This window comes from Diplotaxodon limnothrissa, linkage group LG11 (assembly GCF_057381915.1).
Source record: "Diplotaxodon limnothrissa isolate DT_005_m linkage group LG11, D_limnothrissa_male_GT1.1, whole genome shotgun sequence".
Classification (NCBI taxonomy): Eukaryota; Metazoa; Chordata; class Actinopteri; order Cichliformes; family Cichlidae; genus Diplotaxodon; species Diplotaxodon limnothrissa.
Genome location: NC_140606.1, coordinates 35,045,918 through 35,162,974, shown reverse-complemented (window position 1 = coordinate 35,162,974; position 117,057 = coordinate 35,045,918). Strand labels below are relative to the sequence as shown.

Here is a 117,057-nt window from a genome sequence, read left to right as displayed (position 1 = left end):
TAAAGACCTACACAGAATATATCCCCATAGACATACAAATAACATAATTCAAGTTTGATGAGTTTAACTGCAAAGCAGATAATGCTATTAGAAATTGAAATAAAATAGAAAAACTTACTTTTTGGCATACAAATTACTTTTTTTCGTGTTAAATTGTCTGTGTTTGACAAAATGTGCTGATTTTTCACATGTGATAGCAGAACTGAGTTGGGCATGCACAGGATGAGTCACATCATTTGAAACTTAGCCCTGATTGGAGAAATTGGAAGTGTTACAACTGACCCACGTTACAACTATCCCCGGTCTCCCCTACAATATTTTCATTGAAAATACAGTTGAATGGACATAGAAAGCAGCATGATAGAAATATAAATGTGCATACATATACAGGTGCAAACAACCTGTACTTTAGCAAAGTAACTGACTAAATTCGCAATTATATTGCACCACTGCCCCTAAGCATGCTTTGGTGCATTTAAATTTATTATTATTTATTATAAATTAATTTATTAACTATTAATATTAACTGTACTCTAAACCAGTGGAGGGAGCTGCCATGCTTTGGGGGTAAGTGCCCTGGTGCAAGAAATATTAATCATTAGGAACTTTATAATTCAACATCCCTTCAACATCTGGATGTAATTAAAGTTCCAAACTTGTGATGCTCAGTGAGAAATATACAAAATTTAGCAAAAAGTTTGAATCTACCTGTGAAGATATTGTGTGTAGGAGTTGAAATCCAACATGACACGCATGGGTGGAGCACTCACTTGTGTCCTCTACAGGGTGTTTGGGCAAATTTGTTTCCACGGGTCAGATCAGCATTTAAAGGTTCCGGATTGGAGAAAGGAAGAGATGGAGTTGGGGAGTAATTTGTAAGTGTTTAGGTATAATTTAAAGATTGATTTTTTTTTTATTGATGCATTAATGCATTTATCATGGCTGTGTGCAGGAGACGGGAAAGAAGGACCTAAATACAGACTCAAATGCAGAGGCAGAAGGTGAACTAAAAAAGCAGCCTTATTGCTGGACATGGAGATAAACTAGCTAAACTGAGAAATACAAACTAGACTGTGAAAGCAGACAGAACACACAGTTTGGTGGGAGTATGACATGATACTGAGAGAGAAACACAGGGCTAAATACACTGAGGGAAAATGAGGTAATGAGACACAGGAGGGAAACACAGCTGGGAGAAATTAGGCCTAACGAGGCGAGGGAAGCAAAACTAGAGACACTGACATGAGACAGACTTTCAATATATGTAACGAGATAACTTAACTTTTTAATCACACAGTGTGTCAAAGGTGGAAAGTTTGATCATGCAGTTGAATAATCTTAAAGAACTGTTTGTAGGGTCCTTCTGTTATGGTCTGTACGTTCCTGCAGCAAATCATTTACACACCCATCAGGTGAGGATACACCTGTGCATCATCAGTTAGCTTCTAACAAATCTCCTCATTCCTTTGGATTGTTAAAGCAATCTCTGTGCTTGAGGTTAAACTTTAAGTTGTGCTCACCTGAAAGTTTGTTTCTGCGATTTGAAAAAGAAAAGAAAAGAGAAAAACTGCAACAAAAATGCAATAATCTTAAACTGAGTAGAATCAAAATCCTGATACAAATATAAATAAATAAAATTTATTTATGCTGCAAAATAATTTGAATTTTGATCAAGACTTTGACACAAATCGCAGGGCTGCACGAGGACGTCTACTAAGATTCTTCTTATTGCTACATTCAACCACTGATATTTCGTGGTCCAAACATTTGAATGAATCATTAATGCAGGTTTGAATGCAAATCAGGACAAGCTTGCAACTTACCAGAATGTTTTTTCAGTGCTCAGGTTCAATACAATTTACCCGCGTAATGACCTGAATCACAAACAATTTAATGCCTACCATTGTTTTAACAATGAGGAAAACTCAATGTAAGCACATATTTGTTTTACAAGGAAACTCTAGGTTTAATCTTTATATTACAGTAAATGCACAACATCTAAATTCTTTTAAGCGAGAGAAATCTGTTCAAGAAATTTTTGATATATGATGATTTTAGGTAGAAACTAATTTGCATGTACTTTTCTTACATCTGAGCTGGCCTTGTGCAAACCTTTGGATTTGAATGATACCTTAAAGGAGCTTTGAATGTAAACACACACAGAAAAAAACCTCATCCAATCAAACAAACATTTAAAAAACAAGAAAAAAAAAAACCCTCCACACTCATTTTCAGTCATTTTAATAATGTTTTTTTTCCCCCTCAGGCTCATTGATTGATATATTTATAGAAAAAAAGTGAATATTTCCATCACACTTTTGTATCATCTCATAAATCTAAGTCACAGATTGAAGAGCAGAGACAACGTAATAGTGCTGTTTGTGTTCAGTAAGAAATCAGATAAGTCGTCAACTCACAAATACAGACTTGAATTGAAAAAAAGAAAAATACATTTTTTTCAGTTCTTGTTCTGTATTTCGTTCTGTTGTAGCAATGCAGAATGACATGTTGAAAAGTTAAATATAACATACAGCAGCGTCTTTTTTCCTCTTCTTCAAAGGTCACAATTCATAAACAAATTTAATATGAGCTAGACCTGCTAGAAAACGCAAGACAAAAAAAGTCAAATCTATTTTGGGTTGTTAAACAGCTGTTAGAATTACTTTGCTATTCAGGTTTTATTTATGCATATTACTTCATTTTTTTTAATGTAGATATGATTAAAAAAAAAAAAAAGTTTATTAAAGCTTCCAAAACATTATTTCCCCTCAATCAAATCTCATGTTGGATCTTTTTTGGATGCGTTTGTGGTCCACACACAAGGTAAGATTTTCCCCCCAAAAAATCAAAAATTGATTTTTGGACATCAAATATTTAAATATTACTTAAATATTTAATAAGCTTTATTACTAATAATAAAATCAACCCAACAATCTTCCCCATGGTACACAACTGTCGACAACTGGTATCTGAGAGTTGATCTGAATATGGCTCAATAAATAAATATGAGCTACTTTATGTCATGTGAAGGGTGTTGCAGGTAGAAGTGGTGGTAAGGAGGACCCACAGTGCAGACACTTGGAGGCAAAATGTAAACTCAAAATGTAAACCAGCTTTAAAGCTGAACTCAAAAGTTACAAAAATAAAAATTACAAAATAAACTCACGCTGGCAGACAGCACACACAGTAAGATGAGGGTAGATCACGACACGGACAGATGAAAACACAGGGCTTAAATACGCAGAGGGAGCAGTCAGGGAACGAGAGACAGGAGGGAATACAGCTGGGGCAAATCAGGGCTGACGAGACAAAGGAAGCAAAACCAGACACATTAACATGAGATGCGGCTTTTTAAAGTAAAACAGGAAAACACAGAGACACAGACTGAGAAGGGGATACAGCAGACAGGGGAGACAGAGCAAGGAACACAGACAGAAACCAGAAATCACAAAGAAACCAAAAGATGAGAAATGATAAATAATATCAAAATCACAGTTCAATAATAAAGTAAGCTTAAAACTGGGTCGACGACCCAGGTCTCCTAACACTTGAAGCCTATCGCTTATTCACACAGGGTTACCACATTTGATTTGTTGGGTTTTTAAAGGATGCTCTTCCTGATATTAAGAGGGGATTTGTGCCTTCCCAGACTCAAATCACTTTTTCTGTTTCACTTGTTTGGCAAATGTGTAAACCACTGCACTGTGTAGCCAGTCAAGCCCACTATGAAGGTGAAAAAACTGCTATGGGACCCAGTTATTATCTGGATTTTTCAGTTGGCAACACACAGTGATCTCTTCAGGAACCAAAAGGACCACAGAGCCAGCCTTCCTGATCAGTTTTTCCAGCCTGGATGAGTCCTTCTTTGCTGTGCTGCTCCCCCAGCACACCACAGCATAGAAAAGTACTCCAGCAACCACTGACTGGTAAAACATCCTCAGGAGCTTCCTGCAGATGTTAAAAGACCTCAGCCTCCTGAGGAAGTACAGTCGGCTTTGGGTTTTTTTATACAGGTGCTCTGTGTTGCATGACCAGTCCAGTTTGTTGTCCACCCACAGCCTGAGGTACTTGTACTTGTTGACCACCTCCCCCTCCTCCCCCTCTATCTGAACTGGCAGTGGACCTGCTCTGGACCTCCCGAAGTCCACAACCAGTTCCTTGGTCTTTGAGGTGTTGAGTTGCAGGTGGTTTGTGTGACTCCATGTGACGAAGTTCCTCCCAGACTTCTGTACTCCTCTTCCTGATCATCCCAGATACACCCCATGATGGCTGTGTCGTCTGCAAACTTCTGAATATGGCATAATTCAGAGTTGTAGCAGAAGTCAGAGGTGTACAGGGTGAAGAGGGGACAGCACAGTTCCCTGTGGTGCTCCTGTGCTGCTGACCACAGTGTCAGATGTGATGTCCTTCAGTCTGATGTACTGTGGTCTGTCGGTGAGGTAGTCGGAGATCCAAGCCACCAGGCAGGGGTCCACCTCCATCCTGTTCAGTTTTTCCTGGAGCATACAGGGCTAGATGGTATTAAAGGCACTGGAAAAGTCAAAAAACAGGATCCTGACTGTGCCTTTTCCCTTGTCCAGGTGTGAGTGGGCTCTATGCAGGAGGTACAGGATGGCATCCTCCACTCCGACATCCGCCTTGTATGCGAACTGTAGTGGGTCCTGGGTGTGTTGTACCTGTGGTTGGAGGAGGTTGAGGAAGAGCCGCTCTAGAGTCTTCATAAGATGTGACATCAGTGCCACCGGTCGGAAGTCATTCAGCTCATTGGGCCGGTTCCTTTTGGGGACCGGGACGATGCAGGATGTCTTCCATAGGGCGGGCACTCTCCCCAGTTGCAGACTGAGGTTGAAGACTCGTTGTAGCGGCTCCCCAAGTTCAGCAGCACACGCCTTTAGCATCCTAGGACACACCTTGTCTGGGCCTGCTGCTTTTCTGGGGTGAAGCTTCCTCAGTTGTCTCCTGACCTGATCCACTGTGACACTGGGAGATGATTGGAAGGAGGGGGGGGGGGAGATGTCCTGCTGTTGAGAGAGGGGTTGGAGGAAGGGGGTGTCATAGTGTCAGGAAGGGGGGGAAGCGAGGGAGGTAGGAGAGTGGGGAGAGGGCTCTGTACTAAACCCGCTGTGTTGCTTTCATCTCCTCCTTCACTTTGCTTGTGAAAGCCTTCTTTTTCATGTTGAGGACAGTTTTGACTTCCTGTGTTACCCACAGTTTGTTATTAGGATAACACCGTATCGTCTTAGCAGGGGCGACCGTGTCCACACAATTAATAAAATCTCCCAAATTCAAATTTGGAGCTGTTCCAGAAGAGGGTCCTGACAAATGAGGGCTTTGTCTCTCATTCTAGTTTTAAATATCCTGGAAATTACATATAAGCTTGCAGTCTGATTGCATTTATTTGTGTATGTGATTCAACTCTTGAGCGATCGTGGCCCAAGAGTTGAGAGGTCGCCTTATTATCGGAAGGTTGCTGGTTCGAGCCCCGGCTTGGACAGTCTCAGTTGTTGTGTACTTGGGTAAGACACTTCACCCGTTGCCTACTGGTGGTAGCCCGATGGTGCCAGTGTTCTGCAGCCTTGCCTTTATCAGTGCCCCAGGGTGGCTGTGGCTACAACGTAGCTTACCATCAGCTGTGTGTGAATGGGTGGATGACTGGATGTGTAAAGCGCTTTGGGGTCCTTAGGGACTAGTAAAGCGCTATACAAATACATGCCATTTACCATATAATAATGAAAGCCTCGGGGTTTTGTGTCTGCAGTCTTGCTGTAACTGTGTGTATTTCCTCACAATTTGAAGCCTACATGGGATAAATGTGGGTTGGCCCTGCCCACACAGCCCCACAGAGTTTCCCGATACTGGTTGAGAGTGCATCTACACAAGATGAGAGGCTTATTGCCTTCCCTTCAGTTGAGCTGTAATGTTAGTGAGCTACATGCTTCTTTTGGTTGGCAGTTGTAGGTTATGATGGAATTTGTCACGTTTAATCTTTTGAGGTCTAAGTTGTCATTGGTAAGGACCTCAACTCCAACACTAACCTGAGACAATCAGAAAACTAATTTTTGTTTTCATTAAATTGTTTTGTACATCAGGAAATAAATAAAACGATCATCCTAACTGACACAAATCAAAAACTATTTGTCTGTTGTCACCTTCTCCAACTTATAGGGTTAGGTTTAGAGCAGGAGTATTAAACTAAAATTTGAGGAGGTTCAGTGGGAGAAAATCTTCTCAAGCGCCTGTACCTACTACAACAAATGACACAGCTACAACACAGGCACTGTGGAGAGCATCCTCACACAGAACATCACATCCTGGTTTGGGAAAAGCTTTGTTAAGGACCAAAAAGCACTTCAGAGAGTGATCCGTACAGCAGAACGCTGCTACAGGATTGCTCTCCCCCCGCTTCAGGACACCAGACTAGAGCAGCACAGATACTGAAGGACCTGTCCCATCCTGGCAACAAACTGTTCCAACTTCTGCAATCAATCACACACACACACACACACACACACACACACACACACACACACACACACACACACACACACACACACACACACACACACACACACACCTAAACCTACCGGCACAATTTACATTTCCCTCCAAGGTGCTCAGGAACTTTTACTCGTGCACCATAGAGAGCATCCTGACGGGAAACATCTTAACCTGGTTCGGGAACAGCACCATGCAGGACAGACGAGCTCTACAGAGGGTTGTGCGATCAGCTGAGCGCACCATCCGCTCCGAGCTCCCTGACCTGCACTCAAACTACTGCAGGCGGTGCTGGACCAAGGCCAGGAAGATCGTGAAGGACCTCAGCCATCCCAACAACAGACTGTTCTCTCTGTTGAGGTCAGGAAAGCGATTCCGCTCCCTGAAGACCAACACAGAGAGACTGAGGAGGAGCTTCTTCCCGCAGGCGATACGGTCTCTCAATAACACCACCACACAGTACTGACCCACACATATAGTTCTTACACACACACTGGACATTCTGGACATTGTTTTCACTTCATCACTTAAATCACTTTAAGCATATTTGCACTGCACAAGACATAATGTGGATTGCACAACACTGGTCACTATATTCTTCATTTCCAGTTAATACTTGTACAGCTGCTGTTATTTTGTATATATTTATTTATTTATTTATTTATATTTCTTCATGCATTCTTATATAGTTCTATAGTGTGTATTGTGTATTTTGTTGTACAGTTATCTTATTTTCAACTTTAATTTATATATTTTATCTTATTCTTTCCCAGTTAAATTTACCCTTCATTCTAATTTGTGTTGTACAGTTATTTCATTTTTAACCTTAATTTATATTTTATTCCTTCCTAGTTAAATTTACCCTTTTTAATTTTTCATATTTATTTCCTATCTTATTCATAGCCTTTTCCTTTTTTTTTTCTTTAGGTCACGAGCAGTTGTCCAAGCATTTCACTGCATATCGTACTGTGTATGACTGTGTACGTGACAAATAAAATTTGAATTTGAATTTAATTTTAAATATCTTCATATTGTCTATTCTGTAAAATAGTCAGATTGCCTATTCTTATTTAATTCACTTAATGTACAGAATTGACCTTCTTGCTGTTTATATGCTACTACTGCACATTCATCTAATGTATATATTATATATAATGCTCTCCCCCCCCCCCCCCCCCCCCCCCCCCCCTTTTGCACAAGTCAAAAAGAGAGACGCGAACTTGAGACGCGAACTTGACACGGTGGAGACAGAGCAACTAAGAAACACAGAGATATAACCATAAGGCAAAGAACCAAAAGACTAGAGATGATAAATAATACACAGAGGGAAATCCTGGAACACAAGAACACTAGACTGGAGGGAGTAACAAAAGACCAACCATGAGAACATAATTCACAATACAGAGTGACAGAAAACACAAGAAACTCCAAACATGCGAAGACACAGACCAAGGAACACGGACTTTACACAGAACAGAGAGGGCACAGAGAAACATGAGGGGCAAGGGATCAAAAATAGAAACCACAGAGTACTCGAAAAAAATACAAAAATCACAAAGAACTAAAAACGCTGGGTGAGGAGACCCAGGATCCTGACAGGTTATCATATTTGATTCAAACTGTTTATTGTCATGTGTACAGAAGAAATAGCATTTCTCTGTGCAATGAAATTCCTCCTTTGCTGTCCATATACAAATGCCAAGTTAGGTAAGGTTGAAAGCAGAGGTTCACAGAAACGTAAAGCAGAAGATGAAGTATTGCCAAATATGTTTCCAAACCAACTTCATTCTAAGCCAAAGCCTAAAAATATGACGAAACATATTTTGCTGAGGTAGGTCTCCGCGACAGAATTAGTTTGCCCTGCGTCGGAAGCATGTGCTGGGCTCTTCAAATCACAGACAAACAGTATCCCACATTCTTGATTTTTAGTTCACAAACACTTGTTGTAATGACTAACTACATTTTTGAGATGTTAGCTCTTTATACAGTAAAGTTACAGTGGGATACAAATAATATCAGTCTGATCCTGCCACGATTTGTTCCCCCTGTCCGAATCACGGACAAACAGTAAAGCATAGTTTTTTATGTTTTTCAACTCATTTTGCACAGAGAGGCATTTTTTTGAAAAATGCATTAATAGCAATGTTGAATATTATTACACAGGAAAAAACACTACACATAAAATAATTACACTATGACGCCTCTGTCTTTCTAAATGGAGGGACAGTTACTGTGTGTGTATATGTAAGCATGTAAAAACTGCACATAGTCAGATTAACAGTAACAGCAAAAAGTTTGGGAACCACTGGGTTAAAGGAACAAGATAAATAGGGATAAAAATAAGACAAGATATTGAGATAAATAAAAATAAAAATAAGAATAAAAAATAATGAAAGATAAATGAATAAGTACAAAAATAAGTAAGTGAAGACAAGTGAGGTATGCAGATGTTGAGGTAGATGATGTACAAAGAAGCTTAATGTGTAAAATTAACTTAGTGTGCAAAGTGTCCTGATGTGCAAATTGCAGTTGAGGTAGGTCAGCTGTTCAGTCTGATACTAGTGGGGAAGAAGGAGATGTTGTCATGCGGCGGCTGTGTGAAGGCAAGAGAGGACCCAAATGCACGGCTCAAGACACGCGGGGATAAACTCAAAAGGCAGGTCTTTATTAATAGGAACATAAGAAGTCATACAAAACTATACTGGGAGAAATTAAAGCTGAGGCGCTGGGAAGACACGGGGGAACGCACACTACCTAGAGGGACGACACAACACGGAACAAAGGGATACTCTGACATAAATACACAGAAGGTAATGAGGGAAGTGGGAACACACGGGGAACACAGTTGAGGACAATTACTCATGACCGAGCGGGGAGGACACGGAACTGAAAATACTGACACCAAGATGTGGACCTTAAACACAACACAGTACACAGAGAAAGAGGCAGAGAGAGAGAGAGGCAGAGAACAAGGATGAATACACGAGAGGACGAGGAGAACACAGAACACAAAGGACGGGAACACAGTACCAGAACAAACACCACAATAAAAGTATGGACACAAGGGGAATCCAAATACCAAACCAAACAATCCAATGAACATAAGGAACAAAATACAAAACCACAGGAAAACTAAGAACACTGGGTCAAAATGACCCAGGACCATGACAGATGTTGAGTTGGGACATTCTGGACTTCACACTTCTAAACCTTCGTCTCGAGGACAGAAGTGTGAGTGTGTGTGAGCAGGCTGAGTGTACAGTTTGTGGATGAGTTTGTGAGGGATGACTGTTTTGAAAGCAGAGATGTAGTCAACCAAAAGTACCTTGATGTAGGAGTCATTATTTTCCAGGTGGAAGAGGGAATAGTGAAGGGCATTAGCGATGGCATCTGATGTGGACCTGTTGGGCCGGTAGGCATACTGCAGGGGATCCAGAGTGTTTGGAATATTTCTCCTAATGTAGGCCAGCGCCAATCTCAAAGTTGGTGTAAAACACATTGAGGTCATCCGGCAGACCACCTGGAGAGCTGATGATGTCGGTGGTGGCCCTATACTCTGTGATGTGCTGCAGGCATTGCCACATCTGCCTGGGGTCAGCAGAAGAATAGAAGCCATCCAACTTCTCTCTGTACTGCCTCTTTGCTGCTGTAATGGCTTTCCTCAGTCCATACTCAGGCCATGGAGAAGATCATAAAACAGCACATCGTAAGAGCAACTGACCCCCTGATGGACCCACTCCAGTTTGCTTACCATGCATGCAGAGGTGTTGATGATGCCAAAATCTTCATCTTGGACTCCATCCACAAACATCTGGAGCTCCCTGACTCCTCCGCCAGACTTCTGTTTGCTGATTTCTCATCAGTGTTCAACACTCTGCAGCCTCATATCCTGACCACTAAACTTTCCACCCGATTTTACCTGGATGATCAGCTAATCCTGTGGATATTGGACTTTTTGACCAACAGGACTCAGAAAGTTCGGGTCAACAAGTCTCTTTCCGGTTTCCATTCCACCTCCACTGGCTCCCCCCCAGGGCTGTGTGCTCTCCCCCCTGCTCTTCATCCTTTACACCGATGACTGCAGATCCATGCAGCCCAACTGTCACCAGGTTAAATATGCTGACGACACAGTTCTGCTGTCACCGCTGTCAGGCCCCTTACAACACCATGGGCCCGCTCTGCAGGAGTTTGTAGAGTGGTGTAACAGCTCCAAACTTGAATTGAATGTGAGTAAAACCAAAGAGATGGTGACCTTCTCCAGTAGACAGAGGGATCTGGCTGCTTCAGTCACCACCACCATCAACAGGAAGCCAGTGGAGGTAGTTGAGGAGTACAAATACCTGGGAACCATCTTTGACAACCTCCTGAAATTCTCTGCCAACACAGAGGAGATTCTCAGGGGGTGCCACCAACTGCTATACCTCCTTAGGAAACTCAACTCCTTTGGAGTCAGCACATCCATCTTTTTACTATGCCTTCCTGGAAAGCATCATGACTTTCTCCATCACCTGCTGGTTCACTCCCTCAGCCTTCAGAACAGGAAGAGACTGCAGCACACTGCATCAGTGTGCTCTAAAATCATTGGACTGCCTGTCAGAACTCTGGCACAGGTTTTCAGCCAACAGGCCCTTAGACAGGCAGCCAAAATCATCAACGACCCCTCTCACATTTCAATGGCTCCCCTTAGGGTGACGCCTCTACTGCATTTCCTGCAGGACTGAGAGGAGGATAGCCACCAAAGCCACTCTGGTTTTTAACTCCAGCTTGTAAGAACGTTTCCCATACCAGAAACATAAACTACCCTCTTCTTATACTACTGACACTTTATTTGCAGTTATTTATTCACCTTTAGTCACTTTAATTTTAAAACTGTGTAATTTTAAAACTGTATATACTGTATATTCTGTGCATTTATTATTATCTTCAATGTTCAATATTGTTTGTTAATTGCCCCTTGGGGATAAATAAAGTCTTCTGATTCTGATTCTGATACTTCGCGACTTTGTACTCCGTCTCATTACCTAATCTGAGTGCAAGAGAGCGAGTACGCAGCATGGGTCGTACCTGACTGTTGATGTAGGGCTTCTGCTTGGGGAACCTTCTGATTTGTGTGGTGGGCACAATATTGTCAACACAGGTGCTGATGTACCCAGTCACATACTCAGCATAGTCCTGTATGTTGACAGAGCAGTTCTCCATGGTGGCTGCAGTTTGAAACACATCCCAGTCTGTTCGAGCAAAATAGTCCTGTAGGATGGGCTCAGTCTCTGGGGTCCAGAGTTTAACAGGTTTGATGACAGGGTTTGATTGTTTCAGCTTCTGTCTGTAAGCCGGGTACATGAACAGAGAGATGTGGTAAGACTGTCCAAAGTGGGGATGTGGTGCCGCCCTGTATGAACCGTGTATGTTGCTGTAAATGTGATCCAAGGTGTTCTTGTCACGGGTATGAATGGCCATGTGTTGGTGATATTTTGGGAGTACAGTCCGCAAATTGCACTTAATGAAGTCACCAGCAACAATAAAAGCAGCATCTAAATGTCTCTAATGCACTGATGACTTCATGACGCTGGGTTCAGTCTGACTTCAGTCAGCTCGCGGCAGGATGTAAACAATGGCCAAAAATACAGCTGAGAACTCCTGTGGTCTGGTCTCCTATGTGTACAGAGTGAGTCTGCAGCTGGACGGCGCATTCCAGGACTTTATCTGAGAGCCAGGTCTTGGTGAAAATAAGAGCGCAGCATTCTCTTATCTCCCTCTGTGTTGTGATCCTGGCTCGTATTTCGTCAAGTTTGTTTTCCAGGGATCGCACGTTGGTCAATAAGAGGCTGGGTAGCGGTGGTTGGCTAGCCCGAGCTTTTAGTCTTGCCTTGTTTGCGTCGCCATCTCCGAAGCACTCTCCTGGGGTAGGGTGGCTCACTTGGACTCGGTGCTTTGTGGCCTTTCTGGGAGTGGTGGCGTTTGCGGTGGCTGCCGGGGAGAACGATGGCTGAAAGCTCCAGTGGTAAAGCTGAAAGCTCAGGTGGTAAGAAAATAGTAGAATCCAGATGATTGTGTGAGTTGCCGATGTCTAGTAGTGCCTGTCTCATGTATGTTAACAGTGCACAACACTTGTCCAGTGCAAAAAGAACAGAAAACACAAAAAACAAAAGAAAGTCGACATTCGAGAGTGGAGCGAGCAAACATGTCTGCCTCGAGGGTGCCATTGTCTTCGGTAAGGTAATATGGATTTTTAATAGAATTTTTACAGGTTGACATTATGTGGTCTGAACATTTGAATGAATCATTAGTGGAGGTTTGCATGCACATCAGCACAACCTTGCAATTTACCCAAATGTTTTTTCAGTGTGTGGAAAGAAAATCAACCTGATTCATGACCTGAAAAACAAACAATGAAAAAATTACAATGTAAGTTTACCACTGATGTAATTTACTTTGGTAAAACTCAATATAAACACAAAATGTGACTTATGTTGGTGCTTTGAACACATATCTTAATAGATATGAATAGAAGATAGAATGCCTTTATTGTCGCTATGCAGTTGTACAATGAGATACAGAGCACAGTTCTGCAGCACTATACACATATTGGCAGTATTAAATGGTAAAAAATGGTAAATGGCCTGTATTTGTATAGTACAGAGGAAAAATATATAAAATGTACAAATATACAAGCCAGTTTTAAAAAGTAATATGTAATAAATTGCATTATGTAATTTCACATAGAATTAGGTATTGCACAGTAGTGATTCATAGAGGAAATGGGGAAAAACTGTGTGTGTGTGTGTGTGTGTGTGTGTGTGTACCATGATGTAGTAAGTTAGCAGGCTCTCAATGGATGAGTGGTAGAAGGTCAGCAGCAGGTTGGAGTTCAGCTTGTACCTTCTGAGGACCCTCAGGAAGGGCAGCTGCTGTTGGGCTTTCATAAACAACATGATGAACCACCTAGATAATTATTTCATAAGAAATCATGGAAGTTGTAAGGAGTTGTAAGCTCTAAGGTTAGCACAGTTTATTTGGGACGGTCACGAGAAAGCCTCACAGTGTCATCAAGGGTGTGTCACAAGTTAACTTTAAACTTTCCACTTATTTGCATCATATTATAAAAGCAACCTCAAAGAGAAAAGAACACACAGTGACGAGCAGCTGTGTGTGTTTGGTAACTAAGGAAGTGTGGCAAGTTCTTGTCTTATATTATCTGTCTGTCTGTCTCTCTCTCTATATATATTTAGAGAGAGAGAGAGAGAGGGGAAACATTTTTGATGTACTGTCCTTTCTAATCACTTTTTAACCAATGTCATTCTAACAAAATGCTCTATATTTATTATAGCTTTCAGTGTATTCATTATGCTGAATCAGATATGACACAATCTCCTGCTTTCAGGTAAGATTCCAGCAGTTTGGTAATTTCTCATTCAGCATATAATAATTCACTGTTTTTTTCAAATATAAATTGTTTCTACCTTGAATTTTTAAAAGAGAGGTAATAACTGACCAAATATGGAGCAAGTTTTATTAATTCATATTTGAGGGCGAGCTGTTGCTCCAGCATTATGACTTTACTCCAACAAAAATGCATATATAATTAAATTAAATAAAAGTAACAAATTAACGAAATTAATCTGGAATCTGGGTGACCATCAGTTTAGAAATTTTCAGATTCACTGACATAGGCACAAATGAAAAGTGGTTTCTGTCCACATATTAATAAGTTGAACCATCACTGATCTACTGAGCAAATCTTATTTAAGGAATTCTTTTACTGCAGAAAGTAAAATTCTATAGAACTCCAAGTATACAAGCATTCTGAATAAATAAACAGTATTTCTTAGTAAAATCTCAAATAAAAATCCATTTCCTTCTTCAGCTTTCTGTGTCCCCACTGCTTCCTTTCCAAACATCTATTACTTTGTGAATGAGAATATGACCTGGGATGAGGCCAATGCTTACTGCATCAAGGAGTACCTTGGACTTGCACAAATTACTTATCCAGAGAACAACACTGCTCTGGTGAACACTCCAGCCGGGGTATACACCGGCAAAGCCTGGATCGGACTTCATATAGACGTAGGTTGGGCCTGGCTGGATGGACGACCACCCACATATTATAGTTGGAGCCCTGGCCAGCCACTCAACACTGGCCCTGGATATTGTGTGTCCACAAATTACAGAGGATGGTATAGTGTAAAATGTACAGAAATGCTTGGCTTCATTTGTTTTGACGGTAGGTATAAAGAGATCATTTGTTGTAAGGTTTTACTCCTGTAGATTAAATTGACCCTTGGTACTAATTTAGCAGAATGAGGCTCAAAACATGAAATAAATAATAAACATAAAAATACAACTTTTAAATATTCTAGTTTGAGACTGGAATAAGTCTCCCAGTGAAGCTCAAACCTGAACTACTCAGTATAAATATTAAGAAAATATAAAGACTATATATATGCAGTACTGACATATGATTTATATGGTGTATTTAAATCACAGCTTTTTTCTGCATAGCCTATTTTTCAAAACATAAATGAAATCATTAATATATGTATAATGTTACTAATGGAATCTATAACTTCTGTTTCTTTAACAGGCAGTGATTACATTGTTAATAAGACATATGTGACTTGGAATGAGGCCAAAATCAGCTGCAAAAACAAAAATTCAACTCTGGCACAAATCCTTGATGTGGAAACATTTGATAAAGTCAGCAGAGTTGTGGATAAAGAAAAAGAAATTTGGATTGGCCTTAGTTTTTCTCCAGTCTGGTTTTGGTCAGAAACTCAACAAATCAGCACATTCATGAACTGGAAAACAGGACAACCTAACAATGAGTTTGATTGCGCTGCTATATTGGTGGGAGATGGAACTTGGACCACCGAACCATGCATTAAACAATATCCTTTCTTCTGCTATGCAGGTATGAATGACATTTCCCTAGTTTTAACACTCAAGTGAATTTCCAGAGATGGTATGACCAGAAAATATTTCTTGCACACTAATCAAGATATAATGAAGACAATATACTTTGTTTAATTCTAGAAATATTTTTGCCTGTTTGCTTGTTTTCTGCCCCTGATAAATGGCAAAGATGGTCATGTGACATTCTCTATCTGCTGAAGGCTGAGTCTAAGGCTTTAACTAGTTTGATTTTTTTCTTTAGCAGTTAAAGTACAACTATTTTTAAAAAATGTAAACAACAAAGTCATCAGCAGCACAAAAATACAAATAACGAAGTGCACCTGCAGCATTTGCTTTTCTTTTTTTTTTAATTTAAAAGTGTATTAAATCAATGCTAGTTGCAAAAATAACTTCAATCCATTAATAAATCTACAGTATTAGCAAGTCTAAACATTACCTAGATATCTTAAGCTTTATATTTCCAAAAAAAATGTAGTCACTTTATCCGCATGCAGCGCAAAGACAAGTAGAAAATTTGACAAATTTATATAAAAAAAGAACAATAAAAGCTATGATATTCGTTTAGGTCAAAGAGGTGCACTTAATAGCATCTCTCCAAACATGGCATCTTAATGTTGTGACTGTGTTCTGTATATTTTAACAGGGTTTTGGTTAATGTTTAAGACATTCTATTTGAATCTAATAATATACTTATATATTATTAATAACTTCCTCTAAGCCAAGTACTTGTCAAATTCCATATGATTTATTTGGAAATGTTTTGTTTTTGTGTAGTTTACAAATCAAAGAAAACAGTGGTGAGCATGAATATCCAAACTGATGTCGACCTGGAAAATCCAGATAACCAGGCTGCCCTGATGCAACAGGTATAGTGTTTGTTAACAAGTTAGCCTCACTTGATTAATATTACCAATAAGAGAGCTTTCTCCATTCTCTCAGCCAGTGTTGTGTCCAATGTTCCCTCTAATTTTTCATGTGTCTGAGCGAACACACAAACTGCCTGAGCGGTCCCTTGGACCACTGTGAGCAACAGCAGAAGTGTGCAGTGTGATCACGCCAGCATTGAATCCATCCAAGTTAAATGGTTTATTAAAATAATCAAATCTCAACATTTACATTTATGTTAAACTACTTTTAATTAACTGCTTTAGCCCACTTACAATGAAAATTTAAAATAATCTTTTCATGACCTGTGTACACTCTTGGAAGTAAAAATAACTTGAACTCCAATTTTGAAAAGACAACTTTTTTTTAAGTAAAGCTCTGACTTGTATTATGAGTATGAGTCTGTGGTTTGGGAGAGAGTCCTGTAACTCTGTCTGCAAAATACAGTATATAATGACCGATGTTGGGCAATTAATTATATAGTTACTTCTTCAAAAAAGTTACTGAGTTGTGCAAAGTTTTTTTGCAGCTGTTTACCTAAAAATGCAGCCAAGGCATTTTTTAAATAAACATGTAAAACTATTTACAGAACAATCATGTGTTCTGCATCAAATGTGATGCCACACAAATTCTTTGTGCCACTCCAAAAAATAATTTCTGTCCACTATGAGATAAATGAGAACAACAGCCTGATACCTGCAGGCCTGACAGCAGGAGATGTATCACTCCTGTAACACCTGTAACATTCAGTAGTCGCCTCATTGTTCTGACACACACAACAAAACTATTGACTACACTACACACTAACTACACAAGATTTGCGCTAAATTTCGCAAATCTCTCACATCTCAAAACACCACCATTACTCCTAAAACTTCCCCCTCCCTAAACAACTAAATGTCATGTTTTGATTGGTCGACATGGTACATTATGTCACTGTAATCCAGGAGTGATAAAAAGGTGGTAGCGCTAAGCCTTTTTTGTTGCAGTGAAAGAGAAGCACAACCCATTTTGGAAAAAGAACCCCAACTTCACCTTAAGTTTCTTTAACAGGTGTGGCCTAGAGGAAAGATTATCATCAATCACAATACCTAATGTGAGGTCAAAGTTTCAATAGAAATGCCTTGAGAAAATACAAGAAACAGAAAAACTGCAGGCCCCCTTATTTCTATTAAGAACAACATGGCCTTTTTTGCATTTAAAACCATTCGGAGCCCACACAGCTGTGAGTGTATACATTAATTAGAGCTAGCTGTAACTGTTTGAAAACCACGACCATGGTACAAGCACAGCAATAAATAATTGTATCATCTGCACTAAAATGGACAGATGCATTTGGAGTTTGTACTAAGCCATCGAAATAAATGAATAGTGTAGGTCCAAGACAGAATCCTGCAGCACTCAGTAAGTGAGATTAAAAAAAATGGGAGAGAGAAATGTTAGGTCTGAAAGGCCTATTTCCAATAGTGGATGCTAAAGTGATGCCATACAGAGTAAGCGTCTGGTAGATTCTATATTACTAAAATTTTTAGGTAAAAGTTTTATCTGAATTTAGAAGCGGGAAATCATCCACACCTTTATATCTTTAAGACATTTCACTAATTGGGCAAAGTCTGGTTTATGGCTAGATCAAGCTGTGTAGCAATGACACTGGAAATTGGAGTCTATCAGATAGACAATTACCCTCCTAGGACCTGGCGTCCACATATGTGGACATCACATTTTGGGATGTCTGACCCAAAATAATAAATTCTGCTCTACAAGGGCCTGATATCCACTTAAGAGGACATCATACTGCCACTGTTCTATCGGAACTTTAAACATATGTCCTCATATGTGGATCTAATTTTTCTCAGAAACAAAAAACATTTAAAAAAACAAAATCTGGGAATTCTTTTTTTTTTACTTTAAGCCCAAATATCAAAGAGAAATTAAAAATGCATGTCATGGAAGAGTTTGGGTGTTAAGAGGTTAAATAAGACAAACTCATGTCTTTTGATGTGAGAATTTGTTTGTTTCAAGTCTTCCTCAGGTTGTAGTTAAAATAATATTATTTTTGTAGGGAAAAAAATGTTTACTCATTTTATTGTGCTTATTTTACTAAGATTCAGCTAGGACCCTTTCTAACTGTCAATGATAGTTAAAAAATTGCACAGCATGGGGAATTTCTCCACTTCTGAAATCACGTGTTTCAGAGGTGACTTACAGTAAGGGTATCTAACATAATTCATCCTCTTTCTTCATATTTAGCTGCAAGCAACACTCGCTAAGCAGGGTGTGACTGACTTCAAAGTGACATGGACAAAACAGCCTGTGCAGAAGAGCAGGAAGAAACTTGATGGTACACACACACACACACACACACACACACACACACACACACACACACACACACACACACACACACACACACACACACACACACAGAATGAGTTTTCTCTGAATATTTAAGTGGTTTTATCTCATTTCAGATGCTTGTTTGAACGTGTGAGATTGACTTCCAGAGGACTGTGCTACAACACTGTTCTTTCAAAGGATTACTTTAAATTGTACACTCTTTAAATTTATTATTAGTTAATTATATTAGTCTAGGTATAAAACGGCATGTTTTGTGTGCATTAAGTCTGAATTGTAAACATTCAACTTTTCTCCTGTTTCAGTTTTGTATTTAAAGGTAGTATATTTGACACCACTTGTGCGACATTGAAGCAATACATTAGGGATCCATTTTATTCAAATAATGCTGTTTTGTTAAACCTGCTGGTGTATCTCAGTTTCTTGCAAAGTACCCATTAGGAGACAAGTCTGATGAGTCTTTTAATTGGATTACTGAGACTTAGTTACAGTGGCTTGCAAAAGTGTTCGGCCCCCTTGAACTTTCCCACATTTTGTCACATTACAGCCACAAACATGAATCAATTTTATTGGAATTCCACGTGAAAGACCAACACAAAGTGGTGTACACGTGAGAAGTGGAACGAAAATCATACATGATTCCAAACATTTTTTACAAATAAATAACTGCAAAGTGGGGTGTGTGTAATTCTTCAGCCCTATTTGGTCTGAGTGCAGTCAGCTGCTCATAGACGTTGCCTGATGAGTGCTAATGACTAAATAGAGTGCACCTGTGTGTAATCTAATGTCAGTACAAATACACCTGCTCTGTGACGGCCTCAGAGGTTGTCTAAGAGAATATTGGGAGCAACAACACCACGAAGTCCAAAGAACACACCAGACAGGTCAGGGATAAAGTTATTGAGAAATTTAAAGCACGTTTAGGCTACAAAAAGATTTCCCAAGCCTTGAACATCCCACGGAGCACTATTCAAGGCTTGAACAGTGCTCTGAATGATCGCTTGAAGTTCAAGCGAAATGGAGGGAGTATGGCACAACTGTAAACCTACCAAGACAAGGCTGTCCACCTAAACTCACAGGCCGAACAAGGAGAGCGCTGATCAGAAATGCAGCCAAGAGGCCCATGGTGACTCTGGACGAGCTGCAGAGATCTACAGCTCAGGTGGGGGAATCTGTCCATAGTTCAACTATTAGTCGTACACTGCACAAAGTTGGCCTTTATGGAAGAGTGGCAAGAAGAAAGCCGTTGTTAACAGAAAACCATAGGAAGTCCCGTTTGCAGTTTGCCACAAGCCATGTGGGGGACACAGCAAACATGTGGAAGAAGGTGCTCTGGTCAGATGAGACCAAAATGGAACTTTTAGGCCAAAATGCAAAATGTTAAGTGTGGCGGAAAACTAACACTGCACATCACTCTGAACACACCATCCCCACTGTCAAATATGGTGGTGGCAGCATCATGCTCTGGGGGGGCTTCTCTTCAGCAGGGACAGGGAAGCTGGTCAGAGTTGATGGGAAGATGGATGGAGCCAAATACAGGACAATCTTGGAAGAAAACCTCTTGGAGTCTGCAAAAGACTTGGGACTGGGGCGGAGGTTCACCTTCCAGCAGGACAACGACATAAAGCCAGGGCAACAATGGAATGGTTTCAAACAAAACATATCCATGTGTTAGAATGGCCCAGTCAAAGTCCAGATCGAAATCCAATCGAGAATCTGTGGCAAGATCTGAAAACTGCTGTTCACAAACGCTGTCCATCTAATCTGACTGAGCTGGAGCTGTTTTGCAAAGAAGGATGGGCAAGAATTTCAGTCTGTAGATGTGCAAAGCTGGTAGAGACGTACCTTAAAAGATTGGCAGCTGTAATCGCAGCAAAAGGTGGTTCTTTTTTTTTTTTTTTTTTTTTTTTTTTTAAATGCAAAAGGTGGTTCTACAAAGTATTGACTCAGGGGGCTGAATAATTATGAACACCCCACTTTGCAGTTATTTGTAAAAAATGTTTGGAATCATGTATGATTTTCGTTCCACTTCTCACGTGTGCACCACTTTGTGTTGGTCCTTCACGTGGAATTCCAATAAAATTGATTTATGTTTGTTGCTGTAATGTGACAAAATGTGGGAAAGTTCAAGGGGGCCGAATACTTTTGCAAGCCACTGTATTCAGCTTTGTAGGGAATTCTGATCTACACAATTAGGAATGTGTTTGACACTAAGAAGGAACATTTCAAGGATTTGTTTTGTGAGTGTCCTCTAACATTTGCCACTATGAATCTATTTATTTTCTCTTTCATTTAGTAAGCACTATTTTTCCCTCTTAAATACTATAACCTGTTTTATGAAAGGATTATCAAATTAAGTTGTATTGTTTATTTATTTCCTTATTTATTTTAGGAGATCTGAAAATAAATTCTCCTGTATGTGTGTATTATAAGCTTAGTCCCTCACCCAAGACAAGTAAAGTCACTCTGTAACAATACCAATTTTTAGTTGTTGTTAAAACTAAATACATAGTACAGAATAAACACAACATTATAAAAATCCATTCTTGGGTCTGGTCACTGAACTGGGAGTTCAGATAAGGAGGGTGGAGTGCTCACTCCAGGTCAGCTCACTCAATAAAATTACAGATTTTTAGTAGTTGTAATTTATTCCTTTGCATTTGTCAAAACTAAAGACAGATACAGCCTATTCATAAAGGAATGTAATTCGTTTTTGAGCCATGCAATCCAAACTAGACTCATATAGTTATATAGGTGAACGTAAACATTAATTCCCAGGTGAGGTCACTAGACTTCAGGAAGAGAAAAAAAGAACTACTTGCTTGACTTATGAAATAAAAACAAAGGATGTTTCCACATTTACCTCATTGCTGTTATTCAATTCTTTACAGTTCAAACTCTCATTTTTATTGTAATAATAAATAAATAAACAATTTTTTTTAAAACTTTCTTTTACTGCCGTATAAATAAATGGTCTGTAAAGCGCTTTACTAGTCCCTAACAACCCCGAAGCGCTTTACACATTCAGTCATTCACACACTGGTGATGCAGCTACATTGTAGCCACAGCCACCCTGGGGCGCACTGACATAGGTCAGGCTGCCAGATACTGGCACCACCAGGCCCTCTGACCACCACCAGTAGGCAACAGGTGAAGTGTCTTACCCAAGTACACCACAACTGAGACTGTCCAAGCCGGGGCTCGAACCAGCAACCTTCCAATAATAAGGCGACCTCTCAACTCTTGGGCCACAATCGCTCAAGAGTTGAATGACATACACAAATAAATGCAATCAGACTGCAAGCTTATATGTAGTTTCCAGGATATTTAAAACTAGAATGAGAGACAAAGCCCTCATTTTAAAGTTCTTTTATTGGTTTTTAAATGTCTTAATGGTCTTGGGCCTTCTTATCTCTCAGATCTGCTTTTATCATATGAACCCTTGCGGACCCTGAGGTCCTCTGGTACTGGCCTTTTGAGAGGCAGCTTTTCAATGGTATGGTCCTCGCCTGTGGAACAGCCTGCCGGAGGACCTCAGGGCCGCAGAGAACGTACATGTTTTTAAGAACAGGCTCAAGACCCACCTTTTTAATTTAACTTTTATTTAACGTTTATTTATTTTATGCTTATTTATTCTGTCCTGTTATTCTATTATTAATTTAGGCTTTACCTAATATTTATTGATTTTATTCTTATTCATTTTTTAATCTTCTTACTCTATTTATATTTATATTGTATCCCGTTCTCATTTATTTTATCGTTTTACCCTGTATATATCCTATTGTGTCATATCTCCAGTGTTTCCTCAGAGGGCGCTCTCTGCACCGGGGCTTTGATCGACCGTGGCTGCTGGGGCACAGGGGGTCCTCTCAGCCCGGCTGGGAGGCTTCTTTGCCTCCCTCCTGCTGTGTGGCCAGCCTGGAGGCTGCGGTCTGTGACCGGCTCCTGGTGCAGACGGCTCCCCTGTTATAGTGTTTCCTCACTTGGCTCATGCGTACCGAGCCCAATTTAACTCTTTAAGTGTGTGTGTGTGTGTGTGTGTGTGTGTGTGTGGGGGGGGGGGATATGCGTGTATTCACATCGTTTATGTTAATGAGAGTGTGGGGAGTGAGTTGGAAGGTGGGGTGCGGTGGGCTGCTTTTAACCATGTAAAGCACTTTGTGCTACATTTTTTTTGTATGAAAAGTGCTTTATAAATAAAGATTGATTGATTGATTGATTGATTGGTCAGGACCCTCTTCTGGAACAGCTCCAAATTTGAATTTGGGAGATTTTATTAATTGTGTTTTGTCATCAGACTTTCATCATTTACATGCAATACCTTCAAAAGGTATCCTTTTTCGCGCTGAAGGTCCTAACATCATGAGACAATTTCTCTTCCCTTACTGCCCTCCACAAACAGATGTCCCCAGAAGTTCAACAACCTGTAAACTGAGGTCTGTGTAGATTGTACAAAGAATATAGCACAAACATGGAAATACAAAGGAAATACATGGAAATACATTTTTAAAATAAAATTTCAAGGGTTTGTTAAAAAACAAACCTTTTTGGAAATACTTTTGTGTCTTTATGCATCATAGCATTTTATCATTCATCATATGTAGCAAGTTCAAATTACAGATTTGAATATTTGCACTATAACAAAGTCCAATTTTTGTTGCTTATCAACATTCACATTTTGGACAGAGAGGACAGATGGTTTGAAAGAGGAGTGAAAGAAGCCATCTATGTCCACTGTGAGCGACCATCTTTGAACAGAGGTGGGGGTTTACGACACCAACTCTCTGCCATCTATAATCCAGTTTTGAGATCCCTTCCCAGACGCCTTAACGCCCACTCACATCCTGGGCCATCTGATCTCAGGAATTCGCATGATAAGGTGGGGCCAGGTTTCACAATGAACCCACCCGAAACTCTGGCTGATTGGGGCCCACACCCAGTTTCACACCTTGGCTCAGGCGATTAGAGGATCATCAGGGGGTCCTTTTGTCCCTCTGTGGGGGGTCACTCCCACTAGGTTTATATCTGGGACTCTCCACCATTTGACCTTAGAACTGAAGAAGCTTCTCGGATGAGAGGTGAAACGTCTTCAAGTAACTTAAAGAAGTCCAGACGCTTTTCTTTGCAAGCTCCTTTGACTACGATGACCTGGATGACTGAGAACATTCACAGACATGTTGCTTATCAAGTTTTTCTCCTTTCCCCCCCCCCCCCAAATTCTACTTCCTCTCAGTACTGCAGTGTCATTTTTATCATTTTCAAACCATTGTATTTTGGAAAATCTAATTGTACAAGCTAGCCAGGCTAACTCAACTAAACAGTATGTGAGGACTCAGGGCTGTGTGTCGGACAGGGTCGTCTGCAGTACGGGGGCCCCACAGGGAACGGTTCTGGCTCCGTTCCTCTTCACCATCTACACTGCAGACTTCTCCCACAATTCCACCCAGTGCTTCCTGCAGAAGTTCTCTGATGACTCTGCAATAGTCGGCCTCATCACTGATGGGGATGACAAGGAGTACAGAGGTCTGACCCAAGACTTTGTGGACTGGTGCCAGCTGAACTACCTCCAGATCAACGCCAGTAAAACCAAGGAACTGGTGGTAGACTTCCGCAGGCACAAGCATTCTCCACTGCAACCACTGAACATCCAAGGTATGGACATTGAGACTGTGGACAGCTACAGGTACCTTGGTGTTCATCTGAACAATAGACTGGACTGGACTCATAACTCAGACGCCCTCTACAGGAAAGGGCAGAGCAGGCTGTACCTGCTGCGGAGACTCAGGTCATTTGGAATGGAGGGCCCACTCCTGAAGACCTTCTATGACTCTGTTGTGGCTTCTGCTATCTTTTATGGTGTGGTCTGCTGGGGCGGCAGCATCTCTGCTGGGGACAGGAAGAGACTGAACAGGCTGATCCGAAGGGCCAGCTCTGTTCTAGGATGCCCTCTGGACCCAGTGGAGGTGGTGAGTGACAGGAGAATGGTGGCTAAGCTGTCATCCCTGTTGGACAACATCTCCCACCCCATGCAGCAGACTGTGACAGCACTGAGCAGCTCCTTCAGTGGGAGACTGCGGCACCCACGGTGTGGGACGGAGAGATTTCGCAGGTTTTTCCTCCCCACTGCTGTCAGACTCCATAATAAAGACTTTAACTGATCAAGCACACACATCCATACATATGCAATAATACTAAGTGCAATAATCCTTTCTGTCATCGTTGTATTCTTACTCAGTTGTATATAGCATTTGTATTTGTATTCTATTTTTATCTTATTGTATATTTATTTTTTTTTATTCTACTGTATATAGTATGTTATTTTATTCTATTTTGTACAGTTGTGTACTGTATTTATTCTTATTGTATCCTAATTTTTGCCTCATAACTTTTGCACTGTCCACTTCCTGCTGTGACAAAACAAATTTCCCACGTGTGGGACTAACAAAGGTTATCTTATCTTATCTTATCTTATCTTATCTTATCTTATCTTACAACTTAAAGAGACACCAAACCTCCCTCTTCCCGCTCCTCCACAACCACCCACACATGCAGGGCCTTGGAGTGGGGGTATGTCACCAGGGTGCAGAGGAGGCTACCCCCCCTGTCCCCTTCTGGCTGCCTCTGCCTCAATTTTATCCCACAACTTAGACATTCACATTATTCACACTCTCATTACACATACATATAGGATCTTGGGGGTGGGCACAATCACGGAGTCCAAATCACCATCAGGGTGTATACCTCATCCCTGACGTCGTTGCCCACCTCTCAATTTTAAATACACTTAGTCATTGAGGGCTAGCAGGAGGGACTATGCGCTTACCTGCTGCTCTCTGGCAGGTAGCTCCATGCCCTCCTGGGTTTTAATTGCACCTTAGAACACATATGCATCAACACTACAATGAGCGGGTGGAGGGAGGTTTGGAGTCTTCTCCCACCCCCATTCTCTGCGGCCTGCTGGAGCGGGAGGGCTAGTAGGAGGAGTTGGCCGTCCGACTGCGGTCTGGGGTGTGGGGCCTCCCTGCTGCTGCGGAGTCGGGGTGGTCTGCCTCTCCCCACCGCAGGGAAAAGGGTAACACCACCTGGGTCTGGGTGCAATTCCCCCCTCCAGGGGCAAGGGTACCTAGACCCGGTTTGTAGAGTACGCTTGGGGAGTGTGATTGTGTGTACAGCGTCTCTTTATGTCTGTCTCCACGTTGGTTGAGTGTAGAGTGAGTGCATATGAGAGCATGAGGGTGGGAATGGATGTTTGTGTCTGTGTGTGCCTGTATGTCTGTGTCTATATGTCAGGTTGGGTATCAGACGCCACCTCTCTGGGGACACCTCAGGCCCTCCAAGGTTTGGAGGCCTATCTCCACCCACCACCACTTCCCCTGCCGGTGGCGGACTCCCTCAGGTGTCGGTGTGTTGGTGGTTCTTTGTGTCTGGGGGTGGGCGTCCGGGTACACACCGGCTCACTCCTTGGCGGCCGCTTGTCGGGGCCTGGGGCCTGGGGCTCGCTCGGGCCCCTTTGGAGGTGGGGTGCCCCCGGCCTCTCGGCCTGGGGCTCGGTCACTCAGGCACAGCTGGGGGCCGGCGGAGCTCACGGGCGCGTCACTGCAACTCCCCCTGACTTCTGCTCCGCGGCTGCTGGGCGAGCCCTCATCTGGGACTCTCCTCAGCTCTTACTGGAACAGTGGCGCGGCTGCCCCTCTGTTGGTCTTCCATGGTCTCTTGTGTTCTGGGGGCCTCTGGATGTCTGGAGTTTTGATCTCCTCCATACCCGCTTCACACCCTGGAGGACGGGGCTGTGGCCCCCCCACACTCCCTAGCAGATCATTACATGGAGAAACCTTTGGAATGCAAGCATGCTGATCCACACAGGTATGCACACATGGGTATTCACAGACGCGGACTAAGGCTTTCTTGGCTGCTGCCTCAAAGCACACTGTGCGCTGTCTATCTTGCGTGCTGCACAATATCGTTTATTATTTAGTAAATATTGATATCTATGACTAGCTAGTTTATTGTGATGGTGCTTTGTTTTCTCTATTATTATGTTGCTCTTTGTTGTTTGCTGTCTCCTCTGTTTGTTTTTTTTGTTTGTTTGTTTTTTTTCTCCATACAGGTGACCCAGGAGTTCTTTTTTTTTCTCTCTCTCTTCCCCCCCCTTCTCACCGTCTCTTCTCCCCTTTGGTTTTCTTTCTTTCTCTCCCCCTCTTTCTCTCATTCATTCCCCCTGTCCTATTTATTAAAAAAAAAAAAAAAAAAAAAAAAAAAAAATGACAAAGGATGAACTGAAGCTCTGCCATCACGTAATGTCGCATACTGCTGTTTCTGATGTCATTTAAAGAAAAAAAAAAAAAAAAAAAAAAAAAGAGACACCAAACCATTGTGACTGTTACAAGTGCCACGGGATTTTATCTTGTTTTAGTTGTTTTGAGTATGAGTATGACCTGGTTATGGCGTTCCATGTGTCCTGCTCGCTAACATCTTCCACCCTACTTTTATCTGCTGAATTACCTCAAGGGCATTTTTGCACAGCCTGCAACTGGGATCTTGTGTGTGGTTGTGGTAGTCCTCAGCAGTGTTGGGCAAGTTACTTTGAAAAAGTAATTAATTATAGTTACTAGTTACTTCTTCCAAAAAGTAACTGAGTTAGTAACTGAGTTACAATATTCTAAAAGTAATTAATTACTTGAAAAGTAACTATTGCGTTACTTTAAAAAAAAATGTTTTACCCTCTGGGGTCCAGGGTATAATTGGCCATTTTTAACTACTTTTGATTTTCCCTCTACATTTTACCTTTAAAAACTATTTACTTTGTCTTGTCTGGTATCATTCTTTTCTGTCTGAATTTACAGTTATGTTTTCATTTTGACATACTGTATTAACACAACTGGTCTAAAATCACAAACATGTTTAATGAATCATATTTCATAACTGTAAATAAAAATATAAATTGTCAATTTTAAAATCCTATGCACAAGTTTTGCAAACAAAGTTATTTGCATCCATTTACCTTTTGCCCTTTTTAAAATAACCATTTCAAACTATTTACAGAACAACCAGCTGTTCTGCATTCTGACAGCAGCAGGTGTATCACTCCTTTTTCTACCTGGAGACAGCAGTCACCTCATTGTTCTGACGCACAACACAAAACTATCCACAACACTACACACTAACTACACAAGACAACTCATTAACTACACTCTCCAAACACGCTAAAGGTCACAAATCTCTCACATCTCAAAACTCTCTCAATCTCTCTCTCTCGCCATCACTCCTAAAACTTCCTGTTTTTTTTCTCTCATAAGCAGAGAGTGCTTGCTAGCACTGTCCTTAGACAGTAAACGCTGCATATATATTGTATATCATGACTCTGGTTCAACACAATTTAAAAACTGGTATATATCACCTTCTTGCTTTGTCTTTAAGTGGTCATGTGATTGGCTTACCACAACTACTTTATTCTTCCTCAGTCAAACAGCAGCACTCATGTGATTGTTTTGCCCCCTTAGCTCCAGGTGTTGTGCTAGACAGTGATCGTGATTACCGTCCTTGGGAGCGCGCGCAGGTGCTTAAAGCTGTAGTCTCCAGATTACTTACATAGTCAGCTACTTCCGTGCAACTGATGCGGTAAGCTGAACACAGCTTCAACCTTCTGTTTGTTGAAAAATAGTAACGGACTGCATTTTCTTGTTAGTAATTGTAACAATAGGAATTGTAATTAGTTAGATTACTCGTTACTGAAAAAAGTAACGCCGTTACTTTTGTTCCTGTGTGGTCTTTCAGTCTTTCTCAACATCAGCCACTTCCTAAATTTGGTGGTGATACATGCTGTCCAGAAGCCGTCCAGAAGCCTGTCCTTCCATGGTGGTTCCTCTCCTTTCTCAGGTTTCTGCTGCCTGATGTACTCACTAAGTACACAACCAGTTGTCAGCATCTTCCTGATGTGCTAATGGCTCTTTGTTTCATCCTGAATAGTGGTTCTGACACTCACTAGGATAAATAAAAGCTAAGGTGGAATGTCTCAGTTGGCAAAATTATAGATTTCAATTACGTTTACCAGAGAAATATCAATAACATAGTAAAAAGTAGTTTTTACAATTTGTCTATGCTTTTAATTGATGATGGTGGGATAAGGTCGTCAGACTGGTGGACCACTCGAATAGAGGCCTTGCTCTGTGAAGATCCAGCGGCAAACCCCAAGTTATAATTGTTAAAGTCCATTACTACCAAGACTGCGTCAATGTGCTATGGGGGGCCCGGAAGCAAAGCCCGTTGCAATACAAGGGGAACCCAGTGGTTTTCCTGATTACACCACATGCACTGCCAAAGCTTGCTCTGCTTTTAACGATGTGAGGGACCTACCTCAATGGTGTCCAGATGACCAATACAGAATAATGTTTAAAGCCAGATGTTATAGATCTTTCAGGGGTGAGAGTAAGGAGTTTCTGGATCCGGAGAAGGGAATGTTACACGTGAAAAAGACCGACTTATCGACTGAAACTGTCGGATGAAAGTGCACTACTGGTTGACTCTTGTTTATAGCCAGTCCCAGATGATGTGGAGCGTTGCAGGACGGAAGATTTGGTGGACAGTGCAATTACATTGCAAATCTTGTTAAGGCTGGACAAATAACCGATTACACTACTTAAGATGTTTATTAAAGAACAAGTTAGTGGCCCAGTCAATTCCACTCCTCTTCTGTTGGCTGATCTAATCTGCGCGTGGTCTTCATGCCGCACCAAACCTAGTTCATGCTCTTGTACTGCACTTTCCACTTCAGCGTCCTGCTGTATCTTTCATTGGCCACCGTGACTCAAGGCAACAATTCCCCTTGTACTCTTCTCACTTCCAACTTCTAACTCTGTTGCCACCACTGAAGGCTCTGAGCTTCTGGTTGACAAGCTCTTTAATGTCCTTTGCTTGGCTAGCACACAACCTATAGAAGACAAAACTAGGAGTCTTGTTTCTCAATAGGGACGCAAGTAAAACAGAGAAAATGCTGGACAAGCAGAGTTGTCTAAACAGTGAACATCAATTCCCTTGTGACCAAAGAAGCAAAACACCCATGTTTCCGCCCGGTTTCGTAATGGGGACCTTTCGCGTGTGAGGCGAATGTGATAACCACTACACTACGGAAACGGTGAGTGATGGCTTGCTTGGCTTTGGAATGTGTCTCAATCAGTAATCTGGCCAATCTGACAAATCTGATGGCAGGTTATTATCATGCCCTTGAACAGAAGGAACCATGGAGAAGAGACAGACGCTCGCTAGCAAGGAATCTGAACTATAGTCTCGATGTTAGGCTCACTTAAAAACTTTTGACATTTAGGAGTTCTCTGAAGCAAGCGCAGCTCGACATATGCTGCCCTAAGAAGCCCAGAACTGTTAACTAAAGAGGCCATGCGGTTGATCACGTTGTGCATTGGCTGAAAATAGGCCCAAGTCCTGGGCAGGCCAGCTAGAGACACTCATTTCCAAGAGCTTAGTCTGTGCCTGCATCTTCAGTAAATATGGTGACTGGAGACATGTTGGTTTGTGTGAAATTTCCTGAAATTTGGGCTATAGACAACTTTTTACAACATGAGCATCCAAAGGTTACAAGCGTCAGAGCCCTGTACAAGATTTGAGTACTTTCACTCCTCTTTGTGCCAAACAGCAGTACAACCCCATAAGATAAAGCAATGCCTGCAGGCAGACACTTTTGTATCGGGAAACAAAGAAGCATGTTTCCACCTGGTTTCGGACCAGGGACCTTTCGCGTGTTAGGCGAACGTGATAACCACTACACTACGGAAACGGAGCGTGCATGCCCTCTCGTCATTAGAGGGGCAATTCGATGCCTTCTTAAATTTGAGGACTTTTATGACAGATCATGTAGGACTAGTGAGAAGCGGGGAACTCCCATTTGTGTCATTTTTCAAGCATTCCCCCATTTATGGTTATATTAACAATCCAAATTGTGATCTCGAGATAGCATCTCTTCAAATGGGAGCTGATCTTCTTGTTGACAAGCTCTTTGATGTTCTTTGTCAGGCTAGCACACAACCTACAGAAGACAAACACACGAGACTTATTTGTTAATAGGGACGCAAGTAAAGCAGAGAAAACGCTGGACAAGCAGAGTTCTCTTGGACAAGCTTCTCTTCTCATGGGAGCTCTTGCCAAGAAGACATTTTTGACTTGTGAGTGCACAGGTGGAATTGATGTTTTTTCAAACCCATTATAGGACTAGATTGTTAGATCGACTAGGATCTGGTGGAGAAATTCCACAGGGTCTTTTTGAATGATGGACTCTGTGCAAAAAAAATGCACGTAGCGTGCGATTAACGGGTGTGTGGTCATTCCAGGTAAAAGGCAGAGCAGAGAAGGAGACTGCTCACTCCCCGTCGGGGAATCGAACCCCGGTCTTCCGGGTGACAGGCGGAGATACTGTCCACTATACTAACGAGGACCTTCAAGCCTTTGTCGGCGTCATGTCAAGGTGGGATTCGCAGCAGGTATGACACGCAAACTCCCGTCGGCCATGTAAAAAACCCCATCACTTTACCAGGAACTACAGTTTTAAGTCAAGTCAAGTCAAAGTCAAAGTCAACTTTATTGTCAATTCTGCCACATGTACAGGACATACAGAGAATAGAAACTTCGTTACTCTCAATCCCTAGATAAAATAGAAAATGAACATTTAAATATAAGAGTGATTAAAAATGCAAGTAAAATATTTTAAAGTAAAAAAAAATTAAATAATATAATACAATTTTACATATAACAAGAAAGCTATACAATATACAATATAAGGGTAAATGACATTGAGTGCAAACCAGGCAGAGTAGTGCAAATAGGCAAATAGTGCAAATGGAGATTTGGTAATGTACGGTATGAGATAGTGTAACACAAAGTCTTATGAGGTAATGGCAGTCCAATGCTCCACAAAGTGACTGGTAACTGGTGCAGGCCAGTGAGTGAGTCAGAGAGTGTGTGTGTGTGAGTGTGTGTGACAGAGTTCAGTGAGACCGTGGAGGAGAGAGGGGAGAGGGGGCAGAATCGGGAGGGAGTTAAGCTTCCTGACAGCCTGATGGATGAAGCTGTCCTTCAGCCTGCTGGTCCTGGCCTGGAGACTCCGCAGTCTCCTCCCCGACGGCAGCAGCTTGAAGAAGCTTTGCATTGGGTGCGTGGGATCAGCCGCTATGCAAAGGGCTTTTTTAGTGAGACGGGTGCTGTAAATGTCCTGGAGGGAGGGGAGAGAGACACCAATGATCCTCTCTGCAGCTCTCACTATGCGTTGGAGGGTTCTATGACAGGACGCATTGCAGGCTCCAAACCACACAGTGATGCAGCTCGACAGGATGCTCTCGATGGTGCCTCTGTAGAAAGTGTGCATGATGGGGGCTGGTGCTCCTGCTCTTCTTAGTTTGCGGAGAAAGAAGAGACGCTGCTGTGATTTCTTGGCCAGTGCTGTGGTGTTGTACGTCCAGGAGAGATCCTCTGTGATGTGCACACCCAAGAACTTGGTGCTGCTCACTCTCTCCACAGACGCTCCGTCAATGGTCAGAGGAGCATGTTGGGTGTGCATTCTCCTGAAGTCCACAACAATCTCCTTTGTCTTCTCCACATTCAGAGAGAGATTGTTGTCAGCACACCACGTGGCCAGGCGTCTCACCTCACTTCTGTAGTCGGTCTCATCCCTGTTGCTAATGAGACCCACCACCGTTGTGTCGTCCGCAAACTTGATGAAGAGGTTGGAGCTGTATGATGGAGTGCAGTCATGGGTCAGCAGAGTGAAGAGGAGGGGGCTCAGCACACATCCCTGCGGGGCCCCCGTGTTTAAAATGATGGTGCTGGATGTGTTACTGCCGACCCGTACTGTTTGAGGTCTTCCGGTGAGGAAATCCAACAGCCAGTTGCACAGTGAGGTGTTGAGCCCCAGCTGGACCAGTTTTTGAGTGAGCTGTTGGGGGATTATAGTGTTGAATGCTGAACTGAAATCTATGAACAGCATTCGAACATATGAGTCTTTTTTTGTCCAGGTGTGTGAGTGCTGAGTGGAGTGCAGTGGAGATGGCATCATCGGTTGAGCGGTTGGGCCGATACGCAAACTGGAAGGGATCCAGGGAGGGGGGCAGGACAGTCTTGATGTGTTGCATGACTAGTCGTTCGAAGCACTTCATCAGGATGGGAGTAAGTGCAACAGGACGGTAGTCATTAAAGCAGGAGGGAGATGACTTTTTTGGAACCGGAATGATTGTGGTGGCTTTAAAACATGTGGGGACGACAGCCTGGATGAGTGATATGTTGAAGATGTCTGTGAAGACATCAGTGAGTTCCACTGCACAGTCTCTCAGTACACGACCAGGAATGTTGTCAGGACCCGGAGCTTTACGTGCATTGATCCTGCTGAGGGATCTCCTCACGCTGTCCGGGGACAGAGTCATCACCTGGTCACCAGGAGGGGGTGGGGTCTTCTGTGCAGTGGTGCTGTTTTGGACTTCAAAGCGAGCAAAGAAAGTGTTCAGCTCGTTCAGCAGGGGGATAGTGCTATCACAGGTCTGTGGTGGGGGCTTGTAATCTGTGATGGTCTGAATGCCCCGCCACAGGCTCCGTGAGTCTCTGCTGTCTTTGAAGTGATGCGATATTTTCCTGGAGTACTGTCTCTTAGCCTCTCTGATGCCACGGGAAAGGTTGGCCCTAGCTGTCCTCAGGCTTGCCTCGTCTCCATCTCTGAAGGCAACATTCCGAGCTTTCAGCAGCCTGTAGACCTCTCCTGTCATCCATGGTTTTTGATTGGCCCGGACAGTTATGGTTTTCGTGACTGTTACATCCTCAATACACTTGTTGATGTAGGCAGTAACAGTCTCTGCGTACTCCTGGAGGTCAGTGGTGTTGTTATAGGTGGCAGCCTGCTTAAACATGTTCCAGTCTGTGGTGTTGAAGCAGTCCTGTAAAGCCTCTGAAGACCCTTCTGGCCTTTTATGGGTGTTTGACAGAGAACTTTTTTCTGCTTTCAGCAGGGTTCCATGGTGTAACGGGTAGCACTCTGGACTTTGAATCCAGTGATCTGAGTTCAAGTCTCAGTGGAGCCTCATTTGGCTTTCTAGCCCTTTGCTCCGCATTAGCACAAGCTAGCATGAGAGTTTAATGACTTAAAGAACAAGTTAGTGGCCCAGTCAATTCCACTCCTCTTCTGTTGGCTGATCCCATCTGCGCGTGGTCTTCATGCCGCACCAAACCTCGCTCATGCTCTTGTACTGCACTTTCCACTTCAGCGTCCTGCTGTATCTTTCATTGGCCACCGTGACTCAAGGCAACAATTCCCCTTGTACTCTTCTCACTTCTAACTCTGTTGCCACCACTGAAGGCTCTGAGCTTCTGGTTGACAAGCTTTTTGATGTCCTTTGCTTGGCTAGCACACAACCTATAGAAGACAAAACTAGGAGTCTTATTTCTCAATAGGGACGCAAGTAAAACAGAGAAAATGCTGGACAAGCAGAGTTGTCTAAACAGTGAACATCAATTCCCTTGTGACCAAAGAAGCAAAACACCCATGTTTCCGCCCGGTTTCGGACCGGGGACCTTTCGCGTGTGAAGCAAATGTGATAACCACTACACTACGGAAACGGTGAGTGATGGCTTGCTTGGCTTTGGAATGTCTCTCAATCAGTAATCTGGCCAATCTGACAAATCTGATGGCAGGTTACTATCATGCCCTTGAACAGAAGGAACCATGGAGAAGAGACAGACGCTCGCTAGCAAGGAATCTGAACTATAGTCTCGATGTTAGGCTCACTTAAAAACTTTTGACATTTAGGAGTTCTCTGAAGCAAGCGCAGCTCGACATATGCTGCCCTAAGAAGCCCAGAACTGTTATCTAAAGAGGCCATGCGGTTGATCACGTTGTGCATTGGCTGAAAATAGGCCCAAGTCCTGGGCAGGCCAGCTAGAGACACTCATTTCCAAGAGCTTAGTCTGTGCCTGCATCTTCAGTAAATATGGTGACTGGAGACATGTTGGTTTGTGTGAAATTTCCTGAAATTTGGGCTATAGACAACTTTTTACAACATGAGCATCCAAAGGTTACAAGCGTCAGAGCCCTGTACAAGATTTGAGTACTTTCACTCCTCTTTGTGCCAAACAGCAGTACAACCCCATAAGATAAAGCAATGCCTGCAGGCAGACACTTTTGTATCGGGAAACAAAGAAGCATGTTTCCGCCTGGTTTCGGACCAGGGACCTTTCGCGTGTTAGGCGAACGTGATAAGCACTACACTACGGAAACGGAGCGTGCATGCCCTCTCGTCATTAGAGGGGCGATTCGATGCCTTCTTAAATTTGAGGACTTTTATGACAGATCATGTAGGACTAGTGAGAAGCGGGGAACTCCCATTTGTGTCATTTTTCAAGCATTCCCCCATTTATGGTTATATTGACAATCCAAATTGTGATCTCGAGATAGCATCTCTTCAAATGGGAGCTGATCTTCTTGTTGACAAGCTCTTTGATGTTCTTTGTCAGGCTAGCACACAACCTACAGAAGACAAACACACGAGACTTATTTGTTAATAGGGACGCAAGTAAAGCAGAGAAAACGCTGGACAAGCAGAGTTCTCTTGGACAAGCTTCTCTTCTCATGGGAGCTCTTGCCTAGAAGACATTTTTGACTTATGAGTGCACAGGTGGAATTGATGTTTTTTCAAACCCATTATAGGACTAGATTGTTAGATCGACTAGGATGTGGTGGAGAAATTCCACAGGGTGTTTTTGAATGATGGACTCTGTGCAAAAAAAAATGCACGTAGCGTGCGATTAACGGGTGTGTGGTCATTCCAGGTAAAAGGAAGAGCAGAGAAGGAGACTGCTCACTCCCCGTCGGGGAATCGAACCCCGGTCTTCCGCGTGACAGGCGGAGATACTGTCCACTATACTAACGAGGACCTGCAAGCCTCTGTCGGCGTCATGTCAAGGTGGGATTCGCAGCAGGTATGACACGCAAACTCTCGTCGGCCATGTAAAAAACCCCATCACTTTACCAGGAACTACAGTTTTATGGGTGTTTGACAGAGAACTTTTTTCTGCTTTCAGCAGGGTTCCATGGTGTAACGGTTAGCACTCTGCACTTTGAATCCAGTGATCTGAGTTCAAGTCTCAGTGGAGCCTCATTTGGCTTTCTAGCCCTTTGCTCCGCATTAGCACAAGCTAGCATGAGAGTTTAATGACTTAAAGAACAAGTTAGTGGCCCAGTCAATTCCACTCCTCTTCTGTTGGCTGATCCCATCTGCGCGTGGTCTTCATGCCGCACCAAACCTCGCTCTTGTACTGCACTTTCCACTTCAGCGTCCTGCTGTATCTTTCATTGGCCACCGTCACTCAAGGCAACAATTCCCCTTGTACTCTTCTCACTTCTAACTCTGTTGCCACCACTGAAGGCTCTGAGCTTCTGGTTGACAAGCTTTTTGATGTCCTTTGCTTGGCTAGCACACAACCTATAGAAGACAAAACTAGGAGTATTATTTCTCAATAGGGACGCAAGTAAAACAGAGAAAATGCTGGACAAGCAGAGTTGTCTAAACAGTGAACATCAATTCCCTTGTGACCAAAGAAGCAAAACACCCATGTTTCCGCCCGGTTTCGGACCGGGGACCTTTCGCGTGTGAGGCGAATGTGATAACCACTACACTACGGAAACGGTGAGTGATGGCTTGCTTGGCTTTGGAATGTCTCTCAATCAGTAATCTGGCCAATCTGACAAATCTGATGGCAGGTTACTATCATGCCCTTGAACAGAAGGAACCATGGAGAAGAGACAGACGCTCGCTAGCAAGGAATCTGAACTATAGTCTCGATGTTAGGCTCACTTAAAAACTTTTGACATTTAGGAGTTCTCTGAAGCAAGCGCAGCTCGACATATGCTGCCCTAAGAAGCCCAGAACTGTTATCTAAAGAGGCCATGCGGTTGATCACGTTGTGCATTGGCTGAAAATAGGCCCAAGTCCTGGGCAGGCCAGCTAGAGACACTCATTTCCAAGAGCTTAGTCTGTGCCTGCATCTTCAGTAAATATGGTGACTGGAGACATGTTGGTTTGTGTGAAATTTCCTGAAATTTGGGCTATAGACAACTTTTTACAACATGAGCATCCAAAGGTTACAAGCGTCAGAGCCCTGTACAAGATTTGAGTACTTTCACTCCTCTTTGTGCCAAACAGCAGTACAACCCCATAAGATAAAGCAATGCCTGCAGGCAGACACTTTTGTATCGGGAAACAAAGAAGCATGTTTCCGCCTGGTTTCGGACCAGGGACCTTTCGCGTGTTAGGCGAACGTGATAACCACTACACTACGGAAACGGAGCGTGCACGCCTTCTCGTCATTAGAGGGGCAATTCGATGCCTTCTTAAATTTGAGGACTTTTATGACAGATCATGTAGGACTAGTGAGAAGCGGGGAACTCCCATTTGTGTCATTTTTCAAGCATTCCCCCATTTATGGTTATATTGACAATCCAAATTGTGATCTCGAGATAGCATCTCTTCAAATGGGAGCTGATCTTCTTGTTGACAAGCTCTTTGATGTTCTTTGTCAGGCTAGCACACAACCTACAGAAGACAAACACACGAGACTTATTTGTTAATAGGGACGCAAGTAAAGCAGAGAAAACGCTGGACAAGCAGAGTTCTCTTGGACAAGCTTCTCTTCTCATGGGAGCTCTTGCCTAGAAGACATTTTTGACTTATGAGTGCACAGGTGGAATTGATGTTTTTTCAAACCCATTATAGGACTAGATTGTTAGATCGACTAGGATGTGGTGGAGAAATTCCACAGGGTGTTTTTGAATGATGGACTCTGTGCAAAAAAAATGCACGTAGCGTGCGATTAACGGGTGTGTGGTCATTCCAGGTAAAAGGAAGAACAGAGAAGGAGACTGCTCACTCCCCGTCGGGGAATCGAACCCCGGTCTTCCGCGTGACAGGCGGAGATACTGTCCACTATACTAACGAGGACCTGCAAGCCTCTGTCGGCGTCATGTCAAGGTGGGATTCGCAGCAGGTATGACACGCAAACTCTCGTCGGCCATGTAAAAAACCCCATCACTTTACCAGGAACTACAGTTTTATGGGTGTTTGACAGAGAACTTTTTTCTGCTTTCAGCAGGGTTCCATGGTGTAACGGTTAGCACTCTGGACTTTGAATCCAGTGATCTGAGTTCAAGTCTCAGTGGAGCCTCATTTGGCTTTCTAGCCCTTTGCTCCGCATTAGCACAAGCTAGCATGAGAGTTTAATGACTTAAAGAACAAGTTAGTGGCCCAGTCAATTCCACTCCTCTTCTGTTGGCTGATCCCATCTGCGCGTGGTCTTCATGCCGCACCAAACCTCGCTCATGCTCTTGTACTGCACTTTCCACTTCAGCGTCCTGCTGTATCTTTCATTGGCCACCGTGACTCAAGGCAACAATTCCCCTTGTACTCTTCTCACTTCTAACTCTGTTGCCACCACTGAAGGCTCTGAGCTTCTGGTTGACAAGCTTTTTGATGTCCTTTGCTTGGCTAGCACACAACCTATAGAAGACAAAACTAGGAGTATTATTTCTCAATAGGGACGCAAGTAAAACAGAGAAAATGCTGGACAAGCAGAGTTGTCTAAACAGTGAACATCAATTCCCTTGTGACCAAAGAAGCAAAACACCCATGTTTCCGCCCGGTTTCGGACCGGGGACCTTTCGCGTGTGAGGCGAATGTGATAACCACTACACTACGGAAACGGTGAGTGATGGCTTGCTTGGCTTTGGAATGTCTCTCAATCAGTAATCTGGCCAATCTGACAAATCTGATGGCAGGTTACTATCATGCCCTTGAACAGAAGGAACCATGGAGAAGAGACAGACGCTCGCTAGCAAGGAATCTGAACTATAGTCTCGATGTTAGGCTCACTTAAAAACTTTTGACATTTAGGAGTTCTCTGAAGCAAGCGCAGCTCGACATATGCTGCCCTAAGAAGCCCAGAACTGTTATCTAAAGAGGCCATGCGGTTGATCACGTTGTGCATTGGCTGAAAATAGGCCCAAGTCCTGGGCAGGCCAGCTAGAGACACTCATTTCCAAGAGCTTAGTCTGTGCCTGCATCTTCAGTAAATATGGTGACTGGAGACATGTTGGTTTGTGTGAAATTTCCTGAAATTTGGGCTATAGACAACTTTTTACAACATGAGCATCAAAGGTTACAAGCGTCAGAGCCCTGTACAAGATTTGAGTACTTTCACTCCTCTTTTTGCCAAACAGCAGTACAACCCCATAAGATAAAGCAATGCCTGCAGGCAGACACTTTTGTATCGGGAAACAAAGAAGCATGTTTCCGCCTGGTTTCGGACCAGGGACCTTTCGCGTGTTAGGCGAACGTGATAACCACTACACTACGGAAACGGAGCGTGCACGCCTTCTCGTCATTAGAGGGGCAATTCGATGCCTTCTTAAATTTGAGGACTTTTATGACAGATCATGTAGGACTAGTGAGAAGCGGGGAACTCCCATTTGTGTCATTTTTCAAGCATTCCCCCATTTATGGTTATATTGACAATCCAAATTGTGATCTCGAGATAGCATCTCTTCAAATGGGAGCTGATCTTCTTGTTGACAAGCTCTTTGATGTTCTTTGTCAGGCTAGCACACAACCTACAGAAGACAAACACACGAGACTTATTTGTTAATAGGGACGCAAGTAAAGCAGAGAAAACGCTGGACAAGCAGAGTTCTCTTGGACAAGCTTCTCTTCTCATGGGAGCTCTTGCCTAGAAGACATTTTTGACTTATGAGTGCACAGGTGGAATTGATGTTTTTTCAAACCCATTATAGGACTAGATTGTTAGATCGACTAGGATGTGGTGGAGAAATTCCACAGGGTGTTTTTGAATGATGGACTCTGTGCAAAAAAAATGCACGTAGCGTGCGATTAACGGGTGTGTGGTCATTCCAGGTAAAAGGAAGAACAGAGAAGGAGACTGCTCACTCCCCGTCGGGGAATCGAACCCCGGTCTTCCGCGTGACAGGCGGAGATACTGTCCACTATACTAACGAGGACCTGCAAGCCTCTGTCGGCGTCATGTCAAGGTGGGATTCGCAGCAGGTATGACACGCAAACTCTCGTCGGCCATGTAAAAAACCCCATCACTTTACCAGGAACTACAGTTTTATGGGTGTTTGACAGAGAACTTTTTTCTGCTTTCAGCAGGGTTCCATGGTGTAACGGTTAGCACTCTGGACTTTGAATCCAGTGATCTGAGTTCAAGTCTCAGTGGAGCCTCATTTGGCTTTCTAGCCCTTTGCTCCGCATTAGCACAAGCTAGCATGAGAGTTTAATGACTTAAAGAACAAGTTAGTGGCCCAGTCAATTCCACTCCTCTTCTGTTGGCTGATCCCATCTGCGCGTGGTCTTCATGCCGCACCAAACCTCGCTCATCCTCTTGTACTGCACTTTCCACTTCAGCGTCCTGCTGTATCTTTCATTGGCCACCGTGACTCAAGGCAACAATTCCCCTTGTACTCTTCTCACTTCTAACTCTGTTGCCACCACTGAAGGCTCTGAGCTTCTGGTTGACAAGCTTTTTGATGTCCTTTGCTTGGCTAGCACACAACCTATAGAAGACAAAACTAGGAGTATTATTTCTCAATAGGGACGCAAGTAAAACAGAGAAAATGCTGGACAAGCAGAGTTGTCTAAACAGTGAACATCAATTCCCTTGTGACCAAAGAAGCAAAACACCCATGTTTCCGCCCGGTTTCGGACCGGGGACCTTTCGCGTGTGAGGCGAATGTGATAACCACTACACTACGGAAACGGTGAGTGATGGCTTGCTTGGCTTTGGAATGTCTCTCAATCAGTAATCTGGCCAATCTGACAAATCTGATGGCAGGTTACTATCATGCCCTTGAACAGAAGGAACCATGGAGAAGAGACAGACGCTCGCTAGCAAGGAATCTGAACTATAGTCTCGATGTTAGGCTCACTTAAAAACTTTTGACATTTAGGAGTTCTCTGAAGCAAGCGCAGCTCGACATATGCTGCCCTAAGAAGCCCAGAACTGTTATCTAAAGAGGCCATGCGGTTGATCACGTTGTGCATTGGCTGAAAATAGGCCCAAGTCCTGGGCAGGCCAGCTAGAGACACTCATTTCCAAGAGCTTAGTCTGTGCCTGCATCTTCAGTAAATATGGTGACTGGAGACATGTTGGTTTGTGTGAAATTTCCTGAAATTTGGGCTATAGACAACTTTTTACAACATGAGCATCAAAGGTTACAAGCGTCAGAGCCCTGTACAAGATTTGAGTACTTTCACTCCTCTTTTTGCCAAACAGCAGTACAACCCCATAAGATAAAGCAATGCCTGCAGGCAGACACTTTTGTATCGGGAAACAAAGAAGCATGTTTCCGCCTGGTTTCGGACCAGGGACCTTTCGCGTGTTAGGCGAACGTGATAACCACTACACTACGGAAACGGAGCGTGCACGCCTTCTCGTCATTAGAGGGGCAATTCGATGCCTTCTTAAATTTGAGGACTTTTATGACAGATCATGTAGGACTAGTGAGAAGCGGGGAACTCCCATTTGTGTCATTTTTCAAGCATTCCCCCATTTATGGTTATATTGACAATCCAAATTGTGATCTCGAGATAGCATCTCTTCAAATGGGAGCTGATCTTCTTGTTGACAAGCTCTTTGATGTTCTTTGTCAGGCTAGCACACAACCTACAGAAGACAAACACACGAGACTTATTTGTTAATAGGGACGCAAGTAAAGCAGAGAAAACGCTGGACAAGCAGAGTTCTCTTGGACAAGCTTCTCTTCTCATGGGAGCTCTTGCCTAGAAGACATTTTTGACTTATGAGTGCACAGGTGGAATTGATGTTTTTTCAAACCCATTATAGGACTAGATTGTTAGATCGACTAGGATGTGGTGGAGAAATTCCACAGGGTGTTTTTGAATGATGGACTCTGTGCAAAAAAAATGCACGTAGCGTGCGATTAACGGGTGTGTGGTCATTCCAGGTAAAAGGAAGAACAGAGAAGGAGACTGCTCACTCCCCGTCGGGGAATCGAACCCCGGTCTTCCGCGTGACAGGCGGAGATACTGTCCACTATACTAACGAGGACCTGCAAGCCTCTGTCGGCGTCATGTCAAGGTGGGATTCGCAGCAGGTATGACACGCAAACTCTCGTCGGCCATGTAAAAAACCCCATCACTTTACCAGGAACTACAGTTTTATGGGTGTTTGACAGAGAACTTTTTTCTGCTTTCAGCAGGGTTCCATGGTGTAACGGTTAGCACTCTGGACTTTGAATCCAGTGATCTGAGTTCAAGTCTCAGTGGAGCCTCATTTGGCTTTCTAGCCCTTTGCTCCGCATTAGCACAAGCTAGCATGAGAGTTTAATGACTTAAAGAACAAGTTAGTGGCCCAGTCAATTCCACTCCTCTTCTGTTGGCTGATCCCATCTGCGCGTGGTCTTCATGCCGCACCAAACCTCGCTCATGCTCTTGTACTGCACTTTCCACTTCAGCGTCCTGCTGTATCTTTCATTGGCCACCGTGACTCAAGGCAACAATTCCCCTTGTACTCTTCTCACTTCTAACTCTGTTGCCACCACTGAAGGCTCTGAGCTTCTGGTTGACAAGCTTTTTGATGTCCTTTGCTTGGCTAGCACACAACCTATAGAAGACAAAACTAGGAGTATTATTTCTCAATAGGGACGCAAGTAAAACAGAGAAAATGCTGGACAAGCAGAGTTGTCTAAACAGTGAACATCAATTCCCTTGTGACCAAAGAAGCAAAACACCCATGTTTCCGCCCGGTTTCGGACCGGGGACCTTTCGCGTGTGAGGCGAATGTGATAACCACTACACTACGGAAACGGTGAGTGATGGCTTGCTTGGCTTTGGAATGTCTCTCAATCAGTAATCTGGCCAATCTGACAAATCTGATGGCAGGTTACTATCATGCCCTTGAACAGAAGGAACCATGGAGAAGAGACAGACGCTCGCTAGCAAGGAATCTGAACTATAGTCTCGATGTTAGGCTCACTTAAAAACTTTTGACATTTAGGAGTTCTCTGAAGCAAGCGCAGCTCGACATATGCTGCCCTAAGAAGCCCAGAACTGTTATCTAAAGAGGCCATGCGGTTGATCACGTTGTGCATTGGCTGAAAATAGGCCCAAGTCCTGGGCAGGCCAGCTAGAGACACTCATTTCCAAGAGCTTAGTCTGTGCCTGCATCTTCAGTAAATATGGTGACTGGAGACATGTTGGTTTGTGTGAAATTTCCTGAAATTTGGGCTATAGACAACTTTTTACAACATGAGCATCCAAAGGTTACAAGCGTCAGAGCCCTGTACAAGATTTGAGTACTTTCACTCCTCTTTGTGCCAAACAGCAGTACAACCCCATAAGATAAAGCAATGCCTGCAGGCAGACACTTTTGTATCGGGAAACAAAGAAGCATGTTTCCGCCTGGTTTCGGACCAGGGACCTTTCACGTGTTAGGCGAACGTGATAACCACTACACTACGGAAACGGAGCGTGCACGCCTTCTCGTCATTAGAGGGGCAATTCGATGCCTTCTTAAATTTGAGGACTTTTATGACAGATCATGTAGGACTAGTGAGAAGCGGGGAACTCCCATTTGTGTCATTTTTCAAGCATTCCCCCATTTATGGTTATATTGACAATCCAAATTGTGATCTCGAGATAGCATCTCTTCAAATGGGAGCTGATCTTCTTGTTGACAAGCTCTTTGATGTTCTTTGTCAGGCTAGCACACAACCTACAGAAGACAAACACACGAGACTTATTTGTTAATAGGGACGCAAGTAAAGCAGAGAAAACGCTGGACAAGCAGAGTTCTCTTGGACAAGCTTCTCTTCTCATGGGAGCTCTTGCCTAGAAGACATTTTTGACTTATGAGTGCACAGGTGGAATTGATGTTTTTTCAAACCCATTATAGGACTAGATTGTTAGATCGACTAGGATGTGGTGGAGAAATTCCACAGGGTGTTTTTGAATGATGGACTCTGTGCAAAAAAAATGCACGTAGCGTGCGATTAACGGGTGTGTGGTCATTCCAGGTAAAAGGAAGAACAGAGAAGGAGACTGCTCACTCCCCGTCGGGGAATCGAACCCCGGTCTTCCGCGTGACAGGCGGAGATACTGTCCACTATACTAACGAGGACCTGCAAGCCTCTGTCGGCGTCATGTCAAGGTGGGATTCGCAGCAGGTATGACACGCAAACTCTCGTCGGCCATGTAAAAAACCCCATCACTTTACCAGGAACTACAGTTTTATGGGTGTTTGACAGAGAACTTTTTTCTGCTTTCAGCAGGGTTCCATGGTGTAACGGTTAGCACTCTGGACTTTGAATCCAGTGATCTGAGTTCAAGTCTCAGTGGAGCCTCATTTGGCTTTCTAGCCCTTTGCTCCGCATTAGCACAAGCTAGCATGAGAGTTTAATGACTTAAAGAACAAGTTAGTGGCCCAGTCAATTCCACTCCTCTTCTGTTGGCTGATCCCATCTGCGCGTGGTCTTCATGCCGCACCAAACCTCGCTCATGCTCTTGTACTGCACTTTCCACTTCAGCGTCCTGCTGTATCTTTCATTGGCCACCGTGACTCAAGGCAACAATTCCCCTTGTACTCTTCTCACTTCTAACTCTGTTGCCACCACTGAAGGCTCTGAGCTTCTGGTTGACAAGCTTTTTGATGTCCTTTGCTTGGCTAGCACACAACCTATAGAAGACAAAACTAGGAGTATTATTTCTCAATAGGGACGCAAGTAAAACAGAGAAAATGCTGGACAAGCAGAGTTGTCTAAACAGTGAACATCAATTCCCTTGTGACCAAAGAAGCAAAACACCCATGTTTCCGCCCGGTTTCGGACCGGGGACCTTTCGCGTGTGAGGCGAATGTGATAACCACTACACTACGGAAACGGTGAGTGATGGCTTGCTTGGCTTTGGAATGTCTCTCAATCAGTAATCTGGCCAATCTGACAAATCTGATGGCAGGTTACTATCATGCCCTTGAACAGAAGGAACCATGGAGAAGAGACAGACGCTCGCTAGCAAGGAATCTGAACTATAGTCTCGATGTTAGGCTCACTTAAAAACTTTTGACATTTAGGAGTTCTCTGAAGCAAGCGCAGCTCGACATATGCTGCCCTAAGAAGCCCAGAACTGTTATCTAAAGAGGCCATGCGGTTGATCACGTTGTGCATTGGCTGAAAATAGGCCCAAGTCCTGGGCAGGCCAGCTAGAGACACTCATTTCCAAGAGCTTAGTCTGTGCCTGCATCTTCAGTAAATATGGTGACTGGAGACATGTTGGTTTGTGTGAAATTTCCTGAAATTTGGGCTATAGACAACTTTTTACAACATGAGCATCCAAAGGTTACAAGCGTCAGAGCCCTGTACAAGATTTGAGTACTTTCACTCCTCTTTGTGCCAAACAGCAGTACAACCCCATAAGATAAAGCAATGCCTGCAGGCAGACACTTTTGTATCGGGAAACAAAGAAGCATGTTTCCGCCTGGTTTCGGACCAGGGACCTTTCACGTGTTAGGCGAACGTGATAACCACTACACTACGGAAACGGAGCGTGCACGCCTTCTCGTCATTAGAGGGGCAATTCGATGCCTTCTTAAATTTGAGGACTTTTATGACAGATCATGTAGGACTAGTGAGAAGCGGGGAACTCCCATTTGTGTCATTTTTCAAGCATTCCCCCATTTATGGTTATATTGACAATCCAAATTGTGATCTCGAGATAGCATCTCTTCAAATGGGAGCTGATCTTCTTGTTGACAAGCTCTTTGATGTTCTTTGTCAGGCTAGCACACAACCTACAGAAGACAAACACACGAGACTTATTTGTTAATAGGGACGCAAGTAAAGCAGAGAAAACGCTGGACAAGCAGAGTTCTCTTGGACAAGCTTCTCTTCTCATGGGAGCTCTTGCCTAGAAGACATTTTTGACTTATGAGTGCACAGGTGGAATTGATGTTTTTTCAAACCCATTATAGGACTAGATTGTTAGATCGACTAGGATGTGGTGGAGAAATTCCACAGGGTGTTTTTGAATGATGGACTCTGTGCAAAAAAAATGCACGTAGCGTGCGATTAACGGGTGTGTGGTCATTCCAGGTAAAAGGAAGAACAGAGAAGGAGACTGCTCACTCCCCGTCGGGGAATCGAACCCCGGTCTTCCGCGTGACAGGCGGAGATACTGTCCACTATACTAACGAGGACCTGCAAGCCTCTGTCGGCGTCATGTCAAGGTGGGATTCGCAGCAGGTATGACACGCAAACTCTCGTCGGCCATGTAAAAAACCCCATCACTTTACCAGGAACTACAGTTTTATGGGTGTTTGACAGAGAACTTTTTTCTGCTTTCAGCAGGGTTCCATGGTGTAACGGTTAGCACTCTGGACTTTGAATCCAGTGATCTGAGTTCAAGTCTCAGTGGAGCCTCATTTGGCTTTCTAGCCCTTTGCTCCGCATTAGCACAAGCTAGCATGAGAGTTTAATGACTTAAAGAACAAGTTAGTGGCCCAGTCAATTCCACTCCTCTTCTGTTGGCTGATCCCATCTGCGCGTGGTCTTCATGCCGCACCAAACCTCGCTCATGCTCTTGTACTGCACTTTCCACTTCAGCGTCCTGCTGTATCTTTCATTGGCCACCGTGACTCAAGGCAACAATTCCCCTTGTACTCTTCTCACTTCTAACTCTGTTGCCACCACTGAAGGCTCTGAGCTTCTGGTTGACAAGCTTTTTGATGTCCTTTGCTTGGCTAGCACACAACCTATAGAAGACAAAACTAGGAGTATTATTTCTCAATAGGGACGCAAGTAAAACAGAGAAAATGCTGGACAAGCAGAGTTGTCTAAACAGTGAACATCAATTCCCTTGTGACCAAAGAAGCAAAACACCCATGTTTCCGCCCGGTTTCGGACCGGGGACCTTTCGCGTGTGAGGCGAATGTGATAACCACTACACTACGGAAACGGTGAGTGATGGCTTGCTTGGCTTTGGAATGTCTCTCAATCAGTAATCTGGCCAATCTGACAAATCTGATGGCAGGTTACTATCATGCCCTTGAACAGAAGGAACCATGGAGAAGAGACAGACGCTCGCTAGCAAGGAATCTGAACTATAGTCTCGATGTTAGGCTCACTTAAAAACTTTTGACATTTAGGAGTTCTCTGAAGCAAGCGCAGCTCGACATATGCTGCCCTAAGAAGCCCAGAACTGTTATCTAAAGAGGCCATGCGGTTGATCACGTTGTGCATTGGCTGAAAATAGGCCCAAGTCCTGGGCAGGCCAGCTAGAGACACTCATTTCCAAGAGCTTAGTCTGTGCCTGCATCTTCAGTAAATATGGTGACTGGAGACATGTTGGTTTGTGTGAAATTTCCTGAAATTTGGGCTATAGACAACTTTTTACAACATGAGCATCAAAGGTTACAAGCGTCAGAGCCCTGTACAAGATTTGAGTACTTTCACTCCTCTTTTTGCCAAACAGCAGTACAACCCCATAAGATAAAGCAATGCCTGCAGGCAGACACTTTTGTATGGGGAAACAAAGAAGCATGTTTCCGCCTGGTTTCGGACCAGGGACCTTTCGCGTGTTAGGCGAACGTGATAACCACTACACTACGGAAACGGAGCGTGCACGCCTTCTCGTCATTAGAGGGGCAATTCGATGCCTTCTTAAATTTGAGGACTTTTATGACAGATCATGTAGGACTAGTGAGAAGCGGGGAACTCCCATTTGTGTCATTTTTCAAGCATTCCCCCATTTATGGTTATATTGACAATCCAAATTGTGATCTCGAGATAGCATCTCTTCAAATGGGAGCTGATCTTCTTGTTGACAAGCTCTTTGATGTTCTTTGTCAGGCTAGCACACAACCTACAGAAGACAAACACACGAGACTTATTTGTTAATAGGGACGCAAGTAAAGCAGAGAAAACGCTGGACAAGCAGAGTTCTCTTGGACAAGCTTCTCTTCTCATGGGAGCTCTTGCCTAGAAGACATTTTTGACTTATGAGTGCACAGGTGGAATTGATGTTTTTTCAAACCCATTATAGGACTAGATTGTTAGATCGACTAGGATGTGGTGGAGAAATTCCACAGGGTGTTTTTGAATGATGGACTCTGTGCAAAAAAAATGCACGTAGCGTGCGATTAACGGGTGTGTGGTCATTCCAGGTAAAAGGAAGAACAGAGAAGGAGACTGCTCACTCCCCGTCGGGGAATCGAACCCCGGTCTTCCGCGTGACAGGCGGAGATACTGTCCACTATACTAACGAGGACCTGCAAGCCTCTGTCGGCGTCATGTCAAGGTGGGATTCGCAGCAGGTATGACACGCAAACTCTCGTCGGCCATGTAAAAAACCCCATCACTTTACCAGGAACTACAGTTTTATGGGTGTTTGACAGAGAACTTTTTTCTGCTTTCAGCAGGGTTCCATGGTGTAACGGTTAGCACTCTGGACTTTGAATCCAGTGATCTGAGTTCAAGTCTCAGTGGAGCCTCATTTGGCTTTCTAGCCCTTTGCTCCGCATTAGCACAAGCTAGCATGAGAGTTTAATGACTTAAAGAACAAGTTAGTGGCCCAGTCAATTCCACTCCTCTTCTGTTGGCTGATCCCATCTGCGCGTGGTCTTCATGCCGCACCAAACCTCGCTCATGCTCTTGTACTGCACTTTCCACTTCAGCGTCCTGCTGTATCTTTCATTGGCCACCGTGACTCAAGGCAACAATTCCCCTTGTACTCTTCTCACTTCTAACTCTGTTGCCACCACTGAAGGCTCTGAGCTTCTGGTTGACAAGCTTTTTGATGTCCTTTGCTTGGCTAGCACACAACCTATAGAAGACAAAACTAGGAGTATTATTTCTCAATAGGGACGCAAGTAAAACAGAGAAAATGCTGGACAAGCAGAGTTGTCTAAACAGTGAACATCAATTCCCTTGTGACCAAAGAAGCAAAACACCCATGTTTCCGCCCGGTTTCGGACCGGGGACCTTTCGCGTGTGAGGCGAATGTGATAACCACTACACTACGGAAACGGTGAGTGATGGCTTGCTTGGCTTTGGAATGTCTCTCAATCAGTAATCTGGCCAATCTGACAAATCTGATGGCAGGTTACTATCATGCCCTTGAACAGAAGGAACCATGGAGAAGAGACAGACGCTCGCTAGCAAGGAATCTGAACTATAGTCTCGATGTTAGGCTCACTTAAAAACTTTTGACATTTAGGAGTTCTCTGAAGCAAGCGCAGCTCGACATATGCTGCCCTAAGAAGCCCAGAACTGTTATCTAAAGAGGCCATGCGGTTGATCACGTTGTGCATTGGCTGAAAATAGGCCCAAGTCCTGGGCAGGCCAGCTAGAGACACTCATTTCCAAGAGCTTAGTCTGTGCCTGCATCTTCAGTAAATATGGTGACTGGAGACATGTTGGTTTGTGTGAAATTTCCTGAAATTTGGGCTATAGACAACTTTTTACAACATGAGCATCAAAGGTTACAAGCGTCAGAGCCCTGTACAAGATTTGAGTACTTTCACTCCTCTTTTTGCCAAACAGCAGTACAACCCCATAAGATAAAGCAATGCCTGCAGGCAGACACTTTTGTATGGGGAAACAAAGAAGCATGTTTCCGCCTGGTTTCGGACCAGGGACCTTTCGCGTGTTAGGCGAACGTGATAACCACTACACTACGGAAACGGAGCGTGCACGCCTTCTCGTCATTAGAGGGGCAATTCGATGCCTTCTTAAATTTGAGGACTTTTATGACAGATCATGTAGGACTAGTGAGAAGCGGGGAACTCCCATTTGTGTCATTTTTCAAGCATTCCCCCATTTATGGTTATATTGACAATCCAAATTGTGATCTCGAGATAGCATCTCTTCAAATGGGAGCTGATCTTCTTGTTGACAAGCTCTTTGATGTTCTTTGTCAGGCTAGCACACAACCTACAGAAGACAAACACACGAGACTTATTTGTTAATAGGGACGCAAGTAAAGCAGAGAAAACGCTGGACAAGCAGAGTTCTCTTGGACAAGCTTCTCTTCTCATGGGAGCTCTTGCCTAGAAGACATTTTTGACTTATGAGTGCACAGGTGGAATTGATGTTTTTTCAAACCCATTATAGGACTAGATTGTTAGATCGACTAGGATGTGGTGGAGAAATTCCACAGGGTGTTTTTGAATGATGGACTCTGTGCAAAAAAAATGCACGTAGCGTGCGATTAACGGGTGTGTGGTCATTCCAGGTAAAAGGAAGAACAGAGAAGGAGACTGCTCACTCCCCGTCGGGGAATCGAACCCCGGTCTTCCGCGTGACAGGCGGAGATACTGTCCACTATACTAACAAGGACCTGCAAGCCTCTGTCGGCGTCATGTCAAGGTGGGATTCGCAGCAGGTATGACACGCAAACTCTCGTCGGCCATGTAAAAAACCCCATCACTTTACCAGGAACTACAGTTTTATGGGTGTTTGACAGAGAACTTTTTTCTGCTTTCAGCAGGGTTCCATGGTGTAACGGTTAGCACTCTGGACTTTGAATCCAGTGATCTGAGTTCAAGTCTCAGTGGAGCCTCATTTGGCTTTCTAGCCCTTTGCTCCGCATTAGCACAAGCTAGCATGAGAGTTTAATGACTTAAAGAACAAGTTAGTGGCCCAGTCAATTCCACTCCTCTTCTGTTGGCTGATCCCATCTGCGCGTGGTCTTCATGCCGCACCAAACCTCGCTCATGCTCTTGTACTGCACTTTCCACTTCAGCGTCCTGCTGTATCTTTCATTGGCCACCGTGACTCAAGGCAACAATTCCCCTTGTACTCTTCTCACTTCTAACTCTGTTGCCACCACTGAAGGCTCTGAGCTTCTGGTTGACAAGCTTTTTGATGTCCTTTGCTTGGCTAGCACACAACCTATAGAAGACAAAACTAGGAGTATTATTTCTCAATAGGGACGCAAGTAAAACAGAGAAAATGCTGGACAAGCAGAGTTGTCTAAACAGTGAACATCAATTCCCTTGTGACCAAAGAAGCAAAACACCCATGTTTCCGCCCGGTTTCGGACCGGGGACCTTTCGCGTGTGAGGCGAATGTGATAACCACTACACTACGGAAACGGTGAGTGATGGCTTGCTTGGCTTTGGAATGTCTCTCAATCAGTAATCTGGCCAATCTGACAAATCTGATGGCAGGTTACTATCATGCCCTTGAACAGAAGGAACCATGGAGAAGAGACAGACGCTCGCTAGCAAGGAATCTGAACTATAGTCTCGATGTTAGGCTCACTTAAAAACTTTTGACATTTAGGAGTTCTCTGAAGCAAGCGCAGCTCGACATATGCTGCCCTAAGAAGCCCAGAACTGTTATCTAAAGAGGCCATGCGGTTGATCACGTTGTGCATTGGCTGAAAATAGGCCCAAGTCCTGGGCAGGCCAGCTAGAGACACTCATTTCCAAGAGCTTAGTCTGTGCCTGCATCTTCAGTAAATATGGTGACTGGAGACATGTTGGTTTGTGTGAAATTTCCTGAAATTTGGGCTATAGACAACTTTTTACAACATGAGCATCAAAGGTTACAAGCGTCAGAGCCCTGTACAAGATTTGAGTACTTTCACTCCTCTTTTTGCCAAACAGCAGTACAACCCCATAAGATAAAGCAATGCCTGCAGGCAGACACTTTTGTATGGGGAAACAAAGAAGCATGTTTCCGCCTGGTTTCGGACCAGGGACCTTTCGCGTGTTAGGCGAACGTGATAACCACTACACTACGGAAACGGAGCGTGCACGCCTTCTCGTCATTAGAGGGGCAATTCGATGCCTTCTTAAATTTGAGGACTTTTATGACAGATCATGTAGGACTAGTGAGAAGCGGGGAACTCCCATTTGTGTCATTTTTCAAGCATTCCCCCATTTATGGTTATATTGACAATCCAAATTGTGATCTCGAGATAGCATCTCTTCAAATGGGAGCTGATCTTCTTGTTGACAAGCTCTTTGATGTTCTTTGTCAGGCTAGCACACAACCTACAGAAGACAAACACACGAGACTTATTTGTTAATAGGGACGCAAGTAAAGCAGAGAAAACGCTGGACAAGCAGAGTTCTCTTGGACAAGCTTCTCTTCTCATGGGAGCTCTTGCCTAGAAGACATTTTTGACTTATGAGTGCACAGGTGGAATTGATGTTTTTTCAAACCCATTATAGGACTAGATTGTTAGATCGACTAGGATGTGGTGGAGAAATTCCACAGGGTGTTTTTGAATGATGGACTCTGTGCAAAAAAAATGCACGTAGCGTGCGATTAACGGGTGTGTGGTCATTCCAGGTAAAAGGAAGAACAGAGAAGGAGACTGCTCACTCCCCGTCGGGGAATCGAACCCCGGTCTTCCGCGTGACAGGCAGAGATACTGTCCACTATACTAACGAGGACCTGCAAGCCTCTGTCGGCGTCATGTCAAGGTGGGATTCGCAGCAGGTATGACACGCAAACTCTCGTCGGCCATGTAAAAAACCCCATCACTTTACCAGGAACTACAGTTTTATGGGTGTTTGACAGAGAACTTTTTTCTGCTTTCAGCAGGGTTCCATGGTGTAACGGTTAGCACTCTGGACTTTGAATCCAGTGATCTGAGTTCAAGTCTCAGTGGAGCCTCATTTGGCTTTCTAGCCCTTTGCTCCGCATTAGCACAAGCTAGCATGAGAGTTTAATGACTTAAAGAACAAGTTAGTGGCCCAGTCAATTCCACTCCTCTTCTGTTGGCTGATCCCATCTGCGCGTGGTCTTCATGCCGCACCAAACCTCGCTCATCCTCTTGTACTGCACTTTCCACTTCAGCGTCCTGCTGTATCTTTCATTGGCCACCGTGACTCAAGGCAACAATTCCCCTTGTACTCTTCTCACTTCTAACTCTGTTGCCACCACTGAAGGCTCTGAGCTTCTGGTTGACAAGCTTTTTGATGTCCTTTGCTTGGCTAGCACACAACCTATAGAAGACAAAACTAGGAGTATTATTTCTCAATAGGGACGCAAGTAAAACAGAGAAAATGCTGGACAAGCAGAGTTGTCTAAACAGTGAACATCAATTCCCTTGTGACCAAAGAAGCAAAACACCCATGTTTCCGCCCGGTTTCGGACCGGGGACCTTTCGCGTGTGAGGCGAATGTGATAACCACTACACTACGGAAACGGTGAGTGATGGCTTGCTTGGCTTTGGAATGTCTCTCAATCAGTAATCTGGCCAATCTGATGGCAGGTTACTATCATGCCCTTGAACAGAAGGAACCATGGAGAAGAGACAGACGCTCGCTAGCAAGGAATCTGAACTATAGTCTCGATGTTAGGCTCACTTAAAAACTTTTGACATTTAGGAGTTCTCTGAAGCAAGCGCAGCTCGACATATGCTGCCCTAAGAAGCCCAGAACTGTTATCTAAAGAGGCCATGCGGTTGATCACGTTGTGCATTGGCTGAAAATAGGCCCAAGTCCTGGGCAGGCCAGCTAGAGACACTCATTTCCAAGAGCTTAGTCTGTGCCTGCATCTTCAGTAAATATGGTGACTGGAGACATGTTGGTTTGTGTGAAATTTCCTGAAATTTGGGCTATAGACAACTTTTTACAACATGAGCATCCAAAGGTTACAAGCGTCAGAGCCCTGTACAAGATTTGAGTACTTTCACTCCTCTTTGTGCCAAACAGCAGTACAACCCCATAAGATAAAGCAATGCCTGCAGGCAGACACTTTTGTATGGGGAAACAAAGAAGCATGTTTCCGCCTGGTTTCGGACCAGGGACCTTTCGCGTGTTAGGCGAACGTGATAACCACTACACTACGGAAACGGAGCGTGCACGCCTTCTCGTCATTAGAGGGGCAATTCGATGCCTTCTTAAATTTGAGGACTTTTATGACAGATCATGTAGGACTAGTGAGAAGCGGGGAACTCCCATTTGTGTCATTTTTCAAGCATTCCCCCATTTATGGTTATATTGACAATCCAAATTGTGATCTCGAGATAGCATCTCTTCAAATGGGAGCTGATCTTCTTGTTGACAAGCTCTTTGATGTTCTTTGTCAGGCTAGCACACAACCTACAGAAGACAAACACACGAGACTTATTTGTTAATAGGGACGCAAGTAAAGCAGAGAAAACGCTGGACAAGCAGAGTTCTCTTGGACAAGCTTCTCTTCTCATGGGAGCTCTTGCCTAGAAGACATTTTTGACTTATGAGTGCACAGGTGGAATTGATGTTTTTTCAAACCCATTATAGGACTAGATTGTTAGATCGACTAGGATGTGGTGGAGAAATTCCACAGGGTGTTTTTGAATGATGGACTCTGTGCAAAAAAAATGCACGTAGCGTGCGATTAACGGGTGTGTGGTCATTCCAGGTAAAAGGAAGAACAGAGAAGGAGACTGCTCACTCCCCGTCGGGGAATCGAACCCCGGTCTTCCGCGTGACAGGCGGAGATACTGTCCACTATACTAACGAGGACCTGCAAGCCTCTGTCGGCGTCATGTCAAGGTGGGATTCGCAGCAGGTATGACACGCAAACTCTCGTCGGCCATGTAAAAAACCCCATCACTTTACCAGGAACTACAGTTTTATGGGTGTTTGACAGAGAACTTTTTTCTGCTTTCAGCAGGGTTCCATGGTGTAACGGTTAGCACTCTGGACTTTGAATCCAGTGATCTGAGTTCAAGTCTCAGTGGAGCCTCATTTGGCTTTCTAGCCCTTTGCTCCGCATTAGCACAAGCTAGCATGAGAGTTTAATGACTTAAAGAACAAGTTAGTGGCCCAGTCAATTCCACTCCTCTTCTGTTGGCTGATCCCATCTGCGCGTGGTCTTCATGCCGCACCAAACCTCGCTCATGCTCTTGTACTGCACTTTCCACTTCAGCGTCCTGCTGTATCTTTCATTGGCCACCGTGACTCAAGGCAACAATTCCCCTTGTACTCTTCTCACTTCTAACTCTGTTGCCACCACTGAAGGCTCTGAGCTTCTGGTTGACAAGCTTTTTGATGTCCTTTGCTTGGCTAGCACACAACCTATAGAAGACAAAACTAGGAGTATTATTTCTCAATAGGGACGCAAGTAAAACAGAGAAAATGCTGGACAAGCAGAGTTGTCTAAACAGTGAACATCAATTCCCTTGTGACCAAAGAAGCAAAACACCCATGTTTCCGCCCGGTTTCGGACCGGGGACCTTTCGCGTGTGAGGCGAATGTGATAACCACTACACTACGGAAACGGTGAGTGATGGCTTGCTTGGCTTTGGAATGTCTCTCAATCAGTAATCTGGCCAATCTGACAAATCTGATGGCAGGTTACTATCATGCCCTTGAACAGAAGGAACCATGGAGAAGAGACAGACGCTCGCTAGCAAGGAATCTGAACTATAGTCTCGATGTTAGGCTCACTTAAAAACTTTTGACATTTAGGAGTTCTCTGAAGCAAGCGCAGCTCGACATATGCTGCCCTAAGAAGCCCAGAACTGTTATCTAAAGAGGCCATGCGGTTGATCACGTTGTGCATTGGCTGAAAATAGGCCCAAGTCCTGGGCAGGCCAGCTAGAGACACTCATTTCCAAGAGCTTAGTCTGTGCCTGCATCTTCAGTAAATATGGTGACTGGAGACATGTTGGTTTGTGTGAAATTTCCTGAAATTTGGGCTATAGACAACTTTTTACAACATGAGCATCAAAGGTTACAAGCGTCAGAGCCCTGTACAAGATTTGAGTACTTTCACTCCTCTTTTTGCCAAACAGCAGTACAACCCCATAAGATAAAGCAATGCCTGCAGGCAGACACTTTTGTATGGGGAAACAAAGAAGCATGTTTCCGCCTGGTTTCGGACCAGGGACCTTTCGCGTGTTAGGCGAACGTGATAACCACTACACTACGGAAACGGAGCGTGCACGCCTTCTCGTCATTAGAGGGGCAATTCGATGCCTTCTTAAATTTGAGGACTTTTATGACAGATCATGTAGGACTAGTGAGAAGCGGGGAACTCCCATTTGTGTCATTTTTCAAGCATTCCCCCATTTATGGTTATATTGACAATCCAAATTGTGATCTCGAGATAGCATCTCTTCAAATGGGAGCTGATCTTCTTGTTGACAAGCTCTTTGATGTTCTTTGTCAGGCTAGCACACAACCTACAGAAGACAAACACACGAGACTTATTTGTTAATAGGGACGCAAGTAAAGCAGAGAAAACGCTGGACAAGCAGAGTTCTCTTGGACAAGCTTCTCTTCTCATGGGAGCTCTTGCCTAGAAGACATTTTTGACTTATGAGTGCACAGGTGGAATTGATGTTTTTTCAAACCCATTATAGGACTAGATTGTTAGATCGACTAGGATGTGGTGGAGAAATTCCACAGGGTGTTTTTGAATGATGGACTCTGTGCAAAAAAAATGCACGTAGCGTGCGATTAACGGGTGTGTGGTCATTCCAGGTAAAAGGAAGAACAGAGAAGGAGACTGCTCACTCCCCGTCGGGGAATCGAACCCCGGTCTTCCGCGTGACAGGCGGAGATACTGTCCACTATACTAACGAGGACCTGCAAGCCTCTGTCGGCGTCATGTCAAGGTGGGATTCGCAGCAGGTATGACACGCAAACTCTCGTCGGCCATGTAAAAAACCCCATCACTTTACCAGGAACTACAGTTTTATGGGTGTTTGACAGAGAACTTTTTTCTGCTTTCAGCAGGGTTCCATGGTGTAACGGTTAGCACTCTGGACTTTGAATCCAGTGATCTGAGTTCAAGTCTCAGTGGAGCCTCATTTGGCTTTCTAGCCCTTTGCTCCGCATTAGCACAAGCTAGCATGAGAGTTTAATGACTTAAAGAACAAGTTAGTGGCCCAGTCAATTCCACTCCTCTTCTGTTGGCTGATCCCATCTGCGCGTGGTCTTCATGCCGCACCAAACCTCGCTCATCCTCTTGTACTGCACTTTCCACTTCAGCGTCCTGCTGTATCTTTCATTGGCCACCGTGACTCAAGGCAACAATTCCCCTTGTACTCTTCTCACTTCTAACTCTGTTGCCACCACTGAAGGCTCTGAGCTTCTGGTTGACAAGCTTTTTGATGTCCTTTGCTTGGCTAGCACACAACCTATAGAAGACAAAACTAGGAGTATTATTTCTCAATAGGGACGCAAGTAAAACAGAGAAAATGCTGGACAAGCAGAGTTGTCTAAACAGTGAACATCAATTCCCTTGTGACCAAAGAAGCAAAACACCCATGTTTCCGCCCGGTTTCGGACCGGGGACCTTTCGCGTGTGAGGCGAATGTGATAACCACTACACTACGGAAACGGTGAGTGATGGCTTGCTTGGCTTTGGAATGTCTCTCAATCAGTAATCTGGCCAATCTGACAAATCTGATGGCAGGTTACTATCATGCCCTTGAACAGAAGGAACCATGGAGAAGAGACAGACGCTCGCTAGCAAGGAATCTGAACTATAGTCTCGATGTTAGGCTCACTTAAAAACTTTTGACATTTAGGAGTTCTCTGAAGCAAGCGCAGCTCGACATATGCTGCCCTAAGAAGCCCAGAACTGTTATCTAAAGAGGCCATGCGGTTGATCACGTTGTGCATTGGCTGAAAATAGGCCCAAGTCCTGGGCAGGCCAGCTAGAGACACTCATTTCCAAGAGCTTAGTCTGTGCCTGCATCTTCAGTAAATATGGTGACTGGAGACATGTTGGTTTGTGTGAAATTTCCTGAAATTTGGGCTATAGACAACTTTTTACAACATGAGCATCAAAGGTTACAAGCGTCAGAGCCCTGTACAAGATTTGAGTACTTTCACTCCTCTTTTTGCCAAACAGCAGTACAACCCCATAAGATAAAGCAATGCCTGCAGGCAGACACTTTTGTATGGGGAAACAAAGAAGCATGTTTCCGCCTGGTTTCGGACCAGGGACCTTTCGCGTGTTAGGCGAACGTGATAACCACTACACTACGGAAACGGAGCGTGCACGCCTTCTCGTCATTAGAGGGGCAATTCGATGCCTTCTTAAATTTGAGGACTTTTATGACAGATCATGTAGGACTAGTGAGAAGCGGGGAACTCCCATTTGTGTCATTTTTCAAGCATTCCCCCATTTATGGTTATATTGACAATCCAAATTGTGATCTCGAGATAGCATCTCTTCAAATGGGAGCTGATCTTCTTGTTGACAAGCTCTTTGATGTTCTTTGTCAGGCTAGCACACAACCTACAGAAGACAAACACACGAGACTTATTTGTTAATAGGGACGCAAGTAAAGCAGAGAAAACGCTGGACAAGCAGAGTTCTCTTGGACAAGCTTCTCTTCTCATGGGAGCTCTTGCCTAGAAGACATTTTTGACTTATGAGTGCACAGGTGGAATTGATGTTTTTTCAAACCCATTATAGGACTAGATTGTTAGATCGACTAGGATGTGGTGGAGAAATTCCACAGGGTGTTTTTGAATGATGGACTCTGTGCAAAAAAAATGCACGTAGCGTGCGATTAACGGGTGTGTGGTCATTCCAGGTAAAAGGAAGAACAGAGAAGGAGACTGCTCACTCCCCGTCGGGGAATCGAACCCCGGTCTTCCGCGTGACAGGCGGAGATACTGTCCACTATACTAACGAGGACCTGCAAGCCTCTGTCGGCGTCATGTCAAGGTGGGATTCGCAGCAGGTATGACACGCAAACTCTCGTCGGCCATGTAAAAAACCCCATCACTTTACCAGGAACTACAGTTTTATGGGTGTTTGACAGAGAACTTTTTTCTGCTTTCAGCAGGGTTCCATGGTGTAACGGTTAGCACTCTGGACTTTGAATCCAGTGATCTGAGTTCAAGTCTCAGTGGAGCCTCATTTGGCTTTCTAGCCCTTTGCTCCGCATTAGCACAAGCTAGCATGAGAGTTTAATGACTTAAAGAACAAGTTAGTGGCCCAGTCAATTCCACTCCTCTTCTGTTGGCTGATCCCATCTGCGCGTGGTCTTCATGCCGCACCAAACCTCGCTCATCCTCTTGTACTGCACTTTCCACTTCAGCGTCCTGCTGTATCTTTCATTGGCCACCGTGACTCAAGGCAACAATTCCCCTTGTACTCTTCTCACTTCTAACTCTGTTGCCACCACTGAAGGCTCTGAGCTTCTGGTTGACAAGCTTTTTGATGTCCTTTGCTTGGCTAGCACACAACCTATAGAAGACAAAACTAGGAGTATTATTTCTCAATAGGGACGCAAGTAAAACAGAGAAAATGCTGGACAAGCAGAGTTGTCTAAACAGTGAACATCAATTCCCTTGTGACCAAAGAAGCAAAACACCCATGTTTCCGCCCGGTTTCGGACCGGGGACCTTTCGCATGTGAGGCGAATGTGATAACCACTACACTACGGAAACGGTGAGTGATGGCTTGCTTGGCTTTGGAATGTCTCTCAATCAGTAATCTGGCCAATCTGACAAATCTGATGGCAGGTTACTATCATGCCCTTGAACAGAAGGAACCATGGAGAAGAGACAGACGCTCGCTAGCAAGGAATCTGAACTATAGTCTCGATGTTAGGCTCACTTAAAAACTTTTGACATTTAGGAGTTCTCTGAAGCAAGCGCAGCTCGACATATGCTGCCCTAAGAAGCCCAGAACTGTTATCTAAAGAGGCCATGCGGTTGATCACGTTGTGCATTGGCTGAAAATAGGCCCAAGTCCTGGGCAGGCCAGCTAGAGACACTCATTTCCAAGAGCTTAGTCTGTGCCTGCATCTTCAGTAAATATGGTGACTGGAGACATGTTGGTTTGTGTGAAATTTCCTGAAATTTGGGCTATAGACAACTTTTTACAACATGAGCATCCAAAGGTTACAAGCGTCAGAGCCCTGTACAAGATTTGAGTACTTTCACTCCTCTTTGTGCCAAACAGCAGTACAACCCCATAAGATAAAGCAATGCCTGCAGGCAGACACTTTTGTATGGGGAAACAAAGAAGCATGTTTCCGCCTGGTTTCGGACCAGGGACCTTTCGCGTGTTAGGCGAACGTGATAACCACTACACTACGGAAACGGAGCGTGCACGCCTTCTCGTCATTAGAGGGGCAATTCGATGCCTTCTTAAATTTGAGGACTTTTATGACAGATCATGTAGGACTAGTGAGAAGCGGGGAACTCCCATTTGTGTCATTTTTCAAGCATTCCCCCATTTATGGTTATATTGACAATCCAAATTGTGATCTCGAGATAGCATCTCTTCAAATGGGAGCTGATCTTCTTGTTGACAAGCTCTTTGATGTTCTTTGTCAGGCTAGCACACAACCTACAGAAGACAAACACACGAGACTTATTTGTTAATAGGGACGCAAGTAAAGCAGAGAAAACGCTGGACAAGCAGAGTTCTCTTGGACAAGCTTCTCTTCTCATGGGAGCTCTTGCCTAGAAGACATTTTTGACTTATGAGTGCACAGGTGGAATTGATGTTTTTTCAAACCCATTATAGGACTAGATTGTTAGATCGACTAGGATGTGGTGGAGAAATTCCACAGGGTGTTTTTGAATGATGGACTCTGTGCAAAAAAAATGCACGTAGCGTGCGATTAACGGGTGTGTGGTCATTCCAGGTAAAAGGAAGAACAGAGAAGGAGACTGCTCACTCCCCGTCGGGGAATCGAACCCCGGTCTTCCGCGTGACAGGCGGAGATACTGTCCACTATACTAACGAGGACCTGCAAGCCTCTGTCGGCGTCATGTCAAGGTGGGATTCGCAGCAGGTATGACACGCAAACTCTCGTCGGCCATGTAAAAAACCCCATCACTTTACCAGGAACTACAGTTTTATGGGTGTTTGACAGAGAACTTTTTTCTGCTTTCAGCAGGGTTCCATGGTGTAACGGTTAGCACTCTGGACTTTGAATCCAGTGATCTGAGTTCAAGTCTCAGTGGAGCCTCATTTGGCTTTCTAGCCCTTTGCTCCGCATTAGCACAAGCTAGCATGAGAGTTTAATGACTTAAAGAACAAGTTAGTGGCCCAGTCAATTCCACTCCTCTTCTGTTGGCTGATCCCATCTGCGCGTGGTCTTCATGCCGCACCAAACCTCGCTCATCCTCTTGTACTGCACTTTCCACTTCAGCGTCCTGCTGTATCTTTCATTGGCCACCGTGACTCAAGGCAACAATTCCCCTTGTACTCTTCTCACTTCTAACTCTGTTGCCACCACTGAAGGCTCTGAGCTTCTGGTTGACAAGCTTTTTGATGTCCTTTGCTTGGCTAGCACACAACCTATAGAAGACAAAACTAGGAGTATTATTTCTCAATAGGGACGCAAGTAAAACAGAGAAAATGCTGGACAAGCAGAGTTGTCTAAACAGTGAACATCAATTCCCTTGTGACCAAAGAAGCAAAACACCCATGTTTCCGCCCGGTTTCGGACCGGGGACCTTTCGCGTGTGAGGCGAATGTGATAACCACTACACTACGGAAACGGTGAGTGATGGCTTGCTTGGCTTTGGAATGTCTCTCAATCAGTAATCTGGCCAATCTGATGGCAGGTTACTATCATGCCCTTGAACAGAAGGAACCATGGAGAAGAGACAGACGCTCGCTAGCAAGGAATCTGAACTATAGTCTCGATGTTAGGCTCACTTAAAAACTTTTGACATTTAGGAGTTCTCTGAAGCAAGCGCAGCTCGACATATGCTGCCCTAAGAAGCCCAGAACTGTTATCTAAAGAGGCCATGCGGTTGATCACGTTGTGCATTGGCTGAAAATAGGCCCAAGTCCTGGGCAGGCCAGCTAGAGACACTCATTTCCAAGAGCTTAGTCTGTGCCTGCATCTTCAGTAAATATGGTGACTGGAGACATGTTGGTTTGTGTGAAATTTCCTGAAATTTGGGCTATAGACAACTTTTTACAACATGAGCATCAAAGGTTACAAGCGTCAGAGCCCTGTACAAGATTTGAGTACTTTCACTCCTCTTTTTGCCAAACAGCAGTACAACCCCATAAGATAAAGCAATGCCTGCAGGCAGACACTTTTGTATGGGGAAACAAAGAAGCATGTTTCCGCCTGGTTTCGGACCAGGGACCTTTCGCGTGTTAGGCGAACGTGATAACCACTACACTACGGAAACGGAGCGTGCACGCCTTCTCGTCATTAGAGGGGCAATTCGATGCCTTCTTAAATTTGAGGACTTTTATGACAGATCATGTAGGACTAGTGAGAAGCGGGGAACTCCCATTTGTGTCATTTTTCAAGCATTCCCCCATTTATGGTTATATTGACAATCCAAATTGTGATCTCGAGATAGCATCTCTTCAAATGGGAGCTGATCTTCTTGTTGACAAGCTCTTTGATGTTCTTTGTCAGGCTAGCACACAACCTACAGAAGACAAACACACGAGACTTATTTGTTAATAGGGACGCAAGTAAAGCAGAGAAAACGCTGGACAAGCAGAGTTCTCTTGGACAAGCTTCTCTTCTCATGGGAGCTCTTGCCTAGAAGACATTTTTGACTTATGAGTGCACAGGTGGAATTGATGTTTTTTCAAACCCATTATAGGACTAGATTGTTAGATCGACTAGGATGTGGTGGAGAAATTCCACAGGGTGTTTTTGAATGATGGACTCTGTGCAAAAAAAATGCACGTAGCGTGCGATTAACGGGTGTGTGGTCATTCCAGGTAAAAGGAAGAACAGAGAAGGAGACTGCTCACTCCCCGTCGGGGAATCGAACCCCGGTCTTCCGCGTGACAGGCGGAGATACTGTCCACTATACTAACGAGGACCTGCAAGCCTCTGTCGGCGTCATGTCAAGGTGGGATTCGCAGCAGGTATGACACGCAAACTCTCGTCGGCCATGTAAAAAACCCCATCACTTTACCAGGAACTACAGTTTTATGGGTGTTTGACAGAGAACTTTTTTCTGCTTTCAGCAGGGTTCCATGGTGTAACGGTTAGCACTCTGGACTTTGAATCCAGTGATCTGAGTTCAAGTCTCAGTGGAGCCTCATTTGGCTTTCTAGCCCTTTGCTCCGCATTAGCACAAGCTAGCATGAGAGTTTAATGACTTAAAGAACAAGTTAGTGGCCCAGTCAATTCCACTCCTCTTCTGTTGGCTGATCCCATCTGCGCGTGGTCTTCATGCCGCACCAAACCTCGCTCATCCTCTTGTACTGCACTTTCCACTTCAGCGTCCTGCTGTATCTTTCATTGGCCACCGTGACTCAAGGCAACAATTCCCCTTGTACTCTTCTCACTTCTAACTCTGTTGCCACCACTGAAGGCTCTGAGCTTCTGGTTGACAAGCTTTTTGATGTCCTTTGCTTGGCTAGCACACAACCTATAGAAGACAAAACTAGGAGTATTATTTCTCAATAGGGACGCAAGTAAAACAGAGAAAATGCTGGACAAGCAGAGTTGTCTAAACAGTGAACATCAATTCCCTTGTGACCAAAGAAGCAAAACACCCATGTTTCCGCCCGGTTTCGGACCGGGGACCTTTCGCGTGTGAGGCGAATGTGATAACCACTACACTACGGAAACGGTGAGTGATGGCTTGCTTGGCTTTGGAATGTCTCTCAATCAGTAATCTGGCCAATCTGACAAATCTGATGGCAGGTTACTATCATGCCCTTGAACAGAAGGAACCATGGAGAAGAGACAGACGCTCGCTAGCAAGGAATCTGAACTATAGTCTCGATGTTAGGCTCACTTAAAAACTTTTGACATTTAGGAGTTCTCTGAAGCAAGCGCAGCTCGACATATGCTGCCCTAAGAAGCCCAGAACTGTTATCTAAAGAGGCCATGCGGTTGATCACGTTGTGCATTGGCTGAAAATAGGCCCAAGTCCTGGGCAGGCCAGCTAGAGACACTCATTTCCAAGAGCTTAGTCTGTGCCTGCATCTTCAGTAAATATGGTGACTGGAGACATGTTGGTTTGTGTGAAATTTCCTGAAATTTGGGCTATAGACAACTTTTTACAACATGAGCATCAAAGGTTACAAGCGTCAGAGCCCTGTACAAGATTTGAGTACTTTCACTCCTCTTTTTGCCAAACAGCAGTACAACCCCATAAGATAAAGCAATGCCTGCAGGCAGACACTTTTGTATGGGGAAACAAAGAAGCATGTTTCCGCCTGGTTTCGGACCAGGGACCTTTCGCGTGTTAGGCGAACGTGATAACCACTACACTACGGAAACGGAGCGTGCACACCTTCTCGTCATTAGAGGGGCAATTCGATGCCTTCTTAAATTTGAGGACTTTTATGACAGATCATGTAGGACTAGTGAGAAGCGGGGAACTCCCATTTGTGTCATTTTTCAAGCATTCCCCCATTTATGGTTATATTGACAATCCAAATTGTGATCTCGAGATAGCATCTCTTCAAATGGGAGCTGATCTTCTTGTTGACAAGCTCTTTGATGTTCTTTGTCAGGCTAGCACACAACCTACAGAAGACAAACACACGAGACTTATTTGTTAATAGGGACGCAAGTAAAGCAGAGAAAACGCTGGACAAGCAGAGTTCTCTTGGACAAGCTTCTCTTCTCATGGGAGCTCTTGCCTAGAAGACATTTTTGACTTATGAGTGCACAGGTGGAATTGATGTTTTTTCAAACCCATTATAGGACTAGATTGTTAGATCGACTAGGATGTGGTGGAGAAATTCCACAGGGTGTTTTTGAATGATGGACTCTGTGCAAAAAAAATGCACGTAGCGTGCGATTAACGGGTGTGTGGTCATTCCAGGTAAAAGGAAGAACAGAGAAGGAGACTGCTCACTCCCCGTCGGGGAATCGAACCCCGGTCTTCCGCGTGACAGGCGGAGATACTGTCCACTATACTAACGAGGACCTGCAAGCCTCTGTCGGCGTCATGTCAAGGTGGGATTCGCAGCAGGTATGACACGCAAACTCTCGTCGGCCATGTAAAAAACCCCATCACTTTACCAGGAACTACAGTTTTATGGGTGTTTGACAGAGAACTTTTTTCTGCTTTCAGCAGGGTTCCATGGTGTAACGGTTAGCACTCTGGACTTTGAATCCAGTGATCTGAGTTCAAGTCTCAGTGGAGCCTCATTTGGCTTTCTAGCCCTTTGCTCCGCATTAGCACAAGCTAGCATGAGAGTTTAATGACTTAAAGAACAAGTTAGTGGCCCAGTCAATTCCACTCCTCTTCTGTTGGCTGATCCCATCTGCGCGTGGTCTTCATGCCGCACCAAACCTCGCTCATCCTCTTGTACTGCACTTTCCACTTCAGCGTCCTGCTGTATCTTTCATTGGCCACCGTGACTCAAGGCAACAATTCCCCTTGTACTCTTCTCACTTCTAACTCTGTTGCCACCACTGAAGGCTCTGAGCTTCTGGTTGACAAGCTTTTTGATGTCCTTTGCTTGGCTAGCACACAACCTATAGAAGACAAAACTAGGAGTATTATTTCTCAATAGGGACGCAAGTAAAACAGAGAAAATGCTGGACAAGCAGAGTTGTCTAAACAGTGAACATCAATTCCCTTGTGACCAAAGAAGCAAAACACCCATGTTTCCGCCCGGTTTCGGACCGGGGACCTTTCGCGTGTGAGGCGAATGTGATAACCACTACACTACGGAAACGGTGAGTGATGGCTTGCTTGGCTTTGGAATGTCTCTCAATCAGTAATCTGGCCAATCTGACAAATCTGATGGCAGGTTACTATCATGCCCTTGAACAGAAGGAACCATGGAGAAGAGACAGACGCTCGCTAGCAAGGAATCTGAACTATAGTCTCGATGTTAGGCTCACTTAAAAACTTTTGACATTTAGGAGTTCTCTGAAGCAAGCGCAGCTCGACATATGCTGCCCTAAGAAGCCCAGAACTGTTATCTAAAGAGGCCATGCGGTTGATCACGTTGTGCATTGGCTGAAAATAGGCCCAAGTCCTGGGCAGGCCAGCTAGAGACACTCATTTCCAAGAGCTTAGTCTGTGCCTGCATCTTCAGTAAATATGGTGACTGGAGACATGTTGGTTTGTGTGAAATTTCCTGAAATTTGGGCTATAGACAACTTTTTACAACATGAGCATCCAAAGGTTACAAGCGTCAGAGCCCTGTACAAGATTTGAGTACTTTCACTCCTCTTTGTGCCAAACAGCAGTACAACCCCATAAGATAAAGCAATGCCTGCAGGCAGACACTTTTGTATCGGGAAACAAAGAAGCATGTTTCCGCCTGGTTTCGGACCAGGGACCTTTCGCGTGTTAGGCGAACGTGATAACCACTACACTACGGAAACGGAGCGTGCACGCCTTCTCGTCATTAGAGGGGCAATTCGATGCCTTCTTAAATTTGAGGACTTTTATGACAGATCATGTAGGACTAGTGAGAAGCGGGGAACTCCCATTTGTGTCATTTTTCAAGCATTCCCCCATTTATGGTTATATTGACAATCCAAATTGTGATCTCGAGATAGCATCTCTTCAAATGGGAGCTGATCTTCTTGTTGACAAGCTCTTTGATGTTCTTTGTCAGGCTAGCACACAACCTACAGAAGACAAACACACGAGACTTATTTGTTAATAGGGACGCAAGTAAAGCAGAGAAAACGCTGGACAAGCAGAGTTCTCTTGGACAAGCTTCTCTTCTCATGGGAGCTCTTGCCTAGAAGACATTTTTGACTTATGAGTGCACAGGTGGAATTGATGTTTTTTCAAACCCATTATAGGACTAGATTGTTAGATCGACTAGGATGTGGTGGAGAAATTCCACAGGGTGTTTTTGAATGATGGACTCTGTGCAAAAAAAATGCACGTAGCGTGCGATTAACGGGTGTGTGGTCATTCCAGGTAAAAGGAAGAACAGAGAAGGAGACTGCTCACTCCCCGTCGGGGAATCGAACCCCGGTCTTCCGCGTGACAGGCAGAGATACTGTCCACTATACTAACGAGGACCTGCAAGCCTCTGTCGGCGTCATGTCAAGGTGGGATTCGCAGCAGGTATGACACGCAAACTCTCGTCGGCCATGTAAAAAACCCCATCACTTTACCAGGAACTACAGTTTTATGGGTGTTTGACAGAGAACTTTTTTCTGCTTTCAGCAGGGTTCCATGGTGTAACGGTTAGCACTCTGGACTTTGAATCCAGTGATCTGAGTTCAAGTCTCAGTGGAGCCTCATTTGGCTTTCTAGCCCTTTGCTCCGCATTAGCACAAGCTAGCATGAGAGTTTAATGACTTAAAGAACAAGTTAGTGGCCCAGTCAATTCCACTCCTCTTCTGTTGGCTGATCCCATCTGCGCGTGGTCTTCATGCCGCACCAAACCTCGCTCATCCTCTTGTACTGCACTTTCCACTTCAGCGTCCTGCTGTATCTTTCATTGGCCACCGTGACTCAAGGCAACAATTCCCCTTGTACTCTTCTCACTTCTAACTCTGTTGCCACCACTGAAGGCTCTGAGCTTCTGGTTGACAAGCTTTTTGATGTCCTTTGCTTGGCTAGCACACAACCTATAGAAGACAAAACTAGGAGTATTATTTCTCAATAGGGACGCAAGTAAAACAGAGAAAATGCTGGACAAGCAGAGTTGTCTAAACAGTGAACATCAATTCCCTTGTGACCAAAGAAGCAAAACACCCATGTTTCCGCCCGGTTTCGGACCGGGGACCTTTCGCGTGTGAGGCGAATGTGATAACCACTACACTACGGAAACGGTGAGTGATGGCTTGCTTGGCTTTGGAATGTCTCTCAATCAGTAATCTGGCCAATCTGATGGCAGGTTACTATCATGCCCTTGAACAGAAGGAACCATGGAGAAGAGACAGACGCTCGCTAGCAAGGAATCTGAACTATAGTCTCGATGTTAGGCTCACTTAAAAACTTTTGACATTTAGGAGTTCTCTGAAGCAAGCGCAGCTCGACATATGCTGCCCTAAGAAGCCCAGAACTGTTATCTAAAGAGGCCATGCGGTTGATCACGTTGTGCATTGGCTGAAAATAGGCCCAAGTCCTGGGCAGGCCAGCTAGAGACACTCATTTCCAAGAGCTTAGTCTGTGCCTGCATCTTCAGTAAATATGGTGACTGGAGACATGTTGGTTTGTGTGAAATTTCCTGAAATTTGGGCTATAGACAACTTTTTACAACATGAGCATCCAAAGGTTACAAGCGTCAGAGCCCTGTACAAGATTTGAGTACTTTCACTCCTCTTTGTGCCAAACAGCAGTACAACCCCATAAGATAAAGCAATGCCTGCAGGCAGACACTTTTGTATGGGGAAACAAAGAAGCATGTTTCCGCCTGGTTTCGGACCAGGGACCTTTCGCGTGTTAGGCGAACGTGATAACCACTACACTACGGAAACGGAGCGTGCACGCCTTCTCGTCATTAGAGGGGCAATTCGATGCCTTCTTAAATTTGAGGACTTTTATGACAGATCATGTAGGACTAGTGAGAAGCGGGGAACTCCCATTTGTGTCATTTTTCAAGCATTCCCCCATTTATGGTTATATTGACAATCCAAATTGTGATCTCGAGATAGCATCTCTTCAAATGGGAGCTGATCTTCTTGTTGACAAGCTCTTTGATGTTCTTTGTCAGGCTAGCACACAACCTACAGAAGACAAACACACGAGACTTATTTGTTAATAGGGACGCAAGTAAAGCAGAGAAAACGCTGGACAAGCAGAGTTCTCTTGGACAAGCTTCTCTTCTCATGGGAGCTCTTGCCTAGAAGACATTTTTGACTTATGAGTGCACAGGTGGAATTGATGTTTTTTCAAACCCATTATAGGACTAGATTGTTAGATCGACTAGGATGTGGTGGAGAAATTCCACAGGGTGTTTTTGAATGATGGACTCTGTGCAAAAAAAATGCACGTAGCGTGCGATTAACGGGTGTGTGGTCATTCCAGGTAAAAGGAAGAACAGAGAAGGAGACTGCTCACTCCCCGTCGGGGAATCGAACCCCGGTCTTCCGCGTGACAGGCGGAGATACTGTCCACTATACTAACGAGGACCTGCAAGCCTCTGTCGGCGTCATGTCAAGGTGGGATTCGCAGCAGGTATGACACGCAAACTCTCGTCGGCCATGTAAAAAACCCCATCACTTTACCAGGAACTACAGTTTTATGGGTGTTTGACAGAGAACTTTTTTCTGCTTTCAGCAGGGTTCCATGGTGTAACGGTTAGCACTCTGGACTTTGAATCCAGTGATCTGAGTTCAAGTCTCAGTGGAGCCTCATTTGGCTTTCTAGCCCTTTGCTCCGCATTAGCACAAGCTAGCATGAGAGTTTAATGACTTAAAGAACAAGTTAGTGGCCCAGTCAATTCCACTCCTCTTCTGTTGGCTGATCCCATCTGCGCGTGGTCTTCATGCCGCACCAAACCTCGCTCATCCTCTTGTACTGCACTTTCCACTTCAGCGTCCTGCTGTATCTTTCATTGGCCACCGTGACTCAAGGCAACAATTCCCCTTGTACTCTTCTCACTTCTAACTCTGTTGCCACCACTGAAGGCTCTGAGCTTCTGGTTGACAAGCTTTTTGATGTCCTTTGCTTGGCTAGCACACAACCTATAGAAGACAAAACTAGGAGTATTATTTCTCAATAGGGACGCAAGTAAAACAGAGAAAATGCTGGACAAGCAGAGTTGTCTAAACAGTGAACATCAATTCCCTTGTGACCAAAGAAGCAAAACACCCATGTTTCCGCCCGGTTTCGGACCGGGGACCTTTCGCGTGTGAGGCGAATGTGATAACCACTACACTACGGAAACGGTGAGTGATGGCTTGCTTGGCTTTGGAATGTCTCTCAATCAGTAATCTGGCCAATCTGACAAATCTGATGGCAGGTTACTATCATGCCCTTGAACAGAAGGAACCATGGAGAAGAGACAGACGCTCGCTAGCAAGGAATCTGAACTATAGTCTCGATGTTAGGCTCACTTAAAAACTTTTGACATTTAGGAGTTCTCTGAAGCAAGCGCAGCTCGACATATGCTGCCCTAAGAAGCCCAGAACTGTTATCTAAAGAGGCCATGCGGTTGATCACGTTGTGCATTGGCTGAAAATAGGCCCAAGTCCTGGGCAGGCCAGCTAGAGACACTCATTTCCAAGAGCTTAGTCTGTGCCTGCATCTTCAGTAAATATGGTGACTGGAGACATGTTGGTTTGTGTGAAATTTCCTGAAATTTGGGCTATAGACAACTTTTTACAACATGAGCATCCAAAGGTTACAAGCGTCAGAGCCCTGTACAAGATTTGAGTACTTTCACTCCTCTTTGTGCCAAACAGCAGTACAACCCCATAAGATAAAGCAATGCCTGCAGGCAGACACTTTTGTATCGGGAAACAAAGAAGCATGTTTCCGCCTGGTTTCGGACCAGGGACCTTTCGCGTGTTAGGCGAACGTGATAACCACTACACTACGGAAACGGAGCGTGCACGCCTTCTCGTCATTAGAGGGGCAATTCGATGCCTTCTTAAATTTGAGGACTTTTATGACAGATCATGTAGGACTAGTGAGAAGCGGGGAACTCCCATTTGTGTCATTTTTCAAGCATTCCCCCATTTATGGTTATATTGACAATCCAAATTGTGATCTCGAGATAGCATCTCTTCAAATGGGAGCTGATCTTCTTGTTGACAAGCTCTTTGATGTTCTTTGTCAGGCTAGCACACAACCTACAGAAGACAAACACACGAGACTTATTTGTTAATAGGGACGCAAGTAAAGCAGAGAAAACGCTGGACAAGCAGAGTTCTCTTGGACAAGCTTCTCTTCTCATGGGAGCTCTTGCCTAGAAGACATTTTTGACTTATGAGTGCACAGGTGGAATTGATGTTTTTTCAAACCCATTATAGGACTAGATTGTTAGATCGACTAGGATGTGGTGGAGAAATTCCACAGGGTGTTTTTGAATGATGGACTCTGTGCAAAAAAAATGCACGTAGCGTGCGATTAACGGGTGTGTGGTCATTCCAGGTAAAAGGAAGAACAGAGAAGGAGACTGCTCACTCCCCGTCGGGGAATCGAACCCCGGTCTTCCGCGTGACAGGCGGAGATACTGTCCACTATACTAACGAGGACCTGCAAGCCTCTGTCGGCGTCATGTCAAGGTGGGATTCGCAGCAGGTATGACACGCAAACTCTCGTCGGCCATGTAAAAAACCCCATCACTTTACCAGGAACTACAGTTTTATGGGTGTTTGACAGAGAACTTTTTTCTGCTTTCAGCAGGGTTCCATGGTGTAACGGTTAGCACTCTGGACTTTGAATCCAGTGATCTGAGTTCAAGTCTCAGTGGAGCCTCATTTGGCTTTCTAGCCCTTTGCTCCGCATTAGCACAAGCTAGCATGAGAGTTTAATGACTTAAAGAACAAGTTAGTGGCCCAGTCAATTCCACTCCTCTTCTGTTGGCTGATCCCATCTGCGCGTGGTCTTCATGCCGCACCAAACCTCGCTCATGCTCTTGTACTGCACTTTCCACTTCAGCGTCCTGCTGTATCTTTCATTGGCCACCGTGACTCAAGGCAACAATTCCCCTTGTACTCTTCTCACTTCTAACTCTGTTGCCACCACTGAAGGCTCTGAGCTTCTGGTTGACAAGCTTTTTGATGTCCTTTGCTTGGCTAGCACACAACCTATAGAAGACAAAACTAGGAGTATTATTTCTCAATAGGGACGCAAGTAAAACAGAGAAAATGCTGGACAAGCAGAGTTGTCTAAACAGTGAACATCAATTCCCTTGTGACCAAAGAAGCAAAACACCCATGTTTCCGCCCGGTTTCGGACCGGGGACCTTTCGCGTGTGAGGCGAATGTGATAACCACTACACTACGGAAACGGTGAGTGATGGCTTGCTTGGCTTTGGAATGTCTCTCAATCAGTAATCTGGCCAATCTGATGGCAGGTTACTATCATGCCCTTGAACAGAAGGAACCATGGAGAAGAGACAGACGCTCGCTAGCAAGGAATCTGAACTATAGTCTCGATGTTAGGCTCACTTAAAAACTTTTGACATTTAGGAGTTCTCTGAAGCAAGCGCAGCTCGACATATGCTGCCCTAAGAAGCCCAGAACTGTTATCTAAAGAGGCCATGCGGTTGATCACGTTGTGCATTGGCTGAAAATAGGCCCAAGTCCTGGGCAGGCCAGCTAGAGACACTCATTTCCAAGAGCTTAGTCTGTGCCTGCATCTTCAGTAAATATGGTGACTGGAGACATGTTGGTTTGTGTGAAATTTCCTGAAATTTGGGCTATAGACAACTTTTTACAACATGAGCATCCAAAGGTTACAAGCGTCAGAGCCCTGTACAAGATTTGAGTACTTTCACTCCTCTTTGTGCCAAACAGCAGTACAACCCCATAAGATAAAGCAATGCCTGCAGGCAGACACTTTTGTATGGGGAAACAAAGAAGCATGTTTCCGCCTGGTTTCGGACCAGGGACCTTTCGCGTGTTAGGCGAACGTGATAACCACTACACTACGGAAACGGAGCGTGCACGCCTTCTCGTCATTAGAGGGGCAATTCGATGCCTTCTTAAATTTGAGGACTTTTATGACAGATCATGTAGGACTAGTGAGAAGCGGGGAACTCCCATTTGTGTCATTTTTCAAGCATTCCCCCATTTATGGTTATATTGACAATCCAAATTGTGATCTCGAGATAGCATCTCTTCAAATGGGAGCTGATCTTCTTGTTGACAAGCTCTTTGATGTTCTTTGTCAGGCTAGCACACAACCTACAGAAGACAAACACACGAGACTTATTTGTTAATAGGGACGCAAGTAAAGCAGAGAAAACGCTGGACAAGCAGAGTTCTCTTGGACAAGCTTCTCTTCTCATGGGAGCTCTTGCCTAGAAGACATTTTTGACTTATGAGTGCACAGGTGGAATTGATGTTTTTTCAAACCCATTATAGGACTAGATTGTTAGATCGACTAGGATGTGGTGGAGAAATTCCACAGGGTGTTTTTGAATGATGGACTCTGTGCAAAAAAAATGCACGTAGCGTGCGATTAACGGGTGTGTGGTCATTCCAGGTAAAAGGAAGAACAGAGAAGGAGACTGCTCACTCCCCGTCGGGGAATCGAACCCCGGTCTTCCGCGTGACAGGCGGAGATACTGTCCACTATACTAACGAGGACCTGCAAGCCTCTGTCGGCGTCATGTCAAGGTGGGATTCGCAGCAGGTATGACACGCAAACTCTCGTCGGCCATGTAAAAAACCCCATCACTTTACCAGGAACTACAGTTTTATGGGTGTTTGACAGAGAACTTTTTTCTGCTTTCAGCAGGGTTCCATGGTGTAACGGTTAGCACTCTGGACTTTGAATCCAGTCATCTGAGTTCAAGTCTCAGTGGAGCCTCATTTGGCTTTCTAGCCCTTTGCTCCGCATTAGCACAAGCTAGCATGAGAGTTTAATGACTTAAAGAACAAGTTAGTGGCCCAGTCAATTCCACTCCTCTTCTGTTGGCTGATCCCATCTGCGCGTGGTCTTCATGCCGCACCAAACCTCGCTCATGCTCTTGTACTGCACTTTCCACTTCAGCGTCCTGCTGTATCTTTCATTGGCCACCGTGACTCAAGGCAACAATTCCCCTTGTACTCTTCTCACTTCTAACTCTGTTGCCACCACTGAAGGCTCTGAGCTTCTGGTTGACAAGCTTTTTGATGTCCTTTGCTTGGCTAGCACACAACCTATAGAAGACAAAACTAGGAGTATTATTTCTCAATAGGGACGCAAGTAAAACAGAGAAAATGCTGGACAAGCAGAGTTGTCTAAACAGTGAACATCAATTCCCTTGTGACCAAAGAAGCAAAACACCCATGTTTCCGCCCGGTTTCGGACCGGGGACCTTTCGCGTGTGAGGCGAATGTGATAACCACTACACTACGGAAACGGTGAGTGATGGCTTGCTTGGCTTTGGAATGTCTCTCAATCAGTAATCTGGCCAATCTGATGGCAGGTTACTATCATGCCCTTGAACAGAAGGAACCATGGAGAAGAGACAGACGCTCGCTAGCAAGGAATCTGAACTATAGTCTCGATGTTAGGCTCACTTAAAAACTTTTGACATTTAGGAGTTCTCTGAAGCAAGCGCAGCTCGACATATGCTGCCCTAAGAAGCCCAGAACTGTTATCTAAAGAGGCCATGCGGTTGATCACGTTGTGCATTGGCTGAAAATAGGCCCAAGTCCTGGGCAGGCCAGCTAGAGACACTCATTTCCAAGAGCTTAGTCTGTGCCTGCATCTTCAGTAAATATGGTGACTGGAGACATGTTGGTTTGTGTGAAATTTCCTGAAATTTGGGCTATAGACAACTTTTTACAACATGAGCATCCAAAGGTTACAAGCGTCAGAGCCCTGTACAAGATTTGAGTACTTTCACTCCTCTTTGTGCCAAACAGCAGTACAACCCCATAAGATAAAGCAATGCCTGCAGGCAGACACTTTTGTATGGGGAAACAAAGAAGCATGTTTCCGCCTGGTTTCGGACCAGGGACCTTTCGCGTGTTAGGCGAACGTGATAACCACTACACTACGGAAACGGAGCGTGCACGCCTTCTCGTCATTAGAGGGGCAATTCGATGCCTTCTTAAATTTGAGGACTTTTATGACAGATCATGTAGGACTAGTGAGAAGCGGGGAACTCCCATTTGTGTCATTTTTCAAGCATTCCCCCATTTATGGTTATATTGACAATCCAAATTGTGATCTCGAGATAGCATCTCTTCAAATGGGAGCTGATCTTCTTGTTGACAAGCTCTTTGATGTTCTTTGTCAGGCTAGCACACAACCTACAGAAGACAAACACACGAGACTTATTTGTTAATAGGGACGCAAGTAAAGCAGAGAAAACGCTGGACAAGCAGAGTTCTCTTGGACAAGCTTCTCTTCTCATGGGAGCTCTTGCCTAGAAGACATTTTTGACTTATGAGTGCACAGGTGGAATTGATGTTTTTTCAAACCCATTATAGGACTAGATTGTTAGATCGACTAGGATGTGGTGGAGAAATTCCACAGGGTGTTTTTGAATGATGGACTCTGTGCAAAAAAAATGCACGTAGCGTGCGATTAACGGGTGTGTGGTCATTCCAGGTAAAAGGAAGAACAGAGAAGGAGACTGCTCACTCCCCGTCGGGGAATCGAACCCCGGTCTTCCGCGTGACAGGCGGAGATACTGTCCACTATACTAACGAGGACCTGCAAGCCTCTGTCGGCGTCATGTCAAGGTGGGATTCGCAGCAGGTATGACACGCAAACTCTCGTCGGCCATGTAAAAAACCCCATCACTTTACCAGGAACTACAGTTTTATGGGTGTTTGACAGAGAACTTTTTTCTGCTTTCAGCAGGGTTCCATGGTGTAACGGTTAGCACTCTGGACTTTGAATCCAGTCATCTGAGTTCAAGTCTCAGTGGAGCCTCATTTGGCTTTCTAGCCCTTTGCTCCGCATTAGCACAAGCTAGCATGAGAGTTTAATGACTTAAAGAACAAGTTAGTGGCCCAGTCAATTCCACTCCTCTTCTGTTGGCTGATCCCATCTGCGCGTGGTCTTCATGCCGCACCAAACCTCGCTCATGCTCTTGTACTGCACTTTCCACTTCAGCGTCCTGCTGTATCTTTCATTGGCCACCGTGACTCAAGGCAACAATTCCCCTTGTACTCTTCTCACTTCTAACTCTGTTGCCACCACTGAAGGCTCTGAGCTTCTGGTTGACAAGCTTTTTGATGTCCTTTGCTTGGCTAGCACACAACCTATAGAAGACAAAACTAGGAGTATTATTTCTCAATAGGGACGCAAGTAAAACAGAGAAAATGCTGGACAAGCAGAGTTGTCTAAACAGTGAACATCAATTCCCTTGTGACCAAAGAAGCAAAACACCCATGTTTCCGCCCGGTTTCGGACCGGGGACCTTTCGCGTGTGAGGCGAATGTGATAACCACTACACTACGGAAACGGTGAGTGATGGCTTGCTTGGCTTTGGAATGTCTCTCAATCAGTAATCTGGCCAATCTGATGGCAGGTTACTATCATGCCCTTGAACAGAAGGAACCATGGAGAAGAGACAGACGCTCGCTAGCAAGGAATCTGAACTATAGTCTCGATGTTAGGCTCACTTAAAAACTTTTGACATTTAGGAGTTCTCTGAAGCAAGCGCAGCTCGACATATGCTGCCCTAAGAAGCCCAGAACTGTTATCTAAAGAGGCCATGCGGTTGATCACGTTGTGCATTGGCTGAAAATAGGCCCAAGTCCTGGGCAGGCCAGCTAGAGACACTCATTTCCAAGAGCTTAGTCTGTGCCTGCATCTTCAGTAAATATGGTGACTGGAGACATGTTGGTTTGTGTGAAATTTCCTGAAATTTGGGCTATAGACAACTTTTTACAACATGAGCATCCAAAGGTTACAAGCGTCAGAGCCCTGTACAAGATTTGAGTACTTTCACTCCTCTTTGTGCCAAACAGCAGTACAACCCCATAAGATAAAGCAATGCCTGCAGGCAGACACTTTTGTATGGGGAAACAAAGAAGCATGTTTCCGCCTGGTTTCGGACCAGGGACCTTTCGCGTGTTAGGCGAACGTGATAACCACTACACTACGGAAACGGAGCGTGCACGCCTTCTCGTCATTAGAGGGGCAATTCGATGCCTTCTTAAATTTGAGGACTTTTATGACAGATCATGTAGGACTAGTGAGAAGCGGGGAACTCCCATTTGTGTCATTTTTCAAGCATTCCCCCATTTATGGTTATATTGACAATCCAAATTGTGATCTCGAGATAGCATCTCTTCAAATGGGAGCTGATCTTCTTGTTGACAAGCTCTTTGATGTTCTTTGTCAGGCTAGCACACAACCTACAGAAGACAAACACACGAGACTTATTTGTTAATAGGGACGCAAGTAAAGCAGAGAAAACGCTGGACAAGCAGAGTTCTCTTGGACAAGCTTCTCTTCTCATGGGAGCTCTTGCCTAGAAGACATTTTTGACTTATGAGTGCACAGGTGGAATTGATGTTTTTTCAAACCCATTATAGGACTAGATTGTTAGATCGACTAGGATGTGGTGGAGAAATTCCACAGGGTGTTTTTGAATGATGGACTCTGTGCAAAAAAAATGCACGTAGCGTGCGATTAACGGGTGTGTGGTCATTCCAGGTAAAAGGAAGAACAGAGAAGGAGACTGCTCACTCCCCGTCGGGGAATCGAACCCCGGTCTTCCGCGTGACAGGCGGAGATACTGTCCACTATACTAACGAGGACCTGCAAGCCTCTGTCGGCGTCATGTCAAGGTGGGATTCGCAGCAGGTATGACACGCAAACTCTCGTCGGCCATGTAAAAAACCCCATCACTTTACCAGGAACTACAGTTTTATGGGTGTTTGACAGAGAACTTTTTTCTGCTTTCAGCAGGGTTCCATGGTGTAACGGTTAGCACTCTGCACTTTGAATCCAGTGATCTGAGTTCAAGTCTCAGTGGAGCCTCATTTGGCTTTCTAGCCCTTTGCTCCGCATTAGCACAAGCTAGCATGAGAGTTTAATGACTTAAAGAACAAGTTAGTGGCCCAGTCAATTCCACTCCTCTTCTGTTGGCTGATCCCATCTGCGCGTGGTCTTCATGCCGCACCAAACCTCGCTCATGCTCTTGTACTGCACTTTCCACTTCAGCGTCCTGCTGTATCTTTCATTGGCCACCGTGACTCAAGGCAACAATTCCCCTTGTACTCTTCTCACTTCTAACTCTGTTGCCACCACTGAAGGCTCTGAGCTTCTGGTTGACAAGCTTTTTGATGTCCTTTGCTTGGCTAGCACACAACCTATAGAAGACAAAACTAGGAGTATTATTTCTCAATAGGGACGCAAGTAAAACAGAGAAAATGCTGGACAAGCAGAGTTGTCTAAACAGTGAACATCAATTCCCTTGTGACCAAAGAAGCAAAACACCCATGTTTCCGCCCGGTTTCGGACCGGGGACCTTTCGCGTGTGAGGCGAATGTGATAACCACTACACTACGGAAACGGTGAGTGATGGCTTGCTTGGCTTTGGAATGTCTCTCAATCAGTAATCTGGCCAATCTGACAAATCTGATGGCAGGTTACTATCATGCCCTTGAACAGAAGGAACCATGGAGAAGAGACAGACGCTCGCTAGCAAGGAATCTGAACTATAGTCTCGATGTTAGGCTCACTTAAAAACTTTTGACATTTAGGAGTTCTCTGAAGCAAGCGCAGCTCGACATATGCTGCCCTAAGAAGCCCAGAACTGTTATCTAAAGAGGCCATGCGGTTGATCACGTTGTGCATTGGCTGAAAATAGGCCCAAGTCCTGGGCAGGCCAGCTAGAGACACTCATTTCCAAGAGCTTAGTCTGTGCCTGCATCTTCAGTAAATATGGTGACTGGAGACATGTTGGTTTGTGTGAAATTTCCTGAAATTTGGGCTATAGACAACTTTTTACAACATGAGCATCCAAAGGTTACAAGCGTCAGAGCCCTGTACAAGATTTGAGTACTTTCACTCCTCTTTGTGCCAAACAGCAGTACAACCCCATAAGATAAAGCAATGCCTGCAGGCAGACACTTTTGTATGGGGAAACAAAGAAGCATGTTTCCGCCTGGTTTCGGACCAGGGACCTTTCGCGTGTTAGGCGAACGTGATAACCACTACACTACGGAAAAGGAGCGTGCACGCCTTCTCGTCATTAGAGGGGCAATTCGATGCCTTCTTAAATTTGAGGACTTTTATGACAGATCATGTAGGACTAGTGAGAAGCGGGGAACTCCCATTTGTGTCATTTTTCAAGCATTCCCCCATTTATGGTTATATTGACAATCCAAATTGTGATCTCGAGATAGCATCTCTTCAAATGGGAGCTGATCTTCTTGTTGACAAGCTCTTTGATGTTCTTTGTCAGGCTAGCACACAACCTACAGAAGACAAACACACGAGACTTATTTGTTAATAGGGACGCAAGTAAAGCAGAGAAAACGCTGGACAAGCAGAGTTCTCTTGGACAAGCTTCTCTTCTCATGGGAGCTCTTGCCTAGAAGACATTTTTGACTTATGAGTGCACAGGTGGAATTGATGTTTTTTCAAACCCATTATAGGACTAGATTGTTAGATCGACTAGGATGTGGTGGAGAAATTCCACAGGGTGTTTTTGAATGATGGACTCTGTGCAAAAAAAATGCACGTAGCGTGCGATTAACGGGTGTGTGGTCATTCCAGGTAAAAGGAAGAACAGAGAAGGAGACTGCTCACTCCCCGTCGGGGAATCGAACCCCGGTCTTCCGCGTGACAGGCGGAGATACTGTCCACTATACTAACGAGGACCTGCAAGCCTCTGTCGGCGTCATGTCAAGGTGGGATTCGCAGCAGGTATGACACGCAAACTCTCGTCGGCCATGTAAAAAACCCCATCACTTTACCAGGAACTACAGTTTTATGGGTGTTTGACAGAGAACTTTTTTCTGCTTTCAGCAGGGTTCCATGGTGTAACGGTTAGCACTCTGCACTTTGAATCCAGTGATCTGAGTTCAAGTCTCAGTGGAGCCTCATTTGGCTTTCTAGCCCTTTGCTCCGCATTAGCACAAGCTAGCATGAGAGTTTAATGACTTAAAGAACAAGTTAGTGGCCCAGTCAATTCCACTCCTCTTCTGTTGGCTGATCCCATCTGCGCGTGGTCTTCATGCCGCACCAAACCTCGCTCATGCTCTTGTACTGCACTTTCCACTTCAGCGTCCTGCTGTATCTTTCATTGGCCACCGTGACTCAAGGCAACAATTCCCCTTGTACTCTTCTCACTTCTAACTCTGTTGCCACCACTGAAGGCTCTGAGCTTCTGGTTGACAAGCTTTTTGATGTCCTTTGCTTGGCTAGCACACAACCTATAGAAGACAAAACTAGGAGTATTATTTCTCAATAGGGACGCAAGTAAAACAGAGAAAATGCAGGACAAGCAGAGTTGTCTAAACAGTGAACATCAATTCCCTTGTGACCAAAGAAGCAAAACACCCATGTTTCCGCCCGGTTTCGGACCGGGGACCTTTCGCGTGTGAGGCGAATGTGATAACCACTACACTACGGAAACGGTGAGTGATGGCTTGCTTGGCTTTGGAATGTGTCTCAATCAGTAATCTGGCCAATCTGACAAATCTGATGGCAGGTTACTATCATGCCCTTGAACAGAAGGAACCATGGAGAAGAGACAGACGCTCGCTAGCAAGGAATCTGAACTATAGTCTCGATGTTAGGCTCACTTAAAAACTTTTGACATTTAGGAGTTCTCTGAAGCAAGCGCAGCTCGACATATGCTGCCCTAAGAAGCCCAGAACTGTTATCTAAAGAGGCCATGCGGTTGATCACGTTGTGCATTGGCTGAAAATAGGCCCAAGTCCTGGGCAGGCCAGCTAGAGACACTCATTTCCAAGAGCTTAGTCTGTGCCTGCATCTTCAGTAAATATGGTGACTGGAGACATGTTGGTTTGTGTGAAATTTCCTGAAATTTGGGCTATAGACAACTTTTTACAACATGAGCATCCAAAGGTTACAAGCGTCAGAGCCCTGTACAAGATTTGAGTACTTTCACTCCTCTTTGTGCCAAACAGCAGTACAACCCCATAAGATAAAGCAATGCCTGCAGGCAGACACTTTTGTATCGGGAAACAAAGAAGCATGTTTCCGCCTGGTTTCGGACCAGGGACCTTTCGCGTGTTAGGCGAACGTGATAACCACTACACTACGGAAACGGAGCGTGCACGCCTTCTCGTCATTAGAGGGGCAATTCGATGCCTTCTTAAATTTGAGGACTTTTATGACAGATCATGTAGGACTAGTGAGAAGCGGGGAACTCCCATTTGTGTCATTTTTCAAGCATTCCCCCATTTATGGTTATATTGACAATCCAAATTGTGATCTCGAGATAGCATCTCTTCAAATGGGAGCTGATCTTCTTGTTGACAAGCTCTTTGATGTTCTTTGTCAGGCTAGCACACAACCTACAGAAGACAAACACACGAGACTTATTTGTTAATAGGGACGCAAGTAAAGCAGAGAAAACACTGGACAAGCAGAGTTCTCTTGGACAAGCTTCTCTTCTCATGGGAGCTCTTGCCTAGAAGACATTTTTGACTTATGAGTGCACAGGTGGAATTGATGTTTTTTCAAACCCATTATAGGACTAGATTGTTAGATCGACTAGGATGTGGTGGAGAAATTCCACAGGGTGTTTTTGAATGATGGACTCTGTGCAAAAAAAATGCACGTAGCGTGCGATTAACGGGTGTGTGGTCATTCCAGGTAAAAGGAAGAACAGAGAAGGAGACTGCTCACTCCCCGTCGGGGAATCGAACCCCGGTCTTCCGCGTGACAGGCGGAGATACTGTCCACTATACTAACGAGGACCTGCAAACCTCTGTCGGCGTCATGTCAAGGTGGGATTCGCAGCAGGTATGACACGCAAACTCTCGTCGGCCATGTAAAAAACCCCATCACTTTACCAGGAACTACAGTTTTATGGGTGTTTGACAGAGAACTTTTTTCTGCTTTCAGCAGGGTTCCATGGTGTAACGGTTAGCACTCTGGACTTTGAATCCAGTGATCTGAGTTCAAGTCTCAGTGGAGCCTCATTTGGCTTTCTAGCCCTTTGCTCCGCATTAGCACAAGCTAGCATGAGAGTTTAATGACTTAAAGAACAAGTTAGTGGCCCAGTCAATTCCACTCCTCTTCTGTTGGCTGATCCCATCTGCGCGTGGTCTTCATGCCGCACCAAACCTCGCTCTTACTCTTGTACTGCACTTTCCACTTCAGCGTCCTGCTGTATCTTTCATTGGCCACCGTCACTCAAGGCAACAATTCCCCTTGTACTCTTCTCACTTCTAACTCTGTTGCCACCACTGAAGGCTCTGAGCTTCTGGTTGACAAGCTTTTTGATGTCCTTTGCTTGGCTAGCACACAACCTATAGAAGACAAAAATAGGAGTCTTATTTCTCAATAGGGACGCAAGTAAAACAGAGAAAATGCTGGACAAGCAGAGTTGTCTAAACAGTGAACATCAATTCCCCTGTGACCAAAGAAGCAAAACACCCATGTTTCCGCCCGGTTTCGGACCGGGGACCTTTCGCGTGTGAGGCGAATGTGATAACCACTACACTACGGAAACTGTGAGTGATGGCTTGCTTGGCTTTGGAATGTGTCTCAATCAGTAATCTGGCCAATCTGACAAATCTGATGGCAGGTTACTATCATGCCCTTGAACAGAAGGAACCATGGAGAAGAGACAGACGCTCGCTAGCAAGGAATCTGAACTATAGTCTCGATGTTAGGCTCACTTAAAAACTTTTGACATTTAGGAGTTCTCTGAAGCAAGCGCAGCTCGACATATGCTGCCCTAAGAAGCCCAGAACTGTTATCTAAAGAGGCCATGCGGTTGATCACGTTGTGCATTGGCTGAAAATAGGCCCAAGTCCTGGGCAGGCCAGCTAGAGACACTCATTTCCAAGAGCTTAGTCTGTGCCTGCATCTTCAGTAAATATGGTGACTGGAGACATGTTGGTTTGTGTGAAATTTCCTGAAATTTGGGCTATAGACAACTTTTTACAACATGAGCATCCAAAGGTTACAAGCGTCAGAGGCCTGTACAAGATTTGAGTACTTTCACTCCTCTTTGTGCCAAACAGCAGTACAACCCCATAAGATAAAGCAATGCCTGCAGGCAGACACTTTTGTATGGGGAAACAAAGAAGCATGTTTCCGCCTGGTTTCGGACCAGGGACCTTTCGCGTGTTAGGCGAACGTGATAACCACTACACTACGGAAACGGAGCGTGCATGCCCTCTCGTCATTAGAGGGGCAATTCGATGCCTTCTTAAATTTGAGGACTTTTATGACAGATCATGTAGGACTAGTGAGAAGCGGGGAACTCCCATTTGTGTCATTTTTCAAGCATTCCCCCATTTATGGTTATATTGACAATCCAAATTGTGATCTCGAGATAGCATCTCTTCAAATGGGAGCTGATCTTCTTGTTGACAAGCTCTTTGATGTTCTTTGTCAGGCTAGCACACAACCTACAGAAGACAAACACACGAGACTTATTTGTTAATAGGGACGCAAGTAAAGCAGAGAAAACGCTGGACAAGCAGAGTTCTCTTGGACAAGCTTCTCTTCTCATGGGAGCTCTTGCCTAGAAGACATTTTTGACTTATGAGTGCACAGGTGGAATTGATGTTTTTTCAAACCCATTATAGGACTAGATTGTTAGATCGACTAGGATGTGGTGGAGAAATTCCACAGGGTGTTTTTGAATGATGGACTCTGTGCAAAAAAAATGCACGTAGCGTGCGATTAACGGGTGTGTGGTCATTCCAGGTAAAAGGCAGAGCAGAGAAGGAGACTGCTCACTCCCCGTCGGGGAATCGAACCCCGGTCTTCCGCGTGACAGGCGGAGATACTGTCCACTATACTAACGAGGACCTGCAAGCCTCTGTCGGCGTCATGTCAAGGTGGGATTCGCAGCAGGTATGACACGCAAACTCTCGTCGGCCATGTAAAAAACCCATCACTTTACCAGGAACTACAGTTTTATGGGTGTTTGACAGAGAACTTTTTTCTGCTTTCAGCAGGGTTCCATGGTGTAACGGTTAGCACTCTGGACTTTGAATCCAGTGATCTGAGTTCAAGTCTCAGTGGAGCCTCATTTGGCTTTCTAGCCCTTTGCTCCGCATTAGCACAAGCTAGCATGAGAGTTTAATGACTTAAAGAACAAGTTAGTGGCCCAGTCAATTCCACTCCTCTTCTGTTGGCTGATCCCATCTGCGCGTGGTCTTCATGCCGCACCAAACCTCGCTCATGCTCTTGTACTGCACTTTCCACTTCAGCGTCCTGCTGTATCTTTCATTGGCCACCGTCACTCAAGGCAACAATTCCCCTTGTACTCTTCTCACTTCTAACTCTGTTGCCACCACTGAAGGCTCTGAGCTTCTGGTTGACAAGCTTTTTGATGTCCTTTGCTTGGCTAGCACACAACCTATAGAAGACAAAACTAGGAGTCTTATTTCTCAATAGGGACGCAAGTAAAACAGAGAAAATGCTGGACAAGCAGAGTTGTCTAAACAGTGAGCATCAATTCCCTTGTGACCAAAGAAGCAAAACACCCATGTTTCCGCCCGGGGACCTTTCGCGTGTGAGGCGAATGTGATAACCACTACACTACGGAAACGGTGAGTGATGGCTTGCTTGGCTTTGGAATGTGTCTCAATCAGTAATCTGGCCAATCTGACAAATCTGATGGCAGGTTACTATCATGCCCTTGAACAGAAGGAACCATGGAGAAGAGACAGACGCTCGCTAGCAAGGAATCTGAACTATAGTCTCGATGTTAGGCTCACTTAAAAACTTTTGACATTTAGGAGTTCTCTGAAGCAAGCGCAGCTCGACATATGCTGCCCTAAGAAGCCCAGAACTGTTATCTAAAGAGGCCATGCGGTTGATCACGTTGTGCATTGGCTGAAAATAGGCCCAAGTCCTGGGCAGGCCAGCTAGAGACACTCATTTCCAAGAGCTTAGTCTGTGCCTGCATCTTCAGTAAATATGGTGACTGGAGACATGTTGGTTTGTGTGAAATTTCCTGAAATTTGGGCTATAGACAACTTTTTACAACATGAGCATCCAAAGGTTACAAGCGTCAGAGGCCTGTACAAGATTTGAGTACTTTCACTCCTCTTTGTGCCAAACAGCAGTACAACCCCATAAGATAAAGCAATGCCTGCAGGCAGACACTTTTGTATGGGGAAACAAAGAAGCATGTTTCCGCCTGGTTTCGGACCAGGGACCTTTCGCGTGTTAGGCGAACGTGATAACCACTACACTACGGAAACGGAGCGTGCATGCCCTCTCGTCATTAGAGGGGCAATTCGATGCCTTCTTAAATTTGAGGACTTTTATGACAGATCATGTAGGACTAGTGAGAAGCGGGGAACTCCCATTTGTGTCATTTTTCAAGCATTCCCCCATTTATGGTTATATTGACAATCCAAATTGTGATCTCGAGATAGCATCTCTTCAAATGGGAGCTGATCTTCTTGTTGACAAGCTCTTTGATGTTCTTTGTCAGGCTAGCACACAACCTACAGAAGACAAACACACGAGACTTATTTGTTAATAGGGACGCAAGTAAAGCAGAGAAAACGCTGGACAAGCAGAGTTCTCTTGGACAAGCTTCTCTTCTCATGGGAGCTCTTGCCTAGAAGACATTTTTGACTTATGAGTGCACAGGTGGAATTGATGTTTTTTCAAACCCATTATAGGACTAGATTGTTAGATCGACTAGGATCTGGTGGAGAAATTCCACAGGGTCTTTTTGAATGATTGTCTCTGTGCAAAAAAATGCACGTAGCGTGCGATTAACGGGTGTGTGGTCATTCCAGGTAAAAGGCAGAGCAGAGAAGGAGACTGCTCACTCCCCGTCGGGGAATCGAACCCCGGTCTTCCGCGTGACAGGCGGAGATACTGTCCACTATACTAACGAGGACCTGCAAGCCTCTGTCGGCGTCATGTCAAGGTGGGATTCGCAGCAGGTATGACACGCAAACTCTCGTCGGCCATGTAAAAAACCCCATCACTTTACCAGGAACTACAGTTTTATGGGTGTTTGACAGAGAACTTTTTTCTGCTTTCAGCAGGGTTCCATGGTGAAACGGTTAGCACTCTGGACTTTGAATCCAGTGATCTGAGTTCAAGTCTCAGTGGAGCCTCATTTGGCTTTCTAGCCCTTTGCTCCGCATTAGCACAAGCTAGCATGAGAGTTTAATGACTTAAAGACAAGTTAGTGGCCCAGTCAATTCCACTCCTCTTCTGTTGGCTGATCCCATCTGCGCGTGGTCTTCATGCCGCACCAAACCTCGCTCATGCTCTTGTACTGCACTTTCCACTTCAGCGTCCTGCTGTATCTTTCATTGGCCACCGTCACTCAAGGCAACAATTCCCCTTGTACTCTTCTCACTTCTAACTCTGTTGCCACCACTGAAGGCTCTGAGCTTCTGGTTGACAAGCTTTTTGATGTCCTTTGCTTGGCTAGCACACAACCTATAGAAGACAAAACTAGGAGTCTTATTTCTCAATAGGGACGCAAGTAAAACAGAGAAAATGCTGGACAAGCAGAGTTGTCTAAACAGTGAGCATCAATTCCCTTGTGACCAAAGAAGCAAAACACCCATGTTTCCGCCCGGGGACCTTTCGCGTGTGAGGCGAATGTGATAACCACTACACTACGGAAACGGTGAGTGATGGCTTGCTTGGCTTTGGAATGTGTCTCAATCAGTAATCTGGCCAATCTGACAAATCTGATGGCAGGTTACTATCATGCTTGAACAGAAGGAACCATGGAGAAGAGACAGACGCTCGCTAGCAAGGAATATGAACTATAGTCTCGATGTTAGGCTCACTTAAAAACTTTTGACATTTAGGAGTTCTCTGAAGCAAGCGCAGCTCGACATATGCTGCCCTAAGAAGCCCAGAACTGTTATCTAAAGAGGCCATGCGGTTGATCACGTTGTGCATTGGCTGAAAATAGGCCCAAGTCCTGGGCAGGCCAGCTAGAGACACTCATTTCCAAGAGCTTAGTCTGTGCCTGCATCTTCAGTAAATATGGTGACTGGAGACATGTTGGTTTGTGTGAAATTTCCTGAAATTTGGGCTATAGACAACTTTTTACAACATGAGCATCCAAAGGTTACAAGCGTCAGAGGCCTGTACAAGATTTGAGTACTTTCACTCCTCTTTGTGCCAAACAGCAGTACAACCCCATAAGATAAAGCAATGCCTGCAGGCAGACACTTTTGTATGGGGAAACAAAGAAGCATGTTTCCGCCTGGTTTCGGACCAGGGACCTTTCGCGTGTTAGGCGAACGTGATAACCACTACACTACGGAAACGGAGCGTGTGTTACACACTGAAGGACGACAGGGTTCATTCAGGTGCACATGAAGATTTATTGCGCTGAAACACAGCAAAACAATTCAGTGTTACTGGCGGCTTCCATTGTAATAACTGGCCTGCGTTACTTTTGTGGCATTACGTGTAATGGCCACGTATTAATCAGCCCTTAACACACAGAGAAAATGACCAGTAACAATAGACAACATAACATGTACTGGCTGGTCTATCTCCTATAACTTTAACTGAAACCAGCTAATAGTTTCCTTTCACCTTACTGATGGGACAACACGGTTACAGAGATTAACCCTTTAGAGCCGATCGGAGCGGGAACGCTCTGTTATGCGTAACTATTTTTAAATCCCAGTAGCACTGCAACCACGTAAGCTAGCGCAAAAAATTTTTTTGCATATGAAACCGGAGGAGTTGTACTTACATCTGATGCCATCAGCTTGTCCTAGGTCACGGTTTCCTTCCACATAAAGCTTTGCAAAAACTGCATAAAAAGCGCTTGCAGGAACAAAAACATAATATTCCAGAAACACGCTTTACCGATCTGATCAGCTGTTCAAAACACTTCCTACGTTGGAATAGACGTCAGCGCGAACTTTTGCATTTCCGCCATTACCTGCCCGAAACCGGAAGTGACGTCATTTTCGCGGAAATGTAGTCTTTTTTGCGATCAGGGCCTCAGGGCCTATACTGCTCTTTTTAAAAGTTATCTTTGACTTTATGACTTTCTGTGTCGTTTCTGGGATGCTTAGGACTCATATTGCACTGCTGGAAATAGTTTATTTTGATGCATATGCTGCTTTTTTGCAAATTTGCAGTATAATATTTATTTTCGTTTTTCCTGCAGTGTATAAAAATTGGTGTATTTCAAAAATAAAACTATGAAGACACTCAAAATAATTTTCCTGTGGTGGGAAACTATTTTGTGCAACTTTTTTGTATTTACAGTTTTGAGGGATAAGACTCTTAAATTTCTCTAACTACAAATATATGTCAAAAAATCAAAAACGATTTTCAATTTTTTTGTAGTTTATTGCACTTTTTTGCAATTTATGTAATTACTATGCACTTAATGAATACATATTATTAAAATCTGGGCTATAATGGTTGTATTGATGTATAGCAACTTGAAATGCTCCCAAAAATGGCTCCACAGCATGTAAAAATATAATATAAGCTCTGGCGGACTTGGTTCTATGGTAGGTCTTAAAGGGTTAATGCAGGAGGCTAACTTGACTTAGCTAACGCACAAATGTTACTAGCCTTACCCACAGATAACGTGAAACAACTCCCTTATTCGCTCACATTAAACACCATATAAACAAGAATTACACTCCAAACATGTTAAATAAGCATCAACTTTACATAAATGTATGTAGTTCTCCTATATTGCTCTCACCTGAAACACAGCAAAACAATTCAGTGTTACTGGCGGCTTCCATTGTAATAACTGGCCTGCGTTACTTTTGTGAAGGATTATTTTGCCAGTTACCCGTTTGGCTGAGCCGCCACTGCCACCTACTGGCGAAACTAAATATCGCCCTAACATCACATCAGGTGGGAGCAAATGAGCTTTTCGCTCTGTGTTATGATGCAAACTATTGTCACAACAAATAGCAAAAAATGATGATGGGGGATGGGCACGAACACATAAGGAACACATCTGAGACTTGTTCTTAATGCGCAAAATACTCAGGGCGCCACACCCTCCCCTACTTAATAAAAAAAGAAAGAAAGAGGGAAAAAAAGGCTTCCGTCTATTTTTTCCTAAACTCTTTGAACATGTTTGCCGTTGTCAGTACATTTCTTGTGTACTATTAGTATACCTATCCCTGGGTAACAATTATGGTTACACATGCTTCTGACATCTGTTCAATGAAACATTGCAGTACAACAATTTGCATTCAGCAAATTAAAAGTCATGGTAGAAGCTAATCATGAATCTTGTTGTGCCAAGTAACCATTTTTTCTCCCTCAAGGTTAGTAAACAAGTTCATCATGTTACTCTGAATTTCTGACTGTAACCAGACTCAATATTCGGCCAACAATACACTAGTCTGTTACCACACTTAACTTTGTTTACATATCAAGGCATCTTTTACAGATGGTCATCATCATCATATGTTCAGCATGTGACAAGTTAGCACACACCATAAGAATGAGTGTTAGATTCTGTCCATTGTCTGTTGGTGCTACGTTTGCTCTATTCTGCTTGTCACAATGTTCATGTTAATGTCTTCATTTTGGATCAGTTTCTTATTACTGTCTCTCACACCTTGCTGGTATATCTTCAGGCCACCAAGGCCTCCACAGTCTCTGGGTGCAAATAGCTCCCATCTTAACACTGTCCATATCAGCTTGTCTGACTGTGGGTTGTCCTAATATATCATATGTCAGCATTTTGGGCTGACGTCGCTCTCTCTTGGGGTGTCTGAGGACAGGTGACAACCCTAGTTCACTGTTGGAGTCACTGTCTCCTTGCTCATCTTGTTGTTCATCCTGTGACTCCTGGTGGTTGTAATGTTGCTCTGCTGTCTGCAACTCAGGTTCGTGTATCTCTCTGTGGTCCTGTAAGAAAGGGTCGAAGTCAGCTGTTTGAGGCTCCCCCAGTTGTTGTTCACCCACCAGAGATTCCAGGGTTGGAGGGATAATGGTGGTGGTACTGTTTTGCTGTGGAAACCTCCACACAAGCTCACCCTCATCCTCACTCTCCACATCTGTGTCTTGTTGTAGTAGCTGTTGTTGAGCTTCTACCCCTTTTTGTCTCAGGCTTTTTCTTTTTTCGTTTTGCTCCTGTCTGTGTGGTTTTTCTACAGGTAGACTGTCACATGGAAGCAACAGGTTCCTGTGTACTGTGCGGCTTTTTCCTCCCCTCTCTGGCTTGATCTCGTAAACTGGGATGTCAGGGCTTTTTTGACTCACCACCACATACACTGTATCCTCCCAGTATGACCGAAGCTTGCCTGGGCCTCCTCTCTCCTTGAGGTTGCGGAGCAGGACTCTGTTCCCCGGATGAAGTTGAGCTCCGTAGGTCTTACGGTTGTAATAATGTTTACCTCTCGAAGCTTCTTTCTGGGCTGCCATAGATGCAATCTCATAGGCCTCCTTCATTCGGGATTGCCATTTTGTCACATACTCCTCGTAGCTTAATTGCTGTTCCTGTGAAGGCAAGTTGAACAAGATGTCTATAGGAAGTCTTGGAGTACGGCCAAACAACAAATAGTACAGGGAAAACCCAGTAGCCTCATTCCGAGTGCAGTTGTAGGCGTGCACCACTTTTGTCAATGATTCCTTCCAGTCTGCTTTTTCAAGGTCAGTTAGTGTTCTCAACATGGACAACAAAGTTCTGTTGAAACGCTCCACTTGCCCATTTCCTTGTGGATGGTATGGGGTAGTGTGAGAGCCACGTAAACCACAGACTTTCTGCAACTGGGAAAACATCTGATTCTCAAATTCCCTGCCCATGTCATGGTGGATTCGTGCTGGGAAACCAAAGTTCAGAGCAAAGTGATTGAAGACCTTATCCACCACTGTTTTTGCAGATTTGTTTTTTGTTGCATAAGCTTGTGCAAAACGTGTGAAGTGGTCCATCACTACCAGTATGTACTCATATCCCTGTTTACAAGTCTCAAGGTGCAAAAAGTCTATGGACACAAGCTCAAATGGGAATGTCGTTGTAATGGTGGTCAGTGGGGCCCTGGTAATCTTACTTGGCCGCTTTCTCTTGAGGCATTCGCAGGCATGCATTACAAAATGCTCCACATCGCTTTGCATTCGAGGCCAGTAGAACCTGTCCCTTATTAAACACAGAGTTCTTTCTGTCCCCAAATGTCCCATCTCTTTGTGCAGTTCCCTGAACACAGTGTCACGATGCTCTTTAGGGAGAAGAAGCTGATCTCTGCCTTTCACTCTCCTATAGAGGACCCCATCATCATTTATGTGCACTCTGCTCCACTGCCTCAGCAAGATTCTGACATCAGGGGGTTCTGCTGTTAGGGCACGACCTTTTGGTAAGTAGTTGTTGATTTTGTGTTGTAAAAAGCGACTAATGATGGGATCTTTCTCCTGACTCACTCGGATTTCCTCGGGTGACAGAGACTTTCCAGCAGACAGTGTAACCGCGTCTTGCACTAAACTGACGGCACTCAGGCTGACAACAACAGTTTCATGCAGCAGATTCTCCCTCTGCAATACTGCACTTTCAACAGCAGCTCTAGCGACACCCTGTTTGACTTCTGATGTGCACTGTGCCATATACTGCTCAATGTTTAGTGGTAAGCGGGATAGGCCATCTGCATCAGCATTTTTCTTCCCTGGCCGGTATTTGATAGTAAAGTTGAAGTCAGCCAGTTCACTCACCCAGCGGTGGCCTGTGGCGTTCAGCTTTGCTGTCGTAAGGACATATGTCAAAGGGTTATTGTCTGTGTAGACAACAAAATGTGGGGCGTAATATAGGTAGTCCCGAAAGCGTTCACAGACTGCCCATTTTAAAGCCAAGAATTCCAGCTTTCCCGAATGCATATGATAGTTTTTCTCAGGGGGTGTTAATGTCCTTGAGCCATATGCAATGACCTTCATCTTGCCTGCTTGCTTTTGGTATAACACAGCTCCCAGGCCCTGTTGTGAGGCATCGCAATGGAGTACAAAGGGCTCTGAGAAATCAGGGTAACCCAAAATAGGTGGCTGTGTTAGACAATCAGTCAACTCATTTAAGGCATTTTGATGGCTCTCAGTCCATTTAATGGGTGTGTTAGGCGGTGGTCGACCTTTCGGTTTTGTCTTAACCACTTTCCCCTTTGTCCTGGGCACTGGTGGCGGTGCTTTATCTGGAGGCAGTGTCAGCAACTGGTACAGGGGTTTTGCCACTTTTGAAAAGTTTGGGATATAGGATCTATAGTAGGACAGGAATCCTAGGACCCGACTCAGTTCCCCCACTGTGGATGGTGGTTTGTCTCTGAGAGCTTGTACAGGGACTATTTCCGCTGGGTCCATGGTATATCCCTCTTCGGACACCATCCGACCAAGGAAACGTACCTTTCTCTTGAAGATGTCACATTTCTGTGGGCTGAGTTTGACACCATGTTTTTGGTATCTCTGAAGGACGGCTCTGATGTGTTCAAGATGAGTATCAAATGAAGTAGAGTGGACTAGGTTGTCGTCCAAATATGGCTGACAGATTACATCCCGCAGTCCCCTTAAACAGTCCTCCATGCTCCGCTGAAACTCTGCTGGGGCCGAGCTGAGGCCAAAGGGTATGCGGTTCCACTGGTACAAGCCCCAAGGTGTGATGAAGGCTGTCAGGGGGCGACTTTCAGGGTCCAGGAACCCCTGATGGTATGCTTTCCCCTGATCAAGAACAGAGAACCAGGAGCTGCCATGAAGGGAATCTAGCATATCCTGAATTCTGGGAATTGGGTGTCTGTCTGGTACTGACTTCCGGTTGAGTTCCCTGTAATCACAGCACAATCTCAATTCACCCGACTTCTTCCGAACACAGACGATTGGAGACGAGTAGGGTGACCTAGACTCTGAAATCCACCCACGGTTCAGCAGGTCTTGAAGATAGTCTTTCACCTCTTGGTGCAGAGGCTTTGGCACAGATATGTAGGTCTTTCGAACAGGTGTTGTGTCATGCAATGTGATGTGCATGTTTAAACTGGGGATGCACCCAACATCTTTATCATCATAAGCAAAAGCATGACATTCCTCTCTTAACAGCTGTCTCACCGTTTGTTGTTCATTTTCCCTGAGATGGTCCAACTTAACTGGAGGGTCCCACTGAGGTGGCTTATGGCTGGAGGAGGGTGTGTTCATCACCTCATTCACCTGTATAGGAGGCTGTGATGAAATCTGCTCTACTGAGTCTTGTGTCTTTTCAGGGGTGATGGGGTACACTGCTTTTATTTCTTCCAGATGTCCCAGAACAGTGTGAGGAATTAAGTTGACATCCCGCTTGTTGGTATTAGCTATCGCGACTGGGATGTACACTGACCTGCCCTCCATTATTGTGACCAGTCCCTCTTGAATGACAAGACCCTCAGGCAACTGTGATGGTTCATTCGGGACAAATAACAGACTGTGTCCTGAAAACTGGGCTCCAATATGTGCACGGACATATGTCGTGGTAATCTGTTCAGCAGCCAGACATAGTCCCCTCTTTCCTGCCAATACTGTGCCCACACTTTGGTTTTGGTCTGGTGACTGCAATAGTTTTAGTACTGATTTAGCAGTGTGTACTGATACTGAGAGGATTTGGCTGATTTTTTGAACGTTGCGTGAGCTTGGTCGTCGCTTGCCCCATTTACTCACAACTTCCTCTATTACATTAAATCCAATAATGGGCAGTTGTGCAACATTGGGGTCACTGGATACAAGCATTGGGACTAGAAGACAATTTTCAGGGTTACAGTCCAAATAGAATTCTGTCTCTACCCACCCATCATATGGGATTTCACTACCATTAGCTGCTAAAGCCACTAGAGGTTCTGTTCCCAACAGCTCAGCAAGTGGCCTGACAGTGCTGTGTGGTAGGTGTTGTTCTCGCCATTCATTGTTAATCAGACTTGCCTGAGCTCCAGTGTCCCACAGGGCCTCTACTGGTACCTTATCTAGGTGGCACTGAACTGTGCATCTTTTCCCAATGAGACTGATGAGCTTGGTTTGCCGTTGTGAGGGTATATAACCATTAGATGTATCACTTGTCAATTTGTTGCTGTTTGGCTCTTTTGGGCCAGTTTCAGTGCGTGTGGAATCATTTTGTGGTGCTTGTTGATACGAGGTGTTTTGCACATAGACAGGATCTACCTGGGACCTGGGTGATGAGTGGGCTACTGTGGGTCCCGGCTCAGTAGCCCCCTCCCGTTTCCCTGGGTGATCCTAGCCTGCCTGCACCCTCGGGAAAGGTGACCCTCCTGACCACAGCGGTAGCAGTGTCTACACAGATCACCAAGCTGAGCCTCTCTGCACATTGGGCAACCTCTAGCACGTCTTGTTGTAGGAGAGAACCGACTGTCCATACTTGACCTTACTTTTGTTGCTTCCAAAGTCTCATTAAACATTTTCTTTACTTCAAGCACATCAGCTTTCAGGCCTTCAATCAGCTTAGCTGTCTCTGAATCCAGGCCCTTATTCTGTCCTTGCTTTTTCTTTGTGGCACCTCCTTCACCCCCCTTTGTCTGAGTTTCATCCTTTCTGTCTGGTTCACTGTTCAAAGGTGGCTGAGTGTGGTTGTGCTGTGACTCTGCGTGTACCTCATTTATCCTTGGTGTTTTTACTGTAGTATTTCTCCTCAGTTTATTTTGTCGCTCTAATTCAAGGCTGGCTGCTTCATTTATCTTCTCAATTAGAACCTCATCTGTTACTTGGTAGTTGCTAAGATAAGGCTTTAACTGAAACTTCACGGCTTCACTGAGGAGGCCAGTCTCTAATGAGCGCAGGAACTTGCGCTGAATTAAGTCTGGGCTGAACTGCTCCCCTTCATCGTCATCACCAGACTTCCAGAGCAATTTCTCTCTGAGTTCTATTGCCCTGAACAGAAAGCACTGAGCAGATTCTTTGGGGTCTTGAGATATGCTCATGAGTTGATGAAGCAGGTCAGCTGACGAGTCTACTTTGTAATGTCCCCGTAATATAGTTCTTAGTGTGGGAAGTGTGAGGTCACGCTTCACTTCCAGCAAGTCTCGAAGGTGAAGGCCAGGGCTTACTGCCTTAATCACAGCTTCAATGATTTCAGTCTCTGAGTAGCCTTTCTTAAGCCCGGAATCAATTTGGTTGGTCAAGCTAGTGAAAGATAACTTGTCTTTTTGTCCTGCTTCCCCGATCTGACCCCAGATCCGAAAGTCTTTTCTCAGAGTCACTTCTGGTGTAGTAAAGGGTGCAGGCTGACTTACTTGTTTTTCACTTATCCCAGCTGCACCTCTAAACTCGGTCCCCAACGCTTCAATTTTTTCTTCCAGAACACGTCGTGCTTCTGCTTGAGCTTGTTGGAGCTGACTGTACTCTTGTTTCAGTCTTTCTATCTCACTGAGCTCTGCTCGTTGTATCTCCACTTCAGCTACAGGATGTTCTTGTAATGACTGTATGAATGACTGGAGATCACGGATGAACTGCTGAAACACTTCAGATTCCTCTGTTTTTTCAATCTCATCCAGAGTACTTTCTGCCAGCCGAATCAGAGCACGTCGGGACTGTCCTTTAAAACCCACCCCTGCTGGTTCGCTGCACTTAAGATGCTGGCATACCTTGGTGAGTTCGGGTTTCCCAAGTGTCCACAAGGCTGTGCTGATCTCATCCTGTAGTTGTTCCATCTTTACCAGATGTTGATTTAATGTGTTCTAGGTTCTTGTCTGGAGCAGGAAATATGCTCCTGGCTGGCTCGCCAAATTATGTTACACACTGAAGGACGACAGGGTTCATTCAGGTGCACATGAAGATTTATTGCGCTGAAACACAGCAAAACAATTCAGTGTTACTGGCGGCTTCCATTGTAATAACTGGCCTGCGTTACTTTTGTGGCATTACGTGTAATGGCCACGTATTAATCAGCCCTTAACACACAGAGAAAATGACCAGTAACAATAGACAACATAACATGTACTGGCTGGTCTATCTCCTATAACTTTAACTGAAACCAGCTAATAGTTTCCTTTCACCTTACTGATGGGACAACACGGTTACAGAGATTAATGCAGGAGGCTAACATGACTTAGCTAACGCACAAATGTTACTAGCCTTACCCACAGATAACGTGAAACAACTCCCTTATTCGCTCACATTAAACACCATATAAACAAGAATTACACTCCAAACATGTTAAATAAGCATCAACTTTACATAAATGTATGTAGTTCTCGTATATTGCTCTCACCTGAAACACAGCAAAACAATTCAGTGTTACTGGCGGCTTCCATTGTAATAACTGGCCTGCGTTACTTTTGTGAAGGATTATTTTGCCAGTTACCCGTTTGGCTGAGCCGCCACTGCCACCTACTGGCGAAACTAAATATCGCCCTAACATCACATCAGGTGGGAGCAAATGAGCTTTTCGCTCTGTGTTATGATGCAAACTATTGTCACAACAAATAGCAAAAAATGATGATGGGGGGTGGGCACGAACACATAAGGAACACATCTGAGACTTGTTCTTAATGCGCAAAATACTCAGGGCGCCACACGTGCATGCCCTCTCGTCATTAGAGGGGCAATTCGATGCCTTCTTAAATTTGAGGACTTTTATGACAGATCATGTAGGACTAGTGAGAAGCGGGGAACTCCCATTTGTGTCATTTTTCAAGCATTCCCCCATTTATGGTTATATTGACAATCCAAATTGTGATCTCGAGATAGCATCTCTTCAAATGGGAGCTGATCTTCTTGTTGACAAGCTCTTTGATGTTCTTTGTCAGGCTAGCACACAACCTACAGAAGACAAACACACGAGACTTATTTGTTAATAGGGACGCAAGTAAAGCAGAGAAAACGCTGGACAAGCAGAGTTCTCTTGGACAAGCTTCTCTTCTCATGGGAGCTCTTGCCTAGAAGACATTTTTGACTTATGAGTGCACAGGTGGAATTGATGTTTTTTCAAACCCATTATAGGACTAGATTGTTAGATCGACTAGGATGTGGTGGAGAAATTCCACAGGGTCTTTTTGAATGATTGTCTCTGTGCAAAAAAAATGCACGTAGCGTGCGATTAACGGGTGTGTGGTCATTCCAGGTAAAAGGCAGAGCAGAGAAGGAGACTGCTCACTCTCCGTCGGGGAATCGAACCCCGGTCTTCCGCGTGACAGGCGGAGATACTGTCCACTATACTAACGAGGACCTGCAAGCCTCTGTCGGCGTCATGTCAAGGTGGGATTCGCAGCAGGTATGACACGCAAACTCTCGTCGGCCATGTAAAAAACCCCATCACTTTACCAGGAACTACAGTTTTATGGGTGTTTGACAGAGAACTTTTTTCTGCTTTCAGCAGGGTTCCATGGTGTAACGGTTAGCACTCTGGACTTTGAATCCAGTGATCTGAGTTCAAGTTCCAACAATGCTAGTGTTAGCGGCGCTAACGGCTGCAGACAGGAAGATACTGCCAGCACCGGAAACGTGCTCGTCATCTCCGAGCATGAAGTAAGGAGAGCCTTCAAGAGAGTGAACACCAGGAAAGCAGCAGGACCAGACGGCATCCCAGGTCGTATCCTAAGAGACTGCGCATACCAGCTAGCTCCTGTGTTCACTGAGATATTCAACATCTCTTTATCTCAGTCGGTGATCCCCACATGCTTCAAAGAGTCCATCATTGTTCCTGTCCCGAAGAAACCCCACCCTGCTTCTCTCAATGACTATCGCCCTGTAGCCCTCACCTCAGTAGTGATGAAGTGCTTTGAACGCCTGGTCAGAGACTTCATCATTTCTTCACTACCAGACACACTGGACCCACTACAGTTCGCTTACCGTCCAAATCGTTCCACAGACGATGCCATCTCTCATCTCCTCCACACATCACTCACTCACTTGGACACTAGAAGGGGGAATTATGTTAAAATGCTCTTCATAGACTACAGCTCTGCATTTAACACCATAATTCCTTCCACACTCACCACCAAGCTGGAGCATCTGGGACTCAGCTCATCTATGTGTCAGTGGATCTCCAACTTCCTAACTGGCAGACCACAGGCAGTAAGGATGGGCGGACATGTCTCAGCCTCCACCACTCTCAGCACTGGAGCCCCCCAGGGGTGTGTTCTGAGCCCCCTGCTGTACTCTCTGTACACATATGACTGTGTGGCCACTACCAGCTCCACCACCATCATCAAGTTTGCTGACGACACCGTCGTGGTGGGCCTGATCTCTGATAACAACGAGACGGCCTACCTGAAGGAGATTAGGAATCTGGAGAACTGGTGCCAGAGGAACAACCTCCTTCTAAACGTCAGTAAGACAAAGGAGCTGATAGTGGACTTCAGCACTAAGCAGGAGAGGAACTACCAGACCCCTGTCATCAACGAGTGCCCAGTGGAGAGAGTGGACAGCTTCAAATACCTCCGAGTTCACATCACGCAGGACCTGTCATGGTCCTGTCACATCAACTCCGTGGTGAAAAAGGCCCGTCAGCGTCTCTACCACCTCAGACGCTTGAGAGACTTCCAACTGCCCTCCAAGGTGCTCATGAAATTTTACTCGTGCACCATAGAGAGCATCCTGACGGGAAACATCTTAACCTGGTTCGGGAACAGCACCATGCAGGACAGACGAGCTCTACAGAGGGTTGTGCGATCAGCTGAGCGCACCATCCGCTCCAAGCTCCCTGACCTGCACTCAATCTACAGCAGGCGGTGCTGGACCAAGGCCAGGAAGATCGTGAAGGACCTCAGCCATCCCAACAACAGACTGTTCTCTCTGTTGAGGTCAGGAAAGCGATTCCGCTCCCTGAAGACCAACACAGAGAGACTGAGGAGGAGCTTCTTCCCGCAGGCGATACGGTCTCTCAATCACAATCACACCACCACACAGTACTGACCCACACATACAGTTCTTACACACACACTGGACATTCTGGACATTGTTTTCACTTCATCACTTAAATCACTGCTGCTGTTATTGTGTATATGCTGCTGTTATTGTGTATATATTTATTTATACTTCTTGTGTATTTTGTTCATACATTCTTATATAGTTCTATATTGTGTATTGTGTATTTTGTTGTACAGTTATTTTATTTTCAATTTAATTTATATATTTTATCTTATTCTTTCCCAGTGTGTTGTACAGTTATTTCATTTTTAACCTTAATTTATATTTTATTCCTTCCTAGTTAAATTTACCCTTTTTAATTTTTCATATTTATTTCCTATCTTATTCATAGCCTTTTTCCTTTTTTGTTTTCTTTAGGTCACGAGCAGTTGTCCAAGCATTTCACTACATATCGTACTGTGTATGACTGTGTACGTGACAAATAAAAATTTGAATTTGAATTTGAATTTGAATTTTCATAGGTGAGGGTAGGAATATAGATCAACATGTAAATTGACAGCTTTTATTTCAAACTATACTCTGTCTTCACCACAACAGATCAGTACAGAGTCCACATCACTTTTACTCAGTGTGATTGTTTTTAATGTACTCTGTTATTGTATATTTTACACATGTTGGTATGGGATATTGTATTTGTTTTAAATGTTATATATTTATGTGGTGTGTGACTTTTGTTGCCATGATGCCAGGTTTCTCTTGGAACTGAGATTTTAAATCTCAATGAGATTCTTTACCTGGAAAAATAAAGGACTAACAAAAAAAAAGATGCTTCACCAATACATCGGTGAGATAAGATAGAACTTTATTAATCCCTCGGGTGGGTTCCTCTGGGAAATTCGACTTCCAAAAAAAAGCACAGCAACGACCGAAGTTACAGTTACAGAATTGTTATATATATATATATATATACACACACACACACACACACACACACACACACACACACACACACACACACACACATATAAATACAGAGACAAATATAAATAAAATATACAAAGGGGATAAATAGAATAAATAGGAATAAAAAATAAAAATACAAGTGAATTGCACATTTCAAGTATTGAGTCTATTGCACTGTTGACTATTTACAAAAAGTATTGCACAAGGTATTGTACAGTGAGGTGAAGAGGCACTACAGCTTAGTTGTTCCCCCCTCCTTTGTCCTCCTGTTTCCCCTCCCTCTCCCCTCCAGAGAGGAGTTAAACAGTCTGATGGCGTGTGGGACAAAGGAGTTTTTAACAGGAGTCTCCTGTTTCACTCTCCGCTCTATTGTGAGGAAGAACCCAAGACATCATTTAAATTTGCCAGTTATAATGAATATTTTTTGTCATTTATATGGACACACTGTTATTGAACAGCCTCATGAAACAATAAATAGATAAATAAATCCATCCATCCATCCGCTTCCACTTATCCTTTTCAGGGTCGCGGGGAGCACTGGAGCCTATCCCAGCTGGCATAGGGCGAGAGGCAGGGTACACCCTGGACAGGTTGCCAGTCTGTCGCAGGGCCAACACACAGGGACAGACAACCATTCGCACTCACATTCACACCTAGTGACAATTTGGATTTTCCAATTAACCTATCCCCACAAGCTGCATATCTTTGGACGGTGGGAGGAAGCCGGAGTACCCGGAGGGAACCCACGCAAACACGGGGAGAACATGCAAACTCCACACAGAAAGACCCCGGCCTGATGTTGGAATTGAACTCAGGACCTTCTTGCTGTGCGGCAACAGTGCTAACCACCGTACCAAGATAAATAAAAATATACTTAAATACATCAGTTAAAATTGATTAATTACACTGTAAGAGGTTTAAATGTTCCTCACCATAATCAAATCTTAATAAAAGCTTAAAATCATTTGATAGCTCTGATTCCGATCATAATTATTACTGTCCCTCTGTACTCACCGGTCTGACCTGGCACTTCTAGCTGTTTCTCCCTCCAGGAGTGGCTATGCTTCAGTCAATGCTGGATCTTTCAATGACAGTGAAACCCCAGCTCATGAGTAAAGACTGTCTAACAAATCCTTGAAAGAAACCTATCTTCTGTTCTCCTCTCCGTTTAGGAAATCTGTGGAACCGGTGCACCGGGAGCTGCAGTGATTGCACAACTCTTGTTGTGCACAGTTTTCACCTGTAAATAAACTGTTAGTATCGAAAGAGTCCTACTCTCACCTAGTGGCAAACTTAACAATTGCAAACATCAGCCCTGCACTTCACTGATGTATTTCACAGCCTTCACATAGGCATTGTAGTTACATTATGCCTCTGTAAACAATTTCTGGCTGTGCAAATGTTTATTTAAATAAAATTGAAAGTTCTCAACAAAAGAACAACTTCTAAAGATATGTAGTATGGCCTGTCTAGGGTTGGCCAGACCGCAACATGAAGACCAGAACATTTATTCATCAAAATGATTTTAGCTGAGGTTGCTCTTCATGTTTCGCCTCCAGATGTCACCAAAAAGGACTGCATTTAAAAGCTTTGGGTAATGAACATTTTTTCAATACAAGTTTCAATGCTTGGGAGAGCTTCATTTGGAAATCACACACACACACACACACACAAAACCAAACCAAAGGACAATAACTTTGCTCCTAACAAAGATAAACAGAAGAAAACTGTGGTCAAAATAAAAGGCAGTCCACCCTACAAACTCCTTGATGTAACAATCAACATTAAAGGCATTTACAAAGGTGCTTCACAGCTAAAGGTGTGGCTGTTTGGAATGATCAGAGGATGAATGATTGGCAGTTACCTAAATCTCCAACTAAAAACAGAAGATTAAGAACAGGAATAGTCATCCAACGAGGCTTTCTCCATTATCCTAAGAATTTATTTAAAACCCTTTAGTCCAGTTAAGTTGTACAACTTCCGATCCTGTTGTAATTTGTTCCAAGGAGCATTGAAGGAAAATCCCTTTTAAGTTGTAGTAATGTAGAGTTATATACGTATTGAGAAATTAAACATTAGACCCTTAAATAATACCAAATTATATCTGTCACCAGACGAGGTTAGCAAAGACAAAGTGAAATAGTTACGGAGGTGAAAGTCAGGAGTGGCAGATGTGTATGAGGCTGTTGCAGGGCATGCATGAGTACAGTGAGACAGTGATGAGGCGTGCGGTAGCATTAGCAAATATACTTTAATCTAAATATTCATGGAACATTGATGTGCATAACTTGTTTCTTAAACAGGCAGCGAGTATATTTTCGATGACAATCAGAGGACTTGGAATGATGCCAAAACCAACTGTATAAGCAAACATTCAACTCTGGTGCAAATCTATGACAGTGAAACCAATGATGATGTCAGTACAATGCTGACACCTGAGGATGAAGAAGGGGAGATCTGCTTCTCTATTGATCCACTCTGGATTTGGTCAGACACTGAAGAAATCAACTCAACAAAATTGTGCTGCAATAGTGGTGAAAAATGGAGCCTGGACCAATGAGCTATGCAATGCACAATATCCTTTCTTCTGCTATGGAGGTATGAATGACATTTTTCTAGTTTCATAGTCAAGTCAGTTACCAGAAGTAGTAAAATCAGAACTAATTTACTACGCATTTTTCAAAATATACGCTACCAGTCAAAAGTTTGGAAAGACCTCACTTAATGGTTTTTCTTTATTTCCATGACTTTTTCCATTGTAGATTCTCATTGAATGCATCAAAACTATAAATGAACCCATAAATGAACACATATGGAATTATGCTGTAAACAAAAACGTGTTTTATATTTTAGATTCTTCAAAATAACCAAAATAACCACCCTTCACTTTGATTACCGCTTTGCACTGTATTGGCAGTCTCTTGATGAGCTTCATTATGTCGTCACCTGAAATGGTCTTTCTACAGCCTTGAAGGCATTCTCAGAGATGCTGAGCACTTGTTGGCCCTTTTGCCTTTAATCTCCAGTTAATCTCAGTTGGGTTTAGGTTAGGTCACTGTGAAGGCAAGGCTATCTGGTGCAGCACTTCATCTCTCCAAATAGCCCATGGTCAGATAGCCCATACACAGCCTGGAGGTGTGTTTGGGGTCATTGTCCTGTTGAACTGACTGTCCAACTAAACAGACTGGATGGGATGGCATGTTGCTGTAGGATGATGTGGTAGTCATGCTGGTTCAGTGTACCTTAAATCTTGAATAAATCACCAACAGTGTCACCAACAAAACACCCCCACACCATCATACCTCTTCCTCCATTATTCACGGTGGAAACCATGCATGTAGAGAATCCCACAAAAGACATGTAAACTGGTTGGTCAAACTCCTAGGCACCCGCAAACATCCTCGAGAGAATAAAGAGCTGGACCATTGTCTCACAACCAGGACGAAAATCCCATTGTTCCTCCTTTTTCTGAGGTTCAACTAATGGACGGATTCTCCTTTCCAGCATGCTGGCATAGAATTTCCCAGGGAGGCTGAGGAGTGTCATCCTCCTATAGCTGGAACACATCCTCCGGTCCCACTTCTTATAGATGGAAACCATCTATAAGGAACCATCTATAAGAAGATGCCAATCCAGATTTACTGCCCCTGATCTCAACATTGTAGAGGCATGTCAATCAAGACAGCCCTAGAAAATCCAGACCCTTCAGGAACTCAGGGTTAACCTCATCCACCCCAGGGGCCATATCTCAGAGAAACTCACCCCCAGAGCTAGACATGGCGTTTCTGAACTCCTCCAACTACCAAGTTGTTTCTTCAGCCACTACCTGAGCTGCATTCCGCTTGGCATGTCAGTACGTACTAGCTGCCTCTGAAGTCCCACAGGAAAACCAAGCCTGATAGCACTTCTTCAGCCTGGTGGCTCCATTCACCTTTGCTGTCCACCATTTGGTTTGGGGGTTCATTTGGACTCAATGTCTCCAGTCTCCCTCGGAATGCTGCTGAAGCTCTGTGAGTTGAAGATCTCGCTGATCAGGGTCTCTGCTAGGTGTTCCTAGCACACCCTCACTACACATTTAGGTATGCCAGGTTTGTCCAACATGCTCCCCAGCCACCTGATCCAACTCACCACCAGGTGGTGATCAGTTGACCTTTCCCAGGCCTGGCTCCAGAGTGGGGCCCGAATAACATTATCTCAGGCAAGGTTAAATGTTCCCTTGATCTTCTACTCATAGGAGTCTTTTGACCATTCCCAACTAAACTACAACCTCACCAAATGCATATTTAAACATCACCTTGATAAATATTATACAGTGGAACCCCGACTTATGAAATTAATTTGTTGCTGAGGGTCTTTTGTAAGTCGAAAATTTTCGTAAGTCGAAGCACCCATCGCGCGTTTTGAGTGAGGCGATGCTGAATGATAGGCTATAGGCTAAATGCTAACTAGAACAACAATATTTGTTCAAGTGGAACAGCGAAGCGCAATCACGAAGGCCAAGGAGTTGTCACATAATTCGGAAGGCATTGTGGGCATTGTAGGCTCAGCCAATCAGAGCCAGCGGATTTGATTACACGGGCATTTTGCCGTAACGCGGGCAGAAATATTGCAGTTCAGTGCCTTTGTAACTTGAATTTTTCATTAAATTGGGTATTTCTAAGTCGGGGTTCCACTGTATTTGGACTTATTTTATTCATATTACACATTTAATACTTGCAGAATTGCAGAATTTGCAAAATCATTTTTACAAAAAAATTTACAAATTTACATGAAACAAAATATTTTTCAGATTTCGATTTATTCTGAAATGTTTTGTTTTTGTGTAGTTTACAAATAAAAGAAAACTGTGTTGAGCATGAAAGTGAATGTAAAGTCTAATGAGCTATATCAGTTATTAAATTTGATCGGTTCTTTATTATAGATAATATGTGCTGATAAATCCCGTGTAAAACATGTGAGGGAACTACTGTAATAGACCCTGTAAATAAGATGTAAATAAAGAGGATATAAAAAAAAAAATCGCAAATCAAGGACACTTTCCTGGCACAACTACACATCATTTACATTTACAGTTTGTCATGGCACTCTTCTTGTGAAACAGTCAAATGCAGCGGCAGCAGAAACACTGGATCATTTAGGGGGGAAAAAAACAAACAAACAGATGATGCTTTAGTTCACAACAGCCTTTTCTTCAAATTTAACAATGAATACAAATGAGAAACAGGTTTTATGTATTGCTTAATAAATTAATTCTTTTTTTATTATGACAACTTACTGGAATCATATTAGATTAATCTAATCATCCTGTGTGATTAGAAAGAGGACCATTAGGGGATCCATTGGCCCTCTTGGGGGGACTCTCCCATAGGGCTTAAATCTGGGACTCCCCACCATTTGACCTTAGAACTGAAGAAGTTTCTCAGATGAGAGGTGAAACGTCTTCAAGCAACTTAAAGAAGTCAGACGCTTTTCTTTCCAAGCTCCTTAGACTGTTTAAGTTGTTATACCATTTGTTTATTAGCAGGTTTTAAAATATTTTTCAGCTTCACTATCTCTAATACAATTATGTAAAATGAAACCTCAAAACTTAAATAATTATTTAGTTAACTTTTTGGTGATCTACATGTAACTTCATTGTCATTGCTTCTGTTGTTACAGGATGGGCTCAAAATTTTCCCCATGGTATTCAAAATGGTATTGAATATTTTCCCAACATGGGGTTTGAAATCCTAGTATTGTGACAATCCTATTTCCTACCACGCAGTGATTGAAGCTCTCCAACATCTTGCTGCACTAGGTAAATGATCCAAGCTTTGTCAGAAAGTAGAGTCTGCGCATCTACTTCTTATACACAGTATCACTTTTGGTCTTCCAGTCAAGTATGTCACAGTGACTTATTGGATGTGTGTTACCACCCCTAGAGGACTTGTCTTATTATTTACATATGAAAATAAGGTCCAAGACTAACCATTTAAAGGGTGGTAAATTCATTGCCTGTATTCATATGTGGAGCATTCAGATCTCAACCTTAAAACAGTTTTGACCAAACTTGTAAGTATATCTTTATATTTCCAGAATTTGAGTGTTTCAAAACATTTAGATTTTGTTATTGTGCCTTTTTTTTTTTGTTGCCTAAATTATAGATAGAACAATATGCACTTATTCTATTGCATATATTATATGTTAATAAATGAAGAGTGGTTGTCTCTTTTTAGTTATATATTGACTAATAATAAACAGATAAAAAAGAAAGATCATTTCGTCAAACTCCCGAAAATACAAAGATAACGGCTGTTAGGGTGAATAAATCTGGGGTCTGGACTGACTTGAAGACATGATTTGGGAATTCTAATTTCCAAATTTTCACTATTTTCTGTTATTTCTATTGAAAAAAAACCTCATCCATACAATACAAACTTACACTGATCAGTCACAACATTAAAACTAATGAAAGGTTGCATGATTAAGACTGATCTTGCTCTTTGTGTAGAAAATTGGTGTGGCAGCTACTTCAACCATTATCCCTGCCACACCAATTTTCTACACAAAGAGCAAGATCAGTCTTAATCATGCAACCTTTCATTAGTTTTAATGTCGTGACTGATCAGTGTAAGTTTGTATTGTATTGATGAGGGGTTTTTTTGAAAAAAAAAAAAAACACCCCAAAAACCTGTCTGTGAGGCTAAGGCAGACGTGTAAGACGTGTAAGGCGTGGGGGCCAGAAGCTCCAATCCAGCCTAACTGACATCTTTCAAAAATGTGACAGAAGGTTTAAATTTTGGACTCTTTAACGTAATCGACATAATGAAGTAATAGATAAACAATTAAATGACAGGAAAGTTTCTATTTTTTTCCACAAGCTACTATAGAAATTCTGTTCTTTTTCTTTTGTCTAGAGTAAAATAAGTAAATAAATTATTTGTCTGGGCAATAAGACTGTTAGAACAACTTTTACTGTAATTTTTAAACATTTATTTCTTACTATTTAAGTAAGTAATGTAGTGTGTTCTCATATTATGTTCTTTTTTATATATTCCCGAAGAAAACTTTTAAAGTCATTATTTTCTGACTTTATTCTCATTCTCAAAAGCATGCTATGTCATTCTTTTGTGGATTAACACATCAGAGAAAACCGGGAACAGATATAATGAAAAGTGGCTTTAAAGTTGTTGGGTTTTTTTGTTTGTTTTTTGTTTTTATTTGTGTTGACCTATATTCCTCCTCTCTCCAGTGAAATCAGAAATGGGTTGTTTCCCAAAACTGACTCTCCTTCTCTTTGGTAAGATCCCCAAATTTGCATAATGGAAATGTGTGATTTGAATTGTAAAGTTGAAAAAGAAGCCTTAGTAGGACATTTTCCATTACCTCAAAAACAGTGTGTCAAAAAAATCTTATGTTTCATTTTATTAAAACTTTGAGGAGGTGCAAAGAGGCATTGAATGAACCCCTAGAAATGATCTCTATTCCTCAAAATTAAATATATAAATCTAAAGCAATAATTTTGACTCTGTGCATAACATAAGCTACTCCCATGCAGACACTGCCTCAACTTTCACTCATAAGTTTTCATGAACAAGAACTTTACGTCTCTCTTCTAGTATTTTATGAGCATCTGCTCTCCTCCATGTGTCTGTTTCAATGGAGACCAGCAGAGCACACATAACCACGAGTTGAGTAACATTACTTTTATGGGGAACTTACATTAAAGGTAAAATGTGACTTAAGTTATTCAGCTACCAACAGAGAAAAGTGGCTTGTTGAAGTGCTTTCATGCAACTAAAAATAAAAACTGTTTTCAATTTAGCTTGCACGTCAATTAAGCCCATATGGGGGAAACATTGTCTCTTTTTATAGTCCTTGTCACTACCCTTGCTTCAGCATTTTGGATTAGCTGAAGGTTATGAAGAGATATTGTGTAAATGCAAGAAAGCATTCCAATATATGCTTATATACACAGAAGGACATATACTGGTGAAAAACGATTTCATGATTCCTCACAGTGCTACAGTGTTGGCCATTGTTATTTGAACTGGAATCCATAAAAGAGACCAAAATCAAGTCTGCAGGAGCAACTCAGTGCTGAGTTGCTAAATTCTAAAACTGAATGTTAGCTTTCTGACTAAATAGGAAAATATGCCATGGTTGAAATAAACCTGAATTATTGTTTCATCTTCAAGAAATCCAGCAGTTATGACCCCAGCAACAAAGTAAAATATGCTAGGATATGGCAATTCAATGGCAAATATTGAATTCAATATTGATCTTATAATATTTGGGCATTACTGCAACATTACTGGCCTCCTTGTTTTTATATTAGTAGACTGGTACCCCTGTGTAGCCTGTAAATGTAGTTAAAAAGATCGCACTAAGGGCTCTTTAATGTTTGTTTATCCTTTTCTTGTGTGTATTATACAAATAATTAACTTAATATTACTTATACTATCTATTACCAATGTTAGGGTTTAGTCTCTGCTCTTGCTCAAAGTTCCCTCCTCGTAAGTACTACTACGTTGACAAAAAAATGAGCTGGAACGACGCTCAACAATACTGCAGAGAGAAGTACACAGACCTGGCCACCTTCGAAAACATGGATGATATAAGCAGGCTAAATTCAACTTTTTCCTACGACTGGGCATGGATTGGACTGCAGGATGATCCCAAGTCCTGGAAGAATACGCTAGGCAATGACACCAACTCCTGGAGATGGGCAGTAACTGGTGAAACGAGCAAAACTGTTTACAACAACTGGTACTATACCAATCCAGATAATTATGATGGAAATGAAACTTGTGTAATAATGGGTCTTGAAGGAAAGTGGTACGATAAAAACTGTGGCGCAAGCACAAGTTTCGTTTGCTACAATGGTAAGAAAATATTTTCATTCATGGGTTTCTGACCTCACTAATGACTTAACCTGCATTTTTTACTAGTAGATTTCACAGAAAACATCACTGAAGATTTGTTGTATAAAATATAAGAAAACCCCTAACTCAAAAAGTTTGAGTAGTGATTTGAAAACATTAAATTGATTATCCAAATTTTTTACTCTTTCATTTACAATGTTAACTATTTGATATCCATAATAAATTCAGAATCATCTGTCATCTGCCGTGATTACTTGAATGCTTAAACACTTTCTTTCCCGCTTACTGGCTTATTTTCTATCTGCTGCAGTTACACAGCAAAACAAGAAAAATTACATGTACATCTCTATTACAAAAACATGGCCCTCTGCTCGAGAATACTGCATAAAACTCAGCATGGACTTGGCAGTGATCGAAAACAGTAAAGAGAACGCTGAGGTCAGTTCATTAAAACCAAACAATGATGCCATTTGGATCGGTCTGTACAGAGTGCCATGGACCTGGTCTGACAAGAGTCAGAGCTCCTTGGAAAACTGGAAAAGTTCCAAACCAGACAATTATCTAGGTAACCAGCATTGTGTGGTGGAGAATAACCTCCACAAGTGGGATGACGACATATGTACAATAAAATATGTTTTCATTTGCCATCAAGGTAAATGTTCAATAACACACACAAAACAAATAAACAAACAAACAAAAAAACATACCCTGACTAACAACAACTCCTGTTTCTCAGTTTGTCAAAACTTACTTTTATTTTTTGGTTACATGTTTCCTGCTAAATGGCAAAGTTAAGGACGACAGTGAAGACTAAGTTTTTGACTGATGTTGACTTAACTGACTCTGCAATTAATGTCCAGATACTCCAACAGGTAAAAGTTTTGTTTTTGCTTCTGGAAAATTTTAAAGTAAAGCAAACAAACTACAAAGAAAAAGCAATGGATAAATATACTGACAGACAGCTTCAATAAAATGATGAAACCACCTACTTATCTTTCTATTCTGTCACAGCTAGGAGCCAAGCTAACAAATCAAGGATTGACTGATTTCAAACTGCAGTGGAAGATTCAACCCAAGAAACAAGAGAATGAGGAAAACAGAGAAACTTAGAGGAACTAGGTGTGTTTTGGATCACTGCTCAGCTTTGTAACCCAAGTGTGCTTAAGATTCAGGACAGAAATTGATGGCCAGATATTCTCCTTCAGGATTTTTGAAATTTTTAGACAATTTTTTTTTTCCAATTTTAAAATACAAAAAGTCATTCAGATACCAAAGGAGAAACTTTTAACTCATTAGTCCAAATGATATTTAAGGTTTTGGGGATTAACATTTTTTGTAGCAAATGTGGTGTATTGTGAGTAGTGAGTAGTGGTTCTCTCCTTGGGACATATTGGGACAATGCACTTTTGGAGTAATTTCGGTAGGCCAGCCATGCCTGGGAAGTTTCACCACTGTTCAGTTTTCTCCATTTGTGGATAATCAAGTTCATTTAAAAACAGTCCTTTGAACCTTGATAGCGGGATGTACATTGTCTAAAATTAAAAATTAATTGTGTAAAATATTTAAGTGTGGGAAATATGCAAAAAACCAAGGAATGCCAAAAGGGGAAAATTAGTTTTTCATGGCACTGTATATGAAACATATGCCTTAAACTTTGCCATATTATCAAAGAGATGATGATATGTTGCTGTTATTTAATATTGTCCCCTTTATTAATGTATTATATAAATTAAAAGAAATAGTTGACAGTAAACACAAAAAGGTTATTATATTCAGCCATGTTCATTGTTTTTTGTTTTTTTGTTTTTTGTTTTGTTTTGCCTGTCCCATTTGGTTCTTTAGCCATCAGAATTGTTGTCTGAAGACCAACAAAGACTTATTTTGCCAAATGGATCATCGTGGCATTGCCGTATTGGTCCATTTGATCGACCTTTGTTTTTATTATTTATTTTATTTTATTTTCAGTTGTTACAGACGGGACAGACATGAGTGAGGGATAGGAAAGGGAGAAAGAAAGAGGAAGGAAAAGAAAAACAGAAGGGGAGAGGGACAGCGAGAAAGGGGGGGAGAAAAAAAAATCTCCTGGATCACCTGTTGAGAGAAAAAGAATAGAAAACAAGCAAAAAAACCCAAAGCAACATGCTAAACACAACACCATCGCATTAATCTAGCTAAGTGTAAACAGCAGTAAATACTAAATATTCAATGTTGTTGTGCAGCACGCAGGACAGACAGCGCACAATGTGCTTTGAAGTAGCAGCCAAGAAAGGTGTAATTTAGGTCTATGAACAGTGAACACCCGTGTGCACACCTATGTGGATCAACACGCTTGTATTCAAATGGTTTCCACATGTAATGGTCTGCAAGAGGATGTAGAGAGCCATAGCCCCGTCCCCCAGGGCATGAAGCAGGCATGGAGGAGATCCAGGCCCCAGACATCCAGAGGCCCCAGAGTGCGAGAGCCCAAGGAGGACCACCGGAGGGGCATCCGTGCCACCCTCATGGGAAGGGCTGAGGATCCCCAGACAAGGTGTCACCCAGTAGCCACCGAGCAGAAGCTAGAGGGGGCTGCACCGGCGTGCCCGCCGGCTCTGCCGGCAGCCAGCTGTGCCAGAGTGAACCGGGCCGGAGGCCCGAGGGCCCCCGCACCCCGGAGGAGGCCTGACTGAGCAACAGGCGCCAGGCCCCGCCAGGTAGCCACCGGGAGTGAGCTGGTACATACCTGAGCGCCCAGCCCCGGACACCAAGAACCACCAATGCACCGACCCCTGAGGGCATCAGTCACCGGCAGGGAGTGTGGTGAGGGGAGATAGGCCTTGGAGGGCCTGGGAGTTCCCAGAGAGGTGGAGTCTAAGACCTGACCTGACATATAGACACAGACAAACAGGCACACACAGACACAAACATGCATTCCCACCCTCATGCACACATATACAAACACTCAGCACTCACCCAACGTAAGGATTGACATAAATGGACATGTACACACAATCACACTCCCCAAACATACTCTATACCCCGGGTCCAGGTACCCTCGCCCCCAGAGGGGGAAACAGAACCCAGACCCAAGAGATGTTACCCTTCCCCTCGGGGTGGAGGCAAGCAGACCGTCCCAGGCTCCGCAGCAGCAGGGAGGCCAATCGGACAGCCAACATCTCCTCCCAGCCCCCCCGCCCCGATGGCTAGCAGAGAACGGGGGTGTGTGAAGACCCCATACCTCCCTCCTCCCGCTCATGTGTAGTGTTGCTGCGTGTTGTTCTAAAGTGCATTTAAAACAAGGGAGAGCATGGTGCTGCTGCCAGAGAGCAGCAGGTGTTAGCACGGCCCCTCCCGAGAACCCTCAATGTCTACATGGATTTAAAATTGAGAGGTGGGCACCAGCGCCAGAGGTAGGTTTGAGTACACAGACCGTCCACTGGACGCCGTTAACATGCCCACCCTCAAGGCCCTATATATATATGTGTGTGTTATGAGAGTGTAAGTAATGTGGATGTCTAAGTTGTGAGATAAAATTGAGGCACAGGTGGCCAGAAGGGGACAGAGGGGGGGGGGATGTCTCCCCTGCACCCTGGTGACACACCCGCAGCCCAAGGCCCTACCTGTGTGGGTGAGTGTGGTGGAGCGGGAAGAGGGAGGTAGCCAGGGATGGGGAGGAAAAGGAGGGAGGGGAGCCATGTTCATTGTTGATGTTTGAGGAATTTGTATCGTTGCAATAAAATTGTTTTAAAATTGTGGGGCTGAATTTACTATTTGAATGCCAGTACATAGTCTGTAGGTAATCAGTCTGGTAAACTAATCACTATGATGACAAATAACACTATAACATGAAGTAATGCTTGTCGAGTAACTTGGGGTAAAGAGACCCCTGGCTGAATTGCAGCTTTCCAAGCTTCTTGCTGCTTCTCCCAATATTAAGAAGGTTTGGGGTCTCTCTGTACTCCTGAAGGATTGAATATTCAATGCACCCTGCTTCCCTGTTAGATCCTTTCCATTAGCACAGACACAGAGATAAGGACATCTGTGGCCAAAGTGTACTCATACTCTTACCAAAGATAAGAACAAAATCAGAGTAGGTTAATTACATAGTATAACTGATGTGATTTCATTATTATTTTGTGATTATTCTTGTTTTTAATTCTGCTTTTGCTTTGTCCTGCCAAATTGCTTGAATACATTTTTCAAAAATTTTCAATGACTTTTTAGCCCTTTGTGAAACAGTAAAAGAAAAAAAAGTATTATTACCAACACCACAAAACAACAACAAAAAAACAAAAACCAAAACAACCCAACCTTCCATCATGGCTGTAGAAACTCACTGATCTACTTCTATACTCACCTCCTCCGTATACTTCCATTCCTTAAGAATGGCTTCTTGATACTGACAACCACACTTCCCTGAAAACCATTTTTATGAGATTTCAGTGAATGGTCAGTGGATCAACTGAAGGGCCAGATGCATCTCTCAGGTCCTATTTCAGGTCTTAACTGCATTTTCCCCCACTTCTTAAGAACATATATTTCAGATACTGTTCATCTCTCATTGACAGTATCAAGTCCTGCCGTTCTTTTGTTCTCCACTTCTCCAGTTTTCAGATGTTAACTTTAAGTGTAAATATTTTAATTGACTGTTCTTTGATGTTTTAACTTACAAAAGTTCTCAGCAACAGCCGAGTCAAAGTTAATTCTTATTATTGCTTTTGTCATGGTCCTGAGTCTGTGGACTCATTGGTTTTGGTTTTGATTATTATCTTGTGTTTTAGATTCATTCTTGTTGGGAATTTCTTGCTCTCAGGTTTTGTTTCTGTTTTGTATTTCGAGCTCCTTTTGTTCTGTGTCTCTGTGCCTGCCCTGGTCCCACATCTTTGTGTTCCCTCCCTGTTGACATATCTTGTGTTAAGTTTGTGTCTGTGCATACCTGTTGTTTTCCTATTTTACTTTGAAGCTACCTTGTCAAATGTCAGTGTGTTCAGTTTACGTTTCCCCTGTCTCATCAGCTCTGATTTCTCCCAGCTGTGTTGCTCTCCTGTATCCCATTCCCTGATTGCTCCTGTGAGTATATAAGCCCTGTGTTTTCTCCTGCCTGTTACTGGTCTGTGTTATCGCCCTGTGTTTCCACTGCATGTAGGTTTCAGGTTAGTTTTCTCAGTTTAGGTTTCTCTTTAGCCTGTTCACCTCAAAAAATAAAGCTCACTCTCTAGCGCTAAACACAAAGCACAGACCCACCGAAACATCAGAATCAGTGAGCTGTCTGTGCCGTCGGGTGAGAAAGACGACATATAGCTGTTTGGTGGTTGCTGAAATTTTGTGAGGTTTAACCTGAGATTCTGGCATTTCAGGCAAAATAAATTAAATGCCCACCACAATACGAGAGCTCAGGTGATTCTTGGGTCTAGTGGGCTACTATAGCAGTTTCTGCCAGAATTTGTCGACAGTAGTGGCTCCTATAAGTCATTTGTGCAGTACAAATGCAGTGTCAACATGTATTTAACTGTGCCAAGTCTCTCCTTTGCAGTGCCCCTATACTGGCTCCAGGTTTCAGCAAGGCCTTCAACGTGTAGCAGTACTGCTACACGATGGAGCAGATGGCATCAGTCACCAAGTTGCCTACTTCTCAGCTAAGTTCAAGCCTCACCAACTTAACTACTCCACCATTGAGAAAGAAACGTTAACCATTTTGATGTTTACGTAAGATCCACCGCAACTCCTGTTATGGTGTATACCGACCATAACCCTTTGGTATTTCTGGAGTGCATATACAACCACAACCAGAGATTGATAAGATGGGCTTTGCTTGTTCAAGAATACAATCCAGACATCAGACATAAGAGAGGTCAGACTCAGAATGGGTTTATTGCCAAATGTTGAACAGGTTTACAACATTAGGAAATTGCTGTGGTACTTAGTGCAAAATATACTGTCAGATGACGCTTAAATAAACATAAAAATTAAAATTAAAAGTGCTAAGTAGATAGATTTATACATGAGTGCAGGTGGTGATCAGTGCCAAACATGGAATGATGCAGTGAACACAGCGTAGGGTCATGTGTTAGTGGTGGGAACAGTCATACGGTTATTGTTCATGTGTCCGACAGCAGAGGGGAAGAAACTGTTCTTATGGCGAGAGGTTCTGGTGCGAATGGACCGGAGCCTCCTGCCTGAGGGGAGCAGGTCAAACAGACTGTGTCCGGGGTGAGAAGGGTCAGCTGTGATCCGAGCTGCACGCCCCAGTGTCCTGGAGGTGTACAGGTCCTGCAGAGATGGGAGTCTGCAGCCAATCACCTTCTCAGCAGAGCGCACAACACGCTGCAGTCTCTGTTTGTCCCTGATAGAGGCTCCAGCATACCACACGTTGATGGTGATGGAGGTGGACTCGATGATTGCGGTGTACAATTGCATCATCGTCCGTGTTGGCAGGTTGAATTTCTTCAGCTGCCTCAGGAAGTACATCCTCTGCTGGGCTTTCTTTATGACGGAGGTGATGGTGGGCTCCCACTTCAGGTCCTGGGTGATGGTGGTACCCAGGAAGCGGAATGAGTCCACAGAGGTGATGAGGGTGTCAGTCGGGATGATGGGGGGGGGGGGGCTGTGTGCTTCCTGAAGTCCACAATAATCTCCACTGTCTTCTGGGCATTCAGCACCAGGTTGTTGTGGCTGCACCAGGACACCAGACGTTCAACCTCCCTCCTGTAGGCAGACTCATCCCTGTCCGAGATGAGTCCAATAACGGTGGTGTCATCTGCAAACTTGATTAGCTTGACAGACTGGTGGGTGGAGGTGCAGCAGTTAGTGTACAGGGAGAAGAGCAGAGGAGAAAGAACACAGCCCTGAGGGGAGCCGGTCCTGATGGTCCATTCTTTCCCAGCCTCACATGCTGCTTCCTGTCCGTCAGGAAGTCAGTGATCCACCAGCAGATGGGATCAGGCACATTCATCTGGGAAAGCTTGCCTTGGAGATGGTCTGGAAGGATGGTGTTGAAGGCAGAGCTGAAGTCCACAAACAGGATCCTGGCGTAGGTTCCTGGGGAGTCCAGATGCTGCAGGATGAAGTGTAGAGCCATGTTGATAGCATCGTCTACAGACCTGTTGGCTCTGTATGCAAACTGCAGGGGGTCCAGGAGGGGGGCCGTGAGGGTCTTCAGGTAGGAGAGAACCAGGCGCTCAAATGACTTCATGACCACAGATGTCAGAGCCACAGGTCTGTAGTCATTTAGTCCAGTGATCCTTGGTTTCTTGGGGACAGGGATTATGATAGAGGACTTCAAGCAAGCAGGCACATGACATGCCTGCAGTGAGGAGTTGAAAATGCCAGAAAACACTGGGGCCAGCTCATTTGCACAGTGTCTGAGGGTGGCAGGAGACACACCATCTGGTCCAGGAGCTTTTCGAGCATTCAGACTCTTAAACTGCTTCCTCACATCTGCTTCATGAATATGAAGAGTTGTGGTGGGAGGAGGTGGTGTGAAATCCTCCTTGGTGTGGGGTGTGGAGGGGGGTGTTGTAGGTGAAGTGTTTGATGGTGGTGATGGCTCTATGGAGGGGGGAGAGGTGGGGGAATGAGTGTCCAAAGTGTCTCTATTGTTGGGGCCGTTGGAGGTGTGAAGGCTGCTTGATGGCTCATCAAAACGGCAGTAAAAGTCGTTAAGGGTGTTGGCTAAGAGCAAGTCAGTGGGGGGTTTTAGGATTGTAGTTGGTGATATTCCTAAAACTTTTCCACACAGAGGCCGAGTCATTCTCTGAGATCTGCTGCTGCATCTTCTCAGAGTGCTGATGTTTAGCAATGTCCACTTCTTTAGTGAACCTGTACTTGGCCTCTCTGTAGCAGTCCCTGTCTCCACTTCTGAACTCTTTTGTCTTTTCCAGCCACAGCTTTTTGAGCTTAGGAGTAAACCAGGGTTTGTCATTGTTATAACTCACCCTGGTGCATGATGGCACAATGCTGTCCTCACAGAAGTGGATATAGTGACAGTGTCCATAAACTCATCCAAGCTGTTAGAAGCAACCTTCAGGGGTCGACCGTGGCTTAGGGGGTTGGGAACTGGAAGGTCGCTGGTTTGATCCCCGGGCTCTCTGTCCTGGTCGTTGTGTCCTTGGGCAAGACACTTTACCCTACCGCCTACTGGTGCTGGCCAGTAGGTCCATGGCAGCCTCGCTTCTGTCAGTCTGCCCCAGGGCAGCTGTGGCTACAACTGTAGCTTGCCTCCACCAGTGTGTGAATGTGAGAGTGAATGAATAGTGGCATTGTAAAGCGCTTTGGGTGCCTTGAAAAGCGCTATATAAATCCAATCCATTATTATTCATTGTGTCCCAGTCTATAGACTCCAAACACGTGCGAAGCTCCTCCACAGCCTCGTTGCTCCACAGTTTTTTAGTCCTCACGACAGGTTTGGAGAGCTTCAGCCTCTGTCTGTATGCGGGGATCAGGTGGATCATGACGTGGTCAGAAAGTCCGAGTGAAGCGCGGGGCACCGCGCAATAGGCCCTGCTGATCGTGCTGTAACAGTGGTCCAATGTCCTCTCCTCTCTGGTCGGGCATTTAATATACTGCTTGTATTTGGGAAGCTCTTGGCTCAGATTGGCTTTTTTAATAATAATAATGGATTGGATTTATATAGCGCTTTTCAAGGCACCCAAAGCGCTTTACAATACCACTATTCATTCACTCTCACATTCATACACTGGTGGAGGCAAGCTACGGTTGTAGCCACAGCTGCCCTGGGGCAGACTGACAGAAGCGAGGCTGCCATATCGTGCCATCGGCCCCTCTGGCCAACACCAGTGGGCAAGTAGGGTAAAGTGTCTTGCCCAAGGACACAACGACCAGGACAAAGAGCCCAGGGATCGAACCGGCGACCTTCCGGTTACAGATGCGATTCCCAACCCCCTGAGCCACGGTCGCCCCATCCATACGCGGCGCCATCTTGGTATGGTGTGGACAATGTAATGCAGGAGTGTCCAAACTTTTTCACTGAGGGCCACAAACATAAAAATATAGGAGGGGCTGGGCCACTTACTAGAAATATAACCTTAACTTTAGTGTATTAAAGTTAGAAAAATCACTTAAAAGTGGTCAAATATGTTATATTGTTGAATATAATTAAAGACAAAACTGCCTTCATCACAGCTTTCCATAAATGGATCTTTATTGATTTATTCAGAAAAAGCTTTGGTAGCTCATTCTCATAACAGCAGCC

General features: G+C 44.1%; 1 protein-coding gene and 103 non-coding genes across 104 annotated transcripts; 27 read left to right on the top strand and 77 right to left on the bottom strand.

Annotated features, from left to right (window-relative positions):
- Positions 1–30,360: 30,360 nt before the first annotated feature.
- On the bottom strand, positions 30,361–30,433 carry trnav-aac (transfer RNA valine (anticodon AAC)). Its single transcript has one exon. It is a non-coding gene; the product is annotated as a tRNA-Val (tRNA).
- A 3,208-nt stretch (positions 30,434–33,641) lies between these two features.
- On the top strand, positions 33,642–33,713 carry trnaq-uug (transfer RNA glutamine (anticodon UUG)). The gene has a single exon. It is a non-coding gene; the product is annotated as a tRNA-Gln (tRNA).
- Positions 33,714–34,175: 462 nt separating this feature from the next.
- On the bottom strand, positions 34,176–34,248 carry trnav-cac (transfer RNA valine (anticodon CAC)). The gene has a single exon. It is a non-coding gene; the product is annotated as a tRNA-Val (tRNA).
- A 585-nt stretch (positions 34,249–34,833) lies between these two features.
- Positions 34,834–34,906, bottom strand: trnav-aac (transfer RNA valine (anticodon AAC)). The gene has a single exon. It is a non-coding gene; the product is annotated as a tRNA-Val (tRNA).
- Positions 34,907–35,489: 583 nt separating this feature from the next.
- On the bottom strand, positions 35,490–35,561 carry trnad-guc (transfer RNA aspartic acid (anticodon GUC)). Its single transcript has one exon. It is a non-coding gene; the product is annotated as a tRNA-Asp (tRNA).
- Positions 35,562–35,712: 151 nt separating this feature from the next.
- Positions 35,713–35,784, top strand: trnaq-uug (transfer RNA glutamine (anticodon UUG)). The gene has a single exon. It is a non-coding gene; the product is annotated as a tRNA-Gln (tRNA).
- Positions 35,785–36,240: 456 nt separating this feature from the next.
- Positions 36,241–36,313, bottom strand: trnav-cac (transfer RNA valine (anticodon CAC)). Its single transcript has one exon. It is a non-coding gene; the product is annotated as a tRNA-Val (tRNA).
- Positions 36,314–36,898: 585 nt separating this feature from the next.
- trnav-aac (transfer RNA valine (anticodon AAC)) lies at positions 36,899–36,971 on the bottom strand. Its single transcript has one exon. It is a non-coding gene; the product is annotated as a tRNA-Val (tRNA).
- A 582-nt stretch (positions 36,972–37,553) lies between these two features.
- trnad-guc (transfer RNA aspartic acid (anticodon GUC)) lies at positions 37,554–37,625 on the bottom strand. Its single transcript has one exon. It is a non-coding gene; the product is annotated as a tRNA-Asp (tRNA).
- Positions 37,626–37,776: 151 nt separating this feature from the next.
- trnaq-uug (transfer RNA glutamine (anticodon UUG)) lies at positions 37,777–37,848 on the top strand. Its single transcript has one exon. It is a non-coding gene; the product is annotated as a tRNA-Gln (tRNA).
- A 462-nt stretch (positions 37,849–38,310) lies between these two features.
- Positions 38,311–38,383, bottom strand: trnav-cac (transfer RNA valine (anticodon CAC)). Its single transcript has one exon. It is a non-coding gene; the product is annotated as a tRNA-Val (tRNA).
- Positions 38,384–38,967: 584 nt separating this feature from the next.
- On the bottom strand, positions 38,968–39,040 carry trnav-aac (transfer RNA valine (anticodon AAC)). The gene has a single exon. It is a non-coding gene; the product is annotated as a tRNA-Val (tRNA).
- A 582-nt stretch (positions 39,041–39,622) lies between these two features.
- On the bottom strand, positions 39,623–39,694 carry trnad-guc (transfer RNA aspartic acid (anticodon GUC)). Its single transcript has one exon. It is a non-coding gene; the product is annotated as a tRNA-Asp (tRNA).
- Positions 39,695–39,845: 151 nt separating this feature from the next.
- Positions 39,846–39,917, top strand: trnaq-uug (transfer RNA glutamine (anticodon UUG)). The gene has a single exon. It is a non-coding gene; the product is annotated as a tRNA-Gln (tRNA).
- A 462-nt stretch (positions 39,918–40,379) lies between these two features.
- Positions 40,380–40,452, bottom strand: trnav-cac (transfer RNA valine (anticodon CAC)). The gene has a single exon. It is a non-coding gene; the product is annotated as a tRNA-Val (tRNA).
- A 584-nt stretch (positions 40,453–41,036) lies between these two features.
- trnav-aac (transfer RNA valine (anticodon AAC)) lies at positions 41,037–41,109 on the bottom strand. The gene has a single exon. It is a non-coding gene; the product is annotated as a tRNA-Val (tRNA).
- Positions 41,110–41,691: 582 nt separating this feature from the next.
- On the bottom strand, positions 41,692–41,763 carry trnad-guc (transfer RNA aspartic acid (anticodon GUC)). The gene has a single exon. It is a non-coding gene; the product is annotated as a tRNA-Asp (tRNA).
- Positions 41,764–41,914: 151 nt separating this feature from the next.
- On the top strand, positions 41,915–41,986 carry trnaq-uug (transfer RNA glutamine (anticodon UUG)). Its single transcript has one exon. It is a non-coding gene; the product is annotated as a tRNA-Gln (tRNA).
- A 462-nt stretch (positions 41,987–42,448) lies between these two features.
- trnav-cac (transfer RNA valine (anticodon CAC)) lies at positions 42,449–42,521 on the bottom strand. The gene has a single exon. It is a non-coding gene; the product is annotated as a tRNA-Val (tRNA).
- A 585-nt stretch (positions 42,522–43,106) lies between these two features.
- Positions 43,107–43,179, bottom strand: trnav-aac (transfer RNA valine (anticodon AAC)). The gene has a single exon. It is a non-coding gene; the product is annotated as a tRNA-Val (tRNA).
- A 582-nt stretch (positions 43,180–43,761) lies between these two features.
- Positions 43,762–43,833, bottom strand: trnad-guc (transfer RNA aspartic acid (anticodon GUC)). Its single transcript has one exon. It is a non-coding gene; the product is annotated as a tRNA-Asp (tRNA).
- A 151-nt stretch (positions 43,834–43,984) lies between these two features.
- On the top strand, positions 43,985–44,056 carry trnaq-uug (transfer RNA glutamine (anticodon UUG)). Its single transcript has one exon. It is a non-coding gene; the product is annotated as a tRNA-Gln (tRNA).
- Positions 44,057–44,518: 462 nt separating this feature from the next.
- Positions 44,519–44,591, bottom strand: trnav-cac (transfer RNA valine (anticodon CAC)). The gene has a single exon. It is a non-coding gene; the product is annotated as a tRNA-Val (tRNA).
- A 585-nt stretch (positions 44,592–45,176) lies between these two features.
- On the bottom strand, positions 45,177–45,249 carry trnav-aac (transfer RNA valine (anticodon AAC)). Its single transcript has one exon. It is a non-coding gene; the product is annotated as a tRNA-Val (tRNA).
- A 582-nt stretch (positions 45,250–45,831) lies between these two features.
- On the bottom strand, positions 45,832–45,903 carry trnad-guc (transfer RNA aspartic acid (anticodon GUC)). Its single transcript has one exon. It is a non-coding gene; the product is annotated as a tRNA-Asp (tRNA).
- Positions 45,904–46,054: 151 nt separating this feature from the next.
- trnaq-uug (transfer RNA glutamine (anticodon UUG)) lies at positions 46,055–46,126 on the top strand. Its single transcript has one exon. It is a non-coding gene; the product is annotated as a tRNA-Gln (tRNA).
- A 462-nt stretch (positions 46,127–46,588) lies between these two features.
- Positions 46,589–46,661, bottom strand: trnav-cac (transfer RNA valine (anticodon CAC)). Its single transcript has one exon. It is a non-coding gene; the product is annotated as a tRNA-Val (tRNA).
- Positions 46,662–47,245: 584 nt separating this feature from the next.
- trnav-aac (transfer RNA valine (anticodon AAC)) lies at positions 47,246–47,318 on the bottom strand. Its single transcript has one exon. It is a non-coding gene; the product is annotated as a tRNA-Val (tRNA).
- A 582-nt stretch (positions 47,319–47,900) lies between these two features.
- trnad-guc (transfer RNA aspartic acid (anticodon GUC)) lies at positions 47,901–47,972 on the bottom strand. Its single transcript has one exon. It is a non-coding gene; the product is annotated as a tRNA-Asp (tRNA).
- Positions 47,973–48,123: 151 nt separating this feature from the next.
- On the top strand, positions 48,124–48,195 carry trnaq-uug (transfer RNA glutamine (anticodon UUG)). Its single transcript has one exon. It is a non-coding gene; the product is annotated as a tRNA-Gln (tRNA).
- Positions 48,196–48,657: 462 nt separating this feature from the next.
- trnav-cac (transfer RNA valine (anticodon CAC)) lies at positions 48,658–48,730 on the bottom strand. Its single transcript has one exon. It is a non-coding gene; the product is annotated as a tRNA-Val (tRNA).
- A 584-nt stretch (positions 48,731–49,314) lies between these two features.
- Positions 49,315–49,387, bottom strand: trnav-aac (transfer RNA valine (anticodon AAC)). The gene has a single exon. It is a non-coding gene; the product is annotated as a tRNA-Val (tRNA).
- A 582-nt stretch (positions 49,388–49,969) lies between these two features.
- On the bottom strand, positions 49,970–50,041 carry trnad-guc (transfer RNA aspartic acid (anticodon GUC)). Its single transcript has one exon. It is a non-coding gene; the product is annotated as a tRNA-Asp (tRNA).
- A 151-nt stretch (positions 50,042–50,192) lies between these two features.
- trnaq-uug (transfer RNA glutamine (anticodon UUG)) lies at positions 50,193–50,264 on the top strand. The gene has a single exon. It is a non-coding gene; the product is annotated as a tRNA-Gln (tRNA).
- Positions 50,265–50,726: 462 nt separating this feature from the next.
- trnav-cac (transfer RNA valine (anticodon CAC)) lies at positions 50,727–50,799 on the bottom strand. Its single transcript has one exon. It is a non-coding gene; the product is annotated as a tRNA-Val (tRNA).
- Positions 50,800–51,383: 584 nt separating this feature from the next.
- On the bottom strand, positions 51,384–51,456 carry trnav-aac (transfer RNA valine (anticodon AAC)). The gene has a single exon. It is a non-coding gene; the product is annotated as a tRNA-Val (tRNA).
- Positions 51,457–52,038: 582 nt separating this feature from the next.
- trnad-guc (transfer RNA aspartic acid (anticodon GUC)) lies at positions 52,039–52,110 on the bottom strand. The gene has a single exon. It is a non-coding gene; the product is annotated as a tRNA-Asp (tRNA).
- Positions 52,111–52,261: 151 nt separating this feature from the next.
- On the top strand, positions 52,262–52,333 carry trnaq-uug (transfer RNA glutamine (anticodon UUG)). The gene has a single exon. It is a non-coding gene; the product is annotated as a tRNA-Gln (tRNA).
- Positions 52,334–52,795: 462 nt separating this feature from the next.
- Positions 52,796–52,868, bottom strand: trnav-cac (transfer RNA valine (anticodon CAC)). The gene has a single exon. It is a non-coding gene; the product is annotated as a tRNA-Val (tRNA).
- A 576-nt stretch (positions 52,869–53,444) lies between these two features.
- Positions 53,445–53,517, bottom strand: trnav-aac (transfer RNA valine (anticodon AAC)). Its single transcript has one exon. It is a non-coding gene; the product is annotated as a tRNA-Val (tRNA).
- Positions 53,518–54,099: 582 nt separating this feature from the next.
- Positions 54,100–54,171, bottom strand: trnad-guc (transfer RNA aspartic acid (anticodon GUC)). The gene has a single exon. It is a non-coding gene; the product is annotated as a tRNA-Asp (tRNA).
- Positions 54,172–54,322: 151 nt separating this feature from the next.
- Positions 54,323–54,394, top strand: trnaq-uug (transfer RNA glutamine (anticodon UUG)). The gene has a single exon. It is a non-coding gene; the product is annotated as a tRNA-Gln (tRNA).
- Positions 54,395–54,856: 462 nt separating this feature from the next.
- On the bottom strand, positions 54,857–54,929 carry trnav-cac (transfer RNA valine (anticodon CAC)). Its single transcript has one exon. It is a non-coding gene; the product is annotated as a tRNA-Val (tRNA).
- A 584-nt stretch (positions 54,930–55,513) lies between these two features.
- Positions 55,514–55,586, bottom strand: trnav-aac (transfer RNA valine (anticodon AAC)). Its single transcript has one exon. It is a non-coding gene; the product is annotated as a tRNA-Val (tRNA).
- A 582-nt stretch (positions 55,587–56,168) lies between these two features.
- Positions 56,169–56,240, bottom strand: trnad-guc (transfer RNA aspartic acid (anticodon GUC)). Its single transcript has one exon. It is a non-coding gene; the product is annotated as a tRNA-Asp (tRNA).
- A 151-nt stretch (positions 56,241–56,391) lies between these two features.
- trnaq-uug (transfer RNA glutamine (anticodon UUG)) lies at positions 56,392–56,463 on the top strand. Its single transcript has one exon. It is a non-coding gene; the product is annotated as a tRNA-Gln (tRNA).
- Positions 56,464–56,925: 462 nt separating this feature from the next.
- On the bottom strand, positions 56,926–56,998 carry trnav-cac (transfer RNA valine (anticodon CAC)). Its single transcript has one exon. It is a non-coding gene; the product is annotated as a tRNA-Val (tRNA).
- A 584-nt stretch (positions 56,999–57,582) lies between these two features.
- On the bottom strand, positions 57,583–57,655 carry trnav-aac (transfer RNA valine (anticodon AAC)). The gene has a single exon. It is a non-coding gene; the product is annotated as a tRNA-Val (tRNA).
- Positions 57,656–58,237: 582 nt separating this feature from the next.
- Positions 58,238–58,309, bottom strand: trnad-guc (transfer RNA aspartic acid (anticodon GUC)). The gene has a single exon. It is a non-coding gene; the product is annotated as a tRNA-Asp (tRNA).
- Positions 58,310–58,460: 151 nt separating this feature from the next.
- Positions 58,461–58,532, top strand: trnaq-uug (transfer RNA glutamine (anticodon UUG)). Its single transcript has one exon. It is a non-coding gene; the product is annotated as a tRNA-Gln (tRNA).
- Positions 58,533–58,994: 462 nt separating this feature from the next.
- trnav-cac (transfer RNA valine (anticodon CAC)) lies at positions 58,995–59,067 on the bottom strand. The gene has a single exon. It is a non-coding gene; the product is annotated as a tRNA-Val (tRNA).
- A 585-nt stretch (positions 59,068–59,652) lies between these two features.
- Positions 59,653–59,725, bottom strand: trnav-aac (transfer RNA valine (anticodon AAC)). Its single transcript has one exon. It is a non-coding gene; the product is annotated as a tRNA-Val (tRNA).
- A 582-nt stretch (positions 59,726–60,307) lies between these two features.
- On the bottom strand, positions 60,308–60,379 carry trnad-guc (transfer RNA aspartic acid (anticodon GUC)). Its single transcript has one exon. It is a non-coding gene; the product is annotated as a tRNA-Asp (tRNA).
- A 151-nt stretch (positions 60,380–60,530) lies between these two features.
- Positions 60,531–60,602, top strand: trnaq-uug (transfer RNA glutamine (anticodon UUG)). The gene has a single exon. It is a non-coding gene; the product is annotated as a tRNA-Gln (tRNA).
- Positions 60,603–61,064: 462 nt separating this feature from the next.
- On the bottom strand, positions 61,065–61,137 carry trnav-cac (transfer RNA valine (anticodon CAC)). Its single transcript has one exon. It is a non-coding gene; the product is annotated as a tRNA-Val (tRNA).
- Positions 61,138–61,712: 575 nt separating this feature from the next.
- On the bottom strand, positions 61,713–61,785 carry trnav-aac (transfer RNA valine (anticodon AAC)). The gene has a single exon. It is a non-coding gene; the product is annotated as a tRNA-Val (tRNA).
- A 582-nt stretch (positions 61,786–62,367) lies between these two features.
- On the bottom strand, positions 62,368–62,439 carry trnad-guc (transfer RNA aspartic acid (anticodon GUC)). Its single transcript has one exon. It is a non-coding gene; the product is annotated as a tRNA-Asp (tRNA).
- A 151-nt stretch (positions 62,440–62,590) lies between these two features.
- trnaq-uug (transfer RNA glutamine (anticodon UUG)) lies at positions 62,591–62,662 on the top strand. The gene has a single exon. It is a non-coding gene; the product is annotated as a tRNA-Gln (tRNA).
- Positions 62,663–63,124: 462 nt separating this feature from the next.
- trnav-cac (transfer RNA valine (anticodon CAC)) lies at positions 63,125–63,197 on the bottom strand. The gene has a single exon. It is a non-coding gene; the product is annotated as a tRNA-Val (tRNA).
- A 584-nt stretch (positions 63,198–63,781) lies between these two features.
- trnav-aac (transfer RNA valine (anticodon AAC)) lies at positions 63,782–63,854 on the bottom strand. The gene has a single exon. It is a non-coding gene; the product is annotated as a tRNA-Val (tRNA).
- Positions 63,855–64,436: 582 nt separating this feature from the next.
- On the bottom strand, positions 64,437–64,508 carry trnad-guc (transfer RNA aspartic acid (anticodon GUC)). The gene has a single exon. It is a non-coding gene; the product is annotated as a tRNA-Asp (tRNA).
- Positions 64,509–64,659: 151 nt separating this feature from the next.
- On the top strand, positions 64,660–64,731 carry trnaq-uug (transfer RNA glutamine (anticodon UUG)). The gene has a single exon. It is a non-coding gene; the product is annotated as a tRNA-Gln (tRNA).
- Positions 64,732–65,193: 462 nt separating this feature from the next.
- On the bottom strand, positions 65,194–65,266 carry trnav-cac (transfer RNA valine (anticodon CAC)). The gene has a single exon. It is a non-coding gene; the product is annotated as a tRNA-Val (tRNA).
- Positions 65,267–65,851: 585 nt separating this feature from the next.
- trnav-aac (transfer RNA valine (anticodon AAC)) lies at positions 65,852–65,924 on the bottom strand. The gene has a single exon. It is a non-coding gene; the product is annotated as a tRNA-Val (tRNA).
- A 582-nt stretch (positions 65,925–66,506) lies between these two features.
- trnad-guc (transfer RNA aspartic acid (anticodon GUC)) lies at positions 66,507–66,578 on the bottom strand. The gene has a single exon. It is a non-coding gene; the product is annotated as a tRNA-Asp (tRNA).
- A 151-nt stretch (positions 66,579–66,729) lies between these two features.
- trnaq-uug (transfer RNA glutamine (anticodon UUG)) lies at positions 66,730–66,801 on the top strand. Its single transcript has one exon. It is a non-coding gene; the product is annotated as a tRNA-Gln (tRNA).
- A 462-nt stretch (positions 66,802–67,263) lies between these two features.
- On the bottom strand, positions 67,264–67,336 carry trnav-cac (transfer RNA valine (anticodon CAC)). Its single transcript has one exon. It is a non-coding gene; the product is annotated as a tRNA-Val (tRNA).
- Positions 67,337–67,912: 576 nt separating this feature from the next.
- trnav-aac (transfer RNA valine (anticodon AAC)) lies at positions 67,913–67,985 on the bottom strand. The gene has a single exon. It is a non-coding gene; the product is annotated as a tRNA-Val (tRNA).
- A 582-nt stretch (positions 67,986–68,567) lies between these two features.
- Positions 68,568–68,639, bottom strand: trnad-guc (transfer RNA aspartic acid (anticodon GUC)). The gene has a single exon. It is a non-coding gene; the product is annotated as a tRNA-Asp (tRNA).
- A 151-nt stretch (positions 68,640–68,790) lies between these two features.
- trnaq-uug (transfer RNA glutamine (anticodon UUG)) lies at positions 68,791–68,862 on the top strand. The gene has a single exon. It is a non-coding gene; the product is annotated as a tRNA-Gln (tRNA).
- Positions 68,863–69,324: 462 nt separating this feature from the next.
- trnav-cac (transfer RNA valine (anticodon CAC)) lies at positions 69,325–69,397 on the bottom strand. The gene has a single exon. It is a non-coding gene; the product is annotated as a tRNA-Val (tRNA).
- A 585-nt stretch (positions 69,398–69,982) lies between these two features.
- trnav-aac (transfer RNA valine (anticodon AAC)) lies at positions 69,983–70,055 on the bottom strand. The gene has a single exon. It is a non-coding gene; the product is annotated as a tRNA-Val (tRNA).
- A 582-nt stretch (positions 70,056–70,637) lies between these two features.
- trnad-guc (transfer RNA aspartic acid (anticodon GUC)) lies at positions 70,638–70,709 on the bottom strand. The gene has a single exon. It is a non-coding gene; the product is annotated as a tRNA-Asp (tRNA).
- A 151-nt stretch (positions 70,710–70,860) lies between these two features.
- Positions 70,861–70,932, top strand: trnaq-uug (transfer RNA glutamine (anticodon UUG)). Its single transcript has one exon. It is a non-coding gene; the product is annotated as a tRNA-Gln (tRNA).
- Positions 70,933–71,394: 462 nt separating this feature from the next.
- Positions 71,395–71,467, bottom strand: trnav-cac (transfer RNA valine (anticodon CAC)). The gene has a single exon. It is a non-coding gene; the product is annotated as a tRNA-Val (tRNA).
- A 576-nt stretch (positions 71,468–72,043) lies between these two features.
- trnav-aac (transfer RNA valine (anticodon AAC)) lies at positions 72,044–72,116 on the bottom strand. Its single transcript has one exon. It is a non-coding gene; the product is annotated as a tRNA-Val (tRNA).
- A 582-nt stretch (positions 72,117–72,698) lies between these two features.
- On the bottom strand, positions 72,699–72,770 carry trnad-guc (transfer RNA aspartic acid (anticodon GUC)). Its single transcript has one exon. It is a non-coding gene; the product is annotated as a tRNA-Asp (tRNA).
- Positions 72,771–72,921: 151 nt separating this feature from the next.
- trnaq-uug (transfer RNA glutamine (anticodon UUG)) lies at positions 72,922–72,993 on the top strand. Its single transcript has one exon. It is a non-coding gene; the product is annotated as a tRNA-Gln (tRNA).
- A 462-nt stretch (positions 72,994–73,455) lies between these two features.
- On the bottom strand, positions 73,456–73,528 carry trnav-cac (transfer RNA valine (anticodon CAC)). Its single transcript has one exon. It is a non-coding gene; the product is annotated as a tRNA-Val (tRNA).
- A 576-nt stretch (positions 73,529–74,104) lies between these two features.
- trnav-aac (transfer RNA valine (anticodon AAC)) lies at positions 74,105–74,177 on the bottom strand. The gene has a single exon. It is a non-coding gene; the product is annotated as a tRNA-Val (tRNA).
- A 582-nt stretch (positions 74,178–74,759) lies between these two features.
- On the bottom strand, positions 74,760–74,831 carry trnad-guc (transfer RNA aspartic acid (anticodon GUC)). Its single transcript has one exon. It is a non-coding gene; the product is annotated as a tRNA-Asp (tRNA).
- Positions 74,832–74,982: 151 nt separating this feature from the next.
- trnaq-uug (transfer RNA glutamine (anticodon UUG)) lies at positions 74,983–75,054 on the top strand. The gene has a single exon. It is a non-coding gene; the product is annotated as a tRNA-Gln (tRNA).
- A 462-nt stretch (positions 75,055–75,516) lies between these two features.
- On the bottom strand, positions 75,517–75,589 carry trnav-cac (transfer RNA valine (anticodon CAC)). Its single transcript has one exon. It is a non-coding gene; the product is annotated as a tRNA-Val (tRNA).
- Positions 75,590–76,165: 576 nt separating this feature from the next.
- trnav-aac (transfer RNA valine (anticodon AAC)) lies at positions 76,166–76,238 on the bottom strand. Its single transcript has one exon. It is a non-coding gene; the product is annotated as a tRNA-Val (tRNA).
- Positions 76,239–76,820: 582 nt separating this feature from the next.
- trnad-guc (transfer RNA aspartic acid (anticodon GUC)) lies at positions 76,821–76,892 on the bottom strand. The gene has a single exon. It is a non-coding gene; the product is annotated as a tRNA-Asp (tRNA).
- A 151-nt stretch (positions 76,893–77,043) lies between these two features.
- trnaq-uug (transfer RNA glutamine (anticodon UUG)) lies at positions 77,044–77,115 on the top strand. Its single transcript has one exon. It is a non-coding gene; the product is annotated as a tRNA-Gln (tRNA).
- Positions 77,116–77,577: 462 nt separating this feature from the next.
- On the bottom strand, positions 77,578–77,650 carry trnav-cac (transfer RNA valine (anticodon CAC)). Its single transcript has one exon. It is a non-coding gene; the product is annotated as a tRNA-Val (tRNA).
- A 585-nt stretch (positions 77,651–78,235) lies between these two features.
- Positions 78,236–78,308, bottom strand: trnav-aac (transfer RNA valine (anticodon AAC)). The gene has a single exon. It is a non-coding gene; the product is annotated as a tRNA-Val (tRNA).
- A 582-nt stretch (positions 78,309–78,890) lies between these two features.
- Positions 78,891–78,962, bottom strand: trnad-guc (transfer RNA aspartic acid (anticodon GUC)). The gene has a single exon. It is a non-coding gene; the product is annotated as a tRNA-Asp (tRNA).
- Positions 78,963–79,113: 151 nt separating this feature from the next.
- trnaq-uug (transfer RNA glutamine (anticodon UUG)) lies at positions 79,114–79,185 on the top strand. Its single transcript has one exon. It is a non-coding gene; the product is annotated as a tRNA-Gln (tRNA).
- Positions 79,186–79,647: 462 nt separating this feature from the next.
- Positions 79,648–79,720, bottom strand: trnav-cac (transfer RNA valine (anticodon CAC)). The gene has a single exon. It is a non-coding gene; the product is annotated as a tRNA-Val (tRNA).
- A 585-nt stretch (positions 79,721–80,305) lies between these two features.
- trnav-aac (transfer RNA valine (anticodon AAC)) lies at positions 80,306–80,378 on the bottom strand. The gene has a single exon. It is a non-coding gene; the product is annotated as a tRNA-Val (tRNA).
- Positions 80,379–80,960: 582 nt separating this feature from the next.
- Positions 80,961–81,032, bottom strand: trnad-guc (transfer RNA aspartic acid (anticodon GUC)). The gene has a single exon. It is a non-coding gene; the product is annotated as a tRNA-Asp (tRNA).
- A 151-nt stretch (positions 81,033–81,183) lies between these two features.
- trnaq-uug (transfer RNA glutamine (anticodon UUG)) lies at positions 81,184–81,255 on the top strand. The gene has a single exon. It is a non-coding gene; the product is annotated as a tRNA-Gln (tRNA).
- A 462-nt stretch (positions 81,256–81,717) lies between these two features.
- trnav-cac (transfer RNA valine (anticodon CAC)) lies at positions 81,718–81,790 on the bottom strand. The gene has a single exon. It is a non-coding gene; the product is annotated as a tRNA-Val (tRNA).
- A 585-nt stretch (positions 81,791–82,375) lies between these two features.
- Positions 82,376–82,448, bottom strand: trnav-aac (transfer RNA valine (anticodon AAC)). Its single transcript has one exon. It is a non-coding gene; the product is annotated as a tRNA-Val (tRNA).
- Positions 82,449–83,030: 582 nt separating this feature from the next.
- On the bottom strand, positions 83,031–83,102 carry trnad-guc (transfer RNA aspartic acid (anticodon GUC)). The gene has a single exon. It is a non-coding gene; the product is annotated as a tRNA-Asp (tRNA).
- Positions 83,103–83,252: 150 nt separating this feature from the next.
- trnaq-uug (transfer RNA glutamine (anticodon UUG)) lies at positions 83,253–83,324 on the top strand. Its single transcript has one exon. It is a non-coding gene; the product is annotated as a tRNA-Gln (tRNA).
- A 1,109-nt stretch (positions 83,325–84,433) lies between these two features.
- On the bottom strand, positions 84,434–84,506 carry trnav-aac (transfer RNA valine (anticodon AAC)). Its single transcript has one exon. It is a non-coding gene; the product is annotated as a tRNA-Val (tRNA).
- A 581-nt stretch (positions 84,507–85,087) lies between these two features.
- On the bottom strand, positions 85,088–85,159 carry trnad-guc (transfer RNA aspartic acid (anticodon GUC)). Its single transcript has one exon. It is a non-coding gene; the product is annotated as a tRNA-Asp (tRNA).
- Positions 85,160–85,310: 151 nt separating this feature from the next.
- On the top strand, positions 85,311–85,382 carry trnaq-uug (transfer RNA glutamine (anticodon UUG)). The gene has a single exon. It is a non-coding gene; the product is annotated as a tRNA-Gln (tRNA).
- Positions 85,383–86,488: 1,106 nt separating this feature from the next.
- trnav-aac (transfer RNA valine (anticodon AAC)) lies at positions 86,489–86,561 on the bottom strand. Its single transcript has one exon. It is a non-coding gene; the product is annotated as a tRNA-Val (tRNA).
- Positions 86,562–96,324: 9,763 nt separating this feature from the next.
- Positions 96,325–96,396, bottom strand: trnad-guc (transfer RNA aspartic acid (anticodon GUC)). The gene has a single exon. It is a non-coding gene; the product is annotated as a tRNA-Asp (tRNA).
- An 11,867-nt stretch (positions 96,397–108,263) lies between these two features.
- Positions 108,264–108,977, top strand: LOC146623352 (C-type lectin BiL-like). The gene is made up of 3 exons (XM_085365898.1): positions 108,264–108,519; positions 108,651–108,739; positions 108,879–108,977. The coding sequence occupies exons 1-3, from the start codon at positions 108,264–108,266 to the stop codon at positions 108,975–108,977; spliced, it is 444 nt and encodes a 147-aa protein (XP_085222024.1).
- Positions 108,978–117,057: the final 8,080 nt, after the last annotated feature.

Coding starts and splice junctions, on each gene's coding strand:
- LOC146623352 (XM_085365898.1), top strand. CDS start 108,264: ATGGACTTGGCAGTGATCGAAAACAGTAAAGAGAACGCTGAGGTCAGT. Junction 108,520..108,650: donor TGTTTTCATTTGCCATCAAG/GTAAATGTTCAA, acceptor TTTCCTGCTAAA/TGGCAAAGTTAAGGACGACA. Junction 108,740..108,878: donor ATGTCCAGATACTCCAACAG/GTAAAAGTTTTG, acceptor ATTCTGTCACAG/CTAGGAGCCAAGCTAACAAA.